The sequence below is a fragment of the Ictidomys tridecemlineatus genome, chromosome 14 (genome assembly GCF_052094955.1).
Source record: "Ictidomys tridecemlineatus isolate mIctTri1 chromosome 14, mIctTri1.hap1, whole genome shotgun sequence".
NCBI classification, from domain to species: domain Eukaryota; kingdom Metazoa; phylum Chordata; class Mammalia; order Rodentia; family Sciuridae; genus Ictidomys; species Ictidomys tridecemlineatus.
In genome coordinates, this window is record NC_135490.1 from 69,208,570 (window position 1) to 69,352,748 (window position 144,179).

The following is a 144,179-nucleotide window of genomic DNA, read 5'->3' on the forward strand; positions in this document are numbered from 1 at the left end:
CAATTCTGACTTCCCAGGTGAGGAGCTGTCAGGCTACAGGATGCCAGGGCACCATCTGCTACTAGATTGCACCTCCTTTGAGCTGTGTGATAGCCACAGCAGTCCTCAACACAAATCTCTCTCTTTGCTGGCAATGATCTGACAACCTACAGATGGAGCAGGTCAGAGGCACTTACATTGTAAGCAACATTTTAAAAAAAAATGACTTACAATACTTCAACGTTGTTGAAATTGTTAATGACTTTCAACATTAAAAATTTTTTTCAATATTTGTATCATATTTTCATACACAGCCACCGTGGTATAGTCTAATACATTTTTATTGATCTTTAAATATGTCCTTTCTAAGTCAATAATATTTTATTAACCCTTTAATCTATCATTAAATGGTTAACTTGGTTTCCTTTAGACAAAGATAACAGAATTCCAATGTGAGCATCCCTGGTCCTGTTGAAGTGTTACGAGAGTTGGCTGTTTGACTCAAATGACACCTGTTCTGTCACACTCAAGAGTGAAGGAAAGAACAATTCTGTTCATCTGGGGATATTTTTAAAAAGTACATCGACGCATAACTTAAATAAGCAACCTGATACATATCATAAACATACAAATTATGCCATTTTAAACAATATTTAATACAAAATGTGTCTGTAATTGGCTAATTCAAACAAAATATCTTCAAGTAATTACAGGAGTCAAGATAGTCTATATCAATTTGTGCTTTAGAACTATTGCTAGCTTCCTCTGGGAAAAGCTGAAGTAACCATATATTGTAGGAAAAAAGGTTTTTGCACATTTGACACAAATACACATGTCAACACCAGAAGAGACATAATAACATCTAACAATCCTCTTTAAATTTTCCTGAAGCAAAAAAAAAAAAAAATCTATTCCATGAAATACTTTTCTATGGTAATTATTAATTTAATGCTTTTGCAAGTATACAAGAGAGCTTTACTTTTTTCTTGGTCAGTAATGACAGCAAACATGTCTACATCTAGGAATATATATATATGTATACATATTTACATACATACATATTTAAGATCATCTAGAGAAAATGGGACAGTCTCATACACATATTCAGAGTGTCACAGATATTCCACTTAGGTCCACATTAGTGAGCTTTATGTATTGCCAGTGTTCTATATGAACAGAGCAGAAAAGCAAACCTTTGCTAATGGAACTCCTCTCTATTCATTCATAATCATAACACTTCCACCTAGAAAATTTAGGTGGAAGTGGTATGATTAGCTCTCATAAGAAAAATGCCTGTCCTTCTCAACAAATTTCTCCTGGGCAAACATAAATGTAATTGTAATTTGTTCTGGGAATTCAACATTCAGTTACACTGGCTACAGATGAATTGCAGTGACTCACTGTTTTTCCTGTGTGGAGGTAATATCCATAGAAAAAGAAATGTTCCAAGTGGAGAAAATACAGCTTCATGTAGATTAATTAATGAATTTCTCTGGGGTAAGCTTTACTTTTTCCAACTTCAGTTGAAAGAAAAACAACTATGTATTTGTCTCAGATCCCTGAGACATATTATAGGACAGCTCCGATCCTTCCCAGATAAAGTGACTCATTATCTGTGCATAATCAATTGGGGAAAACCTGTATTATCAAGAGGGGATAGAATATGGGGTATAAATGAAATGATTCACATTCCAATTGTGTCACATTCACATACCATAGGTTCCCTGGTGAATCAAAAACTGTACAATTCAGTCGGTGTTTTCTCTTTGATTATCTTAGGTTTCTGTTCGTGCTCTCATACCAAATATATTCTATTTTCATTACAATTTTAATCTTTGGCTGATGAGGGTTCTTTTTAAATGTTCCCATTCCAGTTTTGTACATAACCGAGGTTGCAAATGGAATTTATAATAGCAAAACAGGAATTATACATCTGAGCTAAGGTTGAGATGAGGAAAATCAAGCATTCCAACCTGGGGCCCACTAACGCTTCTATAATTCTCTTCTATTCCCTTGCTTTGTCATCTGTTGGATGGGTGTGCAATAACAGTTCTCTCTTATGTCGATTAATGGAAGGAAACCCATTTCATGCATTTGTTTTTTGGAGAAGGCTTACAATTATAGTATTTTAAATCTGAATGTATACCTAGGGGGTGGGGCAATTACTTGTTATGTAATTTCTAATGATAGCAATATTTAAAATCGAAGATTACAGAATAGGAAACATAGGTGCAATTTCAGAAGGCTAAAAAATAAGTCAGAGCTGAAATATGAAGGGCCTGAATGCCATCCAGAAGAATTTGCATTTTACTCTATAGGACCCATTATTTGGTGAAATTATTTTCACAGAGCATTTGTGCTAGAGGATGTTATTATGCTCAAGGCAAGCTCAGTTAAATACATTTGGGTTTACTTATAATAGGCCTTAAATAGGCTTATGTGCATTGTGATTCTACAAGAGGGGGTTTTTATTCTTTTTCTCAAACTAAAGAATGTAACATGGTAATAGACATACAACAAATGTGAAAAATGTTCCAGTTTGACATGGCAATGTTGGAGATGAAGAAAAGCTAGCTGTTATTATTATTTCAAAATTTTCTATGTAACAGGAAAGGAAAAATGAGGCTTGCCCTAACTTGTTCTTCCTAGGCTGCAACTGGTCCATCTTTCCCTCTTACTCCCAAACTGAGCATTCCCAGCTCATTTTTAAGGATTCCCTCCCCAACAAATTTCAACTGTTGAGTTAGACTTTCTGTTCTTTAACCAAATATATATATATATACACACACACATTCATGTGTATATATATCTACCTGTGCATTCTTTTTTTGTGGCCAATAATAAACAAGTACATTCATGTTCCTGGCTAATTTATACTTTGACTATTTCCTCGCTGGATTACCTCCAGTTTTTGCCCATTCAATCGAAGGTCAGTTTATATATAGAGGAACTCTTGGTATCTAGAATTAGGAAGGAAATAGAAAGGAAAACTGAAATACTGACACTATTCTGCATAGGAATGTGTGATGAGAAAAGGAGACCAAGACAATACGACGGTCCAAAATATTTGTCTGGCTTGTAAGTTAGTTACCTGTTCCATGCTGGTGTTATTTCATTGTTCTGCCAACAACTACAACCCAATAATTTAGAAAGGCTGTTTGTACAGCTCCCAGTATAATGTTGTTTTGGGTGTATCCTGTGGTCATGTCAATGCATTTTCCTCTCCAATTATTTGGATGTTTACAGAAAATTCCTCAAATAGCTCAGTGGGCATCAGTGAGCCAGAAAAATTATTTAAAAGCCTCTCCAATAATCCTGCAAACTCTCCCTTCTATGTGAGATAGTGGGGTTCCACACTGATGCCAGCAAGTAAAAGAAAAGGAAGCAGAAGGACACTCTTTGATCCAGGGTTAACAATGAAGAGAATTTTAAAAGTTCTTCAGCTAGATCAGTAAAATCTAGAATCAAGCCAGTGGAGGCTGACCAAACACTTACAAATACGTTGTCTACATTTGTACTTATTTATGACTTGCATTTCCTTTTGAGGACAATTCTAAAGATGAACAAGATTTTTACATGGTCAGGATATTTACATTAGTTTGGCTCTTTAATGGCCTCCCATCGCTCCCTCCCCTCCAATCCAAAGGCAAAAGCTGAATTTAAGGGTTTTTCATATGGGTATCCCAAAGAGAGCTTATCAGCCATAGGTTAAATATTTATGCACAAAGTGATTTTTGATGCATAGAATTCTTGTACTCTACAGATGAAGAGCAAAAATATTGCTATTATCAGTGGATTTTATTTACAGCTCTGTCAAAATTATGTGAAAATAATTCTCTCCCAAGAATCATTCTAGACATCTTTCTATACAAATTGGAGTGAGTTTGTGTGTGTGTGGTGTGTGTGTATGTGTGTGTGTGTAAGAGAGAGAGAGATTGGTCATACAGATTAGCTCAAAAGCTATTCTGGCACAATCTGATAAACTGAATTGCATGTAATGACCTTTAAATAGTAGGCTACTACCAGAAAGAGATGACTTCAAGCTCAAATTTCTCATAGCAAGGCCTGGATTAAAGATGTGACAACAGACTTCAGAGAGAGGAAAAATCCATTCATCATAAAAAGGCCATTAAGCTCCAGTTGTAAGAACATCTTTGACTCAGAATCTTTTATTTCCACCAAGAAAACCACTTATGCTCATGGTTTAATGTCCTAATTTGAAAAATGGAAGACACACTAAATTAAATTTTAATTGATACTGCACGTCTATGTCTGCTTTCTTTGTTTCTCTAATGCAAAATATGCACCAAATGATACAAGTCATATGTATCATTTCCATCAGAGAATCTCACCCACCAAAACAGTGACGACGCAATCTTATTTTGAAGCCAAAAGATATAAATATTAATAATTTGCAGATGCACTTTGAAAATAATCTTTGAAATTTCTTCAAAACAACATCATTTTAGGTTACAGCACAATAGCTGATGGAAAAGAGATCTCCAAAACAAATGACATTCACGACCGTTTTAGTTAATTTTTTAGTGGGAAAATAACACAGAATTGGATTTTCACGCAGGATTACAGTGGTCCTAGAAATAAAAAGGTTTTTCAGTTTCTCCTCATTAAGGAAGTGAGACCATATACCTGGGTCAATTTGTTTTTGTTTGTCCTGTCTCTAGTTCCGTCTTGATTATCTTTATATCTCAGAATCCATGACATGGATTTAAAAATCTTTTTTATTTTCTTTGGGTGGTTCTGGGAATTGAACCCAGGGTCTCATGCATGCTAGGCAAATGTTCTACGATGATCTACATCCTCTAGCTCTCCAAGGTTAAATTCAATAGATGCAGTGATCCCACAATACCCAGACTATTCATTTCGCTGTAAAGTGGAAGAAATTCAACCTTTAGTAATAGGAGTTAGTTCTACCTAAAATCACTAATATAACTAATAGAATGTAGTCATCTTCAATAAGATCAATGCCCAGATATTGTTTTTTAAAAATCCAACAACATATGCCAGTTATAACCCCCAACCAAGGCCAAATATCCGGCAATTTCGCAATCTATTTGTCCTCAGAGCTAAAATAAAACAGTACTTCAATGCTTCAACTAGTCTCTCCTATATGTCCTCTTTCTCTCCAAAAGAAAAGGAAGTTTCCTTTTGAAAAGAGTCCCTATAACACTACCTGTTTCTCTTTTCCTTGTCTCTCAATTTTCTGAAGACTTTAAGTAGAAGTCAGGCCTTGACAATAAAATATCCCATCATGTTTCAATATTCTGTTCATCTGAGAAACACAATAGGTTTCCTTGTTATCTTACACATAGATCTAAATTATTACCTGAGAACCAGAATTTACCCCCTTACTTTATAAAAATACTGTTTTTAAAGGTTTACTTAACAGCAGAATCTTTTAAAATCAATATGTAATACTGAAAACTAATATACATATATTCTCATAAGAATTTCATCGTTGGGGGGGGGAATAAAATCTAAACTGTACTGAAGTGTATCTTCTATTGCTTTTTCAGATCTTTTTATATACACTTAAGCACAAATATCCTGTGTCAAATGCTTTAGGGGCAAGGTGTTGTGCTTACCCAAAGATTTAAAAGATTATCAGTTCATAGTATTTATGGAGCAAAGCATATGTGGGTTTAAAAATGATAAAATTGGATGCAAATGTAGGTTACCATACATAACTTAGTGAAAAGATCGTGGTTCATCTTTTGGAGAAGTTGTCTCTAAAACAATCCAATTAATCACAACTTTCCTTTTTCTCTGCAATAATACACCAGTTGCCATGATCATTTCCGGAGCTCAGAATACGGAGCTCGGTCACGTTCTCCTGCAGCAGGTCACAGAGCTCGCCTTCACGAAACACATGGTAGTAGCGCATAAAGGCTCTGGAATCCAAAATGTCAGGCTGTTGTTCTTGGACAGAAATTGTGTCATCTGGATTGGAATCTGTAGAGTCGACGGTAGAAATCCTTCTCAATATTTTACGGGCAGAAGGGTTGCCTTCCTCTAAGCTACCTGCAGTCACATGATTCTCATTGGTATTGGTGCTGTCCATAAGGGTCCCCTCTCCATTTCTCTGCTTTTCTCCTTGATGGTCTCCATTTAAGTGCTTTGAAGTACCTGAAGCTCTCAGCCACTCCAAGTGTTTTTGAGAAGTTTCTACAAACACTTCCTCATCTAAGCTTGATGCTTTCGTTGAAAATGGCTCCTGGTGATCCAAGTCTAAACTGGAATGTCGAGAAGGCTGGATGGATACAGTGCTACTGGCCCAAACTTCTGTGGTTTTCAAGGGTCTCACTTTTTCAATTTGCTTCCGTAGAGTGGACTCATCCAAAGATCTGGAGAAAAACCAGGAACGGAAAGATCTTCCTAATGTGTTATAGATGCCATTTTCTTCCTCCCCTTCCTTTGAAGTGTTTCCGCAACAGGTCCTAGCCATAACAGGTTCATAGTCCACGCTGTGGGACCGTTTGGCATCACCTCGCTCTTTAAAACACATGGAACAGCCATACTCAGGGCAAGGCGGGTGGCAGGGATGGCTTGTTTCTGGATGTCCACACTGCCTCTTTCTCCCGGACTGGCTGGATTCTGACAAGGGCTGGGAACAGAAGGCCCTGTTCCAAGGAACGAGCACATCTTGCTTCTCAAAATGTCGGTTCTTTTGTTCCATTGCCCAAACATAGATCATCATCTGTCCTCCGGGAACTAAAACCCTGGCCATTTCTTTTATTGCTCGGATTCTTCTTTGTTTTGTAGAAAAATGATGTATAACTGAAAAAGAGAAAACTAGATCTCAATGTGTGTAGACACACATAAACACACACACTTAACATACATACGTAATATGTTTGCACATAACAATGATGAAATCTTGACATATAGTAAAACCTCCTTCTTTCCTACATGGGAGGAGAGACGGAAGAAAAAGCATAGGTTTTGGGAGACATAATTTTTGCTTTGGCTTCTGTACATATTAGGCAGCTAATCTTGGGCCAGTTACTTAAGTACAATCGATTTTAAGTTTCTTAAATTGTAACAAGAAACCTAGAATAAATAACCTCTGAGATCCCATTAAAATTCTGTGAATTTTGTTAATCAGAGGGTCAGATCTGAATTACTAAAATTGTAAGGAATACTAAGTTAGGTAAATGTTTTCTGGTAGGATTTTATAAAATGACTCACTGCTTTAATGAATGATTGCACTTCTATAGCAATAAAAAATTAACATCACTAATTATTAGTGTCAATAAAATTAATAAAGCCAACAAAAATCAAGAAAAATGTTAAAGATTGCTTTTCTGTCTAAATAATATCAAAGATACGTCAGCCTACCACAAGTCCAAATGATTACATGTGTTTTAAAATGCTAATATACTATTGTATGTAGTTAAAAAAATAAATTGACAGATTATCATTTTGCTTCCAATCCCTTCAAAATGAACCTCAAGCAAAACTGCCTTTATCTAGGCTTCTTTTTATCCAAAATATGTAGAAAGTGTTAGTGTGTTAGTTCCTGGAGGAATCTAATCACAGTATTGAGTCAAGAGAAAACATCAAATTATTTTTCTGAACACAAGTGCACTACATATCTCAGCGAGGAAAGGAGTCCCAAGCAAAGCTGGGAGAGTCTGGATCCCATATGAGCAGTAAGGGCAGACAGTGGCTAACACCACTGCTCTAAAGCTCACCATAATCTTGCTGTTCGTAGTGATTTTAGGTATATTAATGTCTGCAGTTTACCTGCCACAGAGATATATTAAGTATCTAAAATGAGACTCCTGTGTAGATAAAACCATTAAAGGTAGTTCATGCAAGAGGCAAACTGTATTAATAGCCATCAGATTTTTATTCCAATCAAGAGCATACAAACCCTGCTATCTTTACCACGCAGCAGTGTGAGAAAGCTAGAGGTGTGAGGGTTAGATGTGTTGAAGAACAAGACACCAGCATATTCCAACCTAGATCTATCAAGAGCTAGCCTTGTGATCTTTGACCAAGCACTCTGTCATACTAGGCCTTAGTCTTCTTTTCCCAGTCCTCAGAGAGAGGGCCCTTTATGGACCCTCAAAAGATTCATTTGAAAGCATTTGTTTCTAGAAGTAGTTCTTTGGTCACTGAGCTACAAGGAGGCCTAGGGGTCATGCATTGCTGATGTTTATATCTTATCTACCACTCTTCAGGGCTGTTGACCTCTCCCATAACCTGTGCCTGATGCACTCTAAAATATCTATGGGTACTTTTTTTAAAAAAAATTTAATTTGTTATATATGACAACAGAATCCTTTAAAATTCATATTACACATATAGAGCACAATTTTTCAGATCTCTGGTTGTACACTATGAGTACGTTTCTAAAATAAAACCTATTCTCATTATTCACAGATTCTGTATTTGCAAATTTGCCCACTTGCTAAGATTTATTTGTAACCCCCCAAAATGAACAGTCCCAGACTCTCATGGTCGTTCATTAGCTTGTGCAGAGAAGCAGTTTGAGCCTTTCAAAGAACATGTTCCCAGCTGAGGTGGAACAAAGCAACCTTCTCATTTTAATTTCAACTCTAATACTGTAAACAAGTGCTCTTTTCATGGTCTATTTAGTTCCCTGTTTAAAACAGCCTCCAAGCATAGCACTGTCCTATTGTCTGGGCTCCTAAGCACAGAGGCTGTGACATAATATGGCCCAGGGAGAAAACACAGGAGCTACATGCGCTTCATCCAGGCATAACTGAGAATGCTGTTGGCCTGAGCTTAAAATTAAAGCGAATTTAAACAGAAACACACAAGTTTATGTATCAATTGGTCATTGACAAAGATATATATTGACAAAAATGCTAAGGTCAGCAGCTTGCAGAAATCCCATCCTGTATTCCTTCTGAGGTCACAAATGCCCACAAATTTCCTAATTTTGTGTTCATGGGAACTTTTATAGAACATAATTCATGTGACTAGTGACAATTTATTGTGTTGCTTTACAAAGGCTATCAAAGGAAAAAAAAACAACTAAACTGAATTATTTTATGGTAGACTGATAGGTCTCTGATATTTCAGGATTCCATTCAGCTTCCAAAGAAGTTTTATATTTTAAGAAAGAAAGTCTTTATTGATTTATTGATGAGTAGGTAACAATTCACCTCTAACATATTTTCACCCAGAAAAATCTGAATATTAAACACGTAATAAGTAACAACTTTAAATCAACGTTTTGGAGGAAAAAAAAGGTTAAAAATAAATATTTCTTCATTACATATACAATGAGACACACATGCATATACATAATCTCTTAAGAAGCAATGCAAGTGTATCTGCAATGGGACACAGAATATATCTGAAATATCAATGTCAGGAAACTACATTGAATTTTTAAAAGATGAAAAATGTCCCCCTGTTTATAAATCATGATAAAAATAGCTTAAAGGCTATTTTTTTCTATAGCAATATTTTCCTGCTAAGATGCTAAGAGTCTAGAAAATAGATAGGTTGAATTCAATTAATGGATTCCAGAATCAGGTGAAAAGTGATTACCTTTAAGGTCCTGTCATATCTTGATATTTTTTGATTTACTGTTATTTAATTTTAAGTGTGTGGTGTTTATCTCTCTAAGTATAAAGAAGTTATAGGTTTAACGTAAAACCCTAACCCTACTGACATTTGGGTATAGATAATTCTCTGCTGTGGGGAAGCCCCCTTAGATGATATTAGCACACATTCACCTACCCATTTTAACCATCAAAAATATCTCCAGACATTGCCAAATGTCCTTGAGGGATGGGGGAGAGGAGTAACATAACCCCCATTTGTACCTTTATTTTATTTATATTCGGTGCTGAGAATCTAACCCAGCTCCTTACACATGCTAGGCAAGTGCTGTGCCACTAAGCTATAATCCCAGCCCCAGAATGTTTCTTTTTCTAATGTGTCAGTAACACATGATGAATATATAACTAGGCATGATGCTTATCTCTCATATTATTATTAAGAGATACCAAAAAGTAAAATTTTCATGTAAAGATAAGCAAAAAGTGCCAAATAAAAAATTTTAAATAGGGAAATAGAAACATGTAGACATGAAGAGTCTACTGAAATTTCTCATACTTTTGTTCTAAATGTGAAACATAACTGAAAATGACCATACCCCATTAATTCATAGTTACAGGTTATAGAAATATGTGCTATTTTTCAACCTAAGGGAGCGTCTTAAATTGGAATAGCAATCAGGTATGCTAGTCATTTACAGACTGGGTAAATTATAAACAATACAAATTTATTTGGCTCATGGTTCTGGATGCTGAGAAGTCCAAGATCAAGGGACCAGCATCTGGCAAGATCCTTCTTGCTGCATCATAACACGGTGGGAAGCATCCCACGGCCAGGAAAGAAGAAAAATCTGCCCAACTGATCCTTTCATTTGAGGTCAATTTCTGTGATAAGGAAACCACTCCCACCATACTACCCTTAATACAGTCACAAGGGGCATGCCCTCTTAAACTCGTAAAGGTCCCACCTCTTAATATTATTATGATGGCAACTAAATTTCAACATGGGTTTTAGAGGGGGCATCCAAATCATAGCATCAGGTACACTCCATTTTCTCTGAGGAAAACAGAGGATCACCCAGATTCACAAGGAACATTTACTCAAAGTCAAAAAGCTGGTCAATATTCTCTTCCTCAGCAATGGCTCCATGGCACAGCCTGAATGTAGATATCCTCAATGGTCCTAAAACTAAGGCAAATGAAAGAACAAAGAGAACTCCCTCTGATCTCTAGTTCTCTCGGTGGAATGACTAAGCCATAAACTTTTCCCACAAAAGATTCAAAACATTGCCTAATGTTGCTTCGTTCAGCAAGAATCTTAGTTATGTTTATGTTCCCCTAAGATTCACGTCCAAGTCCTACCCCCAGCGTGATGGTGTTAGGAGGCAGGAGTTCTGGGAAGTAATTATACTTAGAAGAGGACACAAGGGAGGGTCCCCATGATCAGCATAGTGCCATCATATGAAAGGACCTTGTGAAGACATCGCAATAAGGTGGAAGACAGCAGCCATCTATTAGCCAGGAAGGGAGCCTTCGACAGAATTCGACTCTGTTGGTACCTGATTGATCTGACTCTCATCCTTTAGAATTGTGAGAAATAAGTGGGTGTTGTTCAAGCCCTCCAGTCTGCGATATTTTGTTACGGCAGCCTGAACAGACTAATTCTTACAACCAAATGGACTAAACAGTTTCAAGTGCAGAGAAGTAAGACATCACAGAGCAGGTTCCCATGGCAACCACCTCTTGTCAGTTCTCATCAGTTCCAAGGTTATGGTATCTGGGCTGGCATCCCTAATTGTGCGTAGTAATGGAGTTGAATCAACCAAATCCTCATGTATTTCAGGAAAGAGAAAACAGTCTTATTCTGTATTTCTTCATGAATAGTAGTAGTCAGTTTTATGTAAGTTCATTTTGCTTTGATAAAGCTTGTTATATTCAAATAGATTAATTTTTAAGTGTTTGGAGCAAGTAATTGACTCTGAAAAAGATTTCCCATTGCAAAAGAGCATATCACGTGATTCCCTTAAATACAAGGTTTCCTAGCACATTTATACATGACTAACATATTAGGTATCAGGAATATATTTCAAGCACCTTTTTTCTTTTTTTGGTATATGTGTTTTCTGGGCATATTTGTTGGAAAAATATGAGGAATTCATTCCCTACACTCATAAACAATCTCTGGCATTAAGGAACAGAATAGCATCTGGGACCAGGTGGAACCCGTCTTCTCCAGGAACTTGAGTACCAGGGAATGGCAGTTGATCTTGATAACATTTGGTTTTATTAGTCTTAGAATTATGTTAATAAAGGGCACTACTGTAGCCTGAAAAAGCCAATATGATGCCCCCAAATCTACTTCATGTTGGAGGAGCCTGGCTTCATTTCAATAGAACAAAGTACCATTTTCAATGAGCAAGATTTCTCTAATATTTCCTTATTCATCAGTGAAAGAAATGGGAATTAATTACCAAAAAGAATAGAATAACAGCTTAAAGGTTTAAATAGTTATAACAACATATGTACCATAAATGTATTTGAGGTTAGCCAAATAACTGAAGCAGCTGAAATATTTTTTAAAAATTAGATAAATTGGATTACATAGACCACTCTATATACAGAAAAAAATGTTGAGTCATGAGAGTAGCTTCAACCATGTAAGTTATTCTCATGGCAAAATATGAACATGTGACCCTGCTGCCTTACCTCCTATGGAGATGATGGCATCGAAGCCCTGATCCCTAAAGGGGAGATTAAGGTTGTCACATACCATGACTTCACATCCTCTACTCCGGGCAATCTCTACCAATGGTCCACAGTAGTCACAGCCCAGGGTATGTACCTGGCTGTTTACTTTAAGATACTTTCCAGTTCCACAGCCTATAAAAGAAAAGCCTGTGTTATATGCAATCTTTAATAGAGAGTGAGGAAAATAATTTTTCTCACATCAATATGAAGTTTACATTAAATCACCAAGGTAGAATATGAGTGTGAAGGTATTCACGGAGGCAAAGGAAGAGGCTTCAGAGAGCACTCACATATTTTCATATAGAAGAGAAAAGAGAAATGGAATGGAAAAGAAATATTTCTTGAATAGTCACTGAGTTCATGCCCTTAGGTCTGACTGAGCACACTTGCACAACTAGACGTGTTAGCTAGCCCATTGCTGGGAATGACAGTTTCAGCAACCTGAACGAGGGACAGACTGGGTACAGTCTCTATCTTAACGTGTATTCCCACTGTGCATGTGTGTATATTATAGCATTTGTTCTCCTGATGCTTCTCCAAAGATTCTTATCATTTGCCCACTAGGTTCAACTACTGCCAGCAACTTTCAGTAGCTATAAATAAAAGAATCTACACAATAAAACGCCCTCTTAAAAATTCTTAAATCTGAAAGGGGTGTTGTAGCTTAGAGGTAGCGTGCTTGCCTCGCATATGTGAGAAATAAGTGTGTGTTGTTCAAGCCATCCAGCGGCACCACATAAAAATAAATAAATAAATAAAATAAAAGCATTGTGTCTATCCACAACTAAAAAATATTAAAAAAAAGATGGCTCACGTGGACTTCTTAAAATTTTTTAAAAAATCTAAAATGAATGAAAAAAAGAATTGTTAACATCATTTCATTCAATTATTATATTATTGCCATTACTTATCTATCACTAGTCAAAGCTGCTGGTTTGCAGCTTCGGTAATACGTCATGACACTCCTTATTAACTCCTCCTTAATAGGTGCTTTCCAAACTTCTAAAAAAAAATAAAAACCAATTTAAAGTCCTCTGATGCCAGATGAGACAGTGGAGAGCATATGGATAAATATAACATTTGCAACATTATTATCTCAATGAGAATGACTGAGGTCTTAGAAAGGTTAGATCTCATAGCCTCTGTTCCTAATGCTTATGAGAAAAAGCCCCATTGTTTGAAGGTAATCATGGGGAAAATATATTTCACAATGTATCTTAAAATTGAAATCCTGTATATTTCAAAGATGATAGTTATACTTAAAAAAATCTTGCAAATTCATTTGCTTATTTATTGGCTTGAAAGATACATTTGGAAAAATGAAAGAGAAAATCACCTTAAAGATATTAATAAAAATAGGTTAATAAACCATTACTGCTGAAAGGAACTATTCAGAAAACATTGAGTAAAAAAGAAGAAACTGAGGTATTTTCAAATTTAAACAGTGTCTGATACCTTTCCAATGTCCTGGCATCCTTGATTTATCCCATATTCATTTCTAATGACATTAGATTTATTCCATATTCATTTCTAATGACATTCACTTCAAAAGGTAGTAGTGGAACTTCAAAATATGATGCAATTATCCATATTCTAAGTGCATACACTGAGATGCTAGTGAGGGGAAGATTCCATCCTCACAAGGAAATCAAGAATATTGCCAGGCTAAATTGTTCCATTATTTTCAATGTAAATCAGAAGCTGAATACTGCAGCATGCTTTGCTTCAGTCCACAATAATCACGCTCCTTTACAAAATCTCATTAAGTGATAACCTTGCATAGTACTAAAGAGAGATACCAGGAAGTGTCTGCATGCTTACAGTCTCCAGGATTTTGTATTCTGCACCACACTATGGCTAAAGGAGAGAACAGATAATTGCCTCAATTCAACAAAATGTTTGGGTCCAGTATGGGCAAATATTTGCTGATATACTAATACAAACATTCTCTCCAAAGTTTTGAAAAAGAATCACATTTTTTAAAATTGGGAGTTCTTGACTAAAATCTTCTCTGAAAGAGAATTCTCTTTTCCTATGACAAAACAGGCAAATACTATATGCATTTTATACACAAATTTTAAGTCCAGAAATGAGGAAATGTTTTATTCTATTAGGCATGGTGTCTGCTGTATGGGATTTAGTCAGTCAAAAATGACTATTGATACTGAAAATAAATACTTTGAGATTTAAGAGGCAAATGGAATCCTAATTACTGACAAGTTAATTTTTATGTACACAAAAAACATTTTTAAGGGGCTGGGGTTGTGGCTCAGTGGCAGAGCACTTGCCTAGCATGTGTGAGGCACTGGGTTCCATCCTCAGCACCACATATAAATAAATAAAGAATAAAGGTACATCAACAAGTAAAAAAATATTAATTTCTTTTTAAGATTTTAAGATACTTTTCTTTGGGGTCAAGGAAAAAAAAGGGAATTTTGTTAAAAAAAAAAAAATCCAGCTCTGGACTTTCTCCTACTTTCTAAATTCATGCAAGTGAAGATTTCAAAGCACACAATGCCCTCCATGTCTGATGCACTTAAAATCGACTGGGGTGGGGGAGTGTTAGGGAAGAATAGAGGTACTTTGGATTAGACAGAGGGGAGTGAAGGGAGGGGAAGGGATACCGGTAGGAAGGATAGTAGAACAAATTGGACATTATTACCCTATGCACATGTATGATTACACGACCAGTGTAATTCTACATCATGTACAACTAGAAGAATGAGAAATTATACTCCATTTATGTATGATGTGTTTCAGGTCAAGGTATTGCCATAATTGCCCGGGTCACAGTATTGCCTGAAAGTACTGTGGTATTCCTGCTCTTTGAAGTTGTTTTTAGTTAGGCCACTTTTCCTGCTCCTTTACTCCCTGATTCTGAGATTTAGCTTCCCTCTGGGAATGCCTGCCACACACTTCAGCCAATCAGCTTGGCTAGCGAACGGGGTGATGCGGTGAATAACATTTCAGTTAACTAAAAGCTTCCCACTAAACTTCGAAACTGCCTAGACATTTCCAGTCTGGGAACTGGAACCTGGTTACTGCTGAATTTTTTTTTTTTTTTACTACCATGTTTGACTAGTTTTAACTCATTATAATTAATTATAAATTGCTAATGTAAAAACCAGTCAAATTAAACAGCATAACAGTCGGTTTTGGCAACATAAAAAACCTAGAAATCAACTTTCCTTATGAAGATAGTCATATTATAATCAGCTTGTCTTTTCTTCTGCTCATCCCTTTGGACTTCTTTCTTTCATTTTCTTCTATTTCTTCCTTAACTTTATTTTTATAATATATCCTTCCTTTTGTCATCAAAACATTACTGCTTATTGACTAGTTTAAAAGTGTGAATTATACAAAATTCAAAACATATGTACAAACGGGCAGAGAAATATTTGTTACCCATCCAATTGTTGGTTCCCATTGAAGTGTTCAAAGAATATTATTTGCTCATAATTTGTAGCAGTAAAGTATATCAAATAACATATTGTTTGTTAATTTGTATATAAAATAACATATTGTTTGTTAACTTGTCACTATTAGTATAAAATGCTATGTAGATTTAAATCTTACACAACTCTACAAATGCCCAACCAAACACATTCCTAGAGGCACAAAGATACTTATATTTACATAACCTATCCCAAGGTACATAAGAAGCTAAGAGCATGGGTTTATTTGGTACCAGGGACTGGGATGATGATGTTTTGCACCCTTATGTGTCTTTGTTGCTGAACCTTGTCAATGGATTGCCTATCAAAATATCTTTAAGCAGTTTGTAAATAGCAACTGAAAAAAAAAAGATTTGTTTATATCCTTTTCCCATTTTCTTTTGGTTGTCATTTTTGTGTGTGTGTGTGTGTGTGTGTGGGGGATACCAGGGATTGAATTCAGGAGCACTAGGCCACTGAGTCACAACACCAGCCCTATTTTGTATTTTATTTAGAGACAGGGTCTCACTGAGTTGCTTAGTGCCTCGCTGTTGCTGAGGCTGGCTTTGAACTGGAGATCCTCCTGCCTCAGCCTCCTAAACTGCTGGGATTAAAGATGTGTGCCACTGTGCCCAGCTTGGTTGTCATTTTTCTTCCCCTTTTTGAAATTATTATTTTTTTTTGGTCTAACTGAAACTCTGTACCCTTTAACCAAAAACTTCCCATTTCCCTCCCCTCCCTCCCCAGCCCTGCCCCAGCCCTTAGTAACCACTATTCTATTCTCTGCTTTGCAAGTTCATCTTTTTAAAGTTGTTGCATGTAAGTGAAGTCATGCAGTATTTTCCTTCTATGCCCTGCTTATTTCACTGAACATAACATCCTCCAGGTTAACCCTACTATAACAAATGATAGGATGTTGGGCCTTTTTTAATATTGACTTAAAAATGTCCTGGAGATTAAGAAAATAATGTATTTTTTTTCTATCAGATGTGTTGCAGATACTTCAGGGTTTTTTTTGTCTTTTGACTTCATTTATATATTTATCTAGATTTTTGTCTTACAGTATTTTTTAGTTTCCACGGGAGTGAAAGTTATCAATACAGTTGATCTTTGTTCCTAATAGATTCATCTTTGCTTATTCTTTTATATGTTAAAATTTACTTGTAACCCTAAAGTCTGAGCACTTGCGTGGTCGCTCTCAGACATGGGCGTTGACACAGCAGCCCAAACATTGACCTGCCCAAGATCCTTGTATCGGGCCTTCCTGTTTCAGCTCTCCTGCTGTTGCCAGGGGAGATCTAAGTGGAGCTGCGTTGATCCCAGGCACTTAGAATGGCGTTGGGAGAACTTGTTAAGCCAGGTTTCAGACACAACTGCAGCTGATCTTTGAACGGAGCTGTCTACACCACCCCAGGACATACTGTTCTTGTTAACTGGGCCAAAATGCAATTTTCTGGAATGAAATTCACCAGTCTTTGCAACAGTTTGTGAGACTCCTCTTCCCCCTTAAAACTGTCCAGAGACTGAGAATGTGCCTATTTCCTTTCTTATAATCATAATTCCTGACAAACAAGTGGTGTAATTAGCAACCTGCCTTGCTATTTATGCTATAAAAGCGGGCATCTTCTTGCAAAACCTAAGAGCACAGTTTCATGGCTACTTAAATTCAGTGTCTCCTGGATTCTAATCCTAATAAGTCCCAAAATACATGTAATTATCCTTTGTTCTTGACTAGATTGATTTTTATCTCGGTCAACACTATAAATAAGTTTTCTTTCCATAATCTATCGAGTGCCATGTTTTTTGCATTTTTGTGATTATTTTGTTGGTGATCTTTCTTTTCAAAAGGCCCCCCAATAGTCTAGTCTTTCAGAACAGAAGAAGGCTGTAAGGTCTCTTAGGAACAAAATATGGAAATGATAAGCTTTGTTCAAGTATGAGTTGTAATGTGCTGTTGTGAGTTCAGTGTTAATGAATCAACAATAGATAGTAAGTAAGATGCCTTTAAACAGGAACTCAAGGTTATGCATTGATACACTGACAAAAATGTTGTGACCAAAGTCTTACAGGAACCCTTCCTATAATTCTTCTCAGAAAATGTTTCAGTATTCACTAATTCTGTATTTATGAGAACTTCGTAAAACATGAATACCACAAATAATGACAATTCTATTTTATAATTTTAGGTGTGTGTGCATATGTGTTATATGCAGAGAGGCCATTTGCTTTGGAAAATATTTTTAAATAAACTAATCATCATCTAGTCCTTCAATGATTTCATTTTCTTGTATCTTTGCTTCATGTGGAACTTATTTTGGTGAAAGCTATAAGAAAGTAACTCTCTTATTATATGTACAATTGTGCCAAAGCCATTTATTGAATACCCACTCCCCCATTAATTTTAAGGTCTTGGTACTTTGCTTAGACTGTGGGTAGTAGGAGTTTCAGAATCACTGCATCTTCTGAAATCTTTTTCCCCCTTATGAGGTGCTGGGGACTGAAGCCAAAATTTCATGCATGCAGAGCACATACTCCACACTGAATTCCATCCCCAACCTCTGAAATCAGATTTATTTTTTAAAATTGACATTACAGTGGTATTTTTCAAAGACTCTTAATTTCAATGTGACATGCTCCTCTTCCAAAAATTCCACACTGTTTATAACCATATAACAAGCCAGGAACTGTGGACATTTATGTGTTTCTCTTACCCTTATTGAGTGGGTCAATTAGACTGAGAGATTGTAACTGCAGACTTAACGATTCTTACGGGCACAATCAACGGTGTAATTGCTAGAAAGCAGTTTTAGATAGGCATGCCTCAGTGGGAAACCAACCCCATGTTAATTTTAGTCTTAGATCTACTGAGCTGTGGTTTATCACTTCTTGATTCAGAAAGATACAGCGCTAAAGTCTTCCAGACAAATCAGTGATTATGAAAATGTTATCCATTTAAAGCTACGCTCTAATAACAAAATAACTACACAATAAAAGAGAAGAGGAACCATGAGATTAATAAAAGGATGTAAGACCTCTTCCATAGCCCCACGATTCTGGCTCTTTTACCCAAGGTGAGTCTCCACTGTAAAACACATTTTATAAATATGACCGTCACTACATATGAAATTATCATTGTCACTATCGTTTCTATCTTATTCATTCAATTGATTAGGTCAGCTTTGGTGGAGAATGTGCAAAGATGGACCCTATCTAAATGCAGGCTTGAAGCTGTGCTCTATCTTCTTTGTGACTTGATGGTATGCATTTCTGCTATAAAAAGAGAATATTCTAGGAACGGGCAGGCCAAGGGCACCATTTCAGGGTTCTTGTTACAATAAAAATGAAAAATGAATCTGAAAAGAACAGGCGTGATGGAATCTACGTCAAGCTAGGGGGCACAAGCCTGGATTACCGATGTCAGCGACGAGGCTGCCTGGCTTCTGCTCCTGGAGGAACTGGCGAACTCGGGGCCAGGCTTTGCTCTGCAGGTCGCTGAAGAAGGGGGCCGTGTTCTCATAGACATCATGCACGTGCTGCTTCTCCAGCAGGGCAGCTTCATGATCCATCCTGGGGAAAGCAGGACCCACCCAAAGCAAGCAGGTCAGAGAACGCACCAGAGGCGGCTGAGGGAGGTGCAGACTTCCTGAACTCGGGACCTACAACTGCAAAAGTGGTAGGGTTCTTATGCTTTCTCGGTGCTGCAAGGAAACTTTCATGTAACCGCACGGTTGACAAAAGATTAGCAAAGTATGCATCTGCTAATCTTCAGAAAAGAATGGTTGGGGAATGAGCTAATCCTTGTAAGTTCCTGTGCAAGATGAATTCTTCAATTTTGGAAGCATAGGCACATTCTTACCAAATGGTTCACTTCCGATAAGATCATTCTATCTGAGGCTAAATAGATTTTTAACGTTTTATAACAAGTAGTTCTTCACTCCAATCAAGAAGCCCTAGGAATTTTACCTTTTTAAATGTCTTTGGATTTCAGCCATTTTTTCCACATCCGTTACTGCTTCTGTTTTAAATAAGGTGCTGATTTCTTGCCTGAATTACTTCAACAGTCTGCAAATGCATTTTCTAACTCTTCAATGCTTTTCCCTCAATTATGCCTTAACTATTTTTTTTCTGAAATCTAGATCTCATTGAGTTGCTTACAATGCTGCCACTTCTCCAAAGGCATTTTATAGTTGTCCAGTTGAGTACAGTTGGTGTAGGAGGTCATGCAGAGCCTTTCTGATCTGTCCTCAACTTATTTCTTAGGATTCATTTCTCACATCCTCCCCCAGTATCAAAGAGCTTGGAACACCCAATGATCCATGGTTTCTCATAAGTGATACATTCCCTGACATCCAGGGCCCTGAATAGATACTGTGCTTCATGCGGCTGACTTCTATTCATTTTGGCATAAGCACCACTTCCTTCAAGAAGGCTTCCCTGACCTTCCTTGTGAGACGAGGTCAATTAGAAAGGAATGAGAATGGTACAAGGGCAGGTCCTGGAGGTCCCAGCTGCTTAGCACTTAATCCTTTATTCTAGTGTGACATATGAGTGAGGGGGCAGCCCAGGGACAAGGCCAAGGATTTGGTGGCTTTTACCCATCAGCATTAAAGTATTTTCAATAATTAAAAAACCCATTTGTCCCTACTTGTGCCTAACAGCTAGCTCAGCACCTTCCCTTGGACAATTGCCTCTATGGTATATCTATATGTGTCACGAAGTTCTGTCATAGTTGTATTTAGATATGTAGCTCTACCATTAGCTGGAAGGCCCTAAAGGGCAGGGACTTGTCTTATATAATGCTGAATCTTTAGCACTTAGGCAAAGCAGGCCCCCAACAAATGTCACACAGGAGAGTGAGGCAAAGGCGGGGACCCTCCACTTCCCAGAGTGCTTGTTCAGTGTGACAAAAGGAAAGTATTGTCCCTGGATAGCTTCTGTCCTCTCTTCCCTACCTCCAGCCTGTGAAGTGGGAGGCACTTGGGTAAAATGGCATCTACCAGGTCATGTCACTGTAAAGTACCTTTTATAAATTTAACAAATATCTGGTGGAGAGATACTTTGTGACTCCCACACATTCTGTTTTTCATATGTTCATCTCCCGTTTAAGCATCCACTGTTGATTCTTGCACAAAACAATCATTCCCACCAGGATCACCAAATTCCCATGTACCTAATTCCATCATTCCTTCTACTGCAAAAAAAGAGAGAGAGAGAGAGAGAGAGAGAGAGAGAGAGAGAGAGAGAGAGATATTGATTGATTTGGGGGGGATTTACTCTTTAGAAGCAATAGGCTGTCTTTTATCTTGGTGGGCCTGCCCACAGTCCCTTCAAAACGCCCTACCAGACTGCTAAACCATATAAATCTAATCTGTGAGGCCTGACAAAACTTCCACGCAAATTGAAAGATTTTTATGTGGCACCTTCAAATGGAATTTACAAAGTAAATATATGGCTGGCTTTAACTGCTCACATAGGAGAAGTATCCAAACACTGCATGCTTTTCTTTTAAATCAAAAATCTCAATAGATTGAAGTCTATTTAAATTCTTCCCTCAAGAAATCAACCAGATGGTATAATTTGGAGAACCCTGAAAAAAATACATTTAATTTTATTGTACTTGCAAATGTTAAGTGACAACTGACATAAACTTGATTCCTTCCAATTTGCATTTAAGAAATAGTTCCAATTTAAGCTCAGAATGTGTAGTATCAGAACAGCACTACTTGGAGACATTTCTCTTAATTCTCCCCCAAGTTGCCTGGCCTTGACTATAAGTAACCTTGAGACTGCTGTTCTTAAATGAGTTGGCAATATGAATCCATTTCATTTTTATTATATTTTATAGTTAAGTTTAAATGCTGCAGAATAAATTGCTGACCATGAATACTGATTTATATAGTCGGGGCTGTCCAAAATGCTATTTCTAAAACTCTCTGGATTTAAATTTCCTATAATATATATTTTTTTTGGTAGTTGGACACAATACCTTTATTTATTTAATTATTTATTTAATGTGTTGCTGAGGATCAAATCCAGTGCCTCACACATGCTAAGGCGAGTGCTCTACCACTGAGCCCAAGCCCCAGCTCCTCCTATAAAATTTTCTATGTGAATGTTATATATACTATAAAAGCAAATTCCTTGTGAATTTGATAGCATGAGTAAGATAATAGTAAAATAGTAGTAAAATAAAAGTGACAGGTACTGTGACACATGCCTGTAATCCCAGTGACTGAAGAGGCTAAGATAGGAGGATCGAAAGTTATAGGCCAGTCTCAGCAACTTAGTGAGACCCTAAGCAATTTAGCAAGGTCCTGTCTCAAAATAAAACATAAAATGGTAGGGGATGTAGCTCAGTGGTAAAGCATCCCTGGGTTCTATCCCTAGTACCAAAATAAATAGATAAATAACGAAAAGAAAAGGAAAAAAAAAGAGCACAGGATTCCAGTTGAAGCAAGAATATGGAATCAGTTCAGTCAAGTTTCCCAACCTGTGTACTACCAAATTCCAGAGCAATAAAATGTTCCAGATGAAGGGGTCAAGAGTCAAAGCCCCAGATTTTTGCCCCTTCTTTGATATCCAAAATGTACACTACCATACTATAGGTTTGAGAAACCTACTAAAGTGTCCCAATTGATTTTTTTTTTTTAAATTTGGTTTTCTCAAAATCATTGTGCCTATAATGCTTTTTTCTTTCTTTAAATATCTCTTGTCTTCTTATAGAACTATATTCTGCAGGTGACATTTTGGGAAATGTTACTTTAATGTTTTCCAATTTAAGAGTATCCCCAGAACAAAGGGAACTATATTCCCTGGGGTCTCCTTCAACATTCATGTAATTTTAAGTGAAGAGTCAGAAGGAAGCCTAGCAGTTGCTCATCACCGTATATCTGAGAGAAGCTGCTTCTGGAGCACATGCTAGATGCTAGCTATGCTGGCTGGACCCACACTGAAAACTGGATCCACAGGGAGACAATTCATGGGTGAGTCTGGTCCAGCCTTAAGGAGCTGAACTAAGGACCTGCATAGTCAGATGCCTGCAGGTGGTTGGATGTGGTCACTTGGAGCCTGTGTTTGGGAATCTATTTTAAACCATGCACATGTAGATGAATCAGGAGAAAACGGATCTGAAAAATAAATGTAGCTATAGTGAGAAAAGCAGGACACAGTCTTTTTATAAAGATTGTGGAGAGGAGAAAGGGAAACTGAGAGGGATAACCGATATCTGATCTTCTTGTTTATTTTTTATGTTTTTTGGTTCCAGGGGTTGAACCCAGGGGCACTCAACCACTAGGCCACATCCCCAACCTTCTTTTTTTTTTTTTTGTATTTTATTTAGAGACAGGGTGTCACTGAGTTGCTTAGGCCCTCACTAAGTTGCTGAGGCTGGCTTTGAACTTGTGACACTCCCCCCACCCCCAGCCTCTAGATCAGCTGGGTTACAGGCATGCTCCACTGTGCCTGGCTTATCTGATCTTAGTGTTTTAGTTCCTGTGTGGGGTCTAGGCAGCAGCTCAGGGTAACTCAACTCCAAGAAACCTGTTGATTTTATAGGTCTGGGCTTGCTTTTGATGTACTTCACTCCCTAACTTTGACTCTCCATCACATCCCATTTTAGCTGTAAAATATTCTTCACTTCAGCTTATTTCTGTTTCTTATAACTATATCTTTCCTATGCAGGTACACTGTTTTTAATTAAAGAACATTTCAAAACACTGAAAAGTAAAATATGATTTTACACTTCAAATAATTAGTGTTCTGGATGCTGTCATGTATTGTTACAATATCTTACCTTCATTGCTACTATTCAAGCAGTCTTGTAAAGCTTACAATGGAACCCTGAAACAAACAAACAAACAAACAAACAAAAAATAGAACGCTAACAGTTAAAAGAAATCGTAAACATTAGAACAAAACCAATAAGTAAGGGTTAGAGATGTGACTCAGTGTTGGAGCACTTGCCTGGCATGCACAAGGCCCTGGATTCAATCCCCAACACTAGAAAACAAACAGCAACAACAAAACACCATAAGCAAAACTGAGAACAGAAAGTAGTAACTAATTTTGCCAGGAAGCTGATGGAAGCACACAAGAACCCCTTGAGTATTAAATCAACTCTGCTGTCCCTCCCCTTCCCTGACAAACTCTGATTGCCCTCCCTAGGTCTCGGACTGGTATTCAGGAACACGCTGCTTTTAGCTACTTCTTAATACTTCCTATACTTGTTCATGACCTATCAATCATTTGCAAATCTTTCTTATTCTGACTCTAAAAAAAGCCCAGTCTGTGCTTTCCCTTCCTGTTTGCTTCTATTGCAGGCATCCTGCTGACGCTTCGGAGTTCAAGTTCTTTTTGTTTTCTTAATCTCTGAAGTCATTTAAAAGATTTTTTCCCCCTAATTATCAGAGAAAGCCTAAATGTACTAGATTCTGATTAGTGTCTGCCAGAGCTTGAGATAGAGGGTCGGAACTGACTGCAAAGGGGAATGAGGATATTTTTCAGGGTGACAGAAATAGTCCATGTTTTGATTGTAGTGTTGGTTATGCAACTTTTATTGTTGTGGTTTTCTTGCAGTGCTGAGGCTGGAACTCAGGGCCTGTGCATGCTAGACAACCTTGCTACCACTGAGCTATACCTCTAGGCTTGGTTTCGTTAATTTTTGGTATAACCTATGTTACAACATAGGGAAAAGTAAACTTTAAAAGTATGAATTTTGACTGGAAGTAAATTACACAGATGTTAACGAACCACCAAACATCTGAGATTTTATCCTGCAAGTTTCTTGGATGCTGGAAGAAGGCACAAGACTCCAAGGTCATGGACAAAGGTTGTTATTTTTCAAAGCACAGCACACAGCATGAGCTGAGGTTTGCAATGTTTCCCCTTGGCCTCAAGTCTCATGCAGATAGATGATGCCGAGGCAGAAAATCTACAACCAGTGAGTTTGCATTACAGATGAGGAATCTCCAACTTCAGGGCAGCTCAATCTGACAAGGGGGCTCCTAGTCAACCTACATTACTCTTGCCCTGAAGAGAGACATTTTATTATCAGAGAGAAAAAAAAAAGGATAAATCTGCTCTCTGCCTAAAGGAGACATGTTGGGTTAAACATTAGTCAGTGCCTTAGGAAAGCTTGCAGTGAGATAAGAAAGACTCTAAAGAATGTATAACAAAGGAAATGGAGGAGGGAAGTTGGTCACTTCCCTTGTCTCTAATCCTTAGGTGAGGATCAAAGCAGAGCAACCTTGGTTGTAAAGTAAAAGAATGTTCTCATTAAGAAAAACATCTGAAGGAATCCACCTGTGCAGTTGGCATGCAACCTATCATATATATTCTTCCTGCTTGTGGGTGTGATGTGGCCCTCCATTGCATCCTAATCTGCTGCCACCAAGAAGCAGGAGAGTAATAAAATGTCCAAACCCTCTTCCTTGAATCTTCCAAGTTCTTTTTGAGGATCAGTGAATCGTACATTGGGGCATTTGCAGCCCTGTGGCTGAATTTCAAGCCCATTAGCTATCCAACCATCCTTGAAAAGATAGTCTAGAACAAAAGTTGATACACACATGCAGAAATGAGAGCAAAACGTGGAGAATTGTCTCCCAACAATAAACCTGCTGTGTGTGTGTGTGTGTGTGTGTGTGTGTGTGTGTGTGTGTTTTGGGAGGTTGGGAACAAGAAGAGAGAGAAGAGAGGAGACAGACAGACAAAGGGAGTGAAGGATAAGAAAGGTTAAGCATGTAAAGATAAGTGAACTAGTTTCATTGCCCAAAGGTTAAAACATACTTGGGGAAAGAAGGCTCCTGTAGCTGACGCCGCAAGAGAAGGGAAGATCATGTGAAAGGTAGGGATTCGTCATATAAAGTACAGCCCTGAAAATCAGAACTAACTTGGATTTTATTCGAAGTGAAATGGCAGGAAGCTTTATGTTGCAGGCATGGGGAGAGGAAGCATGAATGGATTTATAATTTTAGAAGACCCCTAGAGGTTTATCCAACTCAGTAAACTAGAATAGCTGTTGTTTTTTATTTGTCCAATTCTGTTCATCATCAACCTTCTTCTGATCATTTGTATCTTGCCCTCCCTGGATGAGCATATGACCCAGGCCTGGCCATTCTTGGTATCCCATATCCTGGGCCACAGGCCTTGGTCAGAAGTGGGCTGGTGATGAAAGGCGAGCCTAGCACTGTGGCTGTCTAAGATATCTCAGTATGGGGCTAATAAGAAATGGTGCTGCCTTTGGCATCACAGAACTGAAGGATGTAAAGATTAAGGTGTTGGCAGCATGTTTTGTACTGTACAGAAAAGACCTGTCTTTAGGTAGAGAGGGTGAAGTCAGGTAAAACAATCTGAGAGGAAAGATAAATGAGAAGAATGAGTCATGGCAGCATGGATTTCTTGTTCAAGTCTCTGAGGTTTGGCTTCTGAGGATTACACCTTACCTTTTTCAACACACAGAGTCCATAATTTCCGCTATGCTTAATATTGTAGAATTTCTGACCTTACCATCAGAAGAGTCCACCCTAATTCAGCAGACTTTTTACACCAGGGGTTTTGTTTTACTTGCAGTCTTTACTTCTTGGAGGATGGAAGAGCGGGGAGAAAGGAACAGGAAGTTGACAGGAGGGGGAAATGGTTTAATATATTTCCCAATGAATGCAGAGTCAGAAGGACATGAACAATTCCTGCTTCTAGCATCAGGATCCCATTGGGAAGTCCCAGTGTTCGGATTTCCTTTTTTGGATATGTGATTAGGATAACATTCGCCCACTTGAATTCAGGCAAAGCCATGGGACTTGCTGAGAGTATTAAACATGATTAGCTGCTTGGCAGCAGCTGCACAGGCCAGTGTGTGGCTTGCTAAATTCGCTTTCCCTGCTCTCTGCAAGGAAAGTTTTCTTGTCATGGAAGGTTAGGTCTCCAGAGGCATTTTAGGCTTTTCAAAAAAAAAGAAGAAGAAGAAACAAAGAAAGGAATGAATAGCTTAGCTCATTGTAAGAAATGCTAACTATCTAAATAATGAAAATGTCCTATTAGAAAGTAACTTACTATGAGCTGGGGTTGTAGCTCAGTGGTAGAGTGCTCTTTTCACACGTGGGAGGCACTGGGTTCGATCCTCAGCACTACATAAACATAAAATAAAGATATTGTGTCCATCTACAACTCAAAAAAATTTAAAAAAGTAACTTGCTACTAATTTTTTCTTGATGAATCTTTCCTATCTCATGTAGATGTATTATTAAAAAATTAGAAAACTGGATACAGTTTCATATCGTATTTTAAAAATTTAATTTAATGTTGTGAACAAAGTAGTAATTTTTACCTATGATATTCTCCAATCTTAGAAGATTTAATGCCTAAATTCTATAGGACTTGAAATGTTTTGCAAAGTTATCATATACTATTGAAGACTTGGGTACTTCTATCATAGAAAATTAGGTACTTTTACTGGATTCTTAATTTTAAAAGAAGAAACATTTCCTTCTATGTTTATTTAGCCCCCAGTATCTAGCACTAGACTTATAGGTATTGTGGAGAAAAGAGATACCCTCTACACGCCTTAGTTTTTAGAGCTCTTTGATTGAAATCTAGGAACACAATTAATATAAGAGCTGATTAATAAAAGAAAGCATAAAAGGGACTGGGATTGTTGCTCAGTGGTTACAGCGCTTGCCTAGCATGTATGAGGCCCTGGGTTTGGATCCTCAGCACCACATATGAATAAACAAATAAAATTTAAAAAAATCCATTGGCAACTAAAAGATATTAAAAAAAAAGAAAGCATAAAAGTTTTATTAATTTTGCATGTACGTGGGGATCTTCACGAGCTAGTGAAGTCTGAAGAAATGACTAAAGCATGGCACTTTTAATGCTTTTTAGACAAAAAGTAGTAAGTTTGGAAAGAATGAAAGGACAGATGGATCTGGGTAAGGGTAGCTACATGGTGGGCACGGACATAAAAGCAAGTGCAAGATGAGGGCAACTTTTGCTTATTCAGGTTCACTGCAGCCCCAGTTATGAGTCTATGGTGATCGGGGTGAATTCTCAACCTTGTATGTGAAGGACATCCGTCCCACAAGAATCTTCATGGCTTGCTGCCCGTAGTAATATACAGGTCAAATGGCCCATTCTGAAGTTATAGTTCCTCAGGTGTTTTCGCTTGACACAATCAATATATCAATCTGACACATTTTGAAATGACATGTCCTTTGCTTCTCAGACTAAATATGTTTAATGAGTAGATGAAGAATGAAACTCCAGCCAAGTGAGCAATATCTCTGTTTTTATTTTTAAATTTAATTTTTATTTTTTTATTTATTTTTAAATACTTTTATTTAGGTATAATTGACACATGACAACCTGCACATATTTAAAGTGTATAGTTTGATAAGTTCTGACATATGTATACACCCAGGAAGCCAGCAAGGCATGATGATGAATCCATCACCCTAAAGTTTCCTTATGTCCCTGTGTAAGACATCCCCTCCCATCAGTCCCCACCTTGAATGATCTCCCTGAATGCTATGTTTCTGGAATGGAAAGAGTGACAGAAAGGGTGAACATTGAGGTGTATATCCAACGGTCATGATTTCCAAGGCAACTTTAAATATGTGGTATGTCCACAAATAAAACAAAATGAAAAAGATTTTTTTTCCCCAAGTGTATAACTTCCTAATGATCACTGCAAAGTGCACACATGCACACATAAATCAAGAGTAAAAATATTGCTGGGCACAGTGGCATACACCTATAATCCCAGAAGCTCGAGAGGTTGAGACCGGAGGATCACAAGTTCAAAGCCAACCTTAGCAAAAGAGAGGCACTAAGCAACTCAGTGAGATCCTGTCTTTAAATAAAAATACAAAATAGGGCTGGGGATGTGGCTCAGTGATTGAGTGGCCCTGAGTTCAGTCCCCAGTACCCATCCACCTCAGTGTTGCCAAATATTTTCAGCGACAGGGAAAAGGTTTTCCTCATATGTCATCAAAGAGATGAGACACTGCACTTGACCTACACATATAGGGATCTAGGTTTGAGAAGGCTTTGTTTTGTTCCCAAGAGTGGTTCCTGTCCCTAGGGGCAATAAATCATTTGTGTCATGCCTGGCTTCTACCTACAATTTGTAATCCCCACCCCATGGATCCAAAGAAGAAGATTAGAACTCTATTTCAGGCCAGTGCTGGATTATTTTTCCTGCAATATCCTTTTACTAATACTCCCTCCTGTTGAAAAACCCTTCAAGGGTCCTCTGTTGCCATGAAAACCCTCCACAGCTTGGGGCCAGCCAGCCTACCTGTCCTGTCTCAGGTACTGTAATTGCCACAACTGCAATCTCAGCTCCACCCAAAGAAATATGCTAGGGTTTGGGTTTGTCCCCCAGAGTTGAACAAGCTGGAAGTTTGGTCCCAGTATGGTGCTGTTAAGGTGGTAGAAGCTTTAAGAGGTAGGATCTTTAAGATCCTAGTGCAGGCTAATGCAGTAATGAGAGCATCCTCCCTCGAAGGCATTAATGTTGTTCTTGTGGAGTGGTCAGTTCTTGCAAGAGCAAGTTACTGTGAAAAGATCAAGCCAGGCTCCTAAATTCCTCTGACTTCCTGGGTCACCGTGTCTTCACTCTACCTCTTTTGCACACTCTTGCCACACTCCATTCAGCATGTTGTGATGTGGCCTGGCAGGCCCTCACCAGAGGCTGAAATAATGCAGCCACTCAATCTGGGACTTTCAACTTCCCAAATTACAAGCTAAATAAACTTGTTTTCCTATACATTACCCAGCCTCAGATGTTTTACACAGGAACAGAAAATGGCTAACACATCTACTCACTTTTTCCTGAGTGGGTCTTGTATACTATCCCTTATTCATGTCTTTGGTGAATCCAGCAAACTTTCTCTATCATCTATAACTTTATCATCTGAAATGCTCTCCTATCACATCCCCCTTCAAAATCTTACCTGGTTTTCAAATTTTAGCACAGCTTCTTCTTGCTCCATAAAGGCTTTGTGGATAACTATAAATAAAAATGGTCTCTCCTATATTTCTACATATTGAACATTTATCATCTCTACCTCTTTTAGGTCATTTCTCCTGATACCATTTTAAGCTCCCAACTCTGTGTTCGCAACTGTATTATAAGTTCTTGGAGGGTGGCTATGACATTTGATCCATATGTGTGTGATCACATGTATATACATGGTCACACACATGCACGTATACATACACATATATACATACATGTGATATGTATGATGTATCTATGGATAACACATATATGGGATAAATATAATTCAAGCTATATATATATGGATCCCATGTATGGATCATATACATATGCGTGTGAACAATTAATTATATAGTAAATGAATCAATGGGCTATTTCTTTGACTTCCTCTGCAAAACAATGATACTTTACTCCAGCAAGTTGTTCTTCAAGTCTTTGGTCATAAATTATAAATATACTACTACGAGCTTAGCAGCACTCATAGGAAAGCAGCACTGAGACTGAGCTTACCTGGATTTGTTTTGTGTTTTAAGATTCCCTGCCCTAGCAGTGATCTGTTTTATAGACATACCTTAGGTATATAATTGCCACATTTTAATAACTAAAGCCAACTATAAGTATTATAAATTCTTCCTCTATTTTAAATGCCATAGAAGACAAGTATTAGAGAAAGAGAAAGAGCAAAAATTTCTGCATTAAATTTCAAAGATACGCTCAAATCCTAATTCCAAATACAAGTTGGTCAAGACAGTAAAAAGCTTTATATTATTAAAAAGACTTAAATGTAATATATATAGCTTTTATGCTTTTTAATTCATGGGTACTTCAAACTTAACATCTCTATATTATTTTAAAAAACTATCACTAACGTCTTAGAAAAGCACCAAAAATAAATAAAAGTTTGTAAGATTTTCCTTACCCCCCGCACCCCCCACCCAAAAAATATTTTCAAATGTTTTTCTACTTGGTGCACAAACAAACTTCAGCTTACTTTATATCACATTGTTATGCATTTACAATTATGGGATTTGGGATTAATTAGGTTTATTTAACATGCACATTATCAAAAACACAGTATTTGAATTGCAGTAAGAGCTGAAAGCTACTAACCTGAGTCATCTTGTGGTTACAAGGAAATTACTTCTTGACTTTATAAATCATGGCAGTTTCCTCCCTCGGAGAGTGACAGTTGTTTCTCATGACTTAATGTGTAATGTAAATGAAAAGTAGTAGGAGTGAAATCAAATAGCATGGTCCTTCACATGATCAGCCACTTGGTAGGAGTCTCTGAAGGGAATACAGATCCTACAAGGAAAAAACAAATACTGAGGTCATTTTACATAATAGAAAACTGAAGCAGCTATAGCCCAGCCTGGCCTCTTGACCTCTGCATAAATCATCCAGCAATGAAGGGACTAAAGAGAAAAGTTAATGTGCCAGAATTACAAGAGCAGTTTACAAACCAATTCTTCAGCTTTCTGTAAAATATACAGTACTTTCTCCCCAAATTAAATTGAATGATTTCATCTTGTTCCTGGAAAAATTACAAGGATGGACAGTAAACTCTGAATCCAGTAACTAAATTAAATATATATCAACTATTTAAAACAATGTTACTACATTATATTATATTATTCTGATACAACAGGACTGCTCCGTATTTGTTCCTAGTATCAGCCACTTCCATTACTTTGACAAGGCATCCTGGTTCTTCTTCATTTGTTCATACTTATTTTTTTTCTTTTTTATAAGCCTGTCATGAGCCCCATCAAAAGGTTCCTAGCTACTTGAAAAAAATTGTACTTTGCATACCAAAAAACACTTTGTAACATAAAAGCGTTTGGATAGAGCATGAGATCCCAAGAGCAGCCTAGTATGGTAGGAAAAACCCGCTAACCCTAGTCCAGGTCCTAACTGCTTATCTGTACATGAGATGACTGGACCTAAGGCTGGATCACAGTTACTTCTCCTGGTCTCCATATCTCTAGTGTGTACACCACTGCCACCACCAGCTGTGCCTCTTACTACACAGGGATTCTCAAGATGGCAGCGTGGGATGCATGTGGCTTCCCCCAACTTCTGGCTGCTGCCCACTTCACCCCAATCTGGATCCCTGTTTAAGAATCACCGATCTGTGTGTGCTTTCGCAAGCTTCTCTCTGGTCTTGGGAATCTGCACATATAATTCACCCTGAGGCAACTCTTTCCTAACCATATGGGAGTATATGAACTGTGCTATTGAGAGTCATAGAAGCTGGCTCTTTAGGAGGTACATTTAAGAAGGATTTTGAAAGAGCTACCAATCAAAGCACCTCATCCTTCCTCATATAGTTTTAGAATCTATAAAGGAGCATGCATTTGTTAATTCACCCTCATGCAGGGCTGCAAGCTAACAGCTCTCTACTTGGATGCCCTTCTAGACCCTGGCCTGGGCATCCTCTGTCCCAGCTGATCTGGCTCTCTATATATCTTTCCTATATACCTTTCCTATGCCCAAAGATATTAGCCTTCTCAGGTAGCTACTCAAGACAGTGTTCAACACTATAGTTAGAAAGAGCAACCTATGAAAAGAATTTTAGATAGTGATTAAGGCTTATGTGAGCTAATGGAGTGGGAGCGAGGACTGGAGGTTTTTCTATATGTCTAATTTACATCCCCCACAAACACATACCTACACATATTACTAATTTCCCTTAATTTTCCAAAATCACAGGAAAATTTTGCCTCTAAAATGTATGAATCCTACTATCTTTAGCAAGAACTTGCTGGGTAAGGATAAACTAGTATAGTACAATCTAAAAAAAAAAAAAAGTTGAATGTTGGTAAGTCCTTTTACTATAGCAGCCATATAGCTCTGCATATTTAGAATGGAAAGAAATGTGTTTCCCTCTCTTCTTTCTTGTTGAATAAATGGGAAGCCATATTCTCAAGCAAAGCTCCATAACTTAAACCTTCTGAAATTTTGGGGTAAAGTCATGTGTGTGAATCGTCCTAGGAAGAGGGTCAACACCTCACACTATGACTCTGCAAAGTCAGTTTTTTTGTTTTTTTTTTTTTAATATTAAAAAAAGGAGTCGGAGGTGGTGGCACCCTCCTGTAATCCCAGCAGCTGGGGAGGCTGAAGCAGGAGGACTGAGAGTTCAAAGCCATTCTCTGCAATGGCAAGGCATTAAGCAACTCAGTGAGACCTGTCTCTAAATAAAATACAAGATAGGACTGGGGATGTGGCTCAGTGGTCAGGTACCCCTGAGTTCAATCCCCAGTACCCAAATAAAAAAGGAATTCTGTGTCAATTTAAAAATACACATTCATCTATTCAGCAAATACTAATTAAGTATTTGCCAGGAAAATATTCTGATACTTACAAATTATTAAAGAGAAAGATATCCACATCCCTTCCCCATCAATCAGAAACCCAGGATTTAATATGGGAAATATACAAAGAAGAAATAGAAAATTTAAATATAGTAGATATAGAAATATATAGAATTTAGTTTGGGGATGGATAGCTCCTGACAATTGCTAACTTCATGCCTTGCTTTATTTTATCCAAATAATCACAAATATTTAGATATAATTTTATTAACCCCATTATAAATTGCTAAACATTATGAACTTTTAGGTCACTCACAAATATTCAAAATCACACATGCCAATGGCCCATATCTGGAGTGTTCAAGTTATGATCGGAGCGTGCACAGGTAACATAGGGGCACATGGGAGAGACAACTAATGCAGCCTATAGTGGGGGAGGGGGGCAACAAAGTCTCCCCCAAAGGGATCACAGCCAAACTGAAGCTCAAAAGATGGGTAGGGGGTCAGCTGAAGATGGTGATTCTATGCCCCCCAAAGGAAGAAATGAGACCAATCACAATTTTTTGGGGATAAATTTAAGGCAAACTTATAACAACAACAATAGTAACACAATATATTAATTACTTACTATGGGTCAGGCCCTCTTGTAAGTGTTTAGCATATTCCATTAGCTCACTGAAATCTTCCCAATAACTGTATGAAACAGGAATTACTATTTCTCTCACCTTCCAGACAAAAAAAATCTGAGGTAAAGAGAGCACAAGTGACTTTCTCAAAGTAACACAGCTAATAAATGGCACAGCCAGGATTTGAACCCAGAAAGTTTGACTCCATAGTTCACATTCCTAACTCCAGCTGATGGGGAAGAGAGGAGGAAGGGAAGGGAAGGAGAAATCAAAGCCTACAATAGTAGGAAGGAGTCAGATCTCACAGGACCTAATTCGGCCTTCGGAGGAGTCTGGATTTTATCCTGAACATAAAATGGGGAACCCTTGAGTTATTTAAGTAGAAGCAATGACAAAAATTGGTCCTGGGTTTTAGAAATCTCTTATGGCGATGGTGCAGATTAGCATTGCCTAGATGGATCACAATGAAGACAGAGAAAGAACCTGCTTAAACTCTTCAGACAAAGAATGATATTAGAGATACTTAAAAGGGGTAAAAAAGGAGAAAGAACTAAATTGATAGGTGACTGATGAAGAATTAAGGCAAAGGACACTCTGAAGGTGAAGTTGTAGTAAGCACGGGGCTGACATAGTTGGATGTGCCACTTCTGTGCTAAAGTGAGGTGAAAGAAAAAATCTGCAAGGTAAACAATAGGAAACTCTGGTAGGAATCTTAAAAGATTCTTCCTTTGGAATGTACGTGAATATATCCAAAGACTTTTACTTAAGATTTATGCATTTGCAGGACACAGAATATAGGAAAATCTAGATGTTGTTAATGGGTTTTGAAATGCCAACATGATGGTCAATGTGTTATATTTTATATTACTATATGCATTGTCTGATTAGTTCTTTATATTGTGTATTTGATTTCCACACTTTCCAGGCAACGCCCAGAGGCAACGTCTCTTAGGATCTCTGCATCTTTGTCTGGTACTGCGGTTTACGGTGTTCAATAAATGTCTACTACATAAGCAGGTGAAGAAAGAAAAACAAAGAGGTTAAAACAATAACCCTGGGTGTCTGATGCTGATATACCACCAGAAAGAATGCAAGAGGAGGTGGGGTTTTCAGGCTTGGGCAGTGTTTCTGTAATAACAGAAGGACGTATAAGTAAGATGGACATGAAGCTCAGGGAGCAGGCTGGATTAGAGAGCATGTAAAAAATCATCATTATCTTAGGACTTGGCAGTTACAGCCCAGGGCATAAATTAAATCAAAAGATAATGTGCAGAGTAAGAAAAGGAATGAGGTCAGAACACCAAGGGTCACGAACATTTAACCCCTGTAAATGCCAGTACTAGAGGAGCAGCTAGCCACCTGCATTAGAATGCTACCATTATGGTTCGGCTAGGTGGTGTCTCTTAAAAGCTCCTGTGTGAATACAGGAAGTGAAATGATTTGATTGTGAGAGCCATAACCTAATCAGTCCATCCAAATCTTAATGGACTAACTGGGTGGTAACTCCAGGCAGGTGGAGTGTGGCTAGAGGAAGTTAGGTCACTGGGGGCTGCTCCAAAAGGGTGCATGTTCTCTATGGCCCCTTCCCTTCCTCTCTCTCTGCTTTCTGGCTGTCCTGAGCTGAGCAACTTTCCACTGCCATGCCAAGGTAGGGCCATGATGCTCTGCCCTATCTTGGGGCCCAGAAGAATGGAACCAGCCACCCATGGACTAAACCTCTGAAACCATGAGCACAGAATAAAATTTTCCTCCTCTAAGTTGTTCTTACCAGGTGTTTTGGTCAGCAATAAAGAGGTAACACAGCTACTGCAACTGAATTGAATTAAAGAATGATTGACTAAGCACCTAACGAGGCAACAGTGGCACTGGAAGCTCTAAGAGCCAAAGATGTGGGGAGGAAGGTCCCACTGTCTAGAAACTACAGGCTCACACAAGACGAGCATAGCATGACAGCTGAATTACGAGGGTAGGAAGCAAGTATGTGACTGATTGATAGAAAATTACAGATAGCAAGCAGTAGTGGATTCCACAGTTTGGGGGTGACATTGTGACTCTGACTCCCTCTAAATAATGAGGCAAGTGAAATAGCCTCATTAATATTCCCAGCTCTACACTGAACTCCTTAATGATGCGTCAGAGAGATCACAGTGAACATGGAAGGCAGAGGAACAACTAACTGGCATTTCAAATTGAAATTCTATGAGCAGAACAAACTCAGGGCTTCAAAACAACAAAATATGTGACACTGGGAAAATATGACCCCTTCTATAATCCCAACAGGGACTATAGATTTATCTAGAGGAACTATATGTTGAAAGAAAATAGGCAATGGGAGTGAAGTTTATCTTAAAGGAGAGAGACCATATATTCCCTAAGAGTATTTTGTTTTTCTTGAAAATTTTCAAGGATTCCATGTCTCAATGGACTTGTGGTAGGAGAAGGCTATTATTTCCAGTATCTAAATAAAAGACATGAGTGTGATAACATGCAGGTGGGGAACGTATGTGTGGCTACAGGAGGGGGATATAAAAAATAGGCAACAAGAACTCATAGCCCAATATGGATCATGAGATCCCTTATGAAAAAGGTCGTTCCTCCACAGGCCATGCCGAGGCCATATTGGATCTAACTGTGTTACAATTCATTTTGATTTTGTAGATTAGAGGATGCCAGAAAAGAACAAGAAAAATCAAATATGAGATTTAAGGAAAATGGAAATAAAGCACTGGCTTCCCCCAGGCATTCACTGCTGGTGTCAATTTGACAAAACCAGCTCTCAGTCTGTGCTAAGACAAAAGGAACAGGATCCCGGAACAGCAGCTTGCAAGAAGAGGGTTCTGCTGTTATGAATGACAATCCCAGAGCAGAAGCAAAACCTTCATTATTCTCCCTCTTTCCTCTCAGGAAGGATGGTTTGGGCAGAATGGGAGGCGAGGAATCCCAGTTATTTCACCGGCAAAGGACTGTTTGAAATCTGTAAACCTATAAATCATCTAATGATCTTCCCAGCAAAGGGATTAAGGGGGAAACGTGAGGATGATTTACATATGAGCCTCTTTCATGTGAATATATTTACAATATAATTGACCCCCAAACAGGCATTCCAGGAGTTATTACTAAAATAAAAAAATAAGGTCTGTGTATTTGGGTTTCAGGAAGAGATTCCATTTGCACACAAGGTGGAGTGAAATCTGGGTTGTTGAAATCTCATCCTGTGCATTCTACCTCAGACTCTCTCTTCTCACCAATCTCCCCATCTCCATGCCTCCTCCTTAGCCTAAGGTCAGGTTTTGGACAGTTGAAGTTTTCATATTTTCGTTCTCTTTTTTTTCCTGGAATTTTCTTCTTCCTCTAGACCACATAACTGATATAACCGAGACCCAGCTGTGTCATCTCTCTATGAAGTCTTTCCTGTGCCCCAGATAGGATTCATCACCCGTGCTCCCTGTGCTGTTCCTGAATTAGACACACGCACTTGGGTCTTGGCACTGTGGTGGCCAGTCTTTGTTTACCTTGGCTGTCTAACGTCCTGCTGGGTTTTCCCTTGGGACAACCTCATTGTGTAGAGTACTGGTGGGATCTGGGCCTTGCCTCTCACTACAGACACTGAAACAGAATATTTCCCACTTCCTGCGCTCTGGTGGGATGGTATAGGGAGCTGACTGGTGACTTCCCCCCATCCCCTCCCCAAATGTCCACGATTTGATCACTAGAGCCTGGGAATGTGACTTTGTTTGCAAAAAGAGAACTGACATGTAATTAAGGATCTCGAGATGAGATCATCCTGTTTTGTACAGGTAGATCCTACATCCAGTGGCAAGTGTCCTCACAACACGTAGAAGAGGAGAAGGCAGAGAGGAAAAGCCCAGAGGCAGGGATGAGAGCAAAGCTGCCACAAGCCAAGAAATGCCCACGGTATCAGGAGCAGGAAAAGGCAAGGACAGATTCTCTTCTAGAACCTTCAAGGGGAGCATTACCCCCACTGAGGACTGATTTAAGATATCTCTGAGAGAATGAATGTCTGTTGTTCTCACCCGCCCAGTTTGTGGTAGTTTATTTACAGCGGTGCTAGGAAACAAACACAATGGCCTGGTCATGTGACCTAGATTTGGTCAACCCTGGATTCTGAAACCAAAGCAAAATGTCCAAAGGCCAATGTACTGTGATGGTGTCAGCTGCCAACTAGCCTATAGCAGTGGTGGCAGTGGCCTGGCCAAGTGACTGCAACTACAAAGGGACCTTGTCTTTCTCCAACTGCCTTGTCCCATTTCCCAGTTTGGGTTCTCTTGAGTCTGTGCAGTCCCCAGCATTTTCTAGAAAGTTTCTTCCCTGCTTAAGATGTCCAGAATTAACTGCTATTGCTTGCAATTCAAAATTTTGATTCATTTTTTTTTTAAAAAAGCATGGGTGGCTGTTGTTCAATCTATTTAGGGAAATATGAATTTCAAAAAGCATCATTAATATTCCAGAAAGGGAACCTGGCAGCCAACAGTATACGGTCGTTAAAATCTAATTTAATTAGTCATGACCTGTGGTCATAGGAATTAGTTTCCAAATAAGGCAAGGTTTGTGGGGGGCGGTCAAGGCTGCTCCTATCAGAGAATATATGATGGCCTGGAAAATAAGGGGGTGATGAGGCATCTGCATAACTTAAGAAAGAAAACTCTCATCACTTAATTCTTAGCTCAAGAAGCAGCCTTGATTCTCTTCCCTCTTGAAGCTGCACAGGGCCAGGACAGACTGAAAATATAAAATCCTGGTTAGAGCCAGTGGCTTGACAGATTACTTAAACCTGCAGTCTTTCCAGGTATTTTACATGTATTTCAGGCCATTGTCCAGGAGAAAAGATGGGACCTTGAGAACAGCAATAAGAATAGATGGATGCAGCCCCTCCTCCCTGCCTGATAAGGACAATCCTTATTTTCCAAAAGGCCCTACAATTCTCTCCACCTGTAAGAGGGACATAGTGCTGCCCATTCTACACCTCTGCCTTCCCTCCACCTCTCACTGTCCCCAAATCTGTAACTAGTCACTTTCTGAGTGTTCCAGAGAGACTGAACACAACAAAAAAATTACAGGTGGTTAAGCGAATGAATATCCCCAAATAGCCAGAAACATCTATTTTAAAGCATCTTTTTCCTCTTCCACTACTTTTAGAAGAAGCAAAAGATAAATTCTAAATGTTACCCTACATATGCTCGACAATTATATGTGCAACCTAATATTTGCTATATATATCAAGTATGTTCCAGAGAGTGGAACATTGGGTTCCCAGGGTCTCATCACAGTGAATCCACTCATCTATTTGTATCTGTTCTCAGAGGTGGCTCTTCCTGCCAGAGGGATGAGCACAGACTGTCTGTACCATCCAATGAAACATCCTCAATCAGCTGTACATGGAATCCTGTTTGGATAATGGACAACTTCCCTCCTACAATTTCCTTAATCAATTTCCCCCCTCCCGGCTGGATCTTTCCCATTAGTGTCAATATATGCTTCAAGATCTCTTAACTTAAAAAACACAACCATCCCCTCTTACATCACCACGGATCACGGTCTATTTTAGGTCCTAATTTTACTGCTTCCTCTTATGGCAAAGTCCTTTTAAAAAGTCTCTATTTGTTGACAACTTCCGGCTTATGATCTTTTAGGTGAGCGCAAAACATCTGCCTGTCTCAGGACTGCAGAGCTGTACCCAGAAGACTGGGTGGCAAGAAAAGAAGAGGAAAAGAGTGTCACCTGCTGCTGTCTTGCTTCATGCAGAAGAGGTGAAATCTTGTTTCACTAAGAATGCAGGGGTGGCCCAGGGCCCTCCACTTTCCACAACCCCAGATCATCACTTTCGCTGCAGATGGGGCTGCCCCAGACTGCCACACACTGCTTCGTTTTACCTGAGGTCTTCCCCGCTATTGAAAACGTTGACTTGCAAAGCCATCATGTCACACAAGCAGGATTTGTAGGCGATTTTATGTCCCTGGAGATCTAGCCCGTGGGGCCTGTTCTTCTGCTGCTTTTGAAGAAAACCCAGGCAGGGCCACTGATTTTTACATTAACTTTCAGTTAAGAAAATGCTCTCCAAACCCTTCATTTGCAAAACGCTCCCCCTTCTGAAATTAATATTGCCCATTCAGTGTAAAAAAATCAAGGCTCCGGATTTCATTCCCCTTTGAAATTCCTCATCCCCAGAGCAGCCTGCTGCCATCAGAAAGCCCGTGGTAGGAAGTTGGAGCATGGTGTTCTCCTTTCTTTCTTGACCCCCGCACTCCCAGCTCCAGCTAGTTTCTGGCCCTTCTAGGGCTGCAGGGTTAGAGGAGAGGAGCTGGCAAGGAGAAGTCAGGGAGCCACACAAATCCTTTTTGAATGATATCAATGTCAGTGATCTCTGGGCACGGTGGGAACTGAAGGCTGGATCATTTTGTTCTCATGGAACATTCCACTGGTTCTTTGCAGACCCTCATGGCTGAAGACCTGTCACCTGTAGTTTCCTGACACGGTGAGTCATTGTTCTGCTGGCTGCTTATGACAATTCCTTCAGCAGGGGGTCATCTAGCCTTATATGTCCCCCACTTTCCACCCTTGACCTCTTCACCTGTCCAGATGAGACCATCACCCACAGCACCTAGGCCAATGCCATCTGTCTTGTGAGGCCAACATCCAGTCCAAGGAAAACACACGCCTGTGATCCAGCTCAGTGAGGGTGCTGGTGCTTCCCAAATAATATCACTTCTCCACTGCTGCAGGCTGCTTTCACCGGCCTTTGGGTTTTCCAGGTGTAAGCTGGACCACAGACCATGAAGCTCTCTAAACTGCAGGAGGCACACGTGGAGTTCACTGTGTGGTCCTTTTCAGTCCCCTGCCACTTGGCTTGAAGATGAGGACAAATAGCTCCCTCTCCTCTTCCAAGAAGCCACATGTGTGTTAGCAAGTGAAGAAGCAAACTCAGCATGTTAAAATTCTCCCTAAAAGCATCCTCTCCCCAGCACCCAACTGCTTCAACATAAGGGTTATCCCAAGGGCCACAGAACCAGATTTCCTTGAAAAGGAAGGAAATTCTGATGTGTGCTACAACCTGGATAGACCTACGAAGGCACTATGCTAAGTGAAATTAGCCAGTCATGAAAGAACCAATGCTCTATGATTGCAATGACATGAGGTTCCCCAAACAAATTCTCAGAGATGAAAAGTAGAAGGGTGGTTGCCGGGGACAGTTGGGAAGGGTGGAAAGTGCTGGAAATGAATAGAGGTGATGTTGCACAGTGATGTGACAGTACATAATGCCACCGAACTGCACATTAAGGAATGGTGAAAATGATAAATATTGTCATGTATATTTTACCACAATAAGCCATAAATTGCAGCCGTTTCTTCTACAAGTCCTGCTTGTGTCATCTGGCAACTGGCTTGAGGACAGGGGAGTAACTGCCACTAACACACTTGGGACCCTGTCTGTTATCAAGTAATTGTCTCTGGACTCTCCCTTCTACACTCTGCTCTGTGTAGTGAGGGTGGGAACTCTACAAACAACATTTTTTCTTTGCCAGGTGACTCTGCCAGAGGGGACACCATGGGGATCCCGTGGGCACAAGAGGCAGAAGGGACCAGCTCCTGTCTGTCCTTTTCCTGCCAGTGTTGCCCAGCAACAGGCCTTCCCGGGCAGCAGTGTTTGTTTCCAGGTATATCCTTAGCTTCCGGTCTTTCCCACTCTCCCAGAGAGCCCTTTGCACCCCAAGAGGCACCACACCAACCAAGCAAGACCTTCCAAGAGACCTGTGTCCCACATCCTCAGGGGACCTGTTCTGAGTTCTCCACGTATCAGCACAAGCTGCTCAGGGACCCCTCCTCTCAGGGCTGGGTCCCGACTCCAGGGAACCCCTCTCAGTTCCCAAGTCTGGGTCTCCTTCAGTCCTCAGGTTCTGACAAGCCCTGGCTCTTCCCTTTGCCCCTCCCAAACACAGCGAGAGACGCTTCCTGCAGTCACTCTTCCTTCCTACCTTATTCCTTGTTGGCATTTCTACTCCTCTAACATTGGTCCAGCCAATTCCTTACATCAAATTCTCTCTGCTAACATCACTAGTGTGGTTTGTTTTCCTGACCAGACTCCTGACTAACACTTCTTTGAAAAATACAAAAACAAGAAATGATTTCCACTTCATCATCCTACAACAGTTGTTTATTGTCCATTTCTTCCAACTAGTTTGTAAACACCATGATATTATACCCACCAGGGAATTTGGGTTGGTAAAATATACACATAGCGCTCTGAACACAACCTGGCCTACAGCAGGTAACCCATCATATTCATTGGATAAATGAAAAGGAAATATTTAATTTCAATATACACACACACAAAATGTGGGTTATAAAACTATGTTTATAACATATAAGGTAAATATATTCAGAGGAAGATAAGTAACTCAACTTTGCAAAACTCTCAGAATTTTTTAGCAATATTTATTTTCTGCTTTTTATCTTGCTTACTGATTTTCTGGCTTACTAATATTTATCAGTGCAAGCTTCTCTATATTCTTCTTGTGCATTAGGGTATGTTATCCATGAGATGCTCATTCAGTCAATAAAATACTTTTTAATCTCAACTATATACTAGATATTATTCTAGATGCTTTAATATTAAGTCCATTTTAAATCCAGCTAATATATAAGTGAAAACTGAAGCATCAATATGATGTGTTTAAACCTCACAAAACTTCGAAAGTGAAAGTCACAGCATTTGGGGATGATAAAAACAAAACAAAACAACAACAAGAACAACAAAAACACAATACTATGCTGGAAGAAGAATACCCAGGTTGTAAACCCAGGCCTGCTATTCCCTGGCAATAAGAGCTTGGTCAAGTAATTTGGCTTCTCTAGGTATCTGTTGCCTCCTCTTAGAAATAAAGAAGTATAGATAATTTCTCAAGTGTCCTCCCTTTTTATGACTCTTGATTCTTCATATAGACATGTTCTCTAAATTTCCAAGAGAACAACAGAATTTACAAACACTGGTAGTCACCATGCAGACTCAAATCTCTTCTCATCACAGTCTCCATGCTCATGATTCCCAGGGTCTGAAAGGCACGAGGTGATTGACAGTAAATAGGCAGTCTAAGAAAAAGCTGTGGTGGCAATTTCCAGTTCCACTTCAAAATGAAATTATAATTTTCTGTAGTAAGAAAGTTATCTGGGTATTTGTAAGACCCTGACCGGAGGAAGAGTATTGACAGCTGCGTAGACCATCAAACACACTGGAATACAGCTCAGAAAAGACCAGATTGGGGCAGCCAGCTCATCTCTTTTACTGACACAGTGGCCAGACTGTGTCAGACAGCCCAGAAGGCAACTGCCTGAGATCTGAACAGAACACACGATTACCAAAGGGGAACCCTGAACCCAAGGACATGCCATGAACATGAACTGAAATCATGGCACAGTGGAATGTAACCGCCACATATGTTCTCTCTTTACTGTAGGGAGAGAACCGCAATATAAATGTTGGCTGAGGGATGGGACAGTGTAGCTCAGTGGTAGGGAGCTTGCCTAGCTTGTGTGAAGTCAATCTCCAGCACCGCTAAATAAATAAATAAATAAATAAATAAATGGATGTTGGCCAAATTCTTCTTTAGAAATAGTGAAAACAGAGGGAAAACAGGCTTCCCCTGAAACATGAACCCCAGAAACAAAAGTTCAAGGAGAGCGAAGAACACACCAAGCCATTTAATAACAACACATGTCTACAGAAGTTAGCAGAGGAAATTTCTTTTTTCATAAAATTTTATTCATAGAAGTATGGTTTGCATATGCCTAGAACAAAATCAAGTAGTATTGGAATTATCACCAGGAAAGACCTTAAGAAAAAGGGAAACTTGGCATCAATTAGGGAACCTAGCACCTAGAACAATTCTATTTAAACCTGTGTGTCAGGGGCTGGGGGTATAGTTCAGTGGTACAGAGTTTACCTTGTATGTAAGAGGCCCTAGGTTTCACCTCCAATACTGCAAGGCAAACAAACAAATAAATAAATTTAAACATGTAAATATGTGTAGTAAACAGTACAAAAACCAAGAGTGGTGGACTTATAAACTTATATGAATACAAAAATAGGTAGCAGTGTCCCAGAGCCCAGGAGGAAAACCCAGGTGTGACCAAGAGAGGCAGGAACTCTGGTTTTATATAAATAATCAGCCCTCTAGTATCTGCAGATTTAACCAACCTCAGATGAAAAATATTTGAAAAAAAAAAAGAATCCATATTGAGCATGTACAGATTTTTTTTTTTGCCATTATTCCCTGAGTAATCCATTGTAACAACTATTCATATAGCATCTATGTTGTATTAGGAGTTATGAGTAACCTAAAGATGATTTAAATTATCTGGGAGGAGATATGCAGGTTATGCAAATACTTAGACATTTTCTATAAGGGACTAGTGCATCTGCAGATTTTGGTCCTCTTGGGGGTTCTGGAACTAGTCCCTCCTATATGCCAAGTGAGGTCTGTATGTAAGTAAGTAAGTATAGGCTTACTTAGGAGACTTCTGAAGTGCAGTATTGCAGGCCTGGCCCATGTAGTTAATGAAAGCATGGCTGCATATCATCTCTTCTAGTGACTAACTGGAAGATACATACTGGTAGAGGAGGAGGTACACACAAGGACCCCATGTCGGCGACATGAGGGCAGCCTCACACTCAGGCTTGTCCTTACCATTCTGAGGACTGGGTCCTCCCTGAGTGGGGAGCTGAATATGGAATTCATGTGGGCATCAGCTCACCCCTGGAAACATCCCTGTCTTAAGATTCCTCCTAACCTAATTTTTCATTTTATAAAAAAATCGGGCCACATATTAAAAGCAGGAAAAGATTTTGGTAATTAATTAGAAGCCATCGAGCTCTTTATGACAAATCAACCTGAATTATTCAAGTATCTTTCACTAGATGTTATGGTTTCGATAGGAGGCATTTCCTCCCAAAGTTCATGTGTAAGACAAGCAAGAAATTTAGAGGTGAAATAATTGGGTCATAAGAGCCTTAACCTAATTAGCGCATTAATCCAGTTGAATGGATTAGCCAGATGATAATCTTAGCCAGGTAGGGTGTCGCTGGAGGGGACAGGTCTCTGAAGGTGTGCCTTTGGGGTATATATTTTGTCTCTGGTGAGCAGGGCTCTCTTCTGTTTCCTTGTGGCCGTGTCCTAAACTACTTTCCTCCATGATATTCTTCACTGTGGGCCCACAGCAATGGGATTGGCAGTCTGTGGACTGAGACGTCTAAAACTATGAGCTCCAAATAAACTTTTCCTCCCCCAATTGTTCTTATCAGGTTTTTTTTTGGTGATAGCAGTGAAAAAGCTGACTAAAGCACTAGCTAATATTTGTTTATGAGAGGAAAAATTTTCATTTATAGCAATTTCATCTAAAAGATGTAGCCGGTAAGTTTCTAAATGAAAGGAATAAAAACTGGGAAGATCTGCCCACCTCTTCCTGACCTCATCTTCATCAAACAGGCCACATTTCAGGGACTTCACATACTTCTGCAGACCTTTATTGTCCCTTGGATCTTGGATGCCCTTGGTGATTTGAGTAGTATCTCACTTAAAACACGAATAGTTCTATTCTGTCGTCTTTTTTTTAGCAGCTGTGTTGAAAGATTCCCTCAGCCTGGGCAATGACAATGGCTAAAGTAAACCTGCAATAATGCTTCAAAATCCATCCTTTAAGTCCCGGTTACCACTTTCATACCTACGATTACTCTTTGGTCTAAAGGGAATGTTCTGAAAATGTATTAATATTATTCTGGCATTCTAAGTGGATTAGTAATTGTAATTCTACCAGGGAAGTGACTATTAAATAAAAAAATTTTTTTTTTTTAACCAGCAGGTTTTGTCATTTTTTAAAGAGTCACTTTAATTTGAAAGGATCCATTTAGTTATAGCGCATTGGTGGAGAGAATTTAACAATCTAAATGGAGAAAGCCTGAGTTGGTCAAATGCCTAACACGAGTTAAGTTCACTTTCCACGTCAACATTAATATAAGAAAAATTGGTGTGGCAGGCACATCACCATTGTCATCCTCCCTGCCACTGAGCTGTGATCCAATGAGGGTCAGCCTTTGTGTGGAAGCTGTAGAGTGGAGCGCCAGAAGCCATCCATGACCCACATGTGAACTGAGCCATGTGTAAACTGAGCCCTGTTGAAGCCACCAGGCAGGAAAGCCAGGGATCATGTGACATCCTACCTACCTCCCACTCAAGCTCTAGCATAGTTCTGGAGATGAGGTGACCCTTTGGAGTTACATAGCCTCTCCCAGATGGGTGTGGCTTGCCAAAATGCCAGTCAACGGTGTTTACTGCAAGACCGTGCCACACTCAGAAGCAAGCACCCAATCAAGACTCCTCCCATTAAAACCTTATCCCTGCCTTTGATGTACTCCCCCTTAAATAAAGAATGGGAGCCCCCTTTCCAGTTTTCAGTTGCAGCTCCCAGCAGGACTGCAAGACCCATCAGGTACTCCCCTTTCCATATCTAGTTTCTGGATCTGTTTTTATTTCTTACTGATTATTTCAGACTTCTTATTTCCCAGGTGGCTCACACCTCCTGAGCAGGAATCTACCCTGTGGGCATGCTGGTAACTCCATCAGTGGGGCAGGAGTTAAGACCAGGACTTTGAAGACCACAAGTCCCAGCTGCACCATGATCTGCTCCCATCATATGTAATGGATGATGTGTGTGCCATCTGTATTAGTCTGAAAGTCCAAGGCTAAATAAATAGTTACTGATGTCGAAATCCAGCTCAATTTAAGTAAACGCTAAGTCACAATATTTAACAATAGATAAAGCTGAGATGGATCCTTTTCAATATTTTAATAACGTTCATGGAAACCTTTCGAACGTATTTTGCATACTTTTATTCTAAGTAGCCTATAAATAACATATTTTATATTTTTATAAATAACATATTTTGCCACAATAATAGCAGCGATGTTCTCCCAGGCTTAATAAAGTTCCAGGGGATTTATTTCTGGAAACTCCACTCCACCCATGGATACCAAAATATGAGGATGCTTATGACCCTTATTTAAAATTATGTATTTGCATATAAATATATGCAACTCTTCTTACGTATTTTAAATTATCTCCAGATTATTTATACTATCAAACACAATGAAAATGCTATGTAAATCGTTGTTATAGCGTATTGTTTAGGGAGTAATGACAAGAAAAATTCTGTATAAGTTCAGTACACAGTTTTTTTTCCAAATATTTTCAGTTCCTGAGAAACCACAGATATTGAGGGCAAAGTGTACTCCTTTTTTTTTTTTTTTTTCCTGGAATTCTACCCAGGGGCACTTAACCACTGAGTCACACCCCCAGCCCTTTTTTTGTATTTTATTTAGAGATAGAGTCTCACTGAGTTGCTTAGTGCCTCACCAAGTTGCTGAGGCTGACTCTCAACAGGCAATCCTCCCACCTCAGCCTCCCCAGCTGCTGGGATTACAGGCGTGTGCCACCATCCCCGGCCAAAGTGTACTTCTTCATCCTTCCTCTGCCCTACCTTGCTGGCTGTCACTTCTCATTCTCAGTGTTCCCATCTCCAGTAAGTGCTTCCACTTTCTAATTTGCTGCATTTAGTCTGCTTTGGACTTAAATCAGACAATGCTGTTGGAATCCTATCTAATATATGAAGAAAAACATTTGCCTTTCCAGCATGTCATATGGTTCGGGTCAGGAGGGGTCAGCTTTGGATAAATGGGCTTGGTGACATCAGTTTACAGGCTCTTTGCTCTGGGTGGGATGCTGGGAAAGGCTGGCTGCACCTGTGACCTCTGCTGTGTCCTTGGGTACCGGGCCTCTGATAGCCAGCCTTCTGCATTTTAGTCCCTGACACGTTTTCAGGGCTCTGTGTTCCTTCCTGGGCTAGTTTGCTTTTATATATTCTGAGCCCCTTAGGAGCCCGTAGCTCCCCCATTGTCTGCAGCACCCCACACCTGCTTAATACCTGTGAAAATGGATGCAGGGAGTATGATTTGCATGTTTACATCACACGGCGAGGCTTTCAATTCTGAGTAAGTGCCACAATTAGGAAAGCTGCACTGAAATAGGAAATAGACCCGTTGAAAGAACGGTCTCATTTGCAGGCAGCTCGCATTGTATTTTATAAGAATGTGTTTGACATTTTAAGCTTTCCCGTGGCAGCAAATTATACTTCTCCTAGCAGCCGGAGTTATTAAGTCTGTGCCCAGAATAAACCAGACTGTTTTGGAAAGTTTCATTTTTTTCAGTTTCCATACTCCATTTTATGACTGTGTTTGTTTCTTCAGAGGTAAGACTGCGTAAAAGCATATCGTCTATTATTTTCCATTGAAAAGAACAGATATCATTTCTTTAACCCTCAAGGGGTTCCATCATAATCTCCTTTTAAAAAATTAAAAAAAAAGTAAACAAACAGGGAAACAGTATTCGGGTCCTAAGCTAAAAATTAAAAAAATAAGTAAAGACGAAACATTCATTCAACCCGAAGTTCCTGAGGCAGGATGGAAATATTTCTTGTAAATGGATACACAACATTTCATGGAAGCTAGGATGCCATCTGTTTTCTCATATGTATAATTATTTTACTTATTGCCAAGAAAGATGAGGCTATGCCATCCACTGAAGATGCACACTCATGCCAGTGATGTTGAAATGTGAAATAATGTTTTTAAAATAATGAAATACAATATTTTTGGAACTTAGTTTTAAAATCATAGAAATAACATGACAACAAATGACTTGAGTCTTTTAAATTTTCTTAGGAAGACCAACATTTTATTTTGGTCAACAAATTTCTTTGTTTTATGGTGTCCCAAGTTTTTGGAAAATGAGAAGTTCCAGAGCTTAGACATAAGAAAACCAGATGCAAAATTCAGCAAATGGGTGTAAAACCAAAGCTGTCGTTTTGTAAATACTTGAGAATCAACCAGTACAAAAACTATCTAATTAGTTTCTTGAGGACCAAGGACTGGAATCCATGGGTGTTGACTCTACAAGTCCAGAGATCCACCATATCATCCTACAGTTTAGTTCAAATAAGCAAAACTGATGTTACTCACACACAGCCTTAACCAAAGTACATGTTACACAAAACAGTCAATAACCCATGTGAATGTTTCAGTGATTATTATTTACCTGCAATAAAATTGAACATGTCCAAATACAACAGTATTTCCTCCATTTTTAAATTATTCAGTTAGTCTTTGATTTCTCACTTTAATGAATCAGTCATAATACACAGAGCAGTGGGAATAATTCAAACTTCAAAATAATGTGGTTAAAAGTTGGTAACTTAAAAAAGTAAGCTGGCAAGGTAAACATGGCCAATAGCAAAATACAGAGTCTTAGTATGAAGTTGATCAGATTTTAGTTGCACCGGGAGTAGGATTCCTAGGACCTTCTCATTTCAGAGGTTCACATGGTATACCACCCATAAAGCCATTCATTTTATGTCCAAATTCATCATCCTAATGAGAATAAAACTTTCTGTTCGCACACCCTGCCACTACATTTCAAAAGACCCACATTTTAACAAGCAGAATAGACAAACTATCAAACAAGATATCATAAATTACTTTGGCTAAAAAAAAGATTCTTTAAAAATATCTAGCTCAAAGTTCTGCTCACAGGTTTCTCTATATACTGCCTCCTTACAGGAGTGGCTATCTAGCCTTTTTAAGGAAATGGTATATGATCTCCTTCCTTTCCTACAATTATGTAGCAACCACAATATTCCTTCCTAGCAAAACAAGAGAAGTTAGCTTGGCTTTTCGGCCAACTTGATGCAAAACCTCAACAGCTTCCTGCAGAGGAAAACCGGGTGGAGAATCTGTTCAGGTTTGCAGTAGGAAAAATCAATAGTAGAAGGTTGGAGGGCCATGAAGATAGATGTCATTGCCACTTGGGGGCTGTAGATTTTTCTGGTTTTGGCCTGTCAATGCATTCTGTGGGCTCTAACTCAAACCTTTAACCAATATGAAACTGGATGGCAACTCTGCTCAGAAATCTGGCTGAGTGCATCCTCTTCTCCTGCTAAAAGCTTGGGAGAAATTTCTGCACTTATGGTGCACTGAAGCTGATAAGATGTTTCTGCTGGGAAAGGAACAACAGAAATATTAATGTCCTTGACCTGGAGCTCTGCTCCTTACTACTGGACCTGCTGTCACTCAGATCCCTGGAGTTAACACTTTCTACATCTTCTATTCTAGCACCAAACAGAATTTCTTGTTCATTTAAAAAAATATTTCATGAAATATTTAAATTAAAACCATGCATTTGTGTGATTCTTAATGGTCACACAATATTGTGACCATTATTGGTCACAATATTGATTCGTGAATATAATAAACACCCATAGTCTATTCTAGGATCTACTCTTTGTATTGCACAGTTCTGAATTTTGAAAAATGCATAATGTTGTGTATCCACAATTACAGCCTCACACAGAACAGTTTTATGGCCCTAAAACTTCCCTGGGCTCCACTTATTCATCTCTCCCTCTGAATCCAGCCCTCTGGCAACCAATGATCTTTTTAATATCTCTATAATTTTGCCTTTCCAGCATGTCATATGGTTAGAATCATACAGTATGTACCCTTTTCAGACTGGTTTCTTTCACCTAGCAATATGCATTTAAAGTTCCTCCATGTCTTCTTGTAACTTGATCATTTTTTTTAAATCACTAATGATATTCTATTGTATGGATATGCTACAATCTATTTATTCATTCACCTATGGAAGGACACCTTGATTGCATCCAGTTTTGACAATTATGAATAAAGCTGCTACAAATATTCATATGCTGGTTTTTGTGTTGACTTGCCTATTAATTTTCCAATCTTTATTGATATAGGAGCAGTTCGATGAGAGTAGACCTGAAGACACTGTTCATTCCAGGAAGCTGAAAGACACTAATTTGGGGTCCATTTTTTCAGAAAGCACCTTAATAATTCTTTGGCTTTTGGTTACCATTTCTGATTATCAGATAACTTCTGCAAATGCATTTTCTGCAGTTCAGTTACTACCTATATACAAAAGTTTATCAATTTTTTCCAAGGATCCTGTTATTAACGAACAGGTATCCTCTGTTGACTACAGAGTACTGATTCTGCCTAAAGAGAGGAATGAATATAGCAATTCCACATGTCAACATTATTCTCCAGGACTATACCTACCCAGAGGAAATAGAGCTACTTAAAATTTCAAAGAATAGTCACATTTTGATGTCTCTGCTTCTATAAGGGGATTAGCTAAATTTAGATCACAGGCACCAATATTCTTGACATTGGTGTTCTGATATCAATATCCACACTCAAAGGTAGATTACTTTTTTCTGTAACTGGAAGGTCCATATTCAAGTAGAATCTGTTTCAGTTCCCAACTCAATAGTAGTTGGTTCCATTCCCTTTTCCCCAAGAAGTACATGATCCCCTGTGTTTCAGAAATGTTCTTGGTCACGTGGAATATTCTGGGTTCCACCTCATGCTGTTCTAGTTTTTGGTTCTCTTGAAGGCCACTTGCCTGACCTAGAATCAGATATTTAAGATGCCTGCCCTTTCCCCCTAGCAACATCTGTAGTATGTGTATGACTGGTAGTTATGACAGAAAAAAAGAGCTTCCTTTCTGTGTTGGGATGAAATTTGAGACCTTGGATGTTTTTTGCAGCAGGAAGTTTCTTGAGGTTATCTGCAACATCTGCTGTTTCTGATGAATTCTGCAAAGGCTGAGCTGGGCTCCAATCTGAAGCAATACTGTGTTGGAGAAACATGATCAGAAAGATCCTATAGAGTAAAATAATTTTTTTTCTTTTTCCTCCATTTTGAACTTCTTCATTTAAAATCAATATTATGGGCTGGGGATGTAGCTCAAGTGGTAGCGTGCTTGCCTGGCATGCGCGGGGCGCTGGGTTTGATCCTCAGCACCACATAAAAATAAAATAAAGATGTTGTGTCCACCGAAAACTAAAAAAATAAATATTAAAAAATAAAATAAAATAAAATCAATAGTGTGAGAATATACCAAAAAGAACTGAAAGCAGTAACTGGAAGAGATATTTATATACCCAAGTTCAGGGCAACATTATATACAGTAGCCAAAAGGTAGAAGCAACTGGAATGTTCAACTACAGATGAATGGGTAAACAAAGTACAGCAGGTACATATTATAGAATATTATTCAACCTTAAAAAGGAATGGAATTCTAATACATGCTACAATACAGATGAATCTTAAAGACATTATGCCAAGTGAAATGTGCCAGTCACAACACAACCAATACCGTATGATTCCACTTATGTAAGATTCCTAGAATAGTCAAAGTCACACAGGCAGAAGGTAGAATGGTGTTGCTAGAGACCTTGGGGAGGGGGAGGGGGAGTTATTGTTCAGTGGGTCTGGAATTCAACTTTGAGAAGATGAAAAAAGTTCCGGAGATGGATGGTAGTGATGGTTAATCAATGGGAATGTATTTCATGCTGTTTGTTGAACTGTACTTTAAAAGTGGTTAAAATAATATATTATATGTTATGCATATCTCACCACAATGGCTTTTATTTTTTAAAAAAAGTCAATATTAAAATTAATGCAATCCTGTGAGATAACTAGCACCTCAATCTTGGACATCCATAAGTTTTGATCACTCAAAGTTTTCTGAGTAGTCTTCACTTATCCTTCTTTTCCCAGGGCAAATATTAGTACTGTCCTCTTTATTCTTAGAGTGTCCTGGTTTAGACAACAAGTTGGTCACTGTAGACATGTTCACCTTAGATCTAGTTCATAACTGCATAAATCATTTCATGGCCATCTTTGCTTATGAAGGACTTATTCTGACTGTCTCTGTATTTTCTTGAATTACTCTAATTCTAAATATTTATTTTTTAGTTTTAAGTTGAATTACTCTAATTCTAAATTTGGTGACCAGTGAGTAATTACAGAGTCTGAGAATTTTTTAAGGATACCTGATTACTTTTTGAACATTGATTAGAGTACCAAAAGCAGTCCTTTTCTCTTACAAACACGTTACCTCTTTAAATACTAAAGCCCTTTGATTTTCAACAAGCTCACCTATTTCAATTTCTGTGGGTTGAAGAAACAAATATAAGAACTGCAGTTACTTTTTGCCTCTTAGCTACCTTTTTATTTTTGTTAAAAATATGAGCAACTATTCTTTGAGGTCAAAACTATATTTGTTTGAAATAATTCCATCTTTCACCTTGCAATGACAGAATATGCCACTTTCTCTTTGACAAAGCCATGTTCTTCATGCTTATTACAAGAGAGCCCACTATCACAACCCTTTGTTACCTACCCCTTAGACCATCTGCCTCTCAAGGATAGAACACCAGTCACCATTCTCCATATACAACATGCTCTTAATATCTACTTCTTGAATTGCCAAGTAAACAAATCATTCAGTGATGTTCAAATACTAGTTTTGCTTAATTCTCCTCAAATTTTGCCTTAAAAAAGATGCATGTTCCCTTTACCTAGCTCCCCGCCCTTCCATATGGCTCATCAATGATCTAACCTGAGAGATATTTCAGATTGGGATTTTCTAAAAAAATTTTATAGACTGTTTAGCAAATTGAAAGATAATTTTGATTTTCAATCCACAGAAGGAAACTTTGTACTAGAACTCTATTTTCAACCAAGCTCATGCAGCAAGAGAAAACAAGAATTTATGATTCTTATATCCTAGAGTAAAGGAAACCCAGGGTCTTGCCTCCAATGTTTGTACAAATTTGACTCAAAGGGGAAAAGTGCCTGAAGGGAGAGAGCGTTCATGCATTACTATAACACAAAGATGAATACTCCTACTCTCCTTTATTTGATCAAATAACATTCAATTTAGTTATTCCCTGGACGGAAGACTTAAAGCTGCATTTACAGAATACGAGCATTGTTTTATCTTCATGTGTTAATCTGGGGTGGCTTGGGGTGGAACCAAAATTATCACCACTGAACCCCAAAATGCAGTCATATTATAGTATAATTTACTCCCAGCAGCATTTGTAATTCTGCACTAAAATGCTTTCATCACCTAACAAGAGATGAATAATCTTACCTTCTGAGATACTGAATCTAAGAAAATGCATGCAAACAGTGACAAATTCACTAAGTTAGTCCATTTCCTTAAGCTACCCTTCTGTCCTTTTCTAACTCCAAGGATCAGAGGCAAATTCAAGATGATTTTTATCCAACAATCAAGACTCTTCTTAGATATACTCATGTAATTTCTGAGTGAAAATAAACTGATAATTTATTACCCAGGAATAGAAGAGATCCAAACATATTCACATTAGTGGTTTGTAAAAAAAAAAAAAAGAGAACTGAACAGGTGTGAGGGTATAAAATAAGTGATTGGAGTAAATTCAAGCATACTCTTATTTTAATCTATGATAAATAGATCATGTCTATCTTTGTAATCCTTAAAAAGAACACTATGAAAGTTACAGAGAAAAGATAGATTCAGCAAAAACACAAATACACAGTTAATACATCTAATGAATAAACTAGCCAATCAGGAATATTATTTCTAATAATAGTACTATATTCTTTCTTTGCATTATGGTTCATGAAATGGGAAGGCTATCTGGAGTTTTGGTGGGGAGAACCATTTTAAAAACCATTTTTAAAAATATTTTACTTTGATTACTAATCCAAATCAAAGGAATATTTTTTTACTTAAAAATTTATTTCTACTTAAAATAAAGTTTTTGTTTATTTACTTAATGCTTACTCTAGTAATTATAACCTATAATATCCATCTGTTTGAAAGAGTAACTGGTTAGTAACTAGGTTTTTTTTTTGGGGGGGGAAGGGCACCAGAGATTGAACTTAGGGGCCCTTGACTACTGAGCCACATCCCTGGCCCTATTTTGTACCCTGCTAAATTGCTGAGGCTGGCTTTGAACTCAGGATCCTCCTGCCTCAGCCTCCTGAGCTACTGGGATTACAAGTGCATGCTACCATGCTAGCTACTAGGTTGTTTTTGATTTTTATAACACATCTTCCAAAATCAATCTCAACCTGCTTCAAATTAAGTATTCTAAATCTCCAATAAACTGTATTTTAGAAGTGTTGGATATGATGGCTTGTCACTTAACATTTGTTTCTACCTCCTTCAACTGTACATTATTTCACAACTCTGGCTAGAGGCCTAAAAATTACATTTCCCAGAGTCCCTTGCCCCCAGGACTCTGGGCATGGAATAGATTCTACCAATAAGATGAGATGGAGAAGAAGGGAGGTGAAGGGTTTCTAAGGATGATGTTTGCTAGCTGGTTTTTGTTGTTGGTAGCAATGGTCAGTCACTAGCTTCCTGGCACTTTGCAGCAGCTTCTCTGATCAAGGGAATACAGCCAAACAGTGTGCTTTTGATGTCAGCAGTTCCAGTGGCTCTCATTCCCAGCCTCTAGCCTGTGGCAGTAATGGGAGCAAACCTGGGCAGGTTCAGGCAAGCTGCCTGAGAATCACCTCATGAGGCTTAGCCAAGATCTTCTCATCTCTTATAAGTAGCAATTTTCCCTTCCAACCTTCTCTGTGAGCAACTAATTCCCTTATTAAAGCTCTTTCTGCTTGTGGTAGCTAGGGCTGCTTCCCTTATCTGCAACCTTATTGATAAGAGAAAGTGAAGGCAGAGATGAGAGCATTCTGTACACCAAGATGGAAGGGAATACCTTGGGAGAACCATGAACGGGGAGAGGTTGTGCCCATCTGGCTAACACAGTTATGCAATACAAAACCTAAGTCAGGATTGATGGCACTTTAGGGTCTGGAATTGAGGAAAAAAAAGAAAAAACTTATGAAATCTGGGAAATAACCATAGGGAACACTGGAGAGAGAAGGAGACAAGGAAAAAACAGAGAATAATACTATGTACTTGGGGAAGAGAACCGCACACCAAGTCCTTGAAATGACCTTGAGAGAGCAATCCAAGGGGGAGGCTGCTTCCAGCCACTGCTCTGCAGAGTGTATATCACAACCTCACAGAGCTGGGCTCAGGGACTCTCTCAGATACTTTGGTGACCTTTCCATGTGAGAAATATGAAGCAATCTGTCCCTGCAGCTCTTCTCTAGATATGGATTAAAACTGAAGGGGTGACTGTGTGTGGGTGTGTGGGTGTGATATTATGATAGCTAGAAGTATCCATGACATGTATTTTAAACAGAAATCTGTTCAATTTGACAAAGAAATTAATCCAAAGTATTTTAAATTCAGACTATAATACTAAGAGCTGGCAAATTAATCTATCATGGTAAAACTGTTTTCATTTCTGATCAGTTAATAAAAGATTACAAATATCATTTTTATAATTCAGTAGAGTAGTCTGAAAAACTCTAAGGTAATATATTTCAAAAACAAGAGTTCTACTCAAACCATAGCCTTACATAGAAAAAAAATGTTTCTCATAACAGACCTACTGCTTCGGCCTCCTACATACTGTCTTGCCCCCTTCTTCAAAAGTACCTGCTCTCTTCTTTGTTCTCCCTGAAACACACACACACACACACACACACACACACACACACACACACAGTCACATTCAGGGTCCCTGCAGGTGCTGTTTATTCTGCATTAAACATTCTTCCCTCATATCACTTCCTTATGTAAGCATTCCTCACCTCCTATCCCACAGATCTAATTTCTTATTTCTACCTTCATGCATTTCTAGATGCTATAACTGAGTAGCAAAGACTGGGTAATTCATAAAGAATTGAGTCTTATTTATCTCATGGTTCTGGAGGCTAGGCAATCTAAGAATATTGCTCTACTCAGCATCTGGTAGGGGACTTCTTGCTGGTGGTGAATCTCTGCAAAGTCCCAAAGAGGTATCACATGGCAAGAGAGCAAGCCTAGTGACTTGGGTCTTTTCCTAAAAACCACTAATACAATCCTAGGACTCCAGCCTTATGACCTCATTATTCTGACCCCCAAAAGCCCCATTTCCAAATACCATTAACATACAACTCCGAGGATTAAGTTTCAACAGGAGTTTCGGAGGGACACACACCTAGACTATAGTACTTCCCTTGACATTTTTTCCCCCAAAGCACTTAGTGAAAATTAAAATGATAGGTTTACCTCTTACCAGCAGACATGCATTCTGCAAGCAAAAGGTTCAAGTATGTTTTTCTTGCTATTAGTGCCTTGGGTGCCTTGGGAATGTTGAATGCCTGAAAAGCTGAATAAATAATATTTCTGCTTCCTTTCTGCAGTCTAAATACTAGACCCTATTTCTAAATCCTAAAGGATGTAAATTTTGTAAAAGCCAAAAATTAACATCCTGTTATCAAGACTATATTTCTAAAGACATTAACAGAAACTAGTTAAGCAAATGCATAAAATTTATTTTACAAGTTCACTTGGAAAGCTCCTCCCTCGCCCTATTATCTATCTCATCATTATCTCCAAAAATAATTGCAAGTGACCTCTTTAACCTTGGTAACTCAAAGGTCTGTCTAGGGTAGAGGAGAAGCAAGTGTGACAGTGTTAGCCTCAAGCTCCTAGGCAACACTGACTAGGGAGAGGAAGGGGGAATGACCCATTGACTCAAATATTAAATTCTAGAGTCAATTATGCAGCAACCCCTCTGCAGCCCCGGGAAATGATATTAAATCAACACTGCTACTTCTTACTATAACCACTCTTCACGACTGTTCACAATATGCCAACAGTATACTCAGCATTTCACACTCATTATTCCATCTGCTTCTCATAACCACCTTAGAAGGATCATTATGCCCATTTCACAGATGGGGAAATGGCACTAAGCTAAATTTCATTCCAGGCAATCTAGTTCAAACTTAAAAAGCCTCCCTGGAGTAGTTGGAAGGGTCTCTGCATGAGATGTAAGTACCCGAAATAAATGGCATTATCCCCTCTTTGAACAGCTCTTAGCTAGGGCTTTTATCCTCTCTTATGCCATCAAGAGAAGAGAATCACAAAAGCTATGACCATGTAGGATCACTATTCCTTTCAGCCCTCCCCGGGACCAAACTATGCCAGATCCAGCTCAATATGTAGATCCTTCAGTTTGTCCTTACATAATTCTTCAGTTATCTTAATACTTACATGCCACTCTTCAGAACACTTCCTAATTTGTCTAAGAGTAAAAACATAAAATTGCACAGACAAGTGCTGACAGCCTAATTTTAACATTCGTTACACCATGGGCTAACTGCAATTAGAGTATTCACTCAATTCCTTCTTAAAAATATAAACCCAACATCCACATGCAGTAAACACAAGAAATTCATTGCGTTTTGCTCTCAAAATTTAGATTCTGAGTATTGCTAAGCATCCCTAGCTTGTGCCTTCTTCAAAGCAATGATAAAGCCTTCAACATGTGTCTCAAATTTTGGAGCCTAGTTCTCCATACTTTCAAGTGAAATGCATTGAAGTATTCACATTCCCATCTCTCAGAAATACTATATGTGGTGTCTGACTAATACCTTTTCTACATAGCCCTTTTAATCATAAGTAAGATTTGGCTTTGGAAAATATACATAAACAGAGATTTAAGATGTTCTGGGACTTCCTCCTGCTAACCTGACCCTCCATTTTAAGGCAGAATTAGTTAACTATGCAGACTAAGTATTTTCAATGTCATCATCCCTCTGGTAAGTAAAATTTTATTGAAACCTCCAAACTACCTTGATGCTTTAACTATATTAAGATATATGCTCCAAATGGGGGGGGCAAATTATTTCCAAAGAACATCATTACAGTAATTGAATCTTTCTAGAAATATGATTTCTTTTGAATTAGGGAGAGTCTGTAAGAGTTCTCTTTTTCAAATCTGACCAAGCACATTAATAAAGCGGCAGTTTTCTGAAGCAGTTTCCTTAGTGACGAGATACTTTCCAACTTGTCAAGGTCTCCTTTAAATAAGTTACATGCAATCAACGGCATCAGAGCCGCTAGCATCCTTCTCCAGTGATCCTCTCTTCTGAGCACCACTCACAATATCAGAGTTGTTTACACTGCATTTTCAGCCAGGAATCAAGGACATAAAAACCTACAGTCTCCCTTGTAAACTTCAAAACAAATTAACCATTCATTAGCCAGGAAGGCAAAGGATTTGACTTGCTAATTAGTCACACGAATAATGTTTTCCTCTGCTGAAACAACACCAATCGTTACCTGTAATATTGCAATAACCTTAATACAAAGCTATATAGATTCATTCTAGCTCTTTTCCCCATGTGAAATTTCCTATGTACATTCAAATTCATGCATACCCACTTAAATAAAGCTTTGCCTGTATATCTTTGTAATCTTCCCCTCTTTCTACATAAAGTATGGTTTGCTTATATCATGTATTACAAAGAACCAAAGCAATATAAACTGAGAGAGAGAGAGAGAGAGAGAGAGAGAGAGAGAGAGAGAAAGAGAGAGAGAGAGAGAGAGAGAGAGAGAGAGAGAGAGAGAGATTGAGAACACAAGTAATATTATATAAATCCTACCATTCTATTTTGGCATTCCTTTCTAAAAACCGTATTTTCATCTTCAGCTTTGAAAACTTTCTGCCTTCGAGTTATCTTAGTTCTCCGCCTCCTGCTAGTTAAACATCAATTCCCAAATGATAGCTTCCGAAGGGAAAGATACACGTGCACTCCATGAAAATACAAATTCATTTTCGCCTCTAAGCCACTAACCGTGTCCCCTCCAGCTCTGAGCTCTGATTGATCGGTTCTCCCATCTGAAGCACATCCCGCAATCCCTGACTGCTCCGCAGGCTCGCCGGTTTTGGTCGTGTCTAAGTTTGCAAGGTAAACAGGTCACCCACGGTGACTGGAACGGCCTAGGAAGAGCAGGAACTCACCCAGGCGGTCAGACCCCGGGCGTGCAAGGCGACCTGTCGCGCCCTCTCCTCCCAAAGGGCGCAGAGCCAGCAGAACTAGGGCGGAAAACAGGCTTCTCGCGGCTCCCCTCTGCAGACCATTGTCAGCGCCCGGGTCGCGGGCGCTTTCTGCACGGAATCGGGGCGGGAAGCTCTCCGAACCCAATAGTTACAATGCTCTCCGGGGAGCTGCCGAAGAAAAGCTCTTTTGCATCCAGGTCGGGGCGGTTCTAGGTGTAACTTCCACCTCTTGACCTATTTTGGAGCGTGAGAATGAAAGGAAGAGGGAAAAAAAAATAGACGGAGGGCGCGCGAGCGCGCGGGGTGCTGTTGCGCGCGAGGCCGCGGGGAACGCGCGCGCGCCCGCGCGCCCGAGCTCCTGTGGGGCTCTGGAAGAGAAGTTGGACCGAGGCCCCGGAGGCCTCCCGCTCCGAGGCTCGCTGCCCGGCTCCTCCCGCCGCGGCCGGAGTACCACTCTCGCCAGACCCTTCCCCGCGCGGAAACGAGCTTCCGGAGCTCGGGGTGCTTCGGGCAGTCCCGGCCACGGTACCTGGACGACTGCCCGCGGCCCCGGGAGCGCGGGCTCCCGCCCAGTCACCATCCCGCCTCCCAGACCCGCCCTCACCTCTCAGGAGGCGGCGCTCCGGCTCCGGCTGTCCGGGAACTCGGGCCCGCGGCGTCTCCGGGTCGGGAGGACGAGCGGACTCGGAGGGGCGGCGGACGCCTGGCGAGCCGGGGGAGTGTCCCTCCCCACCCCGTCCCCTCCGAACGTGCCGGGGAAGTGAGGCTCGAGCGCTCTCTCCCTGCCTGAGGCCGAGGGTGACCTTCCTGCCTCCTCCCCCTCGCTCTTCTGCTCGGTCTCTGGCGTGGCCCGTCCTCAGTGGGCGAGGACACCGAGGCGGGTACACCTGGTCGGCCCAAAGCGCTGCAACGCAGTACCTGGGGTGACAACACCGTGACGCTTCAGCGCGTCTTTTCTCATTTGGTCCTGGCAGCCACCTACTTCAACGGAAATGCCCCCCATCGGGTACCTGTGTACATGGGATAGACAACTAGATCAGAGGATTTTTGCATAGTCCAGAGTGCCACTGCATGGACGCTCCGAATCGTTTTACTGAAACAGTATGCTCCATCTGTTAAAGAGTTTTTGCCAAAGGAGCCCCATCAAGTGGCATCGATCAGAGGACAGGATGGAACCTAGAAGCTTTTCCCCAAAAGGGGACACAGGCACACACCCCCTTATTTCTGTAAGAATCTCTCTGCCACCACGTCTTTAGTGTAATCACATTCAGCCTCTATCAGTAAACTACTCAGTTGTCATCAGGGGTCTATGTATTTTTTTTTTAAACCCTTGTTTTCCAAGTCAAATGATTAGTACTTTAACTGTTTTGTTGACCTTTATGTACAAGGCTGGGACTCCCGTTCCCATGGGGTGGAAGGACCACTTCATCTTGAATTGTTTTTCCAGTCTTGTTCGTTTGTGTGGACCCAGCTATATGTCTAGTGTATAGACACTGGTATATTCAGGGTGGTACTAAGAGGGCCTGTTGGAGATCAGCAGACAGTTTCTGACAGGGAACATCTGCTCACATCTCTTTATTTCATGCCAAGGGTAACCAAATAGGCATTGCCTTTTTCTGTAAGTACCCTCACTCCCCCACCCCTGTTTAGTGGTGAGGTGCAGGGCAGGTCATGAGCCTGGTTTTATGTATTCTTCTTCAGCTGAATGCCACCCACTAGAAATGTCACTGTTCATTTTCGTTTCCATTCAGTGAAGCTGCAACTTCAGTACAGAGGACGAGTATTAGATACTGAAATGTTCCCTGCCTCTTCCAACAGAGCAAGACAAAGCACATCTAAATAGTATAGTGCCTGACATATTGTAGAGACCTAATCAATACTTATGGAGTGAATGTTATCTAAACAGAGTGTGATGAACAGGAAAGTGGCCTGTTTTAAATGTTTCAGGAAAACATTCACATTCAGATGAGGTGGTCAGGGAAATAATCCTAGAGGAAGTGACAGGTGAGGAATTTTGATACAAGGAACTGGCTTAGGAGGAGGGAGAATAAAAGTATGTTTGATGTGATTTCAAGATATGGGCATGGTAGAAGTTCTTAACTTTTTGTACAAATAGATCCTTATAAGAATGTGACAGAAGTTCTAGAGGCACCCTACCTAATAAACAAATGATAAAGATATTTACATATGTATTCTGGGAGTTCATAGATGGCTGAAGCAGATCTGTAGAATCTCTAAAGTCTGCAGACTTGAATTTCTAATTCTTTGTTTGGAAGCAGGGAGAAAAATAAAGACATTGTGTTAGCTCTTTGCTCCTGTGACAAAATACCTGAGATAAGTTACTTAAGAGGAAGAAAAGTTTATTTTGGCTCACAATTTCAGAGTTTTCAGTCTATGATAGGTTGGCTCTGTTGTTTGGGGGCCTGTGGCAAGATAGCAAGCACATCATGGTGGGGAGTATATGATAGAGCAAAGCTGCTCATATATGATGTCTCAGGAGCAAAGAGAGGAAGAAGAGGAGCTAGAATCTAAATATCTTCCTCAAGGACACACCCCCCAATGATCTAACTTCCTTCCACTAAGCCCCACCTCCTAAATGTTCCACCCCCTCCCAATAGCACCACAAGCTGGAGTCCAAGTCTTTAGCTTGTTGGCCTTTGGAGGACATTTAAGATCCAAACCATAACAGAGATTATTCTAGTTGAGACCATGAGAGAAAGCACTTCTTCCATGGCCCACCAAGAGTATTTGGGTAATGGCTATGGGAATAGAACGAAAAGTGTGATGTAAAGAAAATTTGTACACTAGAAAAAAATAGCAGAATTTAAAAACCGTATTATTTTCTTTTTATACATGAGAATTTGAGATCTCAGCAAAAAGGGAAATGGGATAGATAAAATAGGGTTGTCTAAACATTGACAGCTGCTGATGCTGGGTGGGTACATGGGGTTATTGTATTCTTGTCTCATTGGGATGCTTGACATTTTTCAGGGAAAAACATTTCATGAACTTTTACCCTGGGTTAGTCATAACCAATCCTATGGCATTTCCTAGAATGGAGAATTTGTATATTATGAAGAAAAGAAATGAAAAAGGAAACAATATAAAGATGTCAGTGATGTTACACATAAGATCATTATTAACAAGCCTTTTGTTGTTGTTGTTCTTTTTAGATATACGTGACAGTAGAGTATATTTTGACATAATATACATGCATAGAGTATAATTCATTCTAATTAAAATCCTATTCTTGTGTTTGTAAATGATGTGGAGTCTCACTGGTTATGTCTTCATATATGAACATAGGAAAGTTATGTCCGATTCATTCTATTGTCTTTCTATTCCCATCCTCCTTCCGTTCCCTTCATTCCCCTTTGTCTAATCCAATGAACTTCTACTCTCCCTGCCCCACTTATTGTGTGGCAGCATCCACATATTAGACAGAACATTCGGCCTTTGGCTTTTGGGGATTGGCTTATTTCACTTAGCATAACAAGTGGAGTCTTTATTGAAATAATAGATTTCTCTTAGAATGAATTATGACTCATGTTCGTCATAGTCTTGACAGAAGCCAGACAGACCACTGTGTGAACACTGAACAGCATTCCATATTTCTTTATAATCTTACACCTCAGTTTGTACTGCTTAATTAACTAAGCTTCTTTTAATTACAGTATATAATTGTATAGTGCATATTTATGTATCTATTATACCATACATTAATATTACTCATTTTTGCCCTACATTATCAACACATTATATAATCATTATTATATTGCTTGGATAATGTAGTTACTTTGTTAACTCTTTAGTTCTGGCCCACACCTCCTGAAGGAGCAAGGGCAGGCTATGATCCGCTGAGTACCTGCCTTGCTTGCTGCCTTCTTCTGAGAAAGGCAGCCACAGTGGTAACTTACACACAGGTTGGCATTGTTCATCCTGTGACTAATTCAGTCAAGGATTGCTGCTTACCCAAAGGAATGACATAACTTATCCTGTGGCTTAGGAAGTAGACTCTGGAGGACACTGCCCATTAGGTACAAACTATGTTGGATACTGATGACCTGAGCAGATCAGGTTTTTCCTTACTCCTAGGTGTCTTAGAGGCAGGGCTGGGATTTGAACTCAGGCAGTGAGTGCTCCACACACTCTTCACCACTCTGTTCACTGCCTCAGGAGAAGCACAGATAGTTAAACTGAATCATATGCCTGACCAAGTCACATTATTGGGAGCAACCGGTGCCTGGGTGACTAAGGAGCTCACTCTTGTGTACTTCCTGGCACTGCTGTGTTTCCTCATGGATGGTCCAGAACCTTCTGAGTTGTTCATAGTTGTGAAGACTAATATGTTCTCTCTTCCTTCCTCATGAAGCTCCATGATAAAGTCATATCAATGCAGATCACGTTTCTCTTCTTTTTGACCTGGGCCAATAGAACCGTATAACCTACTGTTGCCTGTAATACCTTCACGACAGGAAATAGAGCTATGAGTCTTCCTTCCACGACTTTATTCTGTGCAGCAGTCTCTGATGCAAACAGAAGATGTACCTTCTTAGAGAGGTTACCTTAAAATAAATTTCTGCAAATCAAGCCACATTTTCCAACTGACATTTTATTAGTAAAATAAATATTTTTTTCAGAAAAAAATTTCTGAACCATATGGAAAATATATTTAGAATTTAGCAGCTATTATTTTAACCATTTCTTGAAGGAAATATAGAATAAAAATAAAATCAATAAATACTAAAACCAGATTATTTCATGACCCTACTGCTTGAGGTCCTTCACCACCTCTCCATGGTCTCATTAGATAACACAAAGACATATAGGGGGGTGCAGCACTGCTCACAACCTGTGCCCAAACTAGCTCTCAAGGTCCAAGGAAAATCATGAGATTTCTTCAGTTCATGTAGCCCTAAGTTTTAGCCTCTAGTATCTTGAAGAGTGGGATTTAGGTAAATAATTCATGTAAGTTCTTTTCTATCGCTGTTGACCATTATCTTACCCATTTTATCCTCATTTCTTATCACAGTCCCAGTACTTAGTGATAACTTAATGCATGTATTTGAATTGAGTTTGTATATATTGCCATAAGTCTCAAGATGTGCTACATGATGTTTGTGTCACAATTTCATTCATTTAAACTCTGATCACCTACTATATTCAAGGCCCTGGCCTAAGTCCTGGCTGTTAGCCACTTTGTATGCTTTATCTATCATTGATATAATGAAGAATTTTTAAAACTGCTGTGTTTTAACCAATGTCCTCGTTTCAAAGTCATCTCACTTTCTTGAGTGCTTTTAACTAGTGCCTGATAACACTACCTTGCTGCATGGTAGAAAGGGGTGAGACCAGCTTTGGCTTACAGGAAGAAACTGTGAGATTCTCCAGTCTCCCCAGAACAATCCCTTCAGGAGACTGGAGACAAAGTAGTCCCACAATAGGGACAGACAAAGATCAAGCTTTAAGGCCTCATTAGTTTTGAAGTTTTTTATTTTTTTTTGCAACAAAGCTGTCCGACTGGTCTGAGGATCAAAGAGCTCACAGCTGCTTACAATACAAATCAGCACGATCTAGAAATGGGAGCACTAACCAGAGTTGTCTTTGGCATCCTGGGATGTGCAAGGGCTACACTCCAGTGTGCTGTCTGCCTAAATCCTAAGCCTTTTACTTCTTCAGTCCTTTTGGTGCCAGAGTCTAGAGCTGCTGCCTTTGTCTAAGGAACTGGGATCCTCCACACCTGTGAATGCTGTGTAACCTTCTCGGGTCAACAGTGAATTTCCCAGCATGGTGGATCAGATGGCTTCTTATTTGGCAGAGTTTTCTTCTTTTTGTCCAGAAGAGAAACAATCTGTTTCCTCTCTGTCATCCTGAATTATGTGAAAACAGATCTGCCAGATCTCCTTATTTTTCAAGCCCCTGATCTCCATCCCCTGTCTTTCTCTCGCTATGATCTTTTTCTAGACAACCTCACCCACTTTTCTCACTGCAAGGAGAACCTCTATGGAGATGGCTCAAAAATCTGTACCTCTGAACTAGTCTTCTCATAAACCTCCAGATCCACATTGCTGGTGTCTCTCTTGACATCTCCATCAGGGTGACTCGATCTATTTAAAAGCAAGGTCCTGTGCCCTGCATAGACCTAATCCAGCTACTCTTTGCTTTGTTCTACAAATCTTGTCCTCCCAGTCACCTGGCACATTCCTAGACTCTTGCTTCTCCTTGCCTTCTATCTTTGCAGTATATTTATCCATCTATTTCTCTCTCTTCTAATTGTTTCTTCTCTAGTTTTATGTGTTCCATTATTTCCTAGCTGATTGTAATAATTGCCTACCCTGGTTTCCTAACTGTCAAATCCATCTCTTCCATGAAACCTTTTAGCTTTTTTTTCTGGAACTTACCACTCTGTCCTGAGAATTTAGTAGTTCTTGTCTTTGTTCCTCTTACCACACTTATCACAATCCTCATAAAAATATTTATTCATTCATTCACTTTTTCACCAAATATTCAATGGCAATTTATGTGTCAGGCACTGTGCTAGGAAAACGAGGGTGAGTAAAACAGATAAAATACTCACTTCTGTGGCATTTATAATCCAGTGCAACAACAGACATTAACCTGGATATCACAACGATAATAAATAAAATGTGCAATCTCAAAATGAAACGAATATCTTAAAGGAAAGTGTCAGAGTTTCCATGACAGGGATCATGTTCTATAGGCCTTCCAGAGGGAGAACAGGTATAGGATTCCTTTTTGTATCCTCCAAGTGTAGCTCAGAGCTGTGCACCTGGAGAATTCAGTGAGTTTTTGTTGAAGGACCGTATTCATCTTCTGACATAGAAGTATAGGATTTTTTTCTGGACAGCACAGTGCTCAATTAAATACACAGCAGGTACATCCTCGAATGATGACCTCGACATTGCCACTTAAGCTGTTTGCTTTGTTTCTTTTTGCCACAAATCCATTGGTCAACTATCTCCAAATACATCCTGTTTCTTTTGCTAGCAAGACAATATGTAAAGCTTGCTATCCTAATGACACTATCAAGAGCATTCTTTATGGCAGAAGCTCTAATACACACTTTAATAAATCACTTTCTTCACCAATACAAGCCCTTACTCCCTCTTCTTTCAGGGTGATAAGGTTTGCTGAAGAGGTAGAACCTTTATTTTGCCTCTTAGGAAACTGGGTCATCCTTCAGATGTCGTTTGGGTTATTTACCCACTTTCTCCGCATCTCTAAAGCTATGTAGGTATTACCTTTCCATCCTTTTTAACTTTCTATCATGTGGCTCTTTCCTCCTTTGCTATTTGTGGTCCTGTAAATTTCTGGAGTCAGCTTTTTGCTGGAATAGTGAGTGACATGTATCACTTGATTTATATTGTTTCTATTCCCCCCCCCCCGTGTGATTACATAATACTTTTCAAGAAGCACTCTCAGGTACAGAATCTCAAGTCTGATTTGTGCATTAACTGGGGTTTTTGTTTGTGTGTTTTATTTTTAGCTTGGAACGGACAATTCATGACCATAAGTACTTGTACTTACAAGCATGTGTAGTCCATGGAGAATTGATATTCTGGGAAAAATAGAGAGTGAATTTTGAGATGGCTGGTTTCTATTTTTTTCCTCTTGGTATTTTTGGAATTGGTGGGGGGGAATGCAAGTACAGAAAATTTTAGAATAAGTTAACATTTAAGGCTAAGTGCTACAGTTCACAATAGCCAACCTATGAAATCAGTCTAGGTGTTCATCAATAGATGAGTTGAAAAAGAAAATGTGAGATATATATATATATATATATATATATAGAGAGAGAGAGAGAGAGAGATAGATAGATAGAGAGAGAGAGAGAGAGAGAGAGAGAGAGAGAGAGAGAGAGGAGTTTTATACAGCCATAAAAAATTAAATTGTGTCCTTTGTGGGAAAATGGATGGAATTAGAAACCATCATGTTAAGTGAAATAAGTCGAGCTCAGAAGATCAAAGGTTGTATGTTTTCTCTCACATATGAAATCTAGAGAGGAAAAAGGAAAAGAAAGATGGGGGTGGATCTCAAGAAAATCACAGGAGATTAATAGAGGAAAGAGGCCAAGGGGTGGGAGGTGAGGACCGAGGGGGAAATTGGTGGGGAGTGATATTGGCTAAATTATATTGTTATATTGTGTGCATATAAGCATATGTAACAATAAATCCCATCATTTTGTTTAAAAAAAAACTTAAAAAAGAGTAGGTGCAAATGTATACTACTAGAATTCACTTATGGTAAAATAGTTTCAGGAAACTGTGCAATAAGAAAATTTTATTAGAAAATGAGCTGTAATCACTGAAGTTCAGTTATCTTCTGAGAACAAGAAAGGTAAAACCATAATTGCAGTACTGCTTCTAGGCTTCTACCACGGGAGCTCTAAGACCCTAACTCAGTCTAGATCTCTGGGCCTTAAGTTATCTATCTGAAAAGTTCGAGGTAAGTTAGTAGATCATTAAGGTGCCTCATCATTCGTAAAACAACAACAAAAAAATTCTTCTTGGATCTGGAAAATTGGGCAATAAAAGGGGATTTGGTGCCTTTTGAAAATGGTATTTATTTATGACCTAAAGTTTCAATAGAAGGCTCCTATTTTCCAAGCTGAATTTCAAAGGAGTGGATGTAGATTTAACGCTCGATAACAGTTTTTATTTAATTCATTTGACAAATTTAGGAAGAACTTGTGACACTGAAGAGGAAGGAGACTTATTCCAAGAGGCTCCAGAGGGCAGACTTGGACCAGTGAATGTGAGTTCTGGGGAAGAAAATTTAGACTCAACAAGAGGAAGAGAGTTTTCAGGTTTAAACTGCTTGAAGTAGGACTCTTTCAAGAGTACAGTTATTTATCCTTGACTGGGCAGACCAAAAGGACTGGCTCTCTTATTGATGATATTTGCAGAGGGAATCATATTTGAGAGGAACTCATGCTAGACACCTCAAAGTCCTCTCCAAGACTGTGATCTTTGATGTGATTTTGATAAAGGACTTTGATAAATGGCAGCATGCATACAGATTCTCTTCAGGTCTGAGAATGTAGCTTAGTGATAGAACGCTTGCTTAGCATGCATGAGTGAGGGTTCAATCCCCAGCATTGCAAAAAAAAAAAAAGAAAAAAAAAGAAAAACAAAACCTTTTTACCACATTCTTTCCAGGTGTTTGGACTAAGAATAAGCCTGATATTTGCACAGTACGGCCTTTGTAGCTCTTTTCTCTCTCAGTCTGAGTCATGTCATCCTCTGTATTGTTCTAGGAAAACTGATTATGTTTGAAATAGTAGTTGCAAAGATTGGTTTCATATCATTATTTCAGGGGTTCAGCTGGGACTAGAGCTTATTCTTTGTCATGGAGACCACCAAGAACCTGAGGCACAGATAACTGGGGGGAAACTGGGTCCTTGTTTTGGTACAGGGACTGTCTTTATATCTGTCAATCTGGAAAAGAGATACATCCTTTTTCCTACTTAACATGAAAGAAGGAAAAGGAAATAAAAATCATATAAAGATAACCGGTAGGAAGGTGATAAAACTATAAAAAGCCCAACTGGGCAAACAAAGCACCCACAAAAAGCCAGATAAGATTGTTTTCAAAACCAAAAATATTGCTTGCTGGCATGCAGGCGACCCTGGGTTTGATCCCAAGCACTGCGAAAGGAAAAACATTGACAAGAATAAAAAATATTTTTTTGAGTTAAAAAAAAAAAGCGCCATTGTGCCAAAAGAATAGCACAGTAGGAATAAGTGACTTCCCCCAGGAAGACTGTAGGTGAAATTGTCAGAAGTTGAAGTCACTGCCTTGGGACAGACAGGTGAGAAAATTCTTGCCTGGATAGTCTCCATTATTAAAGAAGAGAATTTGTCCATCATTTTGGATAGTGGCTTTCATTCCATGTGGCAAAAGCTCATCAGGAAAGAAATATAATACCAAAACTTTCTTTTTAACTTTCCAGCCACATTCAGGAAAGTGTCACATCATGGGTAACCTTCCCTCATGAGCTCAATTCTATCTGATCATAAATCAGATCAGTATAACCTGCAGTGAAGAATTTAAGCAAGATGTCAAGCACAGTTTTCCCAAATCTAGATTGAATACACATTAAAAAAAAATAAATTCATTTACACAAGGGTTAATTTGACTTAGGAAATGTTCATGTGAAAAAGAAAGCCCCATTACATGAAAATAATATGAACATTTTCCCCCAATAATTCAATTTATACGTAAGTCTGTAAACTGGAGTGAAAATATAAATTTAGCATATTTTAGCTTTAGCTTCAAAGAAAGCCTGGAATGGCTTAGGATTCTGGAGTTCTATGTCACTGATTGTCATGTTCAACTGTTGGTAAAATTTTAGATTGGAAATTATTTGGAAGTATTTCAAGTATTGTTTCAGAATCTAGGTGCATGTTAGAGTGGAAAAAAGAGAAAAACAATGATTGAAAAGATATTTTAGCTCTTTATTAAAGACTAAGAGAGAGAGAAAACATCTAGGAGCAAAAAAACCTATTTGCTTCTCGGAGGATTAATTTTTAATGTTGCTGGCCAATTATTCTAAGACAAGAACAAAGCAATGGTTTCCTCAGGGAGGTCTTGCCTTTATGAGAAAATAGTGTAAAAGAATCACATCATGTTAATAAAGCAATTATGTGTGCATGCCAAGTTTAAGAGATGTAAGGGATTTTAGAGATAAAGAGTGCATATAAAAGAAACAGACTGGGGATGTCGCTCAGTGGTGAATGCTTGCCTAGTATGCTCGAGGCCCCGGGTTTGATCCCCAGAATGAGGTGGGAGGGGGCGGTGAAAAAATATAGAAAGAAAAGAAAGAAATGTTTACTCTAAAAACATCTGAAGATTCAAAATTGTGTGACAATGAAATTAAAAACATCCATAACCGTACCGCTAAAGACATTACCATTAACATGTTCTATTTCCTTCCTGTGTCAAGAAAATTCGGATTATATTATACTTTTTTTTTTTTTTTTTTTTTTACTTTTAAGCTGTATTTTTGGGCAAAATATCTTGTTGTTAAATAATATCCAATGACAATACTTTTAACATCACCATGATATTTTACTTTAAAATATATATCTTGTGCCAGAGGGTAGACAAACTACAAGGATGCATAAACTTATGTAATTCTCAGGACAGCCTGAGGGGATACCTTATTGTTACTGTTGTTATTATCCTTCAATTTAAATTCATTTATTTCTTCTTCTTCTTCTTTTTTTTTTTTTTTTTTACAAATAAGGAAAAGGAGGTTAAAGGAGGCCAAAGATTAAAGAAGGTTAAGTAACTTGTCCAAAGCCAAGAAATGATCAGTCTATGACTTGAAATTATTTGTGTCTAATTCTAATTGCCATTATTTTTAAGGATTATAATAAACCATATCTTCATGAGAAATGTAAATGACCCAAATAAAATACCAAAACTTTCTTTTTAACTTGTCAGGAGATTGAATAACTCCCTTCAGGAGGCTTCCTGAATAAATCACCATGACAGCTAGATGAACTGCATCTTCCCTCAGAGAACCAATAACACACTGTTCATCAGAATCTGCAGTTTTCTTTTTCATATTTCTGATTTTTCAAAAAGCCAATACATTTGCCTTGGTGTTTGAAGAATACTATAAGCCAAAATTAAAATTATGTAAGGAAATTCAGAGAGCGGAATATCTCATAATAGTGTTATATAAGCTATAAATCACAGCCATAAAGAGTGTTACTTTGTATTTTGGCACTTGCCATATGCCATATGTACTATTTATCTCAGTCCATGTTAAGTCCTTATTGCTATCTAAAATTTAAGCTCCTTCAGTATATTGAAGTATTTCTTACGTTTCAGAGGTTAATGCCTCATCTTGCAAAGTATTTATTCAGTATTTGCCTGCAATATATGTGATGGTGATTATGTTCAGAGTATCAGTACTTAAATACTAAGTACTTAAATATGAAACAATTGTCCTTTTAAATGAATTAGTGTTGATACATAATATTGTCTTTGTGACAGAAATAATACTGTAGTCACCTCCTCTGGACACAAGGAAACCACATAGCTCCGTATCCTTTGTGGTTAAGTGGACCATGTTCATTTTCTGGCCAAAAGAATGTGGGCAGCAGTGATATAGGCCTTTTCGTGGCTGATTCTTTCTCCCTGCAATCTCTGTCTTCATCTCTAGCTCTTGATCCCCTGCTGTCCCACTTCTCACTCTGTCTCCTGCTCTTCTGCTCTCTTTCTATGTATGTCTCTGCTGCATACAAAATTACTGAAGAAGACAGAACTACTAGGTTCATGGGCAGTAAATCTCCATGTTGAAGACCACTGACTGAATACTAAAATCAACTGTCGGGGGATGTGGCTCAGTGTCTAAGTGCCCCTGAGTTCAATCCCTGGTACAAAATTTAAAAAATCATATTTGCTGTATTAGTAAGAATAGACATATCAATAAAATCAAATTAAAAAATAAATAAATAAATAAATAAAATCAACTGTGATGTGAGCTACAGAGAGTTGGGAGCTGTTACAGCACCTGGCATCCAATTGACTTATCATGTATTGAGTTAATGCATTAGGAACTATCTCAATATACCCTCAACTATCACATTTCTCTTGCTTTTGCTCCTATAGTTCCTTCAATCTGAAATGCCCTTCTCCCATACCTTTACCTATTTAAACTCTAATGAGACAGATCACTCCTTATATAAAGTTTTATTTCCGTATCACAGGTAGAACAATCTTGCTCCATTCTAACTGCCACAGAATTGTATTTCCTTATTATACTGTCCATAGTTGAGTGTTGGTCCCCATTGCATTCCCAGTGCCAAATGGCTGACACTTATGGTATTTGATGATTCTTCTCCAACAAATGAGTGATTGGATGAAGAATGAATGAATAGGAAAGTGCATTTCATTCCTCCCACAGGTTTGACAAATTCTTTTGAGTGTAGAATCATGTCTCATTCATCTTTATACTTCCCAGTGGCAGGCACAAAAGTTGACATATGGAAGGCACTGAGAAAATGTTTGCAGAATGGCTGAAGTACTACTGTTGGTGATGGAGAAAGATGCAAAAAACAAACTATTTTTTTTTTAGGATAGAAGATCATCAGAGTTTTGTGATTCTTCAAGCATTTAATAGCTACCACAGATGGGAAATTGATCATTAAATTTGACCTACATTCCTTTTCTTGCAGTTTCAAGTCTTCCATGATTTTTAGTAACCCAACAGCCACAGCACTTTTGAGCCGGAAGAGGTTCAGTTCTTGTAGCTATTTCTGTCTGATTGATGTATTTACAGAAGGGATGGTAATGATTCAACTGCTCTAAATCAATACCACTGCATTATTTCAAGAAAGACAGGATTTTTAGAGTCTTCGCCTAGTGTGTCTTCCTTTTCCCTTTTGATGTCTATAATTAGTCACAAAATTCATGCTCATATGTAGGGTGGGAAAATGAGATATAATTATTATGGGGAGAAATTAGGAACATGGAAATTGGTGATGATAGCTTTACTGTGAAAACTAAATAATTAGTATTAAAATAGAAAAGAAAATTTATTTATTTTCTAATTATAAAATCAATAAATATGTATTTTGTAAATAGGTCAGGTGGTTAAAAAATCACACAGAATTAATTAATTTTTAAGAATATGATCATGGGCTGGGCTTGTGGCTTAGCGGTAGAGCACTGGCCTAGCATGTGGGAGGCTGTGGGTTCATTTCTCAGCACCACATAAAAATCAATAAGTAAAATGGTATTGTGTCCAACTACAACTTTAAAAAAAAGGACTGAAAGGCTTTTATACTTTAATTGTACAAATAACATCTAAATATATTTTTATAAAAATTCAAATAATAAGGAAGATATACAGAAAAAAAGTAACTTTCACAAGCTACTCACTGCACTTTGTTTCCAAAAATAACCTTTGCTAGTATAGTAGTTCATGTTACTACTCTAGACTTCCCTGCAATTGCAAAATATATTTGTCTATGCAAACGTGATGGAGTAGCTTTACGTAAATGTCATCATATGATGTGTGTTATTCTGCAATTTGTCTTTTTTATTCGGCAATTATGCCTTGAAAACTCCTTTTATGTATAAATATAGATTTGTCTCATTTTAAACTGTTGTTGTGACATCTATCACATGAATTTACCTTATTTTATCTAACAAAACTTTTTTTTAATATTTTCATTATTTCTCAAGTTCTGTTATTGTGAACTGCAATAATTAAAATCACTGTTTATGTCTGTTTATGCACATATATGAATAGCCTAGTAGGTTGGAAAGTGAAAAGTGTCGTGTCTTTATTAAAAGATATTTATAGTAATTAAAAAATTATGGCTATTCCTCAGGGAAAGCTCCATAAATATCTTATGCCAACTGTAATTCATGAGACATAAACACTATAGACATTAAAATTCTTTGTCATTTTTTTTTTGCCAATTTTCTACTAAAAAAATTCTCCTTGTTCTTTTAATTTTCACTTTCCTAATTGTTAGGAAGGTTGAACAACTTTTTTTCATTTATATTCCTTTTATGAGTTGCCTATTCATTGTATTTCCCCTGACTTCATTGAATTGACTGCCTTTTTTCCTATTGATTTGTAAGAGAGCTTTTTAAAATTCTAGTAATCCTTTGTTTGCTATAAATATTGCAAATGTTTTCTACCAGTTACAAGTCTTTTTATTTTGTTGTGTATGTTTTGTTATATAACATTTTTCAGCTTTTAGGTCATCAAACCTGTTAATCTTTCATCTAATGGCTTTGGGGGTTACTTTTGTTTATGAATTTTTCTCCTTCTCCATGATTACAAAAAATACATGTCTGTATTTGCTTATCATGCCTTTGATTGTTAGTATTATATTGCTATGGTGTGAGGTAAGGTTCATGTCAATCAAGTGGATACCCCCCTCAATAACAAGGGTTTTTGGATGTGGGTCTCATTCTACCAATCAGAGATTCTTATGTGAGACTTTTTTTTTTTTTAATTAGAACTGACCTATTTAGAGAGAAAGGAAATGAATGGATTATTCATTTGGCAGGCTTTGATCACAGCAGAGGCACTGCAGCCAGAAATCAGCAACTGTGCTGGCCACTTCTAATTAATAAGATGGGTTCCTATTTTGGCAGCTTCTTGAGATGGCAGGAATATAGCTCTGAAGCCAGAGCTGTGGAAGAAATATCTGTTTCTACAGCTTCCTCTTGTAGTATATGTGTCCATTAGCCAGGGCTGTTTACTTTTGTGGTGTGGTTTTGGTAATCATTCCTAGAAATTGAGACTGAGATCCTTTTCTTTTTTTGTACTGGGATTTTTTTTTTTTTTTTTGTACCTGGGATTGAACTCAGGGACACTTAACCCCTGAGCCACATCCCCAGCTCTGTTCTGTATTTAGAGACAGGGTCTTGCTGAGTTGCCTAGGGTTTCACTAAATTGCTGAGGCTGATTTTGAACTAATGATTCTCCTGCCTCAGCCTCCCGAGCCTCTGGGATTACAAGTGTGTGCCACTGTGCCCCGCTCTGCTGGGAATTTAACCCAAGGGCAATTTACCATTGAGCCACATCCCTAGTCCTTTTTATTTTTTATTTTATTTTTTATTTTAGTTTCCCACTAAATTGCTGAGGGCCTTGCTAAGTTGCTGCAGCTGGCCTTACATTTGTGATCCTCCTGCTTTAGCCTCCCAAACATCTTGAGATTACAGGCATGTGCCACCATGCCCTGCTTGAAATTCTTTTCTTCATGTACTCACTGCAACAATTTGCACACATTTCCCATACCCTTAATAAATTCCATTTACTTTAAAATAGATTAAGTGGATTTTATTGTCTACAACTAAGATCCTTGGTTAAAAAAGGATTAACATCATGTTTTCCCCCAAATCTGTTCCAACATTATTTATTGAGCAATTTTTTTCTCCATTTGATTGACTTGCCTATACCAATAGGTTTCTATAATTACATTTTAAGGTTAATTTCTGTACTTATTTCTATTTCATTGATTGCTTAACTACTTTTTGTACTGATTCTACACAGTTCTAATTACTACTATAATTATATATTATTTTTATACAAGTAGGGTGTTTCTTTACATTTAATTTTTCAAAACTTCCTTGGCTGTTTATTACATTTTTATTTTACAAATAATCTTTTAAATTAATTGGTTTAGTTGCATAAAATGTACAATTAGCATTATATAATTTCATTTTCGTTCTATGGATAGACTAATCAAATAAGATACTATAAAATAGTAATTTTTAAACTTTTTGGTCTCAAGACCTCTATACTTTTAAAAAATTAATGAAGACTTCAAAGAACTCTTGTTTATCTGATATACATCTGTGTACATTTATCATATTAGAAACTGATAGCATTTAGAAATATGTACTAATTCAGTTGGATATAATAGTGCACACCTGTAATCCCAGCAATTTAGGAGGCTGAGGCAGGAGAATCGCAAGTTTGACACCTACAAGACCCTCAGCAACTTAGTGAGATCCTGCCTCATGAAAGAAAGAAAGAAGGAAAGAAAGAAAGAAAGAAAGAAAGAAAGAAAGAAAGAGTACTGGGGATGATGAAACTCAGTGGTAAAGCACCCCTGGATTCAATTCCCAGTCCAAAAAAAAAAAAAAGAAGGAATTAAGGTACTAACTTATTAAAATTCATTACATATTTGTATATACATTTAATATGAAAAAACATGTTTTATTCCCCCCAAAATTGTGAGAAATTATTTTACATTTTTATAAGTTTCTTTGATGTTTGGCTTCATAGAAAAGAGATTCCCACATTTTCTGCTTCATTCAATCTGTTGTGATGTGTTGTTTTGATTGAAGATCACTCATTCCTTGTTTTTTTCTTTTTTTTTAGTTGTAGTTGGACACAATATGTTTATTTTATTCATTTATATGTGGTGCTGAGAATCAAACTCAGGGCCCCACATGTTAGGCAAATGCTGTACAAGCCACAACCCCTTCTCTACAGTTTCTTCCAATGGATACCAAATTCCATGGATGCACAAATCCCTGATATAAAATGGTATAGTAGTTGCATATACACCCTCCATATACTCCAACTTATCTCCAACTTACTTAAAATACTTTATACAATGTAAGTAGTTGTTATGCTGGGAATAATGATGGGGGAAATGTCTGTATATATTCAGTGTAGATATAATTAAAACATTTTTTTTGATTTGTAGTTGGTTGAATCATGTAGACTCTATGGATATGGAGAGTTGACTGTATGTGAAAACAAACAAACAAGTAAACAAAAACCCTTGACCTTGCACAGTGGAAGGAGAGCCTCTTTCCAATCAAGGTTGGTAGGGATTTAAGCTTTTATTCCAAGCATGATGGCACAAGGTTTGTGGAGGGTGTTAAGCAAGGAAGTGACGTAGTAAAGTTTGTATTTAACAGGATCACTCTGCTAAGTGAAGCAGGGAATGTAATAAGCACTTGTGTTCATGTTCATTACCCATTCCATCACCTTTCTAGAGTACCTTCCTATCCCACAGGCACCAAAAAGTTAAAAGCCATGTCTCCCGGATTCCTGTTTAAATGGAGTTCTGGATGTGATTGATGTAGCTTCTACCAATGAGCTACACTCAATTAGATTTAGTAAGGCAAAGGCCATGGATTGGCTAGTTCCATTTTCTGTTGGAAAGTATAATTGCCAGGAGTGGCTTCTCTTTACCAGACTATCTTCCCATTTACAGCAGACAGCATGGTTTTGCATGTGTCTGCTGACCAGTTGAGTCACTGTAGAAACGACATGGCTCTCTCAGTGTCTTGGTCCTACAGAGTGGATCTCAAGAGTTTTTACTGTGGGCTCAGATTGATGTTTGTTTCTTCAGCCTCTCTATTTATTCTATAAACTACTGAATGGTTTCTAGTAAATTTCTTTCCACCATACTAATAATATTAGACTCATCTCTGACCCAGAAGCAGGAATAAGGGTAGCAACAGGAAGAGTGGCCAGGAGTCTACTGCAGAACCTTGGGGGAGAGACATGATGGTATAATATTGGGGGTGGGGATGACAAGAAATGTTTGAACTCAGAACGTATTTTAAAGACTGAGCCCAAAGGAATTAAGTGAATTGAATGTTGAGTGTGAAATAGTGAGAAGCGTCAAAGATCATTTGTTCAGAGAAATCGAATTAATTGTTGATACTATTTTCTGGGATGGTAAAATTTGGAGATAGAGCAGGTTTGAAGGGGAAAAAGTTTAAAGTTCAATTATGGGCAAGTAGGAGATTCTTTTAGATATTTGTTGGACATAAGAGTATAAGCAGATGAATGCCAGAGACCAAAGTTATGAGAAAGATCAAAGCTGGAATATATATGAAAATTAGCACTATGCAAATGGACCACAGTACACAGCAGTATGGATAAGACTGTGAAGGGGGTATTAGATAGAAGAGGAGAGGGGAGGGTGGGAAGGAAGCAAAACTAAGCTTTGGATATTTGGAAGATGTAATGGTTAATTTTAATTGTCAATTTGATTGGATTAAGATTAAGAGGCTCCTGGGTGTGTCTATGAGGCTATGTTAAGGAATGATTGACATGGGGGATAGCAAATTGAAGTGGAGACCCTCTCTAAGCATGAGCAGCAGCCTCTAATAAGTTGGAAGCTTGGATGGAATAAAAATTGGAAGCTACAGTGGATGCAAGCTGGATTCTTTCTGAATGTGGGATCCCCTGAGGATGTCAGTCTGGCTCCTTCACTTTTCCAAAATGGACTCTGCCACTGATTCTCAAGGAAGTTTCAAGAAGCCTTAGGTCTCAGATTGGGTTAAAAAACATTGATCCCTCTTGTTCTGAGGTTTTAGCATCTTGGACTGCACAGCTACTTGTTCCTCCAACTTTCTAGCCTGCAGATGGTCATTGTGGACTACCCAAGCTTCTGGTTGTGTAAGCCAATCTAATAAATTCCCTCTTTATAATCTTACCTTCTATTGATTCTGTTCCTCTAGTGAACCCTGACACATACAGAAGAGAAGATGATTCAGAGAAGCAGACAGAAAAGCAGCAGCAATATGTAGACAGTGTCAAAACCCTGTAGCCAAAGACACCAGGAAAACACCTGCAATTGGACAGTTGGGTTTGCTGAAGCAGAGAACACACATGGTGGAGAAGCATGGGTACCTCAATAAGAATGTTAGGTAGGACTGGTTATAATCTCTGGGCTCGTATTAGGGGATACTGGATGACTTGAGGGAGAGAGTGGGGGGACTTTTAGCTTGTCTAGATGCTCTCAGGAAGAGGACATAATTCTATAACTGGGTATCTCAATACATTTTATCTAGAAGAAGCAAAGCCGAGAGTAAAGGTCAGGTTGTAGGTGGTGGATTAGGCAGGCTCCTGGGACGTGGTGGTGTTTTCTGGTTTAGACAATATTCACATCTAAGACTGTGTTCAGACAGGACTATGATTCAGTCTTGTATTTGTGTTGACACCCAGTGTTCACAGAATGGCCTGTTTCCATGTTGATCACAAGTAAATTATTTTTTAAATCCTATAAACATTTCTCCCCCCCCCCCATGTCTCTTCTCAGTCATCAGCTTCCTGGCCTCTTTGTCTTTGCCCTGAGCTGATATTACACACAGCCTCTCCTTTCCCTACATCTTTTCCTCTGTTCTTATCTCCAATTTCCCTCTGCCTTGCGTAAGTAGAACTATTTAGCTCTAGCATCTACAGTACTTCCACCTAACTGAGATCAGCAAACATTGGGCCCTTTAGTGATCAGAATTTATGCTTTCTGGGTAACATTTGAGGGGTTTTAAAGGACTAAGATTTTTTTTCAATTTCCTCATTTTTTTATTGGTGAATTATAGTTGTACATATTGATGGGAAGGATGAAGAAATTTTGCTTCTGTCATACAAACAACTATCTTTATAGGTATTTGGAGGATTAAATTAGATATCAAATGTGATGTGATGTGATGTGCCTGGCCAAGTGCCTGACATATGTGATCAATAAAAATGAGTTCTTGTGTTGAGTGCAGTGGCTGGCACACACATGTAATCCAGAAGCTTGGGAGGCTGAGGCAGGAAGATGGCATGTTCAAAGTCAGCCTCAGCAATTTAGCAACATCCTGTCTTAAAAAAGAAAAAGGGCTGGGATGTGGCTCAGTGGTTAAGTGCCCCTAGGCTCAATCCCTGATACAAAAGAAAAAAAAATCAATTTTTGATCTTTCTTGCTTTCAATTTGTGATTTTGTGTGTGTGATTCATGTTTTTATATTCCGCCCCCCAGTACTAGGGATTGAACCCAAGACCTCATGAATGCTAAGCAAGTGCCCTCCTCTGAGTTACATCTCTAGCCCCTGATTTTATCTGTAAATATTTTAAAGGCAACTAAGGGAAGAAGCTCACCCACAGTTGGAAGCCATCCCCAAGCAAGCAGAATGTTCTCATTTTGGTGCTCCTTGCTCCCTCAGCACTCCATATTGAGACCCCTATACTCTCACACTGGGGTTCAATACATGTGGCTGAGAAGCACCACAAGTGGGTTCTGATTACTTTTATTGGTTGCCTTGGGAACCAAATACAAGGCAATATGCTGATAGATCAAAGCACAGCAAAGAGGTTCTTAAATGCTCTGTTGGTATATTTTAACTTCCATGTCACTATCCTTACCAGTTTCCACCCAATAGCTAAAAGATTGAAAAGCTTAAACTTAATGTTCTAGGTGAAACTCAATGTTTCAAGAGCCTTCCAAGCTGACAGCAGCAAAATATTTAAGTCTATTAGCCCATGGTTCCAGGAATGCTTTTGTCAAATGACTTCCAGCAAGGACATACTCAAATGCATTTATCTCATCTGTCTGAGAGGACCTTGGCATGGAGGCAGGTCATTGGAGGGATTTTGCCAGAGGACCAGATCCTTCTTTTAAATTCATCAGTCAGCTTTTAATTTATGACATTTGAAACCCTTATTTGCCAACAGAGATGAAAGTTAACTGTTGATTCAAGAGACTGGCAGCTCTTGGCAGAACTTGGCACATGTAAGCCAGACTCTCGAGTGAGTTTTTAAAATGAAGCTTGAGACCCCCCCATATACTCTTCTGCTCTCAGAGTGGGAAAGCATGCCATTAACCATCAAATGCAGAGATGATATTTAACAGCTGCTATTACCTATTATAGTTCCAATCTGGAGCTCTAGCTTGCTAAGCCACATTCAGTCACCACCTTGTACACTGCTTTCCACCAACAGTTACCTTGACCATTGTTTCCTTCTGTGTACATCAGATCATCTCAACACTCCCTTTGGAGACAGAGCCTCTGCCTTACTTAATTTCCTCCCCCCGCCCCCAATAACCCACAGAACAATGCCTTACACACGGTAGAAAGAACACAACAAATATTTAAGCACTGGGAAGAAAATAAATACTTACAAGTTCTAAAATTTGGAGTCCACCGGAGCTGTTCACAACTTTGGAGTAAGATTCGTGCATTTAGTTCTCAGTGTCCAAGACAGCAAGGTGATTCTCTTCATGTAGGAATACACAGTCTACTTCTCTCCCCAATTCTTCTCTGACTTCTCACAGGAAAACAAACAGTCCTCCAAGACTGTCTCACAAAACTCTGACCATGGTCCTGCCTTCAAGACTACCCACTGTACTTTCCAAACATCAACTCAGCAAATTTAAAATTGTCTCTGGGGTCCATACATTTTGGACCAAGGAACACGGTTTGATTGTGTTTTCTCAGGAAGGAAACCTCTCAGCGCAGTGAAAATGTTCCTTAGCCTGTCAAACTCCACATGTATAAACTGGGCCACCAGGATACAGACATGCAGGAATGATAGCATTAGATCAGTCCAGAAACATAAAATGCCTGGGCTATTACTTTGCAATCCACTTTTGTTAAGGAGCTGAGTTAGGCAAGGCATAATTTTAATTGCGTTAATCAATAGTGAGATGCTAAGAAAACCTCTCAAAATGTTTTCCTCTTTCCCTCCTCCCTCCCTCCCTCCCTCCCTCCCTTCCTTCCTTCCTTCCTTCCTTCCTTCCTTCCTTCCTTCTTCCCTCCCTCCCTCTTTTCCTTCCTCCCTCTCATAGAAAGGATCAAGTAAGACTGCATTCAGTGCTGGGAGCCGTATACATTCATCTAGGTCATAGCCTTCTTGTTGTTTTGATGCAATTTTTCCATTAGCAAATGACATCGTATTCCTGGTTGATTCCTCTGACCAAGATTTCTATTAAGTTAATAGAAGAGATTAAATCAAGATAATTGAAAAAAATTGTAATCCCTTTAATGCAATCATTCATTTGTAAATCTAATTACAGTGTCAAGCACAGGACCTGAGTCATCCTTCTCTGATAGGGAGGTTTTCTATTAGGCTGGACCCACCTCTGGGGAGAGAGGGAATACTGGTAGTGCTTTCAGACTTTGACTTCAGTAAAATGGACTCAGTGGAATCAGGTAAAAGCCTACAGGTATGCATTAGCAGCAATAACAAAAGCGGTAACAGAGCACTTTGGGAGAGATTCTTTCCTTCCCCTTTTCACACTCTCTATAAAGAAATAGGCTGATATACATCCTCCTCCTCTCCCTCCTCCTTCTTTTTTTGGCACTGGAGATTTTGGTACTGGAGATTACTCTACCACTGAGCTCTACATCCCCAGCCCTCTTTAATTTTAATTTTTTATTTCGAGACAGGGTCTTGCTAAGTTTCTGAGGCTGGCATCAAACTTGTGATCCTCCTGCCTCAGCTTCCCTAGTTGCTGGGATTTCAGGCATGTGTCAACGCACCAAGCTCTGATATACATTGGAAAAGAGTCCCCAGCTGATAAATGATAAAACTGTACATAAATAAGCAGCCCTTCCAGGCTAGAAGGAACATCTCATAAAGGATGACCTTGTCTTTGAGGCTGATGAGATTTGGAGGAAGTAGGGAAAGACTGCCCCTTGGCAAAGGATGAAGAATGGCCCTGGCAGGATATCCTTCCCATTGGACATCCCCCTATTCAAAAATCTACTTGATTTTTTTTTTCATTTTACTATCTGCTAGAAATTAATTTGCATGAAAACACTTTAAATGCAGATAGCCCTGGGAGCTTGTCAGCATTCATGTATCAGAGGAACTTACTCTAATCACTCTAATTTCTCAATGTAATGAGATTTTTGGAAGCAGGGAGAGGTTGTAGAAGGTAGTCTAAATGCATTATGTTTCTCATCTTTCATGTAGATGCTTAATTTTTTCATCCAGGAAATCCATAAACGGATGTATTATTTTTAAATGATGAAATTAGCTACCAGAAGCACTGTGAACTATGAGCTGCTAAAGGTGATTACTTCAAGGTAATGGAACACCGTGAGAAGACTCTAGCTTTCCATTCTAGAAGTTTCTACATGGTTTGATTTTTTTCCCCTTTCTCTCATAGGCAGACATCTCTTTAGTAAAAACAAAAGAACTAGTTTAAAATAATTTTAGAAGGTCAGTCTTGTTTAAATAAATTGCAGTATATCTATACCCTGAAGAATTATACAGCCATTGGAACAAGCAAAGTGGGGGTAGACCCTACCTGTTCTAAGAGGAAAGCTGTCTGAGAGGGGAGAGTGATGAACAACAGTTCCAGTACAATATGGATAATGTCTCATTTGTGTGGGGGGAAAAGCATGTATATGCCACCATGGGGTCTTTGTTTCTACTTCTTGTCCAGTGTTGTTTTTACTAGTGTCCTCTTCCATTTTCGCAAGTTTTCCAGTTAGAATGGTCACTTCCCTAGTGCTCTGACTCTGACTCTATGTATCCATGTGTGTAAATGTGTAGAAAATAACCTGTGAGGATCCATTCCACTTTGTGCACTGAATGAAGACAGAAGACAAGGACTTTTCTGCTTTTTTTTGTGTGTGTGTCTGAATTTAATTTTACAGGGAGCACGGTATTTGTCTGCTTTAGTTTTGGAATTTTGGGGGGAAGGGATTTGCAAACAATTCAGCAATATATTCTCATAAAAGTGTAAGTAATACATATAAAGCAAAGTCCCCTTGGCCATCTCTCTTATCCTGGTGTATTAGTTCATTTTCTCTTGCGAATAACACTATACCACAGACTGGGTAAGTTATAAAGAAGAGAGGGTGGTGGGCCCCAAGTTGGCTCACATTTCTCATGCATGGTTGAGGGGTCACATCTGGAGATGTCCTTCTTGCTATCAAAGTCTTGGGATGACCCAGGGAAAGAGATGAGGGTACATCTTCTGGTCTCCTTCTCAAAAGGCCGCAGGAATTCAACCATGGGGATTCGACTCTGATGACCTCACCTAATCCTGATCATCTCCCAAAGCCCCCACTTCTACACACCTTAATCAGATGGAGTTTCTGCCCTCTTAATTGCTTCTAAAATCTCAAAAATACTAGGTTTTTAAAAGTAAATGAGATCAATTTGCTTTATTGTGTATGTGTCTGAATTTAATTTTACAGGGAGTCTGTTTCCGTCTCTCTTTTTTTAAGTAAATTAGATCAGTTTGCACTTTACACTTAACTTTTTAATCTCATAGAACTTTCTATGTCTCTGTATGTAGTTTCTTTCTTTTTAACTGTTGCATAATATAAGAGTGTTGTGAGCAGAATTGTATCTTCCTCAAGTTTACATATTGACGTTAACCCCAGTATGTCAGAATATGATGGTGTTTGGAATTAAGGCTTTTAAAGAGATAATTAAGATTAAATTAGGTCATAGTGGTGGGCCCCAAGTTGATATGACTGGTGATCATGTGTGAAGAGGAGATTAGGATATAGAGAGATGGTGGGAGGCAGGCCACAGGAACCACATGAACACACAGGAAGAAGATGGGCACTCTAACCCAAGGAGAGGAACAAGCCTCAGAAGAAATTAACCCTGCTGACACCTTCATCTCATTTGACTTCCAGAAATGGGAGAAAATGTTTCTGTTATTTAAGCAACACAGTCTGCTGCGCTTCATTATGAAACTCCCAGCTAACTAATAGGCATAATGATGATGTATCATAATTTGTCTATGGCCCTGTTGATGGACATTTAGATAATTTCATTTTCTTTTCTTTTCACCAACGCCCTCTCCTTTTTTGGCTTTTACAAATAATGCTGCAATGAGATTTCTTAGGTACTGTTTTCTGAGTAGAGATGGAAGAATTTCTCTGTGCATATGTATGAGACAGCCCTTTTTGATATTAGGAAGTGGAATCACCAGTAAAACAAGTATGTACCTTTTAAAATTAAAAAAAACCCTGCTAAATGGTTCACAAAAATGTTTATAATAATTTTTAAAAATATTTTTTTTAGTTGTTGATAGACCTTTATTTTATTTATTTATATGTGGTGCTGAGAATTGAACTCAGTGCCTCACACATGCTAGGCAAGTGCGCTCCTGCTCAGCCCCAGCCCCAGCCCTGTTTATAATAATTTTATTCTACCAATATTATTTTTCCACATTCTCATCAATGTAAGATATTTTTAGCTTTTTTAAATGGCCAAATTTGGTGGCAAAAACAATTTGGTATATATTTTGTTGCACAAATTTTTCCTAAATATTTGATGACTATTATTTTTTTTTTTTTTTACAAAAGTTAGCAAGTTTAGTACATTTTCCAATCATAACCTTTATGCACAAATTGTCAGGGAAGGATGGGGTATGCTGCTAGTTCCTGAATGACAGTAGTTGAACTTCTGGACAAGAAGACAGGTGATTCTGCAGGAAGTGATCAATGGCCTGGATGGGCTTTTCTGCACCCCAAGCAGACTTCAGTGTTTGCCCCAGGGCTCCTTTCAATTCTCCAACCTACCACCTCCAAGTTCAAGGCACATTTCAACACAACTTCCACTGCAGTGCTCTCTTACCTGTGTTTCAGGATGTGATCCATCAATAAAACATCCCATCTCTTTCTTTGGGGAATTTTTCATTACTTCTCTTCAACTGAGACAATGCTATCTTGTTTTCTGGATGGTTAAATATATATATATATATATATATATATATATATATATATATATATATATACACACACACACACACACACAGACACACACATACATACATACACTTAGTGTTATTTCTGAGGAATTAGAAGCAGAGAGATAAATTGCTCAATCTGCCATGTTTCTCTAAGCTGTCTGTACAGTATAATCCATTGGACATATATTTGAAATAGATGGATAGATAGATAATTGACTCCACATTACTCCAATCACCACTTATTCCGTTCAAGAATGAGGACAAGGTGAGAACTGAAAACAAATGAGCTTCTGGCTGTGCTCAGTGTGATCCTAGGGTTTTAAGATGTATAATTTTGGATACAATATTGCCCCTGAATACAAGCCAACTACTTCATCTGGTGTTTAACTGAAGAATCTGTTCCAACAATGGAGAAGTAGCTGTGCTGGAGTTACAAAATTACCATAGGTTGGTCCTCATGTGGCATCTGCCTATATAATTTTCAATCGTAATTTTTATTATAGACTATTTTACCTTTATATATGTTGACTTTAGAACCTATTCCTCACCCACAGCATGAAAGATATAACTTTCCATTTATTAACATGATCATTTAAAACGTTTTTAAAACAACAAATATTTTAGAACAGCATCTAGTTGGGGTTATTGTAGAAGAAAAGTTTTGCTCTGAGGGAGGAATGTGTAAAGAATTCTAAGTTAACATGAGTTTTGAACATGGAATCAGTCAGTTAGAGAACAGTGTAACCCAGGGCTCAGGAATTAATCAATGAGGTCCTTGGGGTTTGGTCTAGAAACCACATTGCAATCTGTGATATTTATATTACTGAAAAAATATATCTTAAGTTCTAAAATAATCTTTATTTAGTGAAAGAATTGGATATTTATTTGTGGGTTCGTTGCCAGATTCCTGCCAGCAATTTTATGTGGACTTTTGCCATTTACGTCTCAGATTTCTTTCAACTACAAAATTGTTAAAATGTGCTTATGTGTATCATAGAAAAAATATTGAACAGGTCAGATAATAACTCTATGATGCTTTTTGTTTTTGTTTTTGTAAAACTTTACTTATGAACACAGGTTTTAACTTTATGTAATTTTCACCTGTCATGACATTGTTATTTGAAATTTTTTCTTTTTCTTTTTTTTTTTTATTGTTGGTTGTTCAAAACATTACATAGTTCTTGACATGTCATATTTCACACTTTGATTCAAGTGGGTTATGAACTCCCATTTTTACCCCGTATACAGATTGCAGAATCACATCGGTTACACATCCACTGATTTACATATTGCCATACTAGTGTCTGTTGTATTCTGCTGCCCTTCCTATCCTCTACTATCCCCCTCCCCTCCCCTCCCCTCTTCTCTCTCTACCCCCTCTACTGTAATTCATTTCTCCCCCTTGTATTATTTTTCCCTTTCCCCTCACTTCCTCTTGTATGTAATTTTGTATAACCCTGAGGGTCTCCCTCCCTTTCCATGCAATTTCCCTTCTCTCTCCCTTTCCCTCCCACCTCTCATCGCTGTTTAATGTTAATCTCCTTCTCATGCTCTTCCTCCCTACTCTGTTCTTAGTTACTCTCCTTATATCATCTATGATGCTTTGCAAGCGGACACTTTACCCCTTTTGTAATTTTTAATTCTTAGAATTCTTGGAGATAAAGGAATTTTTCAGACCATCTACTGCAACATACATATTGCTGAGAAACAGAGACCTGGAAAGTAGGTTGACTGATTCAAGATCATGCAACCAGGTATTCATTTATTCAAGTGTGTGTGTGTGTGTGTGTGTGTGTGTGTGTGTGTGTGTGTGTGTGTCTGAGTGGAAATGGTTAGGTCTCCCTCTACCTCTAAGGCCAGGACTCTTTTCCACCAATTCCTGACAATGAATCATTGTTCATCATTATTTGAGTGCAGGTGTTTGTGTCATTCTCAAAGCCTCTGTGTTACTTTCATCTATCTGTAATGATATCATGGGATACTCTATACAATACTTTAATGCTAAGATAAATTTGACTGCAGTATTCTCTTGCCCTAATAAGTGAATGGTTTTAGGAATTTAACTTGACATTTTTGTTGATGAAATATTTTAATGAATTTGTTTATTCACTCCATCCCCAGATTTATTCTGTTCTCCTCCTATTTACCCACTTTAGAAAATCTTATCCATTGTGATAATTCCCAAATATATATATCATCAGCTCCTTTATTTCCTCAGAGTTCCATTCTATCTCCAGATATTTTTCATAGATGCCTATTTTAGCTCCTTTGAAGAGCAACAGCCTCTCCACCAACTTCTATCTTCTATACCTCTGATTGCCAGTGCCCTCTCGAGTGTTCTCTCTACATCATCAGCCCAGTTTATCAAACCGGGCATTTTGCCATGTTTTAAAAGATTTCTATGGGGGAAAAAGCATAATTCATCATGGTAGGCAAAATTTTAAAATACACCTCCAAGATTCCTGGCCCTAGTTATTCAATCAAATACTAATCTACTTACTGTGGTGAAGGGATAGTGCAGATGTGATATAGTTCCCAAGCAATTGACCTTAAGATACAGAGGGTAACCTGGTGGGCTTGATCTAATCATAGGAGTCCTTTAAAAGTAAAGAGCTTTTTTACTGATCAGAGAAAGGAAGACAGAGACATGCTCTGGCTGACCTGGAAGAAGGCAAAGCCCCAGAATGTGGCAAAGTCTATGGATGCCACCTGGAAGAAATCTGAAAGAACAACCTGAGACTATTAAGAGACATGAGCAACACCCAGCTGACAACCAGCAAGGAAATGAACATTTCAACAGGGGAAATACTAGGGAATGATATTGGCCAAATTATATTCTAATATTATGTGCATGTAGGAATATGTTACAACAGATCCCATCAGTATGTACAACTACAATGTGCCAATAAAAAATAAATGGAAAAATAATATCCTTGGGGGGGGGAAAAAGACATGGATATTTTAGTTCTGTATCTAAAAATAACCAAAATTCTGTCAACAAGTAGGCACTTCATAGTCGGAACTTCCCCAGACCCTCCAGACAAGAATCAAGCTTGGCCGACACCTTGACTTCAACCGTGGGATAACCCGGGCAGAGAAGCCAGTCATGCTGTGCCAGACTTCTGATGAACAGAACTCTGAGCTAATAAATGGGCTTAAAGTTGCTAAACATGTGCTCATTACTACACAGCGATAGCCAATAAGCTTCCTTAAGCTCATTTTGGAAATACTGAATTAAGTAAACTTAACACATTTCTTTATTTCAGGAATTCTCAAGTGTTTATTGTGTTTGTTGTTACTGTGAGACTCCAAGAAGGACATACAGTATGATGTGTCTCCTAAACCATGTTGGGCACAGAAATTGAGCAGGGACACTGAGCTACAGAAACCAGTTTGTGAGGCTTCCCATAGAGTTGCAGAACAAGTTTAAAACCTGTGGTGGTTTGTTGTCATCGATCCAATAATATTTGGATATCTTCATTTGTCTTTAAGGGATCTGAACACTCTTGTCCCAGTCTGTATTTCTAACATTGTCGTCTCTAGTCAAAGTCATGTATATTTTCCTGGGCTCTTTTCCCTCTCAGGGGCCACTCATAACTTTTACACCAACTGAAGGCATCCTCATAGCCTGCTCCACATGGAGCCACTCAGTTGAGAGTGTCACATGTTCTAATAAGATCTGTATCTAATAGGGATCAGTAGAGTTAGTAGATTCTGACATACAGCATTGAGGCCACGTCAAGCTAGCAGAAAAAGGTACACTATTAAAATAGTCCTCTTCCTTCTTTGTTTTTATATTCTGTGGATTTATTTATTTATTTTGGCAGTACTGGGATTAAACCCAGGACCTCACTCAGGCTAGGCAAGTGCTCTATCGCTGAACTATGTCCCTAGCTTATTTTAAATGCTTTTATTGTTATAGAAGCTGATGATGTCTTCCAAATATCCATCCACTCTTGTACCTGCCCAGCTTCTCTTGCAGAGATGTTGGGTTGTGGGTCTACTCATCAGTTCTTGGGGGAAGTGAAGCATGTCACTTGATGTCCTAGTTCATGTAGGATCTCTTTGTGTGTGTGTGTGTGTGTGTGTGTGTGTGTGTGTGTGTGTGTATGTGTGTGTGTGTTTATTAGAGCCAGAAGTCTCACTGAGTTGCTAAGTGCCTCGCTAATCTTTTGAGGCTGGCTTTGAACTCACGATCCTCCTGCCTCAGTCTCCCCAGTTGCTGGGATTCCAGGTGTGCACCACCGCACCCAGCTTCATGTAGGATCCCATATACTCCTTCATCTTTCCCTTTCCCTGTCATGGTGATCCGGGAGGCCACAAGTTTTAGATGGTGTCACCTCAAAACGGGGGAAAGCCAACTGATGCTCCTGACTTTGTGTGAAGCTGATATTGATTTAAAACCACCGAGGATTTCAGGTTTGTCATTTATGTAGCCCAGCCAAGCTGATCTGAGCTGTCTGAGTTATACATTTAAAACTTGAAAGGAGTCCACAAGAATTCACTGGTTGCAAATATGGAAGTAAAATTGGAAGATTAATTTGAAAGGAGTCTCTCCTCAAGAATCTCTGCAGTCTTTTCCAAGTAAAACTCCCGTTGTTGAAATTTAAATGCTAAACAAATGCTATAGACGCTCAAGATGATAATTAAAGTAATCGGAAGGAAATACATTTCCCACGCACAGATATAAATTTATCCAAGAACTAGGCTGTACCCCTTCCAGTATTCTTTCAAAACTCTTAATTATAGAGATTACTAGCTCAAGGAACAGGAGGTTAAGCATCTGCTTCCTAAAATGAAGCCAAAAACTCAAAACAAATAGGCTGAATCATAGTGAAAGTAAAGAATGAGAGGCTAAAATTAAACATCTCCTCCAGCATCTCAAGCTTCTTATAATGAAAAAATCTCATGTGTCAACGACCTAATGGGGAGGGGCAGAGATAGGCAGTGGGTACCACCAAGAATGGTATCTATCTGTCCATGCCACTACCTAGCCTTCTTCCTCTCTTCTTACATACAATCCCATTGTTTTTGCTGCTTCTCTGAATAGCTTATAGTAGTTTCAAGACTATGTCCTTGTCTTTCTCTAGTCCTTTGAGAAATGCACCCAAACCAGCTTTTTCTACACTCTGATGGAAAAGCTCGGGGTGCACTGTGACCCCAGGCCCTTCTCTCGCTGCCTTCCTCCATCTGATGCCTGAAATATCAACTTTTATTACTTTGATATTAAAAGTAATGAAAGTTAAAGGTCTTTGATTTTTTGAAGGTCATTTTTAAAATTCATGTGGCCCTGTGGATTAGTTACATGTCACAGGGGATTTCTACACATCATGACTATGAGCCAAAATAGAAGACAAAAGAGCAATGGAGAGACTTCCCATAGAGTTTAAAACCTGTGGCAGTTTGTCATCATTCAATAACATTCAGATATTTTTTCATTTGTCTTTAAGGGACTTGGACCCTCTTGTCCCAGTCCAGTCTGTATTTCTAACATTGTCATCTCTAGACAAAGTCATGTATATTTTCCTTGGATCTTTTCCCCTCTCAAGAATGGAGTGGAAAGGAATGGAGGGCTAAGATAGGGCAGTTACAGGTGATAATGACAAGTTTATACCTTTCACAGCCCTGTCCTGGGATTCAGAATGTGGTGGTGATGTCCTTCCTCCTCAAAGGATCATCTGAACTATTTTCTCAATCACTGGTCACATTGTTTCTTTTTCTGGGAGATGGTGGTAGTGGTGCTGGGGATTGAACCCAGAACCTTGAGCATTGGAGGCAAGCACTGTACCAACTGAGCTATATCCTCAGCCCTCAGACACACTGCTTCTGGCATACCAGTGTGCTTGATTCTCATTGTGGGATCTCAGAAGTACCCTAGATGTAAAAGTGTTGCCAGTGGCTAGCTAGTCAAGAACATCTATAGATCTCTCTTTCTGGCCTTTCTCAATCTGTGCAGAAGAATATACATTGACCAAATAAAGTTTTAATTTCAGTTCTTGTGTTTTTCTTTTTCTTCTTCTATATTTCAAAGTAGCATAAGATAAAAATTTAAAACTTTTTGCCCAAAGTTATTACCAGAATTCAATTTGGCTTTTGTGGATAGATCTAGCTAAATGAATCAACACAGTTGATGAAAGTTTGTTGAGTTTTTTTTTTTTTAAAATAGCCATATATTCTATAATGGTACTTTGCAAGACATTTGAAATTTCTATATATTAAAATATTTTTATCACTTTTTATTATTTCTAAGAAATAGGTTAGGACATTTTCTTCTTATAGTAAATCGATATTAGAAAGTTTGCGTGGGCATTGTTAGAAAAGCACACTCATTCATAACTAAGGAGAAAAAGCATCAAGCACCCGTGGCTGGCCCTAAAGCAGCCACCCTTCCCTTCTCACTGGCTTCAGGCTTCAGGAGAAGGATATGTTCATGTGGACAAGACAAGGAAAGAAGATTTTATTTACACCCCAAAGTAGCACTGGAGGAAAAGAATAGACCTCTGAGGCTTGCTTTCTTTCCTTCCTCCCTCCCTCCCTTCCATTCTTTCTGCTTAGAACTCAAAAAGGCTTCCTTTGCCTACCCCTTTCACCAAGCCCAATCCCAAATGTCATATCTTACTGTTCCAATGAGAAGAAAGTCCACCAGCAGGAAGGAACATACCATCGAAGGAGGCAGGTATGTCAATGGCCTCAAAGTTTGGATTCTCACTCCCCAATTCATATTTGAAACATCAGTCCCCAGGGTCACAGTATTAGGTGGCTGGGGCCTTTACAGAGTTATTGTGTCATGAGCTGGAACCCTAATAATGAAGTTAGTGTCCTTATAGGAAAAGCCCAGAGTCAGCTAGCTTTCTTCCTGGCCATGTGGAGGAACACTGAGAAGGGGACACAGAGCCTCTCCCAGTACCTGACCATGCTGGTACCTTGATCTTGAATTTCCAGTCCCCTGAATGAGGAGAAATTAATGCTTGTTGTGTAAGTCACCCAGGCTAGGGGGTTTTTATTTGTTCTTTTCAGATACACATGATAGTCGAGTGTGTTATGACATATATACATACATGGATATAACTTCCCATTCTTTTGGTTTTACATGATGTGAAGCTCACTGGTCATATATTCATATATGAGCACAGGAAAGTACGTCCAATTCATTCTATTGTCTTTCCTATTCCCATCCCCCACCCATCCCTTCATTCCCCTTTGTCTAAGCCAAGGGACTTCTATTCTTCCCCACCACATCCCCCTTTATTGTGTGTTATCATTGTCTTATAGAGAGAATATTCAGCCTTTGTTTTTTTGGGGATGGGCTTATTTCGCTTAGATAGTCTCCAGTCCCATCCATTTACCAGCAAATGCCATAATTTCATTCTTCTTTGGGGAGGAGTAATCTTCCGTTGTATGTATGTACCACATTTTCTTTATCCATTCTTCTGTTGAAGGGCAGCTTGGTTGGTTCCCAGGCTGTGGTATTTTGTTACAGCAGCCCAAGCTAAGTCAGGTGTTTACCACAGGTTCTTCTCAGATGGGGCAACAGCTTTTGTGCTAGGTACTAGGGTCAAGGTAGGTGTGGAAAGGAAGAGACCTGTGCCCACCACTACAGCTCAGCAGGAGGCAGGGGTGAATCTGAGCTCTGCACCCACATGCAAATGGCCCATCTCTGGGTGTAGCAAATTCCTCTCCCACCAGCACAATAAAATATCACTGGGCATGACCAACCTTGGCTGTTCTTCTTCTGCTTGGGGAATGGTGGTGGAGAGCCTTTTATCTGCCCCAGACAGTGCCACCAATTTTTCTTCTCTTATTTCTGAAACAGGCAATTCTTTGTGAATACACCCACTTCAGAAAAAAATAAAGCACATGGATTATTAAAAGTTCACTGAGTGCCAACCCAAAGATTAGTATTATTGAGGACTTCTTCAGCGGACCAAACATGGAAACCAGAGACAATATGGGTAATTGCAGGAGTCTTTGGAAAAGAACTTAGAGAGGTGGTTTAAATCACCAGTAATCTGAGCCAGGAGTCCCATGTCTCCACAGGATCATAAATCCTCAGCTGAAACCTAGGAGAGGCACCACAGAGATCTGGGTCAGAAACAGTCCATCAAGGAGCAGAGATTAGAGAAAAGAAGAAGGAAGTTTCCTGGAACCTGTGGAATTCTGCCATGACAAAGTTTTCATTGTCTCTCCGGGGCTGTGACTAAAAGACCTGACAAAAGCAATTTTAGAGGAGAAAAGTCTATTTAGGGGCTCATGGTTTTAGAAGTCTCAGTCCATAGACAGCTGGCTCCATTCCTTGGGGCTCAGGGTGAGGCTGAACATCATGGCAGAAGTGTGTGGTGGAGGGAAGCAGCTCACAGGATGATCAGAAAGCAGATAGAGAAAGAGAGACTCCACTCATCAGATGTAAGATATATACCCCAAAGGCACACTTCCCAATGCTTGCCTCCTCCAGCCACACCATACCTGTCTTCAGTTACTATTCAGTTAATCTCCATCAGGGAATTAATTTATTGATTGGATTAAGGCTCTCCATACAACACGATCATTTCACCTCTGAATGTTCTTGAACTGTCTCACATAGGAGCTTTTGGGGGAAATCTAGTATCTAAACTATAACAATCACTTAGAAGAAGAGGTATAAATGATGAATTTAACTGCTGCATATTTGTTAGACAAACCAACTGGGACAGAAGAGATGTGAACAGGAATTCCAAAACAAGAGCCAAAGTACCCCCAGGTGGGGGAGTGAGGGCAGACCTGGGATATCAGACTACAAAGACAAAGAGTCACCTCCTCGGCACCCCCTTTACACTTAAGAAGATGGAGACCCAGAGAGGCACACTGGGCTGGCCACGCCTGCACATCTTGAGTTAATGCTTTTACACCAATCACAAGTGGTAAAGAGGTCAGTGACATTTGGAGGAACTAAGAAGCAGGCAGAAGGAGCTGTGCTTTGTACCCTGCAACCAAGAGGAGATTGGAGGGACAAGAATCAACCCAGTCTTGTGGAGGTGTTCATCTGTTTAGTCATTTGTCAAAAAAGCATAGGATTATATGACACATTCTTCAGGTAGAACTAAACTGTCACTTGCCTTTTAAATTTATATATTAAATTTATATACTAAATTTTATTTTATTTATATATTACAGTTTTTAACAATGACAGATATTTTACACTATTGTATAAGAAGTCTGATCTGGCCGTTTGAATGACAAAAGCATACTCCTGGCTGAGCCTTGGCCCCTCTTAAGAGTTAACTAGCCCTGGGAGGGGCAGTATCTTCTTCGCCAGAAAGGTTCTTAAGAATCTGAAGAACATATTGTAATACACGGAAAAAATTTTAAAAATCAATACATCAAACAATACAGAAGCATAAAAACAAGACATCAGCAGCCTCTCCCACATCCTTCTCCAACCCCTTGTGTAATTCCATCTCATCTGAAGCAAAGTTCGTGCTCAACTATGTTTTCTATGCAAAGATATGTGAACAAACATATGGCCCTTCAATGCAGGGTTTTAAAAATAAAAGTGGGCTGGGTGCAGTGGTGTATGCCAGTAATCCCAATGACTTGGGAGGCTGAGGCAGGAGGATCACAAGTCCAAATCCAGCCTCAGCAACTTAGAGAGGCCCTAAACAATTCAGGGAGATCCTGTCTCTAAATAAAATATAAAAAAGGGATGAGAATGTGGCTCAGTGCTTAAGTGCCCCTGGGTACAATACCTGATACAAAAAAAAAAAGTGGGTTCACACTGTCTCTCTCTGCTAGTTATTTTCCCTTGGACTTGATTTAGTGAATAGCCCTTCACTTTAATATGTGCTGACATAACTTTTTACTTTTAATAGATGCTTGATATTTTATAGGAGAATATCCTGATTTATTCAACCATTCTCTTCCATAGACATGTAGGCTATTTTCAGGCTTGTTGGGTTTTGTTTCTTTAGATAAGTACACATATTCTTCTACCAACATATCTTTGCATATAAATGCTCATATTCCCATGCTTATTTCCAAGTAGGATAGGAGAGTTAATGTGTACCTTGTGAATGTTAATGGATGTGTAAGATAGTGACAGATTTATTTTCCAAAATGACTTAGCAATTGATACTGGTATCAGCAATGTGTGAAAGTGTTCTTTTTACCAGTTTTTGCCATAATCTGGTCAGCCCTGGGCATAATAATGTTTTTAATTTTTCACCCATAAATCTGATGGGTGATGATTTAATTATTTTTCTAATTTATAATTCTCTGACTGCTAAAAACACTGAGCATATCAGATGAAAAGCTCCTTTATTGGATTTAGTAAGAACTAAAGGAACTGCGTTTTCTCTCTTGGTCTCCGAGGAAGGTTTGTTTGCCCTAAGGACGTGGATGTGTCATTGCACACGGTGCATAAGTGCAGCTGTTTGCTCTCAGTCCCACAGGTCTATGTGCTGCATCTTCTGTCTCCCTTGAATCAGATGTAATAAAACTCTGGCCTTTTCCAAATTCATTTGATTCTGACTGTCTACAGGATACTTTGATAATTCTGTTTGTTATCTTGGGAAATAATGAAGAGAGCTGTCAGCTGCTTCCTTCTGAATGTTGTTCTAATTTATTTTCTTTGAGGAGTTCACATTGCATTGAGTACATTTAGTTATTTGATATGATTTGATTGAAAGTGCACCATCACTTTGTTCTGTCTTTGAGTTCCTGATGACACTAGTGATCTGTGGTTTGGGGTATGGCTAAAACCATGTCTGGCCAAGCCGGAAAAATCAGGGAACAATCAGGGAACATCAAATTAACCTTTGGTTTCTCCAAGTGAGTCTAAAGGCAATTAATGTGGTGGGGCTAATCCTTTATTTCTTATATAGTGGCATGGGGGGTTGTTGAAAGGGTCTTAGTGGCCCCCTTTAGTAGCCAAGTGCCGCAGTCTGGCTGGGCACAAAATCACAAGCCACACAGCCTTGTAGATCAAACAGCAATTCTTTATTCCCGAACTCTCACCGGCACTCTACATGCATGTTCTGGGAAAAATACACTCCCTCCACCAGGCTCTGCATCCCAAATACTCTCAGAACCCCGCAAGAACTCCACAGGAACTCAAGGAGTGGGCGCCTGAGCAGCAGGATACATCCTATTCCCAGCAGGATTCACCCTAAACCTGGAGCCACCCTAATCCAGCAAGCAGGATCCACCCTAAACCCAGAGCCACCCTAATCCCTGAGCAAGGTCACCTTTCAAACCAAAACTCTCAAACATTCATGCAATGTCACTGCAAATGACCTGGGTCCAAGGCAAGCCCATTTCCACAATGGAGAGTCCTTCCTCTAAGCAACATTGGGTAGGCTGACAAGGAAATTGCCATGCATCATTCCTACTTGGCTATGGCTCTCAGCAGCCAGGAGCATTGCCCATGATTAGCATATAGAGGGTAGCACTAAAGTAGTTGTATTGGTCAGAGTTCTCCAGGGCATTGAGACTCAACAGGGTAACTATCTGTCTATTTCATCTATCAATTTATATATTATCTATCACCTATCTATCTGCTATTGTTTGATGTGTCCCCCCAAGACTCCTGTGTTAATGTAGGAATGTTTAGAGGTAAATTGATTAGATCATGAGAGCTGTAACCTAATCAAATGGATTAATTCCTTTGGTGGATTAATAATTTGAATGGCCCAACTGGATGGAAACTATAAGGCAGGGAGACTGTAAATAGAGGGAGTAAGTCACCAGCAGTGTGTCTTTGGGGTATATATTGTGTCCCTGGTCCTCTTCCACATACACATACACACCCACACACATACACACCCCCCCACACACACACACATTTTTTTTCTCTGCCTTCTTGCTGCCAAGAGCTGAGAAGCTTTCCTCCCCCACGCCCTTCTACCACGACATTCCGCCTCATCTCAAACCCACAATGATGGAGTCAGCTTGTTGGGGTGCAGCGGAGCGTCAGAGGAGAGAAACCACACAAGAGACTCACTTCATGCAATCGCAGGGGGGAAGTTTATTGAGGATCCTGTTCCAGCGCGCTGGGACTCTGTGCTCACTCAAGAAGGGAGAGCAGCCCAGAGCCCAGAGCAGAGTTCAAGTGGAGCTTAAGTACACTTTTTGGAGAGGGTGGGGGGCTTTGCATACATCAGAACAAATCATCATGAGGCGCGGGAAAATTGAACAACAGCCCTGAGTCAGGATTAGTGCATACATTGGCGGGAACAATCAGGGCAGGAGTGATTGGTGCTCCTAGGTGGGGTACACATTCAAACTGATTGGTTTAGGTCCTGCAATGCCTACGTGCCAAGCAACTCGGAACCCTTAGCTATTAAACAACCAGAAAGTCAGTGGAAATATTTACTGGGCAGTTCCAGTATTGTCCTAACAGCTACAGGGATTACAGGTTTTGGGGGTAGCAGAGGGACTCTAACAATACCCAGTCTTTTACTTTTTAACCCAATCCCTGCACTTTGGAAACTTTAGGATGCCTGGTCTTTTACACTTTAACTCAGGTTCTGCGGCTTAGAATCAGCTTGGAAATTTTACCTTTACAAGCTGACCATGGGCTGAACCTCTGAAAGAGTGGTCCCCAAATAAACTTTCCTCTGCTAAGTTGTTCTTGCTGGTATCTTGGTCACAGAAATGAAAAGCAAACTATCTATCTATCTACCATGAAATTTATTTCCAGAAACTGTCTCATATGATTGATGGTCTAGCAAGACAAATCTGTAAAGAAGGCTAGCAGGCTGAAAATTCAAGTAAGAGTCAGTGTTGCAGTCTTATGTCTGAAGTCTGGAAACTTAAGCAGCATTTCTATAATGCAGTCTAGAGGTAGAATTCCTTCTCTGAGACATCCCGGTCTTTGCTCTTAAGTCTATCAATTAATTGGATGAGACCCAGTCATATTATGGAGGGTAATATATTTTACTTAAAGACAACTGATTTTAATCACATCCAAAAAACACCTTTACAGCAATACCTAGATTAATGTTTAAGTAAACAACTGGGCATAGCATTTTGACCAAGGAAGACACATAAAATTAACCATCACAGTGGGATAAATTTTACTTGCTTCAAATGAGTGCAAAAGATAAAACCACTGTGTGTTTCTCTGTGGAAAAACAACTTTAAGTGGAGCCTTCCTACAGTCAAGTTATGATCCAAGAAGGATCCTCATGTTCCATTCATTTCTAACACATCTAACCCCATGAAGGACAAATGCCAAGGCCTAGGGTATAACCTGCTTTAGGAAAGTGGTAGGAAAATAAGTGAAGAATACAGGAGTCTCTTACTCTCTAATCTTCCTTCTTTTCTTTATTCATCCACTTAACCTAATACATTGACCTCTTTTCTTTTCTTTTTTTTTTAAGTGTCTGATGTTAAAAGCATTCAATTGAAATAAAACAAACCATTTCCTCTTGGCACAATTCTTCTACTTAATGGAAAAAGGCATTCTGGAACACATGGACTAGTTTTAAGTAAACTTTGTCCCTGATTGCTAACCTTAGGATTGATATTGATGAAATGCATAGAATAATATTTAAATGTCCAATTCTACTTCACTTACATAATTAAAGAAATAATTTGTGGTAGTAAAATTCACATAAAGTGAATCATGTTTTAAGTGGACATTAAGTACATTAGCAATATTGTGCAATCACCATCTCTATCTAATTCCAAAACATTTGCATCACTTTCACAGTAAATTCCCAACCCATTAAGCAGTTTCTGCCCACCCCCATTTCTAAGACCCCGGCAATCAGCAATATGTGTTCTCTCTCGATTTATCTATTTCTGATCTTTCTTATAAATGGAATCATATATTATATGATATTTTACATCTGGCTTCTTCCATCTAATAGAATGTTTTTGAAGTTCACTCACATCATATCATGTATCAGTTCCTTTCTGTGTTGAATAATATTCCATTTTGGGATATTCCACAATTTGTTTATCCAAAAAAATGTTTGTTACTGATGAAGAGTTGGGCTGTTTCCACACTTAAATGGTGCTTCTGTAAACAGGAATGTACATATTTTTATTTGAGAAATTGCTTTCAGTTCTTTGGGGATATATGCCTAGGAGTGGAATCATAGCGCCACATGGTAATTCTCTAATGAACATTTGAAGAACTGCCCAGCTGTTTTCTACAATGGCCAAAGCATTTCACATTCCCACCAGCACTGAACAAGGATTACAATTTTTCCATGTTCTAGATGACACTTGCTATTTTCTATTTTTAAACTTTGCTTTATTGTAGACATCCTAGTGTGTGAGTGGATACTCCCTTATAGTTTGATGTGCATTTCCTTAGTCATAAATGATGCTGAACATTTTTCTTGTGCACTTGCTTTCATACGGAATCATAGGTATATGACAGCTTCTCATCTGATGTGACAAAATAGAAGTCACAGATATGGCAAGTTCTTGACCTCCCCTCCCACCCAGCCTTTGGGGTTATTAAGGTAGATTTCATATAGCCACAGTCCCTGCAATCACTCATCTTGGGCTGAGCAAATAATCCACTTTCTCCAGTGGACAATGTAATTTTAGCAATTTCTATTTGTGCCAGTATATGAATGATTTTGAGAGTACTGGTTCATAGGCACGTAGAAAAGTATAGTCTTTTTCATCTATTTTATTTAATGGAACAACAACCTGAGCTATTTCCCACATTTGAATTTCTGTAATTTTCATCAGAAATCATAAAAAAAGCCTTTCTGAAATAGCCCAATAAAAATATCTATTCTTAGTCTATTTTCCTTAAACAGGGCCTTATATGCATGCAATTAGAAGTCTAATGATATGGTACCAGTCACAGTAAATCACTTGGAGTTTTAATCTTCAAAATGGCATATGAAATATGAATACTAAAATAAAGCAGAGCACCATGTGTTTCTTTATATCATGATTTATGTGAGATATGAATTTTGGATACATTTCCAACTCCATGCAGTGTAAGGATCATCCATCGAAGATGAGTGGTTAAGGCCAAATATGTCAATAGCTTAGCTTAATGAGTTTTTGTCTCACAGAACTGGTACTTAATTAATAGTGATGCAAATTAGGCAAGTTCTGACTGGGACCCAGAGGTCAAGATACAGGGGTGGGTTAGTTGATTTCACAATATCTGAAAACCAAGAAACCCAAGGTAGTATCAGAATACCAGTGTGTTAGACAGATTTTGTCACTGTGACAAGACACCTGAGGAAAACAACTTAAGGGAGGGAAATTTTATTTTGGCTAATAGTCCATGGTCAGTTGGCTCCAGGGGCCTGTAGTGAAGCACAGAGCATCATGGCAGAAGGATGTGGTAGAGCAAAGTTGCTCACCTCATTACAGCCAGGAAGTAAATATTGAAGAGAGTAACAGAGGGGCCTGGGACGAGATGTACCCTTCAAGGGCATGCCCCCGGTGACCCACCTCCTCCAAATAACTCCTCACCTCCTGAAGTTTGCACCACTTCCCAACAATGTCATTGAGTTATGAACCTATCAACGGATTCATCCACTGCTAAGGTTAGAGTCCTCATGATCCAACTGCTTCCCCAAAGCCCCATATTGAACATTGCCACACTGGGGTCCAAGCCTTCAACACATGAGTGTTTGGAGAATATTCCAGATCCAAACCACACCACTGTTATCAGGAGGAGCAGCAGAAAACAGAAAATACCAGTTCACTAAAAAAGACCAAGGACCTAAGAAGAAATTAAAAGTTAAAGACTTAAAAAATTGGTGAAGTCAAGGAGAGAAAAGCATTCTGAGAGTTAGTGAGGAAGGTGGACACCTTGCTGAGAGGAAGCAAAGTCAGTGACCTCCTCCTCACTGGTTCGGTAACCACAGGAAAAGCTGAAATCCTAAGTTGGTGCCACGTCTGTAAGGCACTGACTTCCAGCGGAGTTGGAATCCTAACTCCAATAAGCTTTCAGCATTCCTACCCTATTTTGCCATCCATTTCAAAGTTCCTCAGACAGGGACTGGGTGTTATCTGGCCTCTGAGCAATATATAAAAGATATGACAGTGGTTTCTCCTGAGATTGGAGAAAATCACTGAGATGGGTTGCTCCAAATCAGCTTGGAGGGCAAAAAGAAAGGTTGTTAAGTAAGAGATTCTACAGAGATTCTTTTATCATAGGGAATAAGATTCACACCCTCAGTGTCACCATCATGTTGACAATGGTGCTAGGTTCGTTTGGTTCTTAATCAAGAACATTTTCACCACCTGTGACATTTTTATGCTTTACAGAAAACAGAAAACCTCCACTTCAATACCAAGAATATTATACTAGTTAGATTAAAATGAATATCCAAGACAATCTATGGTCAATCTAATGCAGGACATAAAGAAGACAAAGAAGACAGCAGTAGATGTGTCAAACAATAAGCAATTTGATTGACAAACTGCTGCAGGATCTCCTTGTTTAAGGCTGAATACTGTTCCGTGGCAGAAGGGCAATTTTTTTTTTTTTTATCCATTCACGTGTCAACAGATCTTCAGGTTGTTTCCATATCTCAGTTACTGTGAATAGTGCTTCAGTGAACACGAAGCACAGATATTTCTTCAAGATGCTGATTTCATTTCCTTTGGGCATATACCCCATAGCAGGACAGTTCTTTTTTAAATTTTTTGACTTTCATTTTAGAAGGATCATTCTGGTGACTGCCCTGTAGAGGGCAGAAACAGAGTTCAGGTGATTAACTGGGGAGCTGTTAAGATAATTCAGGAGAAATGAGGTGGCTCTGACCAGGCAAAAGGAGCAGGATGGTGTGGAAGACTCTGGGAGGATCCTGAGGCTACCCCACTACATCACGTTGTCCTGTGACTTCTGACATCAGTACACGGTGACCAGACAGGATGAATCACTTCTGCATGACTATTGACAAAATGTAATCTTCAAAGCAAAGTGTAACGACAACAACCACAAAATAATTTCCATATTTTTGTATGAATTCACTTTTCTAAAGGTAGACTTTTGGGAAGTGGTTGGAACAGGAGGGGTCTAATCTCATCAGTAGATTAATCCATTGATGGCTGAATGGACTTTTGAGAGATAGTATAAACTGTAGGCAGGTGGGGCATGATTGGAGAAAGTAGACCACAGAGAACATGCTCTCGGGAATGTGTCTTGTCCCTTGGCCTCCTCCTCCCTCTGCTTTCTGGCTTCCTTGAGCTGAACAGCACCACCCCTCCGGCACCACCCCCTTCTGCCATGATGGTTTTTCTTATCTCAGGTCCAGAGCATTGGAGCGAACCGACTTAATCCTCTGAAACCATGAGCCAAAATAAATCTTTCCTCCTCCAAGTTGTTTATGTTCATTGTTTTGATCACATCAATGAAAAACTAATAAAGAGGGAAGATCATTTCACTAATATTCATTTAAAGAGCAAAAAAACTGTGATAGGAATGTTTTACTGTAAAGTATCACTCCACCAACAACTCTAGAGCCATCACATTACCATGAAAAGTTAAAAGTTTTTATTTCTGTAAGCTCTTCATCATTCTATTTTATATTTACTTGCTTCTGGCTAATAATCTAATTTGCAAGGGTTAGATAAGAAGGTTCTTATTTAGCATTAACCTGTATGTATTTTCTTTCTCCAGATAAACTGAAACAGAATTCATTCCATTGTCAAACAGCAAAACGTTTTTATTCATTGCTGAGAGAGCAAGTGAGTTTGGCCATTGGGAAAAAAAAAAAACAAAACAGAAAATGTTAAATATTAAAATCAAGGACCACAAACTTTCATCCTAACACTGAGTATGTCACATAGATTTGCAGCACCAATAACACTATTAAATTCAAATGAGTTTATTGAGCTAAGATCCAGTTCTCATAGAGCCTATCTACTAATTGCACAAAAAAAATATCAATACACACAACTCCTGGTTGGGGATAAAAAGAACTATGGTTACTAAATATGGTAATAAATGTATGTTGGTTCAGGGCACTGTTTTAGTCAGTTTTGCATTACTGGAACCAAAAGACCTGACAAGGACAATGTAGAGGAAGTAAAGGTCATTTTAGGTCATAACTAAAATAAACTCCATAACTCCAACTCCATAACTCTGGCCCAAGGTGAGGAAGAACATCATGGTAGAAAGACATGGCAAAAGAAAACAGCTCTTATGGCAATCAGGAAGCAGAGAGAGCAGCAGCACTGACTGGGGCTAAAATATATACTCCAAAGGCAGCCCTCCAGGGACCTCCTTCTCCCTCCACACCTGCCTACAATCACCACCCAGCTAATCCACCCACTGATGAAGTCAAAACACTCTGCATCTCATCAGTTCACCTCGGAATGTTCTTGCATGGTCTCCCGCATTTGCTCTCCCACACCTCATGTCTGAACCCTAACAGGCACATTCAACAGCTGAAGGAAGAAAACGTGAGTAGCTTAGTGACTCGGCCAAAGAGAAGCTTATTTTTACTAATATTAAGTACAATTTGTTTTGGGAATTACAGAGTCCGGGTCATCCAAAGTCTTTCTTAGCTTTTTTTTTTTTTTTTTTAAGGTCAAGAAGCAGTCAGTTTTTCTAGGCCAGGAAGGTCCTACATTTCTAGACTATTCCCTTTCATTTTTTGCTTAAAAACAGACAATTCACCTCTTTCTTCTGCTATTACGTTAATCAGAGCCTGTCACAACCAACACTCACTTGCGGAGTCTCGTTTTTCAACCTCTTTTCTTCAGTGGGTTGTGGAGGGCTTCCCAGGTGATCACAGGCAACCCTTGAATGTTGAACCCCTGTCTTCTGTGTCTTCTCAGTGTCTTCATCTCTTGCTGCCTGAACTCTATGTCAAACATTCAGGTTTTTGTTAAAATAGAACTTCCTTTCCATATACCCATATCCATATTGTTTGGGAGAGAGAACTGTCACAACACATCAAAACCCGAATCCTGGCTGCTTGCTTATTAGAAGTCTGATTCTGGCTTGTGTGAAATGCACAAGGAATTAAGGAAAGGAGTTAGGTAGTGCTGCAGTCTGGCTGGGCACAATTCAGGAGCCACTTGTCAAAAGAAACTAACTTTATTTTTAGAACTACAAACGCCAAACAAAACAGCTCCTCAGGGAAAAAACCCTCAGAGCCCAACTGCCACCACCGGCTTCCACAAGCCTCTCACCTCCACACCAGCCTCTCAACCTCCCACAATCCTCCTGCTCTTGAGGCCGATTGGCTGGGTTTTGTGGGCGGAGCCAAAGAAGTCCCCCAAAGAGCAGCTCCGTGGAGGAGCCAATCAGCTAGATGTTGTGGGGCCGCTGTGAGCCAATCATCAGCTGGCAGCTGGAAGTTTGCTGGCAGCTGGAAGTTTGCTGGGGCCCCTTTGGCTGTGGCTCTCAACATCTCCCCCTCTCTGTTTAAACAACAAGCATCTGGCTTGGGGACCGTGCCTGCCTTAGGTTGTCCAATACTACATATGGTCCTTACCTGTCTTCGGATGAGCTGACCTCAGGGCGTCAGCCTCCTGTCTTAGGTTGGTACTATTGTAATTGGCTCTTACCCGTCATTGACTACGGGTCCAGTATTCAGCCACACCTGTGGAGAGGTCTTTGTACGGGGGGGGGGGGGGGGGGGGATGGGGGGATGGGGGGGAGGTTCTTTGCCTCACCTCTGTTGGCCCCCAAATTTTAGCTGAACGATCATGACAAGCAGAAGGGAGGAAGACACACCAAGCCAATTGACGGCTCTTGTTGGAAAAATTGTACCACCGATGACATCATCAGCAAAAATACCCCAACACTATCACAAGTCGCTGCACCAACAGATAGTTCACAATGCATACAAGTGAGTTCACAATGCATACAAGTGACACATAGTCTAGGCAAGTTCTGCAAGCAGTTCAGTGATGGCTATTGCAGAAGCTGTAGATTAGTTTTATCTTTGTCTTCACTGGCAGCTGGAAGTTTGCTGGGCCCCTTTGGCTGTGGCTCTCAACAAGGTAGGATTCAGACTAAGATTGGAGTCAGGGCTTGCTTCAAAAAGAAGTAAAGGACATTTTGAATCCTATTCACTTGGTTGGATTTCTGAAAAGAAGCTGGCTTACATGAAGTCTGGGATTTCTTTCTTGTGGTTTATATTTAATCTCAGAGCCTCAGGGCTCTTAGAAGTTAAATACAATGCCAGATCTCATAAATATTACTTCTAAATGCAAGCTTTTGCTACACCAACTCCATCTCATTCCTTTAGATCATTAGTGTAATGAGATTGCCCACAAATATTGGGAGGAGTCACTGATTATAAAGCAAATAATGTACACAGTATAACAACATTAATTCATCTGTGCTGATGTGACACAAGACAGAGCCATGCTCATTAAAGGCAATGATGGCTTGGTGGTTAAGAGGCTGGGCTTGGGAGTCAGATAGAAGAACTATTTGCTAACTTTGAACAAAAAGTTGGCCACTCCCAGGTCAAATATTTTTTATATATTATATTATTTATTTATATATTTGTCTTAGGCTACCAATGATCGAACTCAGAGACACTCAGCCACTGAGCCACATCCCCAGCCCATTTTGTATTTTATTTAGAGACAGGGTCTTACTGAGTTGCTTATTTCCTTGATTTTGCTGAGGCTGGATTTGAACTTGCAATCCTCCTGCCTCAGCCTCTTGAGCTGCTGGGATTAAAGGCATATGCCACTGCACCTAGCTGACATATTATTTATTAAGTTGATATTTATTATTACATTAAATAAAATTATAGTAAAAGAAGAATTACTTTCATACTGTCAGAAGTAACTTCTAAAACCCAAACTCATAATGAACCTAAGAAGTAACCAACTCATAGATATGAACTTTTTATAATCTACTCATAAACCAATTTGATGAATCTTTACAGAGATTGGCTATTGAGCATATAAGGAGAGTACAATTAATGACCATCTTGGGTATTGTGAAAAATTAGTTTGGTATGAGTTGACAACTACTCTGTAGGCCATTATTACTTTGTTAGAGACAAAATTTGCTGATAGTTCTATAATGCTATCACATTATCTTTTAATGTTAATAAAAGTACTATAAGCCTTATGGCTGGGGTTATTATTCACACTTTTTATAAATAATTAAGCTGTATTTCTGTACTTTGACAAAATAATTCTACCATGGAGTGCTAGTATCCAGAATCTCATGGGCACAATTTGGTCATTCCAGTTTAACCCAAAGTTGTCTGGTGGCCAAAAAAGATTTAATGGAGTTTCTCTCGTGCCCAACTTAATATATTATTTTAAAAAATCTTAATATTACCTCTGTGTGACATGAAATTAAGTCATTTTAGAGTAATTTTAGGGCTACCTAAGCTCTAATATCATCCTATAATTTTACAAATGAAGAAATTCAAGTTCAGAAAAGTGAAGTAAATCATTCAACATCATAATTAATGAAAAAGCTAGATCCGGAATTCAAGCATTGGAGTCTGGTCTCCAAGTGCTTCATGCATAGCCATGATACCCCCGGTTACTGGTGGCGAGTCCTGCTTCCTCACGTGTTGAAGTATAACATTAGAGAAGCACGCCAAGGCAAGCATATAAAGCAGGGTTTATTTAAAAAGGGTAACAGACTTCTCCCAGGAGAGAGAGGGGGCCATAATTGGTGTCCTGGTATCCCAAGGATACCAGTTTTTACATGGCTTCCTTTGTTCTCCCATTCTATTCTCCATGTCTCTCTCCTTCCTGCATATGGGAGTAGGCCCAGGAGATGCTCGGTGGAATGGCCAAAATGAGAGAAACAGACCAAGGGACCGAGGGACCAAGGTGGAGTGGTCTGGGCAGGAAGGGGGCCCAGGGTGCATTAATTAACAACTTTTACATCTCCCTGTAGGGAGGGGCCATTCCTGGGATGGGTTATCTTAACAGCAGGTTGAAGCAGGGGCAGTTTATCTTGATAAGGGTGGAGGAAGGGCTCTGAAGGAATTAACATTTCAGTTCCTCCATTCTTTGGATCCAACCCTTGCCTATCTGCCTGTCTAATTTTGGCTCCAGCAGGCTCTCCTTAAAATGCAAAGGATGAAGGAATGGAATGTACAGAACCAGGCTTAGCCATCAGGTTTTCTGAGGAAGGATTCCAGGACACAATCAAGTGGAACCAGAATTCAGCCTCAATGACACTAAGAGGCTTCAGGTAGTATAAGAAAAGTATATGGACTTGTATTTGGTAATTCTGACTTAACTTTCTCTAAGACTGGTTGCATTTGTAGTCATGGTAGCCCTAATCATACATAGTGTTAGAACTGTTTTTATAGGGAAGGATTATATTTTCCAAATAGTTTAATTTCATAATCATGTTATTAAGCTACAGTACATTCACTCTAAGCAAAATCTATTAGACTTGTGTTTTAACCCTTGCTAGTATTTTGTTGTTGTTGATTGGTGGCTAGGTTGCTTTGGTCATGATTTCTTTATTCTCTTGTTTGTGCTTCCTAGGATAAGGTGAGTTTGTTGAAGATGCTAATTAAATTTGCACATTTAGTTTTTTTTTTTAAATCACTTGAACTGCTCATTTTACCCTTGAGCCCATAAACATGATCTTTTTTTTATACAAGTGCGTCCACTTAGCATTTAGATTTAGCATTGTAAGGGTCCGGCGAACGTCGGAGGAAGAGACCACCAAGAGACTGACTCATGCCATCCACAGAAGGGGGGTTTATTGATCCAGTGCGCTGGGGCTCCGTGCTCACTCAAGAAGGGAGAGCAGCCCAGAGCCCCGGGCAGGGGTTGAGCAGTGCTTAAGTACACTTTTTGGGGAGGGCGGGGACTTTACACACATTACAGTCTCTTTTAACAAATCACCTTACACCTCGGGAAAATCAAACAACAATTCTTAGACTTGATTAGTACATTCATTGGTGGGAACAGGTCGAGCTGGAGTGATAGGTCATTCCTAAGGAGGGGGTTACATTCAAACTGATTGTTTGGGCCCTGAATGCCTACGTGCCAAGCTGCACAGGGTCCTAGGCTATTAATCAACTCAATGGTCAGTGGGGCATTGTCTTAACTGCCTCAGGAATTTCAGGTTCTGTGTGCAGTTCAGAAACTTTACAATGCCTGGTCCTTTACATTTTAACTCAGGCTTTGCAGCTTAGAAACTTTACCCTTTCAGCATGGGTTTATTTCCCTTTAGACATCTCACAATCAACTGTACAAAAATATGACAAAAATAACCAGGATTTGGGAGGAATTTTTATAGAGCAGAAGTAATGAGCTTGATTCTCTGACTCACAGGTTACAGATGAATCCCACTGTCAGGTCAGCTTGAGAGGAAGAAAGGCGGAAAACAACTTTCCCTTGCCTAGTGTCTAGGACAGGTAGGGTGATTATTTCTTAAATTCCCGGAGCCTATGGCACACCTGGGAGTGGATGTGCACCCTGAGCCCTTGCTCTCACTTCTCAGACATGCTTCCCCCATGCTTCAGACAAGCTCTCAGGATGCAGCCCAGAGAGCTACAAGGTGCTTGGGAACTGGTGCCCCAGAGCAAGAGCAGGACCTGCCTTCTTCTTCCCCTCCTTTAGGTAGGAGAGGCTTCTGCAAGGTCTGGCGAGGTCTTTGTGATGATTATTTCAGACTACAGAGGAAATGGATTTTCCTTTGCTTGTTTTTACTGACAATTATTGTTAATCTCGTTTAGAGCAGGAATTGAGCTTTTAAATCAAACTATGATGACTTAAAGGAAGCTAAAGGACAAAAGATGGCACTTTCCTAAGATTCATAACCAGCTAGTGGCCGAGTCAGCATTGATTCCTCATTCCATCAGTCCATCTTTTATTAAGTTTTCTCTATAATATGCAGCACATGCTAGCTGTTCAACAAACTGTTACTGGTTTAATTTGACTCAGTAAAATTAATCATAGTTGACATAGTAATTTGGATGCTCATGATCTTCTTATACCCGTTATTTGCAGCAAAGACTTCCAGAAAGCAATAAAGTATAATGAAAATTTTTTTCCCCTGATGATTTCCCAGCACCTAAAAAGTTTTTAGTAGTAAACTTCAAAACTCATTTGTTTATAGGAAATAATAAGATGTTGTAGATCTCAAATGTATACGTTGCTTACAGCTTTTCAGTAAGTATAGGACCAGTTTTTATCCAGCTGCTTTACTCTACTTTTGCATCACCATGACTAAAAAGCCTGACAAAAACAACTTAGAGGGGGGAAGATTTTATTTTGGCTCAGGGTTATAGAGGCTCTGTCCGTACGTGGCCAATTCCACCACCCTGGCCCCAAGAAGGCAGAACATCATGGTGGAAGGGCGTGGTAGAGGAATGCTGCTCAGGACATGACAATCAGGAGGTGGAGAGAGAGAGAGAGAGAGAGAGAGAGAGAGAGAGAGAGAGAGAGAGAGAGAGAGAGAGAGAGAACACAATGCTCACCAGACACAAAATATAAACCTCCAAGGGTGTGGCCCCAGTGACCTACTTCCTCTAGTCACACCTTACCTGCCTAAATTTATTCAAGTGGGTTAATTCATAGATTAGAGTACAGTTCACATAGTCTAATCATTTCACCTCCCAACATTCTTGCATTATCTCACACATGAGCTTTTGGAGGATACTTCATATCCAAATGATAACATCAGCTCAACAAAGTAAGGGTAGATAGCACTACATTGCAACTTCAAAAGTATAATGACCTAACAAAACCATGTTTCCACCCCAGTATTGGTAGGGAATGTCAAGTGATGCCAGTTGCCAAATTTGGGGAAGCTTATATTTCTTCAGGGAAATCAAGTATTGAAAAAAGACTGCAGAATTTCTTGACCTCAATCATCCCACTCTGAATAATTTTACATAAGTAATGAATCTGAAATATGATATGTAACTTGGAAAAGAGTCCAAGAATGAGAGACCTTGTTTCTAGCCCTCACACTCACCAACCTGCAGTACAAATTTGGAAGAAGTACCTACTCTTTCCCGGTCTAGTGAGGCTCAGTTTGTTTTCTGGCTTAATACTTTCATACTCTGGGATTCTACTCTAAATGCACATATACTCATAAAGAAAAAAAAAGAGATTGAAAAGAAGGCTAGGTCAACCTTAGTGAAAATGAAATATCTGAATCTTGTTAAAAACAAGATTTCTGGCTTGTGAACTTGACCAGTTCCATTCTCTCTTCTTTAACCTTGAAGTTACCTTAAAAATCATTTACCTTCAATCATAGTGGAAACCAGCCCCCTGGAAACCTTCAAAGGGGTCAGAGCTGTAGTTGCTTCAAAACCTCATTTCCAGAGAATTGCCATTATTTGATCTTTCCAGTGGTTCCCGGAAGACCCTACTTGGAGGGCTATCTTTATTTGACCTGACTCAGTGCTAACTCGGTGCAAAAATCCTTTCTCCTTGGATATTTGTTAAAAACAAATAGAGGTGATTATTTAGCTTTATGGCTACCTGAGATGCTGTATAACAATTGAGGCAAATAATAAATTAACTAAAAGGCTTAAAAAACAAACAAACAAACAAAACCCTGGGAATGAGATGTACAGAGGAAACTTGAAAAGCTCCAATAATATCCTAGGACTCTAAACTAAGCATGAAAGGACTTGTGGGTCTTGCTAATGGGAAGGATAAACCCCTTCATGCCAGTTTTAGTCTACATTTGAGTTCTCTCTATTTTCTCCTGGTATCTCCCATGAATCAGATAACTCATAGAACAAAGACATCTTTCAAATGGCTTCTCTCCCAACTAGACCTGTCCTTGCTTCTGATTATATCTTCTGAATTAGAGGATATGAGTGGATTATTGTGGGACTTCTCAACCTAATTTCTAGGCACATCATTCTTTTCCAGAGACATAACAGGCTATTTTCCAGTGTGTCTCTCCAAACTGACCCCACCTGCACTGTTTCCAGCTGAATTCCTTGATTCTGTTGGCATGTGTATGACACCATTTTCTAGTGTGAACAACAAGCCAGACAGGCTTTGTAGATGTTTCATAGGTAAAGTCTTAGGTGTCTCGTACGATGTTTTTCCTTTCTGCAAATCAATGCTTGATGGAATCTCTTCCATCAGGTGGCTACAAGATGGAGTCTTCTGATTTCTCATGGCCATATAGTTTAACCAAAAGAATAGTGGTGTTAACTAGGTCGAGAATGAGGGAAGACTTCTTAGGCAAAAGGAACAACATTTACAAAGAATGTGAGGACCAAAAGAGCTATTTTTAGAAAACTGGAAGAAAGAGGGGGGGACTAGAATACGGTGGATGATATTGTGATGGTTAATTTTATGTGTTGACTCGATTGGACTGTGGTGCCCACCTTTGTGGTAAAACACTGTTCTGGATGATTCCATAAGGGTGGTTTTAGATGTTTAAATTAGTGGAAAACGTCATGATCTTATTTACATTTTTAAAAGGTCATCTGGCTTCAGTGATGGATCAAATTCACGATATATTTTGGCAATGGATTGGATGTACAGAATAAGGGAGACTCATTATTCTAGTTACACAAGAATAAGGCTTGTGTAACTCTGGCTGCGCAGACAAGACAAACTGGGTTTCAATGGGCTGGCTGCAACAAGAAGCTAAGAAGGCGATAGCCAAAAATCACAGAACACAGAGAGTAGTATCCAAAAAATGGAGAAAGGATGGCTCTCCTTGGATCTTATGGGTTGAGCTTTCATGCTGGGGAGAGAGAAAGAGAGAGAGAAAGAGAGAGAGAGAGAGAGAGAGAGAGAGAGAGAGAGAGAGAGAGAGAATATGAGCGCAAGAGAGCCCCTGTTTATTTTATAGCAGGGACATTAAAAGCAGGGATAAGGTTTCAAGGGCAGAGTCTTGCTTCATGATATCTTGTGGTCAGCAGATTGATTGACATCTTGGCAGGTCACACCCATCTCAGGTGCTGTGTGGGATCTTAGGCACAGCTCGAGGGGGAGGTTCACCTGCATCAGGTAATCAATCCCCGAGGGGGCGCTATAGGGAGTTCCCAATGCCAGACCTATCCCTTCATTTGGCTACTATGCACAACAGTCCACAAGCTTGTTGTCACAAGTTTGTTGTCACAAGCTTGTGACAACTAACCAGGCAGACAATGTCATTTATAAGTACATAGATGCTAAGGCAGAAAGAAATGGGCTGGAACTAAAAGCCAGTGAGTCTACTCAGTTGATCAACAAACATTCCCTGGGTGCCTCCTACACCTGGCACAGTAGTAGAAACTGGAAATGAAGAGATACAAGACATGACTTGCTTTCTTTCAAGGAACCTAAAGGAAAGAGGGATGTGTGGTCAGCAGAGCTAACCCTTCTGTAAGCCTAAAGAGTAGAACACAACATTGCCTTGTCTGGTAATAGAGCCTGGACTGCCCAGTAAGTATTAAAGGCTAATTTATGAACTGCCCACCAAGCTCATGCTCACCCAGGCCTCTCTATCAGGGCACCCTATTAGGACTGAGTGAGGCAGTGGAGAGGTGAGGCCACTTGCCAGGGAGGCCTGCTCTTAAGCCATCACCTTCAGCAACTGTGGCTCAATGTGCCCTGACGGCACCTGAGCATTTTGGGAGGGGTTTGAAGTGCAAGACTTATTGCCACAACAGGTTCCTCAGTCTGTCACTAATGAGGTCAGCACCAGGAGGAATCAAAACACATAAATTTGGAGGAAGTTTAGGAGGCGGAGATTATGGCTCCAGCTGTTCGTTTGGAAGAGTCCTGAGCCTCTAGAGGTAGCAGTGACCCTGGCCCCTTCCTGAGCATTGTCATGGCCATTCTCTGAAGTCCCCTGGATTTCTCCCTGCTTCATTCCATAGGAAGGTCCTTAGGGAGGGGCTCCTAGACACTGTGAACCTCCTCCTCCAGGACTAGTACCAAAGCTAGGCTAACACAGAATGAATGACAAATGTTCCCTGCCCTCCCAGGATATGCTAGTAGACTAGTGAGAAGCCTCCATCACCATGGAGGTGCTATTGCCTTCTACATGTGGAGCTTTGTAGTTGGGAACAGAATCCTGGATTTGGGTAAAAGGCCTGAGCCCTTTGATAGAGCAGTAGGCCCAAAACTTGGAATAGTGATGTAATTAATGTTTGCTACACCAAATTAAGGGACTGGGACAAGGTCCAAATTCAAGGAATGTGTGCCCCTTTTCCCTGATGGCACAGAGAGGAAACTTCCATACAGATTCGCCTGTGCTGTACACTGGAGCTGCAGGTATCCCCTGGAAGTAGGTGGCCAATAATGTGTAAGCTGAGTACCTCCCTCTTCAGTCCCATAGGGGTTCTGACTCTTGGAAGGTGCAGTGTCAATGTCATTCCAGTGAACTTGCTTAAGAGGAAAGAGGCACCAGGGAGTGGCATCCACTTCCTTGATTATGTCTTATTCTAAATATCCTGGGTATTTGACTGGTCCTTAAAGTTGGACTGGAGTTTTGAGCTCTGTCTGAGCACACAGGGCAAATAGAGACCTAGAGCAGAAAGTGATTCCAAGGGGCAAGAACAGAGCTAGAGATTCACCTGTGCCAGTAACACCTAATTTAGTCTCAGAAGGAAGTGAAGGCTCTCAACCCCTGTACTGAATCATAAAGAGTGAAGAAAAGTTATGAAAGAGAAGGTCAATGGGAGGTCTGAGTAGAATACAGACATTCTAAAACAGAAGGGACAGTGTGAGCAAGAGGGAGAGTTCTGGGAACTCATGGCTAGGGGGGTGCCATCTTTATTTCCAAAGTTGTTAAATGCATCCCAAGATGACGAAGCAGAACTGTCTATTAATGCATGCAGTCATTCAGAAAACATTGATGGAATGCCCACGGTTTACAGGGTGAAAGGCATGGCAAGGTTAATCAGACTGTTCTTTTTCCTCAACGAATTCTCAGGTTAACAAGTCTTATTTATAAAGAGACAAGTGCTAGAATCAGGCTTAGGACAGAATGTTACAGGAACATAAGAATGAAGTGATTACTTCTGATGAAGCAGCTTGAGAAGTCGTCACAGGGGAAGAGATGTTGAAATTGGTAAGCAGAACAGGAAAGGGTCATTTGTTCACATTGCCACGATGTTTAAATTTGTCTGCACCTATTTTAGATGGCCCTGTTGGTGAGAATGCTTCAATTGCTGATATGCTTCTAAATTAGATGTTAATTAATGAAGTGAAAATGATGCCGGCATGAGATGCAGATTTATTTTAGAATGACATGGTAGAATTGAGCCTCTTACCAAAGTCAAGTTATGCAAATAAAACTAACTGCATTTTTAATTGGAAGAGAACTGGGGGTGTTATTTAAATGTTAAGAATACTCTCATGGAATATTTATAATGCTAACTAATTTTCTATTGAGATGAGGTATATTTAACACCATACATTTCTAGTTCCTTTTTTTGGAAACAATTTTCTTCTCAGTATTAAAGTTGTTCTTCTCTGTGCACTATAGTGTATTGCCTCTCAAATTTGATGGATGCTCCTCTGCTTTACTTTCCATCCTTGCTTTAAAATAACATTTTTATTGAGTCAAAATATAGACAAATGCACAAATCTGAAGTACATTTAAATTATATATCTTTATTTGTTCTTTTTAGTTATATGTGACAGGAGAGTCTATTTGGACATATTTGTACAAAGATGGAGTATATCTTACTCTAATTAGGATCCCATTCTTGTGGTTGTACATGATGTGGAGATTCACTGTGGTGTATTTACATATGAATGTAGGAAAGTTATGTCAGATTCATTTCACTGTCTATGCCCATCTTCCCCTCCTTCCCTTCATTCTCCTTTATCTAATCCAATGAACTTCTATTATTCCCCTCCCTGCCCTGCTTGCTGTATGTTAGCATCCACATATCAGAGAGACCATTTGATCTTTTTGGGGGGAGTGGGGATTGACTTATTTCACTTAGCACGATAGTCTCCAGATTTCTAGCAATGTACGAGTGTACCTTTTTATCCACAGCCTCACCAACATTTCTTGTGACTTGTATTCATGATAATTGCCATTCTGACTGGAATGAGGTGAAATCTCCATGTCATTTTAATTCACATTTGCCTAATTACTAGAGATGTTGAATATTTTTTCATACATTAGTTGGTCATTTATTTTTCTTCCATGAAGTACCTGTTCAGTTCCTTTGCCCATTTATTGATAGGGTTATTTTTTTTTGATGTTTTCTGAGTTCTTTATATATCCTGGGGATTAATGCTCTATCTGAGGTACAAATGGCAAAATTTTTTCTCCCATTCTGTAATCTTTCTTTTCACGCTCATGATTGTTTTCTTTGCTGTGAAGAAGCATTTCAGTTTGATTCCATTCCTTTTATTGATTTTTTATTTTACTTCTTGCACTTTAGGAGTCTTGTTGAGGAAGTCAGTTATTCATGTAACTACCATGCAGATTAAAATATAATCTTCAAGACACCTTGAAGGCTCTTTCAAGCCCCTTCTAAATTAATGACCAACCCTGCTGAGATACTACTTTCTGATTTCCATCACTCTCAGTTAGTTTTGCCTATTTTAAAACTTTATATAAATGGAATCATAAAGGTCATACTCTTGCAGACTTTGTACTGTTTTTTCTTAATACTATGTCTCTGAGATTGAAGTATGCCACATAGTTTGATGAGTTATTAATCATATTTATAAATACACCAAACCAATTTATTTCTATTGATGGACAGGTTTCCAGTTTGGGACTATTAAGAATAACTTCTATTTGGGGCTGTGGTTGTGGCTCAGTGGTAGTGCACTTGCCTGGCATGTGTGAGGCACTGGGTTCGATTCTCAGCACCACATATAAATAAATAAATAAATGTCTATCAACAACTAAAAAATATATTTTAAAGATCAACAAAAAATAACTTCTATTTAGTCTTCCATTCGTATCTATGGGGAATTGGTACAGGACCCTTACCAAATGCCAGAATTTGTGGATGCTCAAGTCTCTATGTCAAATAGTATAGTATTTGCATATAATCTGTACACATCTTTCCATTTACTTTAAATCATGTTTAGATTGTTTATGATACCAAATACAGTGTAAATGCTATCTAAATAATTATAATGCATTGTTTAGGAAATAATACAGGAAAAAGTTTATACATGATCAGTACACAAGCAATTTTTTCCCTACTAGTTTCAACATGCAGTTGGTTGAATCCATGGATGTAGAACTCCCAGATATGGAAGGCCAATTGAATACATCTTTGATGGAAATAAATACTCTCGTATCTAGTGGAATTACCAGGTCATAAGACAGTTGAATGAAGAGCCCTTTTAAGATTCCACTAAGTAGTTTCTCTAAAAGTGCCACAATTTAAACTCAAATCAGCAGGTTATGAGAGGCTTGATATTACTGGTCTTTTTAGTTTTAGCCATTCTGGAGAGTATACAGTATATCCCCTGTGGTTATAATTTGCATTTCACTGATGACTAATCATATTGAGAAGTATCTTGTGTGCATATTGGCCATTTGGACATCACCTTGTGAAGTTCTGCTTAAATCTTCTGTTTTTAAAAGTTGGGCTGCAACTGAAGGATTTCTGTTCTAAACAAAAGTCCTTTGACTGATCTTTATATGCAAATATCTTTCTCAGTATTTGGTGTGCTGTTCTACTCTTTTAAAGATGTTTGGGTTTTGGAGTTTTTGTTTTGTTTTGTAGAAAATAACTTATTTACTTTAATAAAGTTCAAATTTATTAATAGTTTCTCTTGTGCTTAGAGCATTCTGTTTCCTTTTAAAAGAAATTTTGCCCTTAGGAGGGAGAATGATGACATTTCTCATAGAATCCTCAACCTTCCTCAAATAGAAATTTAGATACTCACTTTGAGAGCCCTAACACCCTGCAGATAGATAAACACTAAAAGTCAACACCAAAATACCAGCATGAGGGGACTGAATTTTAAACCAAATGGGCAAGGAGTTGAAACTTTAAAGTCATGCAGAAATTTTGCATACTGGAGGAGTTAATATGTAAGTCTACATCAAATAAATACTTAAGAATTACTGTATTTCAAAGACTAAATAATGTGGGAAAGTTCTGGGAAAAATAATTACAAAATGAGAACATCAACTTACTTGAAGAGTTTTGGAGCAAAACCCTGGTCTTTCCTTGCCTTCTGTACCCAATTAGGACCACATAACTGTCCCCTGGGCCAGCTTTTCATCACTACTCCAACACACACACACACACACACACACACACACACACACACACACACACGATACTTACTGTGCCAAGAGAAAACTACACAACTGAAATATTTGTGGTTTCTGAAATTGGCTCCCTCTTGAAAGACCATAAGCACATAAGACACAATGAATGACCTATGGTTGAATTTGCTTTTAATGGTTAGTTAAAGGCTCATATTTTACAACTGAAAAATGCGTAGAGAATCACAGTTCCCCAAAAAAGGAATATCCTTATATTTTCATCTTTTAATTAATCAGATTATCATACAATCATGTATGCATGTACATACAAAACAGATTTCAAGTAATTAGTCATACTAAAGCACAATTATTCAACATAACTTCAAAAAAATTTTAAGCCAAGGTCTTGGGTAATAAGTAGCATGCATTTATTCAGTAATTCCCAAAAGTTCAGATTAGTTTTTTGACATGGATTCTCTGTATAAATGAGAATTTGCTTATAAAATAAAACATTTCTCTCTCCAGAAAAGTTCTAACTACAAATAGAGAAAGACATACTAAAAATGTATATGCCTTCCTATACTCAGAGCAAATCCATGAAATAGTTAACACTGTATATAAAAACTTGGCTGAAGACCTCCTGTCAGTACCCAGATGAGATGATTCACAATATTATGACTGCATGATTTATGAATATGGACATTCCCCAATTTTCCATGATTATTCTGGAAAAAGAAAAAGTCAGTGCGAGAACTTTATCCTTGTTTTTAAAATTCATTAAAAAAATAGTTTATGAACGTTTTTGTTCAAATGTGAACAACACCTACAGCTAAAGATTACATATGTTTTGGTAGAAGGGGAAAAAGGGAACAGTTGGCTATGAATGAAGGTGAGCTCCACTTGGCAGGGAGAGGGAAGCTTCAGAGAGCCAAATTCGGTGTATGAAAGATGAGTAGGGGCTTACTTCTCAGTGTCTCCTCTGCCTCTGCTTTCTGTTGCTCTTCTCTTCACTACTGTTCTACTTTCCAAAAGCAGTTTCTTGGATATGTTAGTAAAAGCACAAACCAACCCTTCTACACTAGTTACTCCACTAGCTGTGATGACATGAGGGTGGAAGACAGGAATCCAGGAGCTTCCTTTAGTCTTAGTCTTGGGGAATCCACAAGTGCACCTGGATTTGACATTGACAGAATAACAAAGCTCATAAGAGACAGTTTAAGGTGGACACGTGCAAGATCCCAGATCAGAAAGATATATTTGTTGTAAAGTTCTGGAAGCCTGACTTAGGTGACAAAGTTTCAGAAAATTCAGTCATCTTTGGTTTAGCTTTAAAATCCTAATGAAGTTTCCCAATCTGTCTTAGACTGTTCCCTCCTGTTAAGTACATCTCATTCTGTTCTACTTGGAGCAGGACTAAAGTTCACCCAGCAGGGAGCATGGTAATGCTGTATTTCTAACAATTCAATATCCCTAGGGGCTCTAGTGCAATAACTACAGTGGACTTGAAGTGGAGCCCAGGTGAACTGTTCCTCTTCAGCTCACACGCATACTCTGGTTTCCAAGGAGCACTAGATCTCCATGGTATTTTTTTCTGCTAGACTTTCTCTGAACCTCCACAGCTAATTGTCAAAGAACATGCTCACCAGAGCAATCCTGATAACTAATTTCTATTTACAAAAGAAAAATGAAGAAATAAGAAGAGAACAATCTGAGCCAGTGAAATTATGCATTATTCATTCAACAAAAAAAACCTCTTAATTATTTCTAGCATAATGTGCTAGACTTGTCAATCCTGACAAGTTATTTTTGTTCTTAATTCTTTCCCAAAAGCTTATGCTTATTTTTCACATTGTATTAGATGCATGTGCTACTTAAAGATTATTCCTCAGTAGTTTTAAATTTGGAAGACATTTTTTTTATTAAATGGGAAGAAATTTGGGACATTTTATAGGTTTGAGTCATTTAGTTGGTGGGAATGGGAAAAAAAAGTGGGGGAGATAGGGATAAAATTGTGTGTGCGTGTGTGTGTGCACGTGCGTGCATGTGTGTTTTATTTTGTGTGTGTGTGTGTGTGTGTTTTATTTTGAGAAATGCAAAATAGGGAGAAGAGGAATTTTCAAGAAAATGAGCCAGGTGTTTGATGCATGCTTGTAATCCCAGCAGTTCAGGAGGCTGAAGCAGGAGGATTGTGAGCTCAAAGCCAGCCTCAGCAACTTAGGAAGGCCCTAAGCAACTCAGTGAGACCTTGTCTCTAAATAAAATATAAAAAAGGACTGGGGGTGTTGTTCAGTGGTTAAGTGCCCCTGGGCTCAATCCCCAGTACCAAAGAAAGAAAGAAAGAAAGAAAGAAAATGACAGTTATGATAGTCCTTTCTCTAGCATGCACTGAGGAAGGACAGATCTTCTTAGGATCTAGAATTGCCTAGGCAAGTGTAGTAAGCTATCAGAAGCAGTGGTACCTGAAATCCAGGATTGTTTGTGCTTGAGGACCTACAGACTAATGTGGAGACTTTATACTCTTGTTTAAAATGTGTCTTTACCAATTCTCAGTCTATTGCCCAACCTCTGGTGTCATCTTTTAAGAGCCTCCAATTAAAATTCCCATTCTATAAACACTGTTAGCAGCAGATGTCTTGATGCTGCAGCCGTCAAGGTTGAGGTAAGAATGGCAGAAAAGGTAAGATTCCCCTTTACTGAGCTTGCTGTTATTTTGGTGTGCACCTCTTGGAATTTGTTCTGGTCTACTTGCTCTCCGAGAATATTCTGGCAAGACAAGCTTAACTACACATCTGTGGCGAAAAGCCACCTACCTATTCATGAATTAAAAGCCAAAATAAAGTTCCCTTCTTTTAAACACCTTTTGTATGGTTTGGAGCTCCTGTCTAGGTCAGAACTCGTACTCCTGCTTTGTGGTTGTAAGGACTTGTTGAAAGTCTCTTGAGCTTGCTACTTCTTCCATTTCCTCTCTTAGATTTGTTTCCACACCTGTTAGCTCTTGTGAGTTTGGTGCCACTTTTTTTTTTATCATTCTGATTTTTCCAAAATTTGGATTGATTTTAGCAGTTCTTTAAAATATTTATGTTTGCTCAAGGTGATAGTGTGGGGGTGTAGACAAAAAAGCTAGTCTCTGTTTAATGGTTGTAGGTGCCAACTGGTACATGTGGGATTCATCAAGCACTTCTCTTCGCTTTAAAAATTTAATAATATTTGTTCTAATATTTTCATTGTTCTTTATGGCCATCTGTCTGAGTGTAAGTGGAACTTGCCATTTTCAATACGAGAAATATATTCCACTTGCAGACGAGGAGAGTTTGATAATATGCATTCACACGCATGTGGTAAAGGCACTGAGAATAAATGAATGGAGTCTAATTGCTGTCACAAAGCAGAGCTCTGTCTCCTAAATCAAAATACTATCTAGACTTCATTTTCACCACTTTTTTTTCTAGGAAGATGCTTTCTTGATTTACCCTTGTCTAGTAGCTACTACAAATTCCTTTAAAAACTTCATAAATCTTATTACTGAGACCCCCCCTAAGAATATTTGAAATAAATGACATAACATGGTTCAAATTGCTATTTTTTAATTGTTGGTGGAGGTTGGGGATTGAAACCAGGGATGTTTTACCACTGAACTCCATCCCTGCACCTTTTATATATATATATATTTTTTATTTTGAAACAGTGTCTCAAGACTAGCTGAGACTGATCTTGAATTTGTGATCTTCCTGACTCAGCTTCTCATCTTGCTAGGATTACAGGTGTGGCCACTGAGTCTGGCTGAATTGCTGTTTTCCTACAAGGAAGAGGGATGTTGTAATGCAATACCTGAGGAAATCCTAAGTATCCTGGTATCGTTTTAGGATCATTTCCTACAATATTTCTTGAAGTATACTTTACATGGTCTGGGGAATGTTAAAAGATGACACACAGAGGCCACCCAGATTAGTTATATCTGAATCTGGGAGTGGAATGGGGGAGGAGTATGGGTCCAATCATTATTATGAGCAGCCCAGGATTAAGAACTTTCTACCTCTTCATCTTTCCACTTATAACTAATATAAACCAAGTTCTGTTGTTAATGATTTCCAAATCTGGATCCTGTGCCTAGACTTAGAGCAGTGATCTTAAACTTCGTCTCTGCATCAGACTTTCTGGGGATACTCTGGGCTAAAATTCAGATCAATGGAGCCACACTCACATCCATACTGATTCTAATTCTGTATGACTAGTGTTGGGCCAGGGGTCTCCTTTGGCAAAAGATTATCCCAAATAGTCTTTTGAAAACTGAATTTTGGAACCCAGGTGCAGTGGCACAGGAACTATGATCCCAGTGGCTCGGGAGGCTGAAACAGGAAGATCACAAGTTCAAAGCCAGCCTCAGCAAAAGTGAGGCGCTAAGCAACTCAGTGAGACACTCTCTAAATAAAATACAAAATAGGGCTGGGGATGTGGCTCAGTAGTTAAGTGCCCCTGAGTTCAATTCCTCGTACCCGACCCCCCCAAAAAAAATAATTTAAAAAATGGATTTTGGGAGCCACAGATCCATTGCTTTCTTTTCCCTGTCAATCAAACATCAATTTGGTTGACAATTCAAGTGGGTGATTTTTTTCCCTCTTATTTAATATGAGGCTTCATAAAGATTATTTATAAGGGACCAAGTCATGTAGAACCTTCAAGACTAAGAAAATGAATTTAGACCCTCAAATTATGTATCTTTTAGATCCCCTAGAATCCTGGATCTGCCCATGAAGGGGTGCCTCAATTCTCTGGCTTCATCTGCCTTTGATGTCTTCAGATCTCTACCATGAGTCCTAAGACCATAACTGACTTCATGAGCCTTATCGTGGAGTAATGCTAGAAGCCTAGACACAGGCTGAAAATGTTCTGTATCTAGGTCAGGAGTCACTTAGTGGAAGATCTTGGAGAAGGAGCTGTATTTCTGGTGACGGGTTTCTCGGGAAGCTGATGGTATAAAAATGAGAGTCTACAAAGCTGAGAACGTGCACAACTATTGAACCGCAAAACAAAATAAAAGGCCTAATACTTCCTAATTAATCTGTGTAACTGAAAATGATAAAATGAATTGATGATTATTTCTATTTTTACCAATTCACTTGGTTACCCGCCGGGGCCCCCTTAATTTGAGTTACAGTGGTTTTTACCTCTAGTCTTTCCCTTCAAAATGAATTCCCTCTAATTATTTTTTAGAACTTATGTTGAACATATTGTACCTAAAGATCTATGAAAAATAACTTCTGTAAAAAATAACTAGGCTAAGAACACTGCATTCCATTGTTATAATGATGTGCACACTTCAAATTATAAAATAACTCTTCCACTCCAGATGCCATAATAGAATGGCACTCAACTATTTTTTTCTGATTAAATTCAGGTCATAGGGGGGAAAAATCCAGTAAAAATTAGTCTCGATAGCAAATAGTGTTTTTGATTGATTTCAATGTTAATTGGTTTTCATCCATTTTCACTATTGGTTCTAGCTTCTTCCTGTATATTTAGATATTGACAATCCTAACAAGATATGGCCACAGATGATTTTGAGTGGACTATTATTAATTATGTAGAATCTTATTCCCTTTAAGGTTTGTCTCACCATCATATCCAAACATTTCTAATCTTTTCTAATTTCTTTCATTACCACTACCCCAATCTCTATCAGAAAAAGAAAGTCAAAATTCACACATCTTCCTTGGGGTATGAAATTCTCTGACATAATCAGTCACCTACTCTTGTGATGCTTTCTGTCTCCCTGTGAATTGCACTTCAGTAGGATAGGGGTTTGGTGCCAACAGTATGTCATAGGCTTTAGAGCATAAACTGCAATATCAACATCTAAGTTCAAACCCAACTCCTAGTTAGAGGGGAGTGACTTTGGATATGTTATTTAATATATCTGAACCCCTGTCTCCTCATCTCAAAAAGGGGAAATGATCATATGTTGTTGTTAGAATTCAATAAAATAATATATGTAAAGCATCATCTACAAAGCCTGACACATGTAAGTCTGAAATAATCAGTCATTGTTATGACTGCAGCTGGGTACACGGGAACCAGTGGTCATTATCACCGGTAATTACAGCAACAGCTGTACTAATTCCCCCTTTCCCACCTTCAATTTTGGAGGTTGTCCAGATAATTCAAGCTACTCCTTGAAAGTTCTTCCCATTCCAAAATTAGTCTACCTCTGCATGGATCGTAGTGAGTCATTCATTCCACAGATATCATGGAGTGCCTTGGACTAGGGTCTACGGATGCAGGAGTCAGCAGGCAGATGATCCTGAGTCTTGTGGAGGATGTGTTTCCAACCATGATGGAGTGATGGAGTCATAGGGACAAAACTAGCCCTAACACTGCATAAAACTAGAAGTCTTGCCAAAATAGATGAACCAACTGTTTTCAGACTTTGGGCAATATGCTGTACATGACTGTGAGATCTGACAGAAGGGAAACAAAGTGACCACAACGATTTTCCAGCTTTCTGTCCCGAAATCTTATCTGGATTGTGATACAGAGAAGGAATGCCCAAGTAGAGAATGTCAGTCCTGTTCAGCAGAGGAGATCAGAGAAACTAGAGGCAGCTGAAATTTGCAGGCAGAGCACGGGAGAAGGAGTTAGAGAACGAGCTTCAGGATTTTGCAAACAGATCCTTCTGAGTCTTTGCCCGAATAATAAAGGCACACAAATAGGGTAGGATGCTATGAGACTGAGCAATTTTGCAAAACTATCAAGAAAGAATTACAAGTAAGGAGCTAAAAGCTCAACAAAGACCAGCACTTTCCCAGGGATGAGAGACACTTCAGTTCCAGCTGCAGAGTTAAGATCCCTTGTTTAATATAAAAGTATTTATAAAAAACTTCAGAAAAGCCACATCTTGAGAATAAGATGAAACTAGTTTAAAATTAAGGTCATTAGAGACTCATCCTAACAAAATACAAAACTAAGTCTCAAAAAAATCAAGTTGGTCCATAGGTAAATTTTATCTGACAATATAATGTTCAATATTCTTTAAAGAAATGATTCACCATGTCTAATATCTAACAAACTACCTGACTAAGCTGGAAAATATGATGTAAAGGCAGAAGAAAAGTCAATCTATAGAACCAGGTCTAGAAATGACAGAGATGTTAGTATTTGTAAGTGAAAACTGTAAAAGATGTTTAGAGATTTAAAGAAAAATCTAAACATAATAAGGAGACAAATGGGAGCTATAGAAAAGAACTAATGGAATTTGCAGAACTGAAAAATTACATTTCTTATAAATTCCTTGGGTGACCATAACAGCTTAGTAGATACTGTAAAAGAAAACAGTAAACATAAAAACAGTAAAATAGAAGCTGAAACACAAGAAGGTATGGCTATTCATGATAAAAAATATCACCAGGATTAAAGAGGGGTATTTCACAATGTTAGGCATGGTTAGGACTACAGATCCAGGCTCTGCACTCAGCATTTTACAGATATGAACATCACCAATGAGGAGAAAGAAGACTTGGAGGGGTAAGCAATCTACACAGGGTCACACAGCCAGGACAGAGCCAAAAGTCCACAATAGGTCTGTCTACACATCATATTGCATCCCACAGAGAGACAGACCATCATTTCTTCCTCATACAGGCAGAGCCAGGAACTTCCATGCCTGAGGCAGGGAAATGGGGCACAATTTAAATGGAATTGCCTATAAGTTCTCAGGGATCCCCCAAATAAAATGCATTTAAAAATTTTGTTTGTGTTTGTATGCGTGTGTGCATGCATATGTATAGATACATGTAGATAGGTAGATACAAATATAGAAACTAGCTAAAATTTCCACACCTTAACATACTGAAGAACCTCATTGTAGTTTATATATTAGAAATGAAGCTAGTTTCTAAAAGTGTTTTAAATAGATACAAAATACAGTGTCCCCAAATGGATGTGGTTTTGCCAATGGCTCTGAAAGGTAATCAATACACAATTCTGAGACACGTTTCTCTATCACAGAACTGACTTCCCAGGAATCTTAAATCAGTCAAGCAATCTGCCCAGCTTCTCTAACCAAATGTGTGTGTGAGGAACTACAAAATTGTCTCTCGGTACATCTGAATCACAAGTTCTTGAGAGGAATTTGAGCGGGACTGAGAATCTAAGGGCCTATCAAGACACGATCGTTTTCTATAGTCTCAGTAAACTGGGATTGCACTGGTTGTTATCCTGTGAAGAAGATAATAATTTTACAAAGGCAGGCAACTAAGAAGATAAAAGACAAGCTATGGTTGTATTATAGAATGAAAGAAAACTGGGAAAAAATGTCACTTGGAATTACATACAAAGGAACAAATTTGAAAGGGGAAAGGTAGAACTGCAGAAAATCATTCATTAGCTCTCATCATCTGTGACTGTTCTCCATAACTATATTCTTTACTCCTTTTTACTCTGTAGTTAAGGGGGAGAAAAGTGCCCAGGTGAAGAGAGGCCTAAGAAATACTTTATAACCTGAGGCAGGGGTCAAGGTCAAAAGGGTGCTTGAGAGTGGCTGAAAGTCACATGTGAGAACCTTTCCATTCAACGAAGCCAGGAAAGGGCAATGCTTTTCCCTTCAGACCTTCAGTTACTGAGTACAGGGTAAAATCTGAAGAGCTGCCACTGTGTAGGCCTGTTATAAAGCACTTTCTGAGAAAAACCAGCAAAACCTGTTGACCAAATCAAAGACGCCCATCTGGGTAGACTGCCTGTAGCAGTTTTCAGAGAATAATTTCAACCAATGGAATACACATATCAAACAAAAGAAATAGGATATTAAGGTAGATGAACTTTTTTAAAAAGTAAGCTGATGCACTTGGAGATAAAGAAGTCTTATATATGACATGTTCAGGAACTAAAATATGGATGAAAAACAAATTTTGGCCATCAAAATACAGAAGTAGTTTTTAAAACTACTAGTAGCTTAGTAATCTTTATATTAGGGTCTTGTAATAGAACCTGTCAAAATTATATTTATGTGGCTGTTCTAAACTAAGTGTTTCCTTAAGAAAATTTCTTCCTGGGCTGAGGATGTGGCTCAGGCGGTAGCGCGCTCGCCTGGCATGCGTGCCACCCGGGTTCGATCCTCAGCACCACATACAAACAAAGGTGTTGTGTCTGCCGAGAACTGAAAAATAAATATTAAAAAATTCTCTCTCTCTCTCTCTCTCTCACTCTCTCTTTAAATTTCTTCCTTAAGCTGAAGATCTGAAGGAACTTGAAAAGTGGATGTTAAAAATTATTGAAATATGATGAATTTTTTTTAAAAAAAATTCCTTGATCAGAAAAGACATCAAGATGCAGTAGGACTGATGAAGAGAGACTGCTTCTCAGACAAAAGGGGACAATTAAGCAGAAAGAATGAGCCGTCAGAGGGCTGTAGGACAAGAGGCCGTGGATTTAGAGGAGCGCTGTAGTTTTCTTCCCATCACGTTTTAAAACAATAAAGCTGAACTAAACCAACAGGACTGGGCAGGAGCTCTGGAAAACACTGGAGAAACACAGACTAACACCAAAAAGAGCAGCGGATAATGCCACTGCCCTGGACCCAGCCAAGCAGCTGTTCCTCCCTTGGCTAATGTCACCAAGCACCTGGGAGAGGTCAGCTTGCTGCTTGGTGACAGGGAGACAAGGATTAGGACAACTGGCTGTGAGAATACAACACACACACACACACACACACACACACACACACACACACACACAGTCCCTAACAGTATTTCAAATGGGAGAAGAAAAAAATGCATTTAAAGCCAATAAAACATAAGCTAGGCTGTCTACTTGTAGGTGGAGAATGGAGGTCAGTGATTTGTGGGAGCCTCTCGCTAGCAGTGCTGCTTAAGGGCACCCATCTACTCTTAGCCACGTGGTCTTTCTACAGCAGAACAGGATCACAGTACAGAAGCCTTTAAAATCAGTAGCCTCGAATGCCAATATGATGTTTTTGTGTCCTTGGGAAAACATGTTAATTCGTTAACTTTAATCCCATAGAATATAATACAATGAAAGCTTCCAGGCCTGAAATTCTGTGCTTCAAACACCTCCTCCTTGTTTGTCCTCTTGAGAACTTCTCTTTATTCAAAACCCTGATCTAGTGCCTCCTTTCTGATGCCTTCTCCAATCTCCCACCAGAGTCATGATCTTCTACATTCTCTCTCTTAAATGTAGTTCCATTTGTATGCATCACTCATTTCTGTTGTGTATATTTGTATGGAATTCCACCTGCTGCATTAGAAAGAGAGGGTTTTTAAAAATTTGTAATTGTTCTTTTTAGTTATCCATGACAGTTAGAATGTATTTTGACTTATTCTACATACATAGATAACTTCCCATTCTTGTGGTTGTACATGATGTGGAGTTATACTGGTCATGTCTTCATATGTAACATAGGAAAGTTATGTTGGATTCGTTCTACTGTCTTTCCTATTCCCGTCCCCCTTCCCTTCCCTTCATTCTTCTTGGTCTAATCCAATAAACTTCTATTCTCTCCCAACACGTCATTGTGTGTTAACCATCTGCATATCAGAGAGAACTTTTGGTCTTTGGTTTTGGGTGATTGGCTTATTTCACTTAGCATGATAGTCTCCAGTTCCATTCATTTAATGCCATAATTTCATTCCTCTTCATGGCTAATATTTTCCAGTGTATGTGCATGTAAGTGTGTGTGTGTGTGTGTGTGTGTGTGTATGTGTGTGTGTGTGTTATCACATTTTCTTTATCCATTCATCTCTTGAAGGGCACCTAGGTTGTTTCCAAAACTTAGCTATTGAGCTGCTATAAACATTGATGTGGCTCTGTCACTATAGTATGCTGATTTTAACTCATTTAGGTATATACCAAGGAGTGGAATAACTGAATCAAATGGTAGTTCCATTCCAAGTTTTCTGAGGAATCTCTACACTGCTTTCCAGAATGGTTGCATCTATCTGCAGTCCCCACACCAATGCATGAGTGTACATTCTCTCCCACATCCTCACCAACATTTAATGTTCCTTATATTCTTGAAAATTGCCATTCTGAAATAGTTTTCTGATGTTAACAATTATTGAAATATAATTATTTTTATACACATTTATATGCCCAGTACCCAGTACATTCAGTTAATGGTTGTTAAATCGAACTGAACCTCAGTATTCTTTCTGCTTCAGACCCCCAAAGCTCTAGGTCAAACACTTTGATCACACAAGTTCAATCCTTCCATAATATTCTTGGGGCTCCATGCAGTGGAGGATCCTCTTTCAAACACCCTTATGTCTCCAAATCTTCCAATGGAGGAGGATCGGCCCAATCCTACATCTTCAGCTATTTGTTAATGGCCTTGACACCTGCTAAGATCTTGCACCCTCTCCCCCATTCCTCCAGTGGCTGCATCCTGTTTGCTCGCCATCCAGTTCTTTTTTCCGTACCTTAATGCCAGTGACCATGACTATTGCTCCTGCTGGTGACTCTTGACCTACAACCAAGAGTTTAGATTTCCTGGACTATCAACAACTTGGAGCAGATACAAGCTATCCAAATTATCCAGAGTCCCACAGCTTACACGGCTATTCCCTCCCCTGCTTACCCCTTCTTTCCAACCCTACCCCTTCTCCCAACTTCTAAAAAGGCCCACTCTACAGAGAATATTCTGAAAGTAACAGAATTCAAATATCTTCAGCATCACTCATTCAAATAACATCCAGTGAGCGACTGTTTGGTGTCAGACACTGTCTCTCTGTGGGGACATAACAACAAATAAGGCAGCTGGAGTTTCCATTCTCACTCACCTTTAGGCCTACTGCTTACCCTTATGAAGGATGCCCAGTGGCCCATGTGGGTCAGAAAACAAATATTTCCTCCCACCCATTCGGAACTCAGATTTTTATAATGGTTGACCACACACACTTTCCCCTTTTCTTTACCATCCAGTCACTTCTTAACTCACTATAACTCAAGTTCTTCCATTCAAACATTTCTCCCCAACATTATCAGTGTTGGGTTGTGGCTCAATCCACTAGCCACCTCTAAAGTCTTTTCTGACTTGACCCTTCTGCAGTGCTTAGTAATAACAAGCTCTTCTATAGACACTTCACGGGCCTTTAGGCAAGACCCTGACCTGATTGTTTTCCCTTCAGCTTTCTTCAAATTCCCTTCTTACTGTCATAAAGCTTTCTGTTCCCCAAGGTGAACAACTCTACTTACTTCTTGCCCTTTGCATTCCCCTTGAGAGTTATTTTCCCTGTCTATAAACACTGAAGTGTAACTCCAGGGAACGCCATTCATGCATTGTCACAAAGCTTAACTATACTTCCTCTAATACTCGGTGGTCTCCCTATTTTCAGTTTGGGACTTTGGCACTTTCTCCTCCTGGGATGTTCTGAATGCACACTGCCCTGCACTCCTGAGTCCTTGGCTCCTGCTGACCTGTCCACCTGAAAAGCACTCCTTTTTTGGCCATGGTGACAAAGCAGTCTCTGGATTTTCTTCTCAACACCCTAGCATCAGCTTTTTAATCTCCTTCCTGGGTTTTTCTACCTTGGCCCAATATGAATGCTCTTCCCTTTTATTACTCCTTATGAGGCAGAAAAATAAATGCTTTTCTTCAATCCGTGCTACAAGGTCTAGTGTTAATAAGTAAAATTGTCTGAATATTTTTATGTTCTATAGTTTTTTTTCCCTGTAGAAAAAAAATGGGTATAGTTTAAAATCTTAGGCAGTTCCTATAACATTTTAGACTATTCACATACATGGCCCTTAAAAACTCTTAAGTAAAAGGTAGTGGAACTATGATTTTGACCTCAAAATTCTTTGAACATTTTCCTCCCAATAAATGAGTCATCTAAGATGGATAAAATGATGGCTCTTTCATAGTTCATTGTAGGGAACAATTTAACAGCCTGCTCTCTAAGTGACCGGTGTGTAGAAGGGATTGTTGGGTGTGTAGGGCTTCACCATGGCAACTCTTCACAGCGGAAGTCGGTGCTGAGCAAATAGAGGGTTTGTGTTAGGTGCATAATCAGGCAAAAGCTGTTCTTTTGGATGTTATAAGTTACTTGGCATTTCAGAGGGTGGATACAAAAGTCAAATATTTTGTTAAGGCAGAAAGGCTCACCCATAAAATAAGCATGGATCACCTCAAGCTGTTCTTTAGTGGCTGCACAGTGTAGCACTATCAAATTTGTCTCCTGTCTGTGACATTTGGGTCAAGAGCTCTGACCAAATATCAGCTCAGTCTGTGCTAGATTTAGCCAACCACAGAAAAGGTCACATGGTTTCTTTAAAGTTCTCCTGGACTAGCTACATATTTTGAGGGACTGGGTGCAAAATAAAAATGTGTAACCATTTTTCTTTTCTTTCTTACTTCTTTTTTTTTTATTGGGGATTGAACACACGGGTGCTTAACCACTGACCCTCATCCCCAGCCCTTTTAAAAATTTTTGTTTTGAGGTAGGGCCTCGCTAATTTGCTGAGGCTGGCTTTGAAATTGAGATCCTCCTGCTTCAGCCTTCCAAGCCGCTGGGATTAGAAGCATGCACCACCATGCCCAGCAGAGTAACCATTTTCCAAAAAGTTATTAAGAATTCCACTACAGTAACAGTAGAGCATGAACCAAGCACAAGACCCTTGGGAGTACCTGCACAGCTGCAAGCCCAGGAAGCATGCCTTGTTAATAACCTTGTCACCTGCTAAGATTTTGTACCATCTCCCCTATTCCTCCAGTGGCTGCATCCCGTTTGCTTCCCATCGAGTTCTTTTTTTAGGACTTTGATGCCAGTGCCCATTACTATTGCTCCTGCTTGAGATTCTTGACCTACGATTAACAATATAGGTTTCCTGCTCTGCTCCGCCCGCTTCTCTCCTGCACATCTGGAAGAGCACAGAAGTACCAGGTGCCTTCCCCACACCATAGAATCTCACTGACTTCTCACATCTTCCAGGTCAGAGAAAATGAAGTGTCTCCTTTCACTAGCAGATTTGGTGATGAAAGCAAACCATGTTTCTGAGTATCCAACTATCCAGAATTATTAGCTTTGAAGAATCAGAGAACATTTAAAAGTGACTAGCTCTGGCCTGATATATGTTATACTGAAGAGTCTTGATATTATTATTCCATTTAAGAAATGTTTCAAACTCTGTGAAAATGTGTAAGTATGTCACACACTTATCATACACCAAATCTAGGCTTATTGCTTTACTAATAAGAGGAACATTTCTATTATTAATAGCAAGCTTGGTCTTTTTCTTTCAAATATATTACCACTTAAGATTCTTTTAGAAACCTTATGAAAACCAGCCCTGTCATTCAACTATAGTATGATACAAGAAAAACAGTCATGAGTGAGGGATTTCTTTTTTAGATGGAGCATAACTCAGTACTTCCCTAAATGTGCCCTGTAGATGACTAATTTTACATGATGAAAAGACTCTGTATGCAAATGAGATTGAGGCCTGCTGCACTGGGGAGCCACATAAAATGTGCATGTCCTGTGGTACTTTTTATAAGAAAGGAAAGAAAAATCTATAACCTTTCTATCCTGGTATAATCCAGTTTTGCCAAAATTATTTAATCACGGAAAGCTTTCTTTGCAAAAAACTATTAAAATTCTCCAGAACCAATAATGAGTGAATTCTTTTTGGAAAACTCTGATTTTTTGGGGGGGTATTATTTTTAATTTTTTTCTAATTACTTATACATGACAGTAGAATGCTTTTTGACATATCATACATAAATGGAGTATAACTTCTCATTCTTCTGGTTATATATGATGTAGAGTTACACAGGTCGTGTAATCAGGACACACTGATTTAAAAGACCTATGGAGTTCAGAGGTAGGGAATTAGCATGGCTGAGCACCTTCCAGATTCTATGTTCTATGTAATTGGCATGCTTTAGACTCAATACAATAACCAGCTTTTATGGGGCTACCTTGATCCCTGTGAGATTGATATGTTAAGTAATATGCAGGTTTGGTTTGGTTTTTGCAATACTAGCTATGCAATCCAGAGCTTCATGCATGCTAGGCAAACACTCTACCACTGATCTGCATCCGTGGTCATAAAAATGCAGTTTTAAGTAGCACTGGGGTTTTGAGCCAATTTCTGACTCTAGAGCCCACCATGGCATATCAAAACATATCAACAGTGGAATGAAAACAGCATAAAGTATTTATACCACCTTATGAATGAATCTCAGTTCTGAAGGCTGAGTCTTTAATAAGATACATGAGGTTTTCTTGGTGGATTTTTTTTTTTTTTTTTTACAAAAGACACTATGAATCTGCCTTCTTCTGCAGCTTGCCATCTGTTATGAGCTCCAAGAGACAAACAGTTCCTTTCACAACAAAGCTAGACTGCACAGTTCTACCAAGTAACTGGTATCAGATTGCAGAATCCTTTTGTGGAGAATCTGAACTGAATAAACTTTAATGAATACTGTTAATTGTAGCGAATGCTGGGAATATTATAAATCTCATTTTAGAGATAAATGTTTTAGGAGCTTAACTTTTAAATTTACAGACTTTTATTAACTAGTTACTGGCAGCAGTGGTCTCCAAATCAAAGTAGACTTTTCAGTTTGCATTAACTTCTGATCAAATCCTGAATACACGTCTTGAAATGGAAACTGATATTTGCTCTTGAGCATCTTTGCACTCCATTTAAAATAACTCAGCACTTTACACTTGCCAGTTTCTCAGGAAACGGCTAATCTTTAATTGGTGAATGATGGCACATATTCATATTAAATAAGTATTCTCTAAATAAAGCCAACCTAGAATCGAGGCTGCAAACAGTAGACACCACTGAAGGCTGACAAGGAGAAAGAGAAATACAGGGTAAAAGGGGGTAAACCAGAGAGACTGCTTGAACTGGAGGTTGCAGTGAGAGAAGACCCATTTAGAGAAAGCTCAATCCATAGTGGCAGCACTTGAGGGATAAGTAGGGATTCACTAAAGACACCTGGTGGGTTGGATGTGCTGCAGTCTATGTGGAAACACTGACACTTGACAAGTAAGAGTCTTTTATTCTGCTTCTAATCAAAAAGCATCCATTGACACAGACTTTTCATAGCAGGTGATATTTGCATTGCAAATTGTTAGCTCTGTGGACAGTGTTTGCTGGCTTGGTTGGAGGGTAGGGTTGGGTAGGGCTGGTGGACCTGGGGTTGAAGACTGTGGGGAGGTTGGGAGCACAAGGGTGATGCTTTGGCTGTTGAAGGACAGGAAGATTCCAAGGGTAACCTCTTCTGGAAGCTGCAGGGTCCATCCCTATCAGACAGCAGTGTTTTTTCCCCCGGGATGGTGACTGGGTTAAAGTAAAAGTCACTCACACAGGACTGCTCCCAGAAAGCCACAGTATGATGAGAGGACCACGGCAGCAAGGGGTCAAGATTATCAGGCAGCAGGTGCGACCCAGAGAAACTCATTCTGGGACACACAGCAGAAGAACCCCTGAAAACTTTCAAGATCTGGGGAGATTTTGGAAGGTGGCTAATTTCTAACAATTACACAAGAAATATAGCTCCATGTCATTGTGGTAGGCTGATGAGGTCTGCTAGAAATTGAAACATTACATAAACATTAGCTGTACTGGTTGTACTGTTTGTGCATGGCCAGCACCCACCTCTCCTGGAACAATAAGGACCATATAAGCCAGGCATGGCCAATCACAGTGTGTGCTACCTGCAGGTCACTGTGAAGGGGTCAGGCATGAGCACTTAACCAAGAGCAAATAGATCAGAATATATCCTTAAATTTTATTTTAGACTGATTCAAATAAATAGTATGAAAGAAGTCAGAACCAGAATGGAGTCATTTATGTCAAACTTTAACAAAAATTTAAAAATACATCCAGATAGTGATGAATAAGGGAATCTTATGCACTTCTGTCTGATAACAAGAACTATTTCGAGAAACTCAATCACAACCATCAACTTGTACAAAGGCCAGCTCAGCCTTACACAGAAAATATTAGTGTGCTGACATCTGCTGAACAACTGCCTGTTCAATCTTGGACTGTTCAATCTTGTTACTGATTCTTGTAGCCAAAGGTAATTACTTCAGAACAGCTTATGTAATCCTCCTCCTTTTACTTTTGTCTCTCTTTGCTTCCCTGAATATGCACATGGTTTACTTTGGTGCACTTATTCCCATTGCAACGATCATTCTTCAAATAAGTAATTATTTTGGAGTATTTCTCTCTATTTCTTATTTCAGGTTGACAATAGTCACAAAACATTTATGTTTGGGGAAAATAAAATGCTGATTGGATATTTAATGATAATAGAAAGTCGAAACAAATGGTTTGGGCATGCTAATATTGACTTTGTCCTTTAGATATACATACTGAAATATTTATGGATGAGTTCATTTGAAATCTGATATTTGAATCAATATATTAAAAATAATTTGAGAAGGTAAGAATAGATGTATTAGTTAGCTTTCCATCGCTATAACAGATACTTGAGATAATCAACGTATAAAGAGAAAAGGTTTATTACATTGGCTCACAGTTTTGGAGGCTCTGGTCTATGATTTGTGGATCAATTGTTTTTAGGCCTCTGGTGATGGTGCTGGAGGGCAATGACAAGGAGCAGATGGTGGAACAAAACCACTCACCTCATAGCCAGGAATCAGAGAGTGAGGAGAGGGCTGTGATCCCATAATCCTCTTTGAGAGAACACTCCTCATGTCCTAAAGACATCCCACTAAGCCCCACCCCACCTCTTCAAGTTTCCATCACCTCCTAAGAGCACCCTGAGACCAAGTCTATAATGCATGGACTTTGGGAGGATATTTGAGAGTAGGTAAATAAAACTGGCCATGTTTAAACAGGATGATAGGTACATGGGAGTTGTTATACCAATTTCTCTACTTTCATCAATGTTCAAGAATTTTTTTTTCATGATTATAAAAGAAAAGGAAACAAACAAAAATAGCAGATTTTCTCCACTGAGGCTTGGGGAAAGAAGTTCTGTTTCCTCTTAAATCACTATGCTTAAAGTTGCTGAATGACATCTTTACAGCAGTCTATCTTCCTTGCTGGAGAAAGCACATTTGTGGTGAATGGGAAACCATCCTTTAGGGAGAACAGAGACAGTGGATGGGGAATGAGAGGTAGAGTGCTGATTTACAGAGTGCTGGGCCAGAACTTTCTTTATGTGCTAATAGAAGCCTGCTGATCACAAATAATCCCTTTGTATGAAATGTGCACTTATGTAAAGAAATTTATATATCTGTGCATAAAACAAACATACACATATGCACACATTGTGTGTGTATGTATTGCATTTAATATATTTCACAAATTTAAATGTAAGTATTGCTCTTAAATCTTTAGTCCTTCTGCACTTTATTTTTTAGAACGTAGTAAGAAGTACATGATTCTTCTCCCCAAATAATTAACCCAGCATCATTTATTGAATAATTATGTGTGATTTTTCCCACCAATTGGGTATGCCAGTATGTCATGTTAATGGAATCCCAAATACTTAGGTCTGCATAAGCTCATCTATTGTTTCCATCTGTATTTTTTAGCACATGTGTCACATGTTTTAATTATGTTGGTATAGAAAACAATGCAAAATATGAAAATTCAAGTTCTGGCTTCCAAAAATTACTCCCATTTTTCAGTATTTTATTTTTGGTTCTGGGAATTGAACCCAGGACTGATTAACCACTAAGCCACATTCCCAGTCCTTTTTAATTTTTTTGAGACAAGGCCTCACTAAGTTGCTTAGGGCCTCTCTAAGTTGCTGAGGCTGGCTTTTAACTTGAGATTCTCCTGCCTCAGCCTCCTGAGTTTTTGGGATTACAGGCGTATGCTACCACGCCCAGCACGTTTTTCAGTATTTTAGATGCCTTCCTACTCTGTTAGCTTTCAAGTAAAATTGAGAATAATATTTCCAAGTTTTTACAAATCAACTTTTAAATTACAGTTGTATTATTTTCATATATTATCTATGGGGATTCTAAGAACCCTGAAAAATGTGAATAAGTTTTCTGAAAATTACATAGTTTATATTATCCTAAAATACTTTGATCAGGGAATACAAAATGCATAGCACTTCAAGTTTTCTTTCTAGAAAAGCTGACCTTTAAAAAAAAATCTGAGTTCTTCATTTTATGTTCCTATTAGTTTTTTCCTTTCTCTTCTCCTTTTTCTTAAAACAAGATGCTTCTTTTTAAAAAATATTTATTTTTTTAGTTGTAGTTGGACACAATACCTTTATTCCATTCATTTATTATTATTATGTGATCAAACACAGGGCCCTGTGCATGCTAGGCGAGCATCTACCACTGAGCCACAATCCCAGCCCCAACAAGATGCTTCTTTATTTCCAGTATGGTAGGCAATGCAGAATCTGGTAAGATAAGTTCTGTCAATATAACTTATTTGAATAGTGTCCATTTCTAACGTATGTTTGAGTTTCTGAATAATTTTATCACAGCCAGATTCTGTGTTTTGTCGTTTAAATCACTGTTGAATTCCAGAGAAGGCAAGTGCTATGTGCTTGGAAATCGGGTTCCCCCTGCTGGTAGATTTAGCACCTTTGTTGCAACCTATTCTCAGAGTCTTAAAATCCAGTTCTGTTTTACAGCATCTTGGACCTTGGAGATTAAAGTATTACTCATTAATATGCTAGATTGTTGATGTGGATAATATTTATGGATGTGAAGTTTATAGGACCATATAAGTAATTCTAAAGTGTGCAAACCAGAACTAAGAAAGAGAAGGCAATAGTTTGAAGGCATTGAGTGGTGTGCTGGTAGATTTTAACAATTAGCTCTCTGAAAGGCATTACTTTATAGCATTACTAATTTTCCTGTTATAAATATTTCCATCATGGCCCATTGCAAGATACTAGTATGACATCACCAAATGTCAATTATGAGTTGAGAAAGGTACTCATAATTGGTTCCCACAAGCCATCTCCAGCACACCATTTAGGACATGGAAAAGACTGAGCAGATCTTGTTTTCTGCATAGGCTATGTAAAAGATCATAGTGCACAGGAGAAAAATCAAGCACTTTAAAGTTAAATCCAAATCCACAGCTTTCTAGCTTTGAGAAATGTGTTATTTGAATCTAAGTTTTCTTGTCTCTAAAATGAATGCATAGTATCTACCTTGCAAAAATATTTTAAAAATTTAATTGGATAATGCATATACATTATCTCAGCACAGCACGTATTTCTAATAAATGATAAATTAGCTCTACAAATACATACAGAGGAAAAGGGATTGTTTAAACTAGAGGACAAGATAACCAAGGATCAGGATGCTTATCACGCACCGGATGGCGACTGTTAACTGTCACTCAAATTCTCCAGCATTAGAGAGTTGATATCAAAGAAAGACAGTCTTTTCAATTTGCTTTGAGGAAATCACTGTAGTCATCATGAGCAACACATGTTGGAAGAACATGAAACACTAAATAGTATATCAATATTATGTCTTGATTTTTATTTTCTTTGAAGAGGCAAGAGAAGGTGATTAACTGTCAAACAACGAAGAACACATTATTTGGGGCTATCTGGTATTGGTCCACTGGTAAAAGGACAAAGAGGTATGTTTTCCTCCTTTTTGTATTTTTCTGCTTGGGAGGATTTATTTTTAGTCCTTACTCTTGGAAAGGGAGCAGCCCTTTAAGAGTCCTGACTTAGTGTAGGCCTCTCAGTTTCATCTTCCTGCCCTAGGAAGACCCAAGACTCCGTCTTTCATCTCTCTCTAGGTATTGAGAAGATTCCCTGGAGAGCTGAAGACAAAGCGTCTCCTAGATTAGTGAGACCAACAACCCTGTCCCGCAACTGCCAGAGCATTGCCCTTGTGTTCCCAACCTCCCTCCCCGAAGTCTTCACCCCAGTTCCCCCAGCTGTACCCAAGCCCTACCCTCCAACCAAGCCAGTGAACACTCTCCTTGGAGCTAACAATCCACAATGCAAATATCACATGATATGAGAAAAGTCTGTGATGATGGATGCTTTTTTGATTTGAAGAAGAATAAAAGCAGCAGAAAGAACAGGCAGAATCATCAAAGAAAAAAATTTCAAAATTTTTTTTTAAAAGTGTCATCTATAAATTATTTTGTTAAAAACCTCCCATGGTAAGTTTCCAACATTTTTTTAAAAAAGAAAATTAAAGCAAAAAGCTTTGGTATTCAAAATTAAAATTTGCATAAACTCTTACACTAGGTGCACGATCTCTAGTCTTTAATACTGAGTCTCTACACTTTTAGTGTAAAGTCACCTACTGTGCAAACTTCTATCATGGCCAATGATCTGTGCCAATTTGGCTAGGTAATGGTACCCAGCAGTTTGCTCATATATCAGTTTTTAAATGAGATTAACATTTAAATCAGTAGGCTTTAACTAAAGCAGATTACCCTCCATATAACATGGGAAGGCCCCATCCAATCAGGCCATAAGAGAAAAGACTTCCCAAAAGGGAAGGAAATTCTTCCTCAAGAATACAATATGGAAACTCTGCCTGAGTTACCACCTTACAGATTTGGATTCAAGACTGCAAACTCAATTCTTTTTTTTTTCTTTTCTTCTCTTTTCTTTTTAAATTTAGAGACAGGGTCTCACTGAGTTGCTCGGTACCTTGCTTTTGCTGAGGCTGGCTTTAAACTCCTGATCATCCTGCCTCAGCCTCTCAAGGCGCTGTTATTACAGGCATGCACTATTATGACCAGCCGCAAACTTGATTCTTCCTGAACTTCTAATCTGTTAGCCTGCTCTCTAGATTTTTGCTTAGCCTGTCTCCCTGTCTCCAGCACACCATTTGCTTAGCCTGTATCCCTGTCTCTGTATCTCTCTCTATTGTTTTGATTCTACTTCTCTGTAGAACCCTAATACAACCTCTATTTTCAATATGAAAATTTTAAGCTTTTTAAAAAAGGTAACTATCAATCTACCTTTAAATGAAGAGGTGAGTGTATTGAATGGAGCATCTATTCCCTGGAAGAGCTAGGCACCTGAGTGCAAGGTTTTCCTAAAGGGAACACTCCTTGCACATAGCACTAAGACCTAACTTCATGGGAGATGTTACAGCAGACGCGGTACCTTACCCTTCACCCATCATGGCTGTGTTCCAGAGCAACTGTCAAAATATGGTTTATGGGAGGCTTCTCTGCTTTGATGAAGAGATAGATGTTCTAAAACTGTACCTCCTTGTATGTATGTATTATATTATTAGTAGATTTTCAGCACTGAAACCACATCAAAGTAGGTTAACAGATGGAGTGTAAATACCTTCTTCTCGTACACATTAAGAAGGCTATTATAAAAAAATAGATATTAAAAAATAGATAATTGCTGGAAGACATCCATGAACTGTGTGTGGACTAGAGTGCTGTTGGAGCCATTAGGTAGGAAAGACTGGTTTCAGGAACTCCCAGTAGGAACCTACCAGTTTGAGAATGCCTGGTTCATGTGGCATCCTACTTAGCTCACCTCTCAAGTTCAAGCGTAGCCTCCCAGAGATGGGTGTAGCTTGTAAAATGCCAATCAACCTGTTTACTGTAGGACCCCTTCCATACCCAGAAGCAAGCACTAAACCAAGATTCTCTCACTAAAACTTTATCCCTGCCTTTAATGTGCTCCCCCTTAACTAAAGAATCAGGGCCCTTTTCAATTGTTCAGTTCTGGCTCCCAATAGGACTAGAAGACCCATCAAGTGCTCCCTTTTCCATGTCTAATTTCTGGCTCTGTCTTTATTTCTTGTTAATTATTTCAGACTTTTTATTTTCCAGGCGGCTCACATCTCCTGAGCAGGAACCTGCCCTGTCGGGGTGCTAGACACCTCCTCATAGATAATCAATGTTGGCAAGAATATGAAGAAATTAGAAACTGTGTGCAGTGTTGGTACAAACTTAAAATGGTGCTGCCACTACAGAAAACAGTCCTCATAAAATTACCACATAATTGAGGAATTCTATGTCTGAGTATATATCTAAAAGCACTGAAAGGAAGAATTTGAAGGGATACTTTTATACCAAAGTTCATGGAAGCATTATTTGCAATAGCCAAAAGGTAGAAATAATCCAAATGTTTATCAACAGATGAATGGATAAATAAAGTGTTATATACAATGGAATACCATCCAGTCGCAAAAAAGAAGGAAATTCAGACACATGCTACAACATGATGAAACCTGAAGACATTATGCTGAGTGAGATAGAAAAAAGGAAAAACATTGAATGATTCTATTAACATGAAATATTTAGAATAGACCAAGTCTACTGAAGAGGGGGCTGGGTGTAAGGAGTATAAAGGGGAGTTGCTGCGACATGATTAAATCAGCCAGGGTCACTCTGGGTGAATTTGGGTTGGCACAAAATAATTACACACAGACAGAAAATACCTTTTTCTTTGGGTTCTGTGACAGCTCTCAATCTTAGGGGTCCATTGGAAAAGAGAGAGAGCACACCTGGAACCCTGGCTTTATTGGGGGAGGCTGAGAAAACATTCCAAGAGGGGTAATGTTACAAGGGGCAGCCCACTCATTGGGTGACTCCCACTCTGCTGAGCAGAGATGGGGATCCACCTGCTTCCTGATCAGAGAAGCCAGTCTCCACATTTCCATCACTCAAACTAGGGGGCGCTCAGCTCCTATGTGGCAGCTCCCCATAGGAGCTATTTATTAGTTGGACAGAATTGCTCTTTGGGATGATGAAAAAGTTGTGGAGATGGATGTTGGTGGGGGTTGCACAAAAGTGTGAATGAACTAGTGCTATTAAATTGTACACCCGAAAGTGGGTTTAATGGTACATTTCATGTTATAAATATTTTGTTACAATAAAAAAAAAGCTTTTTTGAATCTTGCACAAAGTCTAGAACAAACTCATGTTGCTGTAGGAGATGATGCGAGAGAGAGTGAGAGTCCAACATTTAATTCTGAGGCAGAAGACCAGTCAAAAATTTCCTCTAGTTTTACTGAGAACTTACAGATTATCAAATTTGCTTTAGTAGTTGTTAAGTCGATAAATGTGATGGGATCGAACAGTTTTAAAGGGTAGAAATGTAGGAGAGGGCACTATCCATGATACCTGTAAGCAGAATGGGGTCATACCACACGAGGCCCACCTAAGAAATGGTCATGTTATACTAGAGGGTTTGCATTGCTCAGTTTTCCATTGCTGTGAACAAATAGCTGAGATAAGCAACTTAAAAGGAGGAAATATTTATTTTGGCTCAGGATTTCAGAGCTTTCAGTCCAAGGTTTCTTGGTCCCATCACTTTGGGTCTGTGGCAAAGCAGAACATTGTGACGGGGGCACAGGTGAGCAAAGTTAGTCCCATCATGGCAACTGGGATGCAAGGAGAGAGAAAAAGGGTTCCAACATCCCTTCCAAGACTATACCCCTTACATCCTTCCACTAGGCCCCATTTTCCTAAAGGTTCCACCACCATCGGGGGCCAACTTTTTAATACATGAGACTTTGAGGGACATTTAAGGTCCAAGCCATAATATTTGTTGTTGTCATTTTTCTGATCTCAGTAAATTTCAGAAAAGTTCTAAGAAGGATAAGGTTCTAGTTGCCCCCTCTGGCTAAAGTGCTTTTAACTTTATAGTTATGTCTCAGCTCTGCACAGCAATCTGAGTCTTTATAATTATTCCCAACAGAGAAAAACTACCCTTGGGGCTGGGACAATGGCTCAGAGGAAGAGCCCTCATCTAGCATGCATGAGGCACTGGATTCAATCCTCAGCACCACATAAAAATGAAATAAAGGTCTTGTGTCCACCTATAACTAAAAAATAAATGATTAAAAAACAACAACAAAAAAAAACCCTACCCTTTACAGTGTTTCTAATGAAGGTATTATCTGCTGTCTCCACAATGGATGTTCATTTTTAAAGAGAAGGCCTGGGGAGATAGAAATCAGGGTGCCTGAAAGGTCACCTTGAAATGGTCAAGAGAGTTCTGAAGCTATTTTTTTTGTGGTGCCTAGACGTCTGACCACTGTTGGTAAACCCAGCCTGCTGAATGAAACACAGCCACAACCACGACGATGACTCGGCTGCAGGCCAGCATGCCTCATGCTTCACACCATCTGATCCTAAAGGATGCTGAGGTGGTTAAGGGGGGTGTGACTTTGCCTCAGTGATCTCACGGAAGTGTTCAGTGGACAGAGCAAGGGCGAAGAAAGCTCTCCTGGAGAGAGAGATTGAGCCCCAGCTACTTAACCAAGACCCTGGGAATCATCCATGTGGGACATTATCAATCAGAAAGATCTTGTTTTGGAAAACAAACTATACTATGACATTAATGATGATGGTGAAGACTGTTATTTTTATTAAATTTACTTTTCTAAAAATAAAAATTTATTTGTGGATAAGGATCTAGCCTATCTGGCCCAAGCTCTGCTGTCCTCACTGTCATTCTCCACCTGAAAGAGCTCAGCATTCTGTGTTGTGACCTCAGGAAACAAGCCACCAAGCCCTACTAGGCCAAATCGTATTTGGGTTCCATGAGAGGAAGTAGAAGGCATTTTTACCACAGGTACCTCAGCTAAACAATCAATAAAAAGTAAAATATGAAGGCTGTTGTCTAAACGTTGTACCATTTCAGGATAAAAAGTAAGCTCTCAAATGGAAACAAAGGCCAACTTTTCTATTTGTTTATTTAATTTTAATTTTGGTGGCTGAGCACTGTGTTAATCATGGCACACGCTTCTGTCACACACACCCTTTCAACTCATTAACTGACCCTAACACCCTGTCACCATTTGTGTCTATAAATATTCCCTGGCTACTATTTGTTCATCTCCTTTTACAAATGTCTTCTCTTAAACATCTTTACATGTCACCCTCTTACAAGGTGCTCTAGTCCCCTCTTATCCCCATTTTTGCTTCCCGAGGTTTTAGGTATTTGCAATCAATGGCAGTCTGAAAATGTTAAATGTAAAATTACAAAAATAAACAATGCAATGTTTAAAACTGCACACCATTCTGGGTGATGTGATGAAATTCTGTGCTGTTCTCCTCTATCCCATGCAGTATAGAAATCATTTCTTTGTCTAGCATATCCTCCCTGCCTACCGTTGGCCCTTCACAGCCACAGCTTCTGCATCAGTGGCTTTAATTAACCAGAGACTGTGTTACTACTTGGTAGTCAGGCCTACGATGGGCGTGTCTGAGCAGAACATGTACACACTCTTTTTTTTTTTTTGTCATTATTTTTCAAGCAATGGAGGATAACAACTGTTTTCATAGCACTTATGTTCTATTAGGTATTTTAAGTAAGTTAGGGATGATTTAAAGTATATAGAAGGATGTGCATAGGTTATATGCAAATACTACACTGTTTGTATATGTATATTTGATATACACAGAACTGATACTCCACAGAGACCAGGGGGTGAGTATAGATCCTGCAGACAGAAGTCAGCCATCTGAGTTGTCAGATCAACTGTCATGTCTCAATACTTCTGTCAATAACACTTGTTTTACTTAATGGTGCTCCAAAGCACAAGAACAGGGATGCTGGCAATTTTATTAGTGTGTTATTATGATCATTCTATGTTATTATTAGTTGTTATTAATCTGTAACTGGTTTATTTTATTTAAAAATTTTTAATTAATTAATTAATTTGTCCCAATTAGTTATACATGACTGCAGAATACATTTTGATTAATAGTAC

General features: G+C 39.0%; 1 protein-coding gene across 13 annotated transcripts; it reads right to left on the reverse strand.

Moving 5' to 3' along the window:
• Positions 1 to 302: 302 nt before the first annotated feature.
• Positions 303 to 60,366, reverse strand: Trmt9b (tRNA methyltransferase 9B (putative)). Of its 13 annotated transcripts, XM_078031305.1 has the most exons (9): positions 59,337 to 60,095; positions 30,825 to 31,019; positions 26,765 to 26,838; positions 26,158 to 26,651; positions 23,511 to 23,557; positions 20,739 to 20,909; positions 19,131 to 19,285; positions 12,243 to 12,416; positions 303 to 6,774 (listed from the first exon to the last, which is right to left on the reverse strand). In XM_078031305.1, exons 7-9 carry the CDS (start codon positions 19,282 to 19,284, stop codon positions 5,741 to 5,743), a joined length of 1,362 nt encoding a protein of 453 aa, XP_077887431.1. In that variant the 5' UTR covers position 19,285; positions 20,739 to 20,909; positions 23,511 to 23,557; positions 26,158 to 26,651; positions 26,765 to 26,838; positions 30,825 to 31,019; positions 59,337 to 60,095; the 3' UTR covers positions 303 to 5,740. The 13 variants fall into 13 exon arrangements, with proteins under 13 accessions (XP_077887431.1, XP_077887430.1, XP_077887432.1 ...); XM_078031304.1 differs by lacking the exon at positions 26,158 to 26,651; XM_078031306.1 differs by lacking the exons at positions 26,158 to 26,651; positions 26,765 to 26,838.
• Between the last annotated feature and the right edge of the window lie 83,813 nt (positions 60,367 to 144,179).

Bases quoted from the DNA above. Each gene is read 5' to 3' on its own strand.
- Trmt9b (XM_021730162.3), bottom strand. From the start codon at position 19,284: ATGGATCATGAAGCTGCCCTGCTGGAGAAGCAGCACGTGCATGATGTC. The intron at 12,417-19,130 runs GTAATCCAGGCT...TTTCTTTTATAG, and splicing joins CAGCCTCGTCGCTGACATCG to GCTGTGGAACTGGAAAGTAT. The intron at 6,775-12,242 runs GTAAGGCAGCAG...TCTCTTTTTCAG, and splicing joins TGCCATCATCTCCATAGGAG to TTATACATCATTTTTCTACA.